The 144,179-nt window shown below is 39.4% G+C and overlaps 1 protein-coding gene across 3 annotated transcripts; it reads left to right on the plus strand.

Moving 5' to 3' along the window:
* The first annotated feature begins 1,795 nt into the window (after positions 1-1,795).
* On the plus strand, positions 1,796-67,505 carry YPEL2 (yippee like 2). 3 transcript variants are annotated; one of them, XM_074261960.1, is made up of 5 exons: positions 1,796-2,060; positions 19,822-20,143; positions 57,183-57,226; positions 59,073-59,181; positions 65,425-67,505. In XM_074261960.1, exons 2-5 carry the CDS (start codon positions 20,027-20,029, stop codon positions 65,512-65,514), a joined length of 360 nt encoding a protein of 119 aa, XP_074118061.1. In that variant the 5' UTR covers positions 1,796-2,060; positions 19,822-20,026; the 3' UTR covers positions 65,515-67,505. The 3 variants fall into 3 exon arrangements, with proteins under 3 accessions (XP_074118061.1, XP_074118059.1, XP_074118060.1); XM_074261958.1 differs by lacking the exon at positions 1,796-2,060 and adding an exon at positions 2,920-3,139 and having other exon boundaries at positions 65,425-65,731; XM_074261959.1 differs by lacking the exon at positions 1,796-2,060 and adding an exon at positions 8,003-8,395 and having other exon boundaries at positions 65,425-65,731.
* The last annotated feature ends 76,674 nt before the right edge of the window (positions 67,506-144,179 follow it).

The raw sequence follows: 144,179 nt of genomic DNA on the forward strand, positions 1-144,179 counted from the left end.
CCAGTTTTCCCTTTTATAAAATTTGGGGGTTGGACTAAGTGATTTCTGCCAGCTCTAAATCTGATGTTCTTTGAGTTAGAGTATAGTTTGCAAAATAAGCCATCTAGGGATCTAACCCCAAAAGTATCCTAGACAACAGAGCTAACAACCATATGTATAATTGGTGCTGCAGGTGAATTCAGCTGTGTGCCCTCAATTGTCTCAGAAAAAAAAAAAAAAAAAAAAAAAAAAAAAAAAAGGTTGCTAGAGCTTTCTCCTTGGTAAATTTGTGGAATCTGAAGCAGATGCCAAAGCTATCTTGCACAGAGCTTCTAAAAATTTTTCCACTCACTCCCTTTTCACTTAACATGCCTTCGGGTATATAGGTACATAAAATAAGTATAGAAATCAAATATTTACTGATAATAAATCATAATTCTGCAGTCCCCCATACTAAGACTCAATATGGAGTTTCAAACCACAGTCTAAGAAGCTGTGCTCTACTTTACCAGTTCAATGGGACTCATGGATTGCTCCCTTCCAACACAACCCAGCAGAGCTGGTGTGCTCAGTCATGTCTTGTAACATTTCTTGGTTACAGAGAATTTAAAGAGGCTTATTATTTCTTCAATTTTTCCACCTTCCTAGGAAGGTAGATGAAGAGACAATTAACAACAAATTCATCTCCCGGAGCACAAACTTTATTAACAGGACTGTTTTTACACCGTGGGAAGCTGCGGTGCTTAAAATTGCTTTGCTTCATCTTTCTCTTCAGGCACCCAGTGTGGAGAAGGTAGATTGGGGAGATTTTCTTTTTCAGCAAAAGTGGAACCCATCAGTCTCAGAAAGAGATAAGGGATAGAAGGAATTAGGAGCTGCAGAATAATCCAATCTCAGCAAGGACAGCCCATCCATGCCCCCATTCTTTCCAAAAGAGAGTGTTTGGAATCCCTGACACATGTTGCACCTTCTCCCAGCCTCCTCTCTCTGAAAGCTCTCCTCCTCCTCACCCTCACCTCCCATAAACTCCACAAGAGGCAGGAAGGATGTCTCTCAGCTAAGCAAAGCTGGGAGACTGGCTACAGAAGACCAGCCTTCTGGAAGATATTTCTTCATAGTACTTTCCTTGCTTGAGACATGGTCTTGACAGTTTTTGCTTTGGACCTGGGACCAGCTAGGTAATTTTAGGAGTATAGAAGGGACTGAGTAGACTCAAGATTCATTCTAGCTTGGTTCTCCCATCCCTGGAGGGCACGAGTACCCAAGGCTTAAACTATAAGACTATATAAAAAATCCAACGTTTCTACTAGGATATGTCATGTACCCCTTTTCCCCTATTTCTCACTCCATGCCCGTGCAAGTGCAGCTCTCCGGTGGTTGAATGAACTAACACAGGCTGCAAGTGTAGGGACTGCGGGGATCTATATTTCCTCTTCTCCAAACTCCTGTCTCTCTAAGCAAAATTCACACGCCGGGCACGAAGGCCAGGGTCTGTCTGTCTGTCTGTCTATATCCTCAAATCTAAATAAACAACATGACGCTGAAGGCACACCCCATCCTGATCACCTTTTCTTCTGACACCACCACCCCCCTCTCCCAGGCCTGGATTCAGAGACTAAACCTCCCGAGCCACGCAGGACTCAGCTGGGACCCAGGGCCCAGGCTGTGTGGTCCTTAACTCAGTCCACTCCCCGCAACCCAACTGGCACGAGCTGTGGGGGCAGGGAAGAAGGGGGCGGAGCTCCATCAACAGCTGATTGGCTCCGCGTGGAAGGGCTGCGGCCAACCCCAGCCAACCGGCTGCATGTTGCTATGTGCAGAGCAGATGGGATAGGCGCGGGGGCGCGTCCGTCACCTGGCAGCCCCCGGCCGGGTCCGGGAGGGATGCGGAGCGCTGGCGGCGGCGGCGGCAGTGGAGGCGACTGTGGCTTTAAGAAGGGAGCGCGAGCGGAGCCCGAGATCCAAGCCGGGCCGCCTCCTCCTTCTACCGCGCAGCACAGCTGAGCCGAGCCGAGCCGAGCCGGGCAGAGCAGAACTAAGCTGAGCTGAGCTCTGGCCGGAGTCAGATCTGGTCAGAAGGGGTGAGTGCCGGGACTGGGCTCCAGAGAGAGGCCCGGCTTCGGGGGCGGCGGCGGGAGCGGGAGCTGGCGAGGAGCAGGGTGGGCACGGCTTTGGACCTGGGCTGGGGCGCGGGGGCAGGCGTGGGTGTGGGCGTCTGGGCTCTCCAGCCTCCGCCACCTCCAGGGCTCCCCATCTCCGGACTTCTCCAGCTTGCTGCGCCGGGCGCGGGGGTCGAGACAGTCCGTGCCTCAGCTTGAACTGGCTTCAGCCCTCCGGGGTTCGGAGCTGAGCCCGGGCGCCGAGCTTTGAGACTTGGGGGAGCCGGTCGCCCTGAGTGCCACGTGACCGGTTTGTTTACAAACACAGCCCGCGGGCCCCGAGAGCGGACGCTGGCTCCGAGGGACTGGGGTCCGGGGACGGCTCCGGCTGGGTCTTCGGATACAGCCCGTGGCTTTCGTCTCCCGGCCAGTCTCCTGCAGCGCCTAGTTAACTGCTGGGCAAGATCCCCGGAGCGCTCCTTTGGGACCAGCAGCCTAGAAGTGACCCGGGGAGGTTGGACCTAGACAGCGAACTTGCACTTGCCAGAGACCTGACTGCTTTGGCAAAGTCTCTTTGAAAGAAAACGATCCGGACCCAGCCCCGCTCCTCTTTGGAGTCCCGCTCTGGGTCTGCTTTGCTGAGCTGAGATCATCCTCCGGTCCCAGGGACCAGGTCCGCGAGTGTCTGGGAGAGGGGGTGGGTGGGGAAGGTCTAGGCCCCCTGCTGAGTGCTTTCTTTACTTCTAGTGACTCCTGCCCTGGACAGCTTCTGGGTCATCACAGCGGCCGCACGCTCCTAGGGGGCGCTGGCTTGTGGTGCTGCCTTTCCCCGTGGCTAGAAGAGCTTCCAGCATGCAGGGGGCTCGGTCCACCTTTTGCCCTGAACCTCTCTTGTATCAGGGCTCACCAGCCTCCTTACCGGGCTACAAAGATGGATGGGGAAGAGAAGGGGCATGCTTTGTCCCCTTTCCTCATTCCCTTGCCCTCATACAACTGGAGGCCCTCTGCTTCTTCCCTCCTGGCAAGGATAGCACCCCAAACTACCCAGGGAACCTTCAAAGGTAAACTTGGAATGGGCAGGTCCTTGGCTTTCTGTGGCGCCCAGACCTCTTTGGACTTTTACACCTTGCTTTATCCCATTTCCCTTTCTGTTTGTTTTTCTCCCAACTAGGCTGTTAAACACTGTTTACTCTGATCACTGCATCTGTCCTGGTATTTAAGGGACATGCCCATTTTTGCAGTTGATAAAAGGGGCTATGACTTTAAAATCAAGGCATTTTTCTCTTGGCTATTTAAACTACATTCTACAGCCCCCAGCTTTACGCCCTCTGAAATCGTTGCTGTCGGGCAGAGATTCTGTTATGCACCAATTTCTTTTAGATTTTATACTTTATTCTTTTTTTACCTATGTGTCTACCTTGGTTCCCCCCAGGTCCTCCCTGATTTACTTTCTGAAAAGTTAGAAAGTAGGGGAACAGTTCTCTTTCAGCGGAATTGAATCGGGCTGAGATGGAGGGCTGAACTGGATGGCCCAGAGAAGGTCTGGTGAAAAAAACCAGCTACTTACTACCATCCATCTCATAAACACATTAAGAGCTGGATAGGACCTTCAGAATGATTCAATACAATCCCTTCAGGTTGATTATGGAGGAAACTGAAAGGATTGTGAATGAATCTTGTAGAAAGAACCCCCAGGCCATTGCTTCTTTGTTTATGGGAGTGGACTCTTTTTCACTGATTTTGCTTCGGAGACCTTCTAATCTGGTGAACTTGTCTCAACTGATATCCCCTCCCAACTCTCAACACACTTGCTGAATCTTCTTATCTGAAGTTTATCTTTTCCATTTTCTTCTCTTTGTGACTATGCAGTAGGTGGGCAGCCTTAGTCTCTGACAGCCCTGGAGGCTGAATTTCTTTCCCTGAAGTTCAGGTCCCAAATGTAGCCTTGAGGAGCAATTGTGAAAGCTTTCCCTTGGCTATAATCTCTGTCCCAAAAGGAGCTGTTTGTAGAAAAAGAGTACTAGATAGGCGTTTCTGGCAGCTTATCCTCTGCCTAGGTTTCCTTGTCAGTTTAGCATTTCTTATTACCCTCGAGTCTCAGTACTTGTTAAATAATGTTTTTCAATATCATTGGATTCCTATGTAATCCCATGTACTTATTCTGTTCATTTAAAAACATTCTGGGAAGGGCTAAGTAGGCTTTTCTTAGTTGCTAAAGAGATGTGACAGAAAAGTTAACTTTTTAGGGTATAAGAGATGTTTTTGATGTTTGCAAACTCATTTTACAGACTTCATTTCATTTGAGCTTTATGAGCCTGAAAGACAGGTGTTATCCCATTTTACAGATTGGCAAATTCAGGTTCAGAAAAGTTGTGATTTCTATTAGTTAAGTATTGTGGAAGTGTTCCTGAGATAAAATTAATATGACTGCTTAATTTCAGAGGTACTTCCACTGTATCTGAGATAGGATTTGAATTTAGTTCTTCTGGATTGTTGGCCTGTATTATCAATTATTTATTTATTTATTTATTTTTAAAGAAGTCAGCTTCCAAAAAGCCTGAACTGAATGCAGGACTAGAACTAGAACTTGTAGGCTAGGTACAAGTACCTCCAATATCAGCCAATATCAGGGAGAGGCAACCTATGAGGAACTTTCTCCTTGAATAGCAGTCAACTTATGTAAGGGTTTTATACTAGGAAAAGGGTTCTTAACCTGGGGTTCATGGATACTTTGGGGTTTCCAATGTATCTTGGACCAGTTACCAGTGGAAAGAAATCAGATAAATCAAGTGTGTGTGTATTTACACCGAGTCCTATAAATTGAGAGCCTTGAATAACAAGATGAGGATTTTTTTTTTCTGGTTTTATTTTTACTAACCTCTGATTAAAAAGCATTTTTTTTTTCCAAATTATGAATGTAGGTAACAAAACATTGTAATCATGACAAAAGAAGTCTTACACTCACAAAAAAGGCTAAAATCGCCCGAGTTGAAGATGACAAAGCAAAGGGTCCTACAAACGTGAGGCTCACACAGAGAGGGGAGGGTTTCTCTTCAGCTTGGGCTAGCAAACCAAGCATCAAACTAGTGGTGGCCTAGGTCATGGGTGGGGAGGTGAATCTGGGTCTAAAACCCTCTTGGGTTCAGGTGGTTGTGATGCACAATCCTGCTTTCCACACCCTCAACACACCCAGCACCCAGCTGTGGGTTCTGAATTTTAGCATTTGTTCGGTGCCTAGGGCTGAGATGGGGGTGGGGAGTAGAGTGAAAATGGAGTCCTTCTGGCTGTGGTTATTGTTGTATGAGGCTATTGTTGTGTTTCATGTGTCCTAGTGGCTTTTAGGGGGTTGTACAGGCGTGTGCTTGGGGCCATTAACAATTCCTGGCAATCACAAGTAGAAAATGTTGATTATGCTTATTTCAAAATCTCCCCTAGCCTAGGCTGTATAGCCTGGGGGAAGGGCAGATTCATAATAACTTTTTTGTTGGGGAGGGCGGCTTGCCCTGGAAGGGAGGGTGACCTTTGTTTATCTACAAGCCTGTATTATAAAGCAGAGCTTAGGTCCCAATCTTTCTTCCAGTGCCCTAGCCTCTTTAACACCTGAGTGTAGAAGTTGTTAAATTACTCTGCTGTAATTCCTTGTCTCTGAGACTCTCTAACCCCTGGGGCTCAGTATAAATCCACATATACTTGATTTATCCACATATCTGATTTTTTCCATTAATTACTGTGGTCCAGACATAATTATGGGTGTTTCAGTCTCTGAATTATCATGAGATTGTGAGCTCTTTGAGGGTGAGGATTGTCTTTTGTATCACCTGGTGATCACCACACATCCTTAAATTAATAAAAGCTGCAATTTCCCTTTAAAAAGGGCCTAGATGACAAAACTAGAATTCAAGTGAAATGTGCTTTTTATATAGGAACATTAAGTACAATAGCAATTTCTCCCCCCCCCCCTTCCCTTTTTCTAAGAAATTAGCTTTGGAAACTGGGCTAGTTTTGGAAATGTGTAGAAATGTCCTTTACCTATTGGCCAACAATCAGTTGGATTTAGGGTTGCATTTTTTGTTCTTTTGTAGAAAAAAATATTTTGGAGAAAAAAAAAGGATAAAAGCAAAAATGGCAATGTTCAAATGGCCTAGGCTAGTATGATATCTAGTTGGGTAGCTAACTAACAATAGAGTTCCTTCTAGTATTTGAGTTTCACATTTCCAGTTCCTCCACAGCTTTCTTCAACCCCTTACTAGATGGTGTTTATTAGTCTGATGATGGCAGACTTAGACTTCATCTTTATAAGACCTGTTACCAAAGTCATTAGGCATCGTGGCAGAGATCGATTTCCTTAAGATGAAATGGTACAAAAGGCAAAGCCGATTCTTCTTGGACTTCAGATCCTTTTGCATTTAGACTAATAGGTGGTAGTGGGTGATCCATGTGAATGATCTTCCAAGTTGTGTTATTGAATTGTAGATCAGTGAGTGTGCTTTGTTAAATCATTTTCAGCTGTATTTGACTTTTTGATACCCTATTTGGAGTTTTCTTGGCAAAGATAATGGAATGGTTTGCCATTTCCTATTCTCATTTTACACATAAAGAAATCGAGGTAAACAGGATTAAGTGGCTTGCCTAAAGTCAAATTATTTTTCAATTGTGTCTGATTCTTCATGATTCCATTTGTGGTCCATTTTTTATTTTTTAGCAGAGATGCTGGAATGGCCAGCTCATTTTACAGATGGAGAAACTGAGGCAAACAGGGTTAATCAACTTGCCATGCATCACACAACTCAGTTAAGTGTCTGAAATCTAATTTGAATTCAGGCAGGTGTTTTCCTCATTCCAAACCCAGCACTCTCCACTAAGAAAAGTCAATGAAACAGATTTGTGGCACCTGCTATAGCCAGTTATTCTCAATGGGTGTAGTTGACGAAGAGCCAGAAGAGAAAAAAAACTAGGATTTTTGAGTTCTGGCATGGAACCCCTCCCTTCCTTTTTTATGAGCTGAAATTATTATGCATCATCATTAGATTGTGAATTACTTCACAGGTGAGGACTATCTTGCTTTTCCTTGTATTCATATTTTTACCAGAGTTGCAACATGGCACTAGTCGGGGAAATAGTAGCTGATCAAGAAGTAGGTAACTTAAGTTTTTCCTGCTTTTTTTTATTTCTGAACCCAAAGCTTTTTTTCCTCCTGAAACCTTCCAACGTTAAAGAGGTTTGCAAATACATATATTTTACATACATTGTTTCATTTGAGCCTCACAACAATCTTGGGGGATAAGGAATGTTGTTATAAGCACTCATGAGGAAACTGAGGCTGCCTCTGCCCTCCTTATTTTTCAGGTAGGATTTATTCCTCTACACTGCTATGAACTTTCTCAGCAGAGGCTGTATTTTCTAGGTCTTCTTCTGGCAAATATTAGGGTGACTACAAGTAATTATACTTTAGGCATAGAGGCTGAAGTGCAAAGACACTCCTAATTTTAGAGTAAAGGGGTGGCCTTATCAGTAGAAAAACACCCCCCCACACACTTTATATTAGAGAAGATAAATGAAAACTTAGTCATGCTGCTTAGATCTAGAAGGGACCTTATAGGTCAACTTTCAACCCCTTCATTTTGAAATTTACTCCCAGTTCTAGTATTTTCTGACTCTTTAATTTAGTGATCTGTCCAAGGTCATCATAGCTTGTTAGTAGCAATCTGGGACTAAAACCTAGGTCATCTGGCTTTCCAGCCCAGGGCTCTTAACTACCTCACAGCCTGAAAAGATGCCAACTCCTGACCTAATTAAGTCTTGGTCATCCAATACAATTTCCTGCAACCAATGAAAAGCCAAAGCAGAGGGATGAGTCTCACTCTTCTGTGATGTGGCAGAGAGAGAAGAGTTCCATAAAGGGCCACCACCCAAATTCTACAGCCAGATCATCCAGTTGGGTCAGGAACACCTTGGGGTCCACCCTGTTTGTCCTGAGCACTGGGGAGATTGAGACAGATACCAGAGGCATTTGGGTCTCCTCTGTTGGTTTCCCAGACTCTGGTCTGGGATGGCCATATGGCTGGAGGGTCAGGATGTAATTCCTTCCTAGATGCGAAAGTTTCCCTACTACTTCCTTAGTCTCTCTTTTGGAGTGACAAAGGAAGGTTAGATGCCCATATGATAGATGTATGACACTAATGATGAATAGATTGGAGTTCCGAAATGAATATCATCATTGAATCACATTGTATGTCCTGATAAAATGACATCATGTATGGCCTGATAGGATGTGTTTGTTATATCCTGACTCTCTTAATATTCTTCAAGAAGTTCAGGTAGGAGGATCAAGATAATGGTCCTATATTAGATGTATGGGGAGGGATGGGTATGCAGTCTTGGGTTAATAATATGTATATTTAATTTGGGTGGGGAACCACTTGCTTGTAGGGTAATCTGGCTCTTGGCTTTTGTATATAACTCTGGGTATTCTGACCATTGCTGCTCCTACTTCAGAGCTATTGAAGAACTGCATAGAAAATAGTAAATTACCATTGATAACTTACTAATGTTCACTGACAAAGCAACCTAAATATTTCTTATTAATGCTTACCCCAGAACTTCCTAAGCTTTTCCCCCTTCTTTTTTCCTTTTCCCTACTTCTGAATGTATGTGTGTGTGTGTGTGTGTGTGTGTGTGTGTTTGTGTGTGTGTGTGTTTGTGTGAGTCTTATGAGCTTGGGTGTTGAAGGGGCCTTGATTTACCTTTACCTTGTTTCTCCCTCTATGAATATAATTGTGTTTCTTCCTCCCTTTGCCTTTATCATTGTCTTTTCTCTTATTCCTCTTCCCTTATACAAACTACAATCTAGAACTCATTACAAATGTGGATAAATCATACTTTTTGTTTACTTTTTAAAAACTTAAAAAAAGTTTTTTTTTAAAAAAAGTTTTTTTTAAAAACTTTTTAAAAAAGCTTTTTTTTTTTTAATCATATGGTTCTAGCTTCCCTTCTTTCTTCCCCTCTCCAGTATGTATTAATAGGAGAAAAAAAAACATTTATCTTCTTAAGTAGAGAACTCAGTGAAATTTTCTAGAAACAGGAAGCTGTTATGAAGGAAAATTCCATTTTGTTTCATCTAACTTAAAACTTTGAGTGGCACTCTTTTCCCAGTTTAAGAGAACATGCACCTTTTGTAGTTAGAACATAGTTTACTACTATTCATAGTGCTTGAAGATAGGGAGGAGGGAGCACCTGGAGCAAGGATGGGAATTAATACAGGTTTAAGCAAAATCCTCTAGTTCCTGCTTATGGTGTGTTCTGGAATCTTGGTCTGCCAGCTTTTCATTTAGGTTTTTATGGGTTCCTTTTGTTTTTTACATTTTCTGTTTTCCTCTGCCTTTATACCAAACCTTTCTTGGAAGAAAGACTTGTACAGAGAGAAAAAACGGTACAACCAAATTATCCACTGAATCTGATAAGCATTTGGAATAGTCCCCACTCCTTAATGAATGGAGAAAGGTATATTTTCTCATCTGGAGCCAAACTTGGTTATTGTAGATATTTTTGTTTTAATTCATTTTGTTTCAATTCATGTATGTCTTGCCATGTTTCTCAGAAATCCTTATATTAGACTGTCTGACTTATGAAAAGCTGGCAGTTCGTAATACAAGAGACTGGAGAGACCTGTGTTCCACTTCTGACAGTAGCTGCGTGATTATGAATGTCATTCTCCTGATATTCCTTCTATGGTGGTCATAATAATTGCTATAGTACCTTTCTTACAAGGTTGCTGTTAAGCTCCAGGGAGATAATACCATATGGGTAGAGCACTTTGTACACCAGAAATAACAACAACAACAAATTGCAACACGTTCACCCTGTGAATTCCCTACCCTCCAACCCCATCTTATCGATAGTGTACCAGCCCTGGAAGAGAAGAGGTTTTTAAGCTTTAAAAGTTCATTGTTTACACACAGGAGAAAGCCAGAAATTTGCTGCATGCCTAAGCTCCCTCCCCCTTCTGTAAACAGTTTGTTAATAGTTTTTTGAGATGAAATCCATCCATCTCTGGAATTAAGGACAGCCAGAAAATCATAGCATCAGGAGAATTTGAGGCTGAAAGGAATCTTAAATACTATATTATGCAGTTCCCTTATTTTACATATGGGGAAACTGAATCCCACAGATAAGAAATAGCAGGTTCATGATTTGAAGCCAAATTCTTCTCTACCCTGCCCTCCCCCACCCCAATAATCTTCATGTTTTTTCTCCAGGTTTATACCAGGTTGGCTACAAAAGCATCTTTTTTGAAAGAAGCATGTGTTTCTTTGTCTAGTTCTTACATTTACACATGGGTGGGATCCCAGCCAGATGAAAGGGTCTAGAGTTTTAGAAACTTTGGAATTAGAATAAAAGTGGTTCAGACTGAGGCAGGTTGGTGATTTGGCCTTGAGGTCTTCTACTTATTTTCTGGGTTTATGGGAATCTTAATGGGAACTTCTTAGAACTAGTGATAGCACTTGCTTTGTCATTAAACACCAAAAGAAGAAAAGTCTGCACAATGAATTTACCATCAGGTTCTCTATGGAGGTAACACTCAGGAACAAAGCCTGTGTTCTCTTGAACTTTCTCTGAATTAGTTGCTATTCTGTTTTTAGATGAGAAATTCTTTCTAAGGCTGACCTGCCAGGTGTCTGTTAGACCATATATCTTGATTAGTGTTCCACCTGTGCTTAAGGATCAGAAAGAAATTAATCTCATGTATCCCATAGATGGAAGAAATGTTCAGGAAAATGTGCTATATATTTTTTTCTACTCTTTGGAATGGTCTGTTTTTCACTTCAGGTTAAGGGTAGGCCTAATTATAGTGGGATGGATTAGATAAGTCTCAGGCAACTTCAGAAATATATTGTCACTTATCCCAAATCATGAATATCCTTTGGGGATGGAGGATGGGGGGAAGAGTAGGTGAGACCCAGAGAAGTGCTTGGGGTCACATAGCAAGTTGGTAAAGCTAATTTGCCACTTAAAAATAACTTATTCCTATTGTGTTTTAAAAGTTTGCATAATGTTGTGAGATGGATAGTATCTGCCATTTTAAAAAAGGATGGGGGTTGAAAACAAAGGGAACTGGGAGCATTAACCATGGTAATTTACCTTCTCTTACTGGAGCCCCTCAAAGTGAGTAATGAGAAATGTCAGGCATTGTGCTAAGTGCTGGGGATAAAAAAAAGCAAAAAGTCCTTGCAGTTGAGGAGCTTATAATCTAATTATTGGAACTAATACTTAATAATTATCCAAACTATAAGGAGTACCTTAATTAAACACTTTACACCTTCATCTTTGTGTCTCTGCATAGGCTGTCCCTCATGCCTGAAATACACTTTCCTCACTTCAGTCTTTTCTCTTTAAGTCTAGTTTTCTCCAAAATTTAGCTCAATAATTTGGAACTTTGCTCAAAGGGCTGTCCAACTATATACCCTTTGATCCAGCAGTGTCTCTACTGGGCCTGTATCCCAAAGAGATCATTTAAAAAAAAAGGACTCAGATATGGAAAAATGTTTGTAGCAGTCCTTTTTGTAGTAGCAAGGAACTAGAAACTGAGTAGATGCTCCTCAGTTGGGGAACAGTTGAATAACGATCAGCAGGATGATTTCAGAAAGGCCTGGAGAGACTTAAACATGAACTGATGCTAAGTGGAGTATAACCAAGAGAACATTGTACATAGTAACAACAAGATTACGCAGTGATCAACTCTGATGGATGGGGCTCTTTTCGACAATGAGGTAATTCAGGCCAATTGTGATAGACTTGTGATGGAGAGAGCTGTCTGCATCCAGAAAGGAGTGTGGGGACAGAATGTGGATCACAACATAGTATTTTCACTTTTTGTTTTTTGTTTTTTGTTGGTTTGCTTGCTTTTTTGTTCTCATTTTTTCTCCTTTTTGATTTTTCTTGTGCATGATGTAGAAATATGTATAAAAGGAATTGTTTATGTTTAACATGAACTTGCTGTCTAGTGGAAAGGGTGGAGGGAAAGGTGAAAAATTCAGAATATAAGGTTTTGCAAGGGTGAATATTAAACTATCTTTGCATGTATTTTGAAAATAAAAAGCTACTAAAAAAAAGTTTGGTTCAAATGTCACCTTAGAGATAGAGATAGTGTGGGTATAGTGGATAAACCATAGGAGACAAGAATTCCTGGTTCTTTCAACTTAGGAGCTATGTGGGTGGTTAGCCTCTCATTTCTAAAATGAATGAGAGGTTTGGATTAAATAGTCTCTAGGGTCCTTTCTAAATCCTATAGTATTCTCATGAGACTTCATGTGACTTCCTCAGCTGTTCTTGCCTCTTACCATATCTTTAAGTACTATGTAAATGTTATCTTTTCTTCCCCTACTGAATGTAAATTCCTTAAGATTAGAGACTGTTTTTGCTATATTTCCATTGTCTAGTATATAATAGGTATTTAATAAATGCTTGTTGATTGAGATCATGTGTACAAGAGAAATCTGAGACCTTCAGTGCTCCAACCAGTTCCCACTCAGCCTTAGGAGAGAAGCAAGTCTTCTGGTAAACTCAGGAAAATCCTCTGAGCTACTTATGAAGCAATAGAATATGTGTGGTCTAAAAGATGAAGATGTGGCCACGGTGTTTGATGGGCACTATGTCTCTAATGAGATAAATTTCCATAAGTAATGGTAGATCAGAGACAGATAAGGCTCTGAGTCTTAATATTAAATCTACCAATACAGGGGATTCAGCCTTAGTTGCCCCTATGAGGCAGAGTTTGCTAGCAGGAGGCAGTGATAGCCATTTAACCTAAAAGCTAAACCAAGCCAAAAATGTGCTATTGCAAAATATCAAATGGTCAATTAAGGATTTATTAAGCACCTATTACTACAAGGCAAGAGGGATATATATTCAAAGAATGAAATAGCTGTATAGAACTTATTTATGTAAAGAGATTAAAAAGAATGGCCCAGGAGTGCTATTCAGTGTTAGGGTCCTTAACAATCCATCTTTAGAAAACCAATTTTCTTTTAACCTGTTTTAGAATAGGGGTTAAAACTATCAATGGAAAAATCTCAGATAATATCTTCTCACCTGATAAGACAAACAATCGGTAATCTCTAACCACCAACATACTCCAGCTTCCAGTTAATCAGATGCCAAATCTGGGTGCTTCAGGAGAAATTGCCTCTTCTCCATGCAGATGTTGTGACAGCTGCAAGCCCCACGTGTGCCCCTCCCCCCCAGCAAAGCTATGAATGAAGGAATAGCCATGTAGTGAATACATTTACTTTTCTGACAGATGTTTCAAAGGCCTAAACTCCATCATTTATAAGCAAAACTTCCTTTGCTGGAGGACTGGTCTTAGATCCTGCCCCCAGCCTATGACACATACCAAGCTGATAAATTCATGACCTAAATTCAAGGTCTTTCCAAATTGAAATGTTAGATTTAGTTGAGGACTTGAAGTTCACAGTCCAGAATCTTTATCATATTTAAGATATCATATCATATTTAAGATATCATATCATATCATATTTAAGATATCATATCATTTATATTTAAGATATCATTGTACATTTGATTAATGAATGCTTCCTTAATTGTGATTTCTTTGATTCACAATAAACTGGGTTAGTTTTCATAAAAGCCCTGTCTGCCCATCTGGTGTGTGTGTGTGTGTGTGTGTGTGTGTGTGTGTGTGTGTGTGTATTTTAAATCAAAAAAGCTTATTCAATACTTCATAATTATTTTAGCCTTCTTAAAGCATTCAGTTTGGGAAGTCAAAGAACATTTTGAATTTTGTAAACCTTAGATTAGTTCTGTTGAACTTCTAAATTTGTTTTTAGAGCCTACAGCTCTGGACAGTCTTCAGTGGTGACATATTGTTCTTCAAGGGTATATTTGATTTTGGAAGGCCTCAAGTTCAGAGTTAAACTTGGCACACAATGTGGGTGATCAAGCTTGTGGTAATGCCATTTTGTATATGCCTACAATACCAGGAGGCTGACTTTCTTAGTTTGGGCTCTGATAGTTCCCCTAAAAGCATCCCAATCATGTTTGGACAATGTTAGCATTGATGGAATGTGTTTGACCTTCCTCAAGTGACTATTGGGAAAAAAGCAGATTTTATTTAGGATCTTTGAATTTGGGTCTATCTTGAAAGTAAGTTTTAACTTTTAAAAATGATTTCCTTTGCACATAATTAAAGGATACTTGGAGAGTTGCTGTTTCTTGTCTAGAGAAATACAATAGCTTGCCTTCATATACCACTTTAAGGTTTGCAAAATGCTTTGCAGAAGTAAGCTTTTTTATCACAGCAAGAAAGTTAGGTGCTAGAAATGCTCGATTTTGTTTCAAAGGTAGAAAAAAAGAATTGTTACAATTGCTTAACTTCCCAAGGGGACTCTTAAAAAGAGAAAGGTTTTAGAGTTCGTTTTAGAGACAACATCTCTATGTGATGGGCTGGAGGGAGGGAGGGAGCTCAGTTTTTGACATGTACTCCTGAACTCCCCTCCTCAACCTTTCCCTACCAATGAAGCATTTAAGGAAGTCTCAAAGGGGAATTGTCACTAAGGTCATCATGTTTCCTAGGAATCCCTGCTGTCCCATGAGATGCATAGGCCCACCCTGGTGTCTTCTGTACCCTTTAAGTGCTTATTACATATCTATAAGGAACAGTGTTAGCAGTATAACTTTTTTCTCCTGTCTCCCTGAAGTTAAAATTAGCCTATTATTGGCCTGAGGCTGGAATGGAAGCTAGAGAAGTGTCTTTATTTTTTAAATTTTTGTCCATCTTCCCCACAAAGAAAAATTCAAAAAATTGAATATTCAAGGAATGAGTCTGGTTGTCTTGTGGTTGGGTGTCATTAATTTTTTTCATCATCAGACCAAATCCTCCCAATCCTGCCATTTCTATCAATGGTAAAGGTTTGCCTGGGAACATTCACACAGATCCAACCTGGTGGCTCTAATGAAGAATAATGGGCCTGTGTGGGCTTGGCCGTGTGAGTGAGGAAGGTTTTACACTAGCCATGACACTCTGGGCTTGCTTAGGTGAAATGGTACTTCTAGGTTGAGACTTTTGGTTTTTTCTGTTGTGGTTATGGTTCATTTAGGAAAAGGTATCTGTCTGGGTGAAGGAGTTTTGGCCACATATGCTGGCAAGGTCTGAAGTGTGCTGCTGGTGGACTTTACCCTTGATTGGGCGTTGCCAAGTTCCTTGTTTTTAATATTTCATATCTTTATTTCTTTCTCCCTTGCTGATAGGAAGGAGCCAGCTGCTAGTGGTAGCAAATCTTTCTTTAATTTCACAGTGATAGATTATTACTTCATTTAAAATGGCGTTTAATTTGTACATGTGCCCTGAGACTTTTAAATATTGAGCTTATTTGATTAGTTGGAAATCAATCTGGGCTTCACCAAAGCCCATGCCCCTCATTTACAGATGACAAAACAAAAGATCCAGATGGTTTAAAGCTTTTAGTAAGTTAGAAGCAGACTCTACCCAGATAGTGTTTTTAGCCCCTAACCTCATTCTTCCTCTCCTGCCCCCCCCCCCTTCTGTCCATCAAACTTTATTTTACTCTTGATTTTCACCTGAGAATCCAAATAAAAAATAGTCTGTTCTCCCCTCCCCATGTGTCTGGTAGGTAGTAGTTTCCTACTTAAAGCTTGTCTTTTTCATCTAATCCCTCCTTCATCTTAGCTTTGCAGGCCTTTCCTGAATCCTCTTCTGCTAGTCTCTCCTTTCCCCTTCCTCTCTTCTTACATACCTGAGACAGTGGCTTTCTTTCCTTTCAATTAGCCACCTTTCCCCTCCACCCCCCAAAGAGGAGTATGAACAAGATGGCAGTTGGCCAAGTTGAGATTCTTCTCAGCCTCTTAAAGGAGCTTATCTGTCTGAGAGGGCTTCCTAGGTGCTGATGAATTAGTGTCTTTGGTCCTTGGTTTTGTGGTGTGTGTGTGTGTGTGTGTGTGTGTGTGTGTGTGTGTGTGTGTGTGTGTCTATCTGTCTGTCTGTCTGTCTGTGTCCATCTGCGGGGATTACACATGCCCATTTCTTCAGATTGAAGATATGATTAAGTTTTAGGACTCAGAGTTGAGCAAAACCAGAACCTCTCGCTCTTTGTATTTCCCCCTCCTCCTAAAGAACAGAAGTGAAAGAAGAAATAATCCTGCTCCTGGTAAATGCATAATTTAGAATCTGCCCTGTATGGATAAGAAAACAGACTCTGCAGCTGCTGTACAAACCCAGACTGGCAGCCAGGGGCTTGTTTTCTTTTCCTCCCACAGTGTTTGCACAGGATGGGGGGGTGGATGGGGTCAGAGCTTGTCCTCCCTTCCGCCCTGCCTTCCCCTATCTAGCAGTCAAGACTGGACTTCAGAAGCATGTGGTCCAAGGAAAAGCTGTTTGCTTTCACCCCTCCTGCTCTTTCTAGTCTCCTACAGATTTCTGGGAGCTCTGTCTTTCTGAGCTTCTGCATTTTCAGTATTTCATGCTTAGGGAATGAGGGAGGAGCTCAGAAAACCCCAAGTGAGTTATCAGATTCTTTGTGTGAGGGACATTTTATGTTTTAATAGTGACAATGGTTGAAATTTGGCCTCCAAAGATGACCCTTTTATTAAAGGTAAACTTAAAGCTGTTAAGATTTGATTCACTGAGGTGGTTCTCCTGGGCTCTGTGCTTTGGGAGATGGGGGGGTCACAAACAGAAGGGGGAAGGTCCTGTACTGTCAAATGACTAAGGAAGTGACTTATGTGGGACATTAGTATCAGCAAAAGTGACCTTAGGCAGGAATTTTGTTTCCAGGTGGTGTAATGGCAGGAACACTAGTCAAAAGTTTGGAGAGTTGTGGTCTGTGTGACAGAGCAAGTCAGTCTAGATGGATCATTAATAATTCTATAGTAAAAGGGAGTCTCATCATGAAATGGGCACAAAAAACAGTAAAAAGTTTTCCACCATTATCATTGTTTAACTCCACAGGAGTTGGCATTAACTCAGCTGTAATTTTAAATCAGTATCTCACTGGTTTGCCTTGATGCTGATTGACAACTCAGTCAGATGGTGACAGGAAAATTGGGAGTGCTTAGAGGGCCTTCTCCTCTCACATGAATTTTATACCAGAAAAATGGTTCTGAGGGAGGAAAGTTGGATACTGACTGGATGCTGCTAAGTCTACTGATTCCTCCAGGCCTCTCTGCTGCCCCCCAGGAATCCTCAAATGGACCTGTACCTGAGGTCCTGCCATCAAAACAAGGCCACTGGACTGTCCCTTCTCTCTCCCTCACCCCATGCCCCCTCAAGCTGTACACTGTCTGTGACAACTTTTTCTCTTTTATCTTCATTTCAACTTGATTAAAAATATGGATGAGGAAGGAGAGCATGTACTGTGCTCTGGGCTCTGTCATGTCACTATGCCTATTCTAAGTTCATTCTGCAAAAGCTGGATGGCTCAGCTTTAACAGTCAGACCAAAGATTTTTCTGGCTTGATGCTCATGTAAAAGAAATACTCACACTGTTGAGTTCAGTCTGTTGGTATCTGAAGCCTGAGTGTTAATTCAACTAACAACTGCCTGCCTAGTTAAATGTTAAAGAAGCTGGTGGGAATCAAATGAGACTTTGAATTCCACTCTTAACATCAGCTAGCTGTGTGATTCCGAGAAAACCATTTAATATCTTTGATCCTTCTTTTTCCCATGTAGAGTTAAAAATATTTGCAGCACCCACATTACAAAGTTGTTTGGAGGTACAACTGAGATAATGTGTGTAGAAAACTATGAACACTTGCTGTTGTTGTAATTATAATCTGGGTATATATAGGAGCTTTTGGTGACTATTTACTTCTACCACTGTGGGGTAGGAGATTTGGGCAGGACTTGAAGGATTGTCTTAGAAGATTCACCACAAAAGTGGTGGGCCTGGTAAAAAGGGGACAGTGCTTTGTATGCTCTTTGAAAAGCCAGATGGATCCCAGATATAATCCACTAAGAGAAGACTTTATTTTATTTGTCTTCCTCCCCCATCTCTCTAAATAATTTTATCTTCAAAGTGTGATGCAAGTGTTAATTAACACTCATAGTTCTCCTGGGAGGTAGGCGAGTGGGAGCACCCCCAGTAAAAGAAGCCCAGGAAATAAACAGGCTCTAGAACAGCTGAGTGGGCTGGAGGGTGGGCTCAGAACCAGTGGTCTCTCCCTTTTTTCTTTGAGGTCTCTGCTAGTCCCTGGCCATTATCATCCAATGTCACAAGGCTGTCCTGTGGAGAGCATCACACATTCTTGGAGTAGTCATCTCCCAGTGGAAAAGATGCAACTTCATGGAATTAAATGACTTCTCTATTATGTCCATGATGACCAGGAAGGGCAGAGAAGACTACCTCAAATAGGAGGAGTCTGAGTATAACATCAGAGCTTATTAAATCTTTCCTGAGTAGGGCCTGCTGCTGCCCCATGAGAACTGCTTTCCTTCTGAATTAACAATTGCATGTCATTCAATGGAGAGTCCTCCTGGAATCAGAATGCCTCATCTTTCTGAGTTCAGATCTGGTCTCAGACATACTGACAAGCTGCTGTGTGACTCTAGGCAAGTCATTTAAATCTATTTGCCTCAGTTTCCTCATCTTAAAATGAGCTACAGAAGGTAATGGCAAACCAGCCACTCCACTGAACAACACAGCATATTTTTAAATATATATATGTCCATGGTCAAATGTAAAATGTGAGTGCCTTCAGGGAAGAGACTTGTTTTGGCCTTTCTGGGTGTCTCTAGGGCTTAATATTCTGCCTGACATATGCTAAATAAATAGATGCTTAATAAATGTTTATTGACTGACTGGCTTCCTTGAAAGAAGTTGGCTAGCCAGTCTCCTGCTGGTGTTTATGCTCAGTTCAATTGAATAAAGATCTATTAAAATAATAAAGTCTAATAAAGACTTGCCATGGTCAGTGTGTACTGTATTATGAGCTGGGGATGTGAAGATGAAAAAAATGACAAGAATTCAGCAACCCACCAAGTCCAATTATAGGAGTAAAGGTTGATTTAGGGTTCACTGCATCTTTATTAATCTTAGAGGATTCTGGAGGTGCCACTTGGGGATGAGAAATTCTCCTGGAAAATGTTGGGAATCAGTGGTTCTAAGCCTTGGGCTAAGGCAAAGGCAAAGAAGGGGATTCCCTTGGAGCTTTTTCTACATGGACTCTGGCCCAGCACATTTTGAAGTCGTAACTTTTCCCAGTCCAAAGGGGCAAATTTGACTGGAATCCAGCTTATTGGATAAGAAAAACCAAACATATTTTTTCAATTAAAAAAAATCTGTTCTATCCCTCCCATCTTTCTTTCATAATAAACATGCATAGTCAAGAACAAACTCTTGCACTATCCAGGTCCAGAAATGTCTCATCCTGTGCCCTGAGCCCATCTGTCACCTCTGTCATGATGTGGGTAGCATCCAGCTTGCTGGATTTTAATGGACACTCTCTGGGTAGCTGTTGAATACACTTCTAACTTGGAGGTTATATGTAGAAGTGTCTATTTCATCCTTTACAATGCTTCATGCTTCATTTAATTTAATTTTGGGGATATTACAAAGAAGAACATTGAACAGATAAGATCTTTTGGTCCTAGAAAGGGATTTTGGGCTCCTCTTGTCTCCTGGTTCACTTCATAGGCAGCATCTCTGACAGCTTTTGGGCTATGAGTCAGAAGCTTTGGTCCCATGGCTAATTATTTTTCTCTCTGGCACTGCAGGCTGCTGACAACGTGCTGCAGACTTCTGCCTGCAAGTGAGTCTTTCCTCCGAAGCCATCGCCAGTGTGTGGAGCCTGCCCCACACCCGCCACCTGCCAAAACCACGGCCTTTACCTGTGTCTTTCGGTGTTTCCCCTGCGACCCGTCCTGTGGGAGCACCTCCTGGGCCACTCCTGAGTTTGCGCAGCATTCAGCGGCGGCTCCAATGGTGAAGATGACGAGGTCCAAGACTTTTCAGGCATACTTGCCTTCTTGCCACCGGACCTACAGCTGTATCCATTGCAGGGCTCACCTGGCCAACCATGATGAACTCATTTCCAAGGTAGGTGTCCTGCCTTGTGCTGCCCCTTATTGGAGACTCGTAAGTCTACCAGCATGAGTTGTGCTGTTTCAGTAGGGGACAGATCTCTCACTGGTGAGGTTGACTTTTCATCTCGGCCACCCCCATTTTGATGCTTTTAGTCAGCTGAGAAGACACTTGGGGAATGGAGGGGATAGTGTAATTTAAGTGAGAAATTGGTCATCATCTAGCCTGCAGTCATCTGGGGTTATGTGCCAATTAAGAAAGGGGGGATAGGAGGGGCATTATTGGGATGATGGGATGTGGTTGTCCTATGCCCACAGGCTCATACATATTGCAGTCTTTCTGGGACTGGTTTAGAATGTCAGATAAGGTCATAGATAATCATATTTAAGGTTAGTCCACTTGTCCTTATGCTATTTTGCATCATACATTTCTTTGGAAATCTGGTAAGGCCTTGGACCCCTTAAAAAGAATATTTTAAAATACATAAAATACACAGAATTATGTGTATATAAATTCTATTGAAATATAATTGTGTGTGTGTGTGTGTGTGTGTGTGTGTGTGTGTGTGTGTGTGTGTGTGTGTTTATCAAGTCAGTTGATTTGCAGAAGTGATTAAGCAGTGGTCAAGAGAGAACCAAAAGAAAATTAGTTGGAGAACTGATAAAAGCACATGGGACCTTGGGATTATAGGAACATGGGTCCAGAACCAGAAGAGATTCACTATAGTCCATTTTATAGATGAGGAACTAAAGTCTCAGAGATTAAGGATATGAGGCAGGATTTGAGCCCAGATTCTCTGATGCTAGACTAGAGCATTTAGCCTATAAATCCAGGCAACTTGCACCTGTCTATCCAGGACAAAAATACTATTTTTGATCATAAACAAAAGCAATAGCAATCCAACTTTCCTTCTCAGCCAGAATTCCCATTCATCCTGGCCAAAAAAAAAATTCCCCCAGAGGTCAGACTCTGGTCAACTGCCCTTTCCTTTTCTCTGTCTCTTGCACTGACTCCTACTGCCTATCCTTGCTTAGGCCTAATGTTGAAGGAGGCACTGCCTTAGGCAGACCCTGACCCCTTAGGGCTTCTCTAGGTTAGAAGCTACTCTGGAATGAGAAATATAAAGGACATCATGGAAAATAGAACAGTTTCCTTCTAAAAGCATCTCTGTTGTGTTGGCAGTTGGGAAAATCTCCTCAGATACATAGTTTTCTTGGTGTGTCCATGGGAAATCCCCTGGATTGACTTGGATCCACTGTGACTCTGAGATTGTATATGCGCAGTCTTCAGTCACAAACCTGAAGAATCACAGCACAGATGGGGCTTTGGCTTGCCTTGACCAGGAGCCATCTGCACTAAGCTTCTGGGGCAAGGGGACCTTGAGCTTCAAGTGTGGCCCTAAGTCTGCACTTGACTCATTGCAGAACACTGCAGGATAAAGACACAATTATCAGCTCACTAAGCTGAGCTAGGCTGGGGGAGCTAGTTAATCCTGGGAGGGCATGGCAGAGCTTCCCAACTCGCTGCCTAGTACAGTAAATGAAAGTGGCTACTAGAAGAGGAGAAATGATGGGATATAAAGCAGGGACTCTTAGGCTGTCCACAGACAGATTTCATCCAGTTTATAAACTTGGGTGGTGAAAAAAATGACATCTTTATTTTAACTGATCTCTAACTGAAATTTAGCATTTCCCTCAATTATGGATTTTTAAAGAAATATCCTTTTGAGAAGGGATCCAGTCATCAGACTGTCAAAGGAGGGGGGTTCATGACCCCTAAAAATGTTTTGAACCTTTGGGAAAGAAGAATCTCAGAAGAGCACAATCAGATGAAGTAGAGCCTCCTCTCCCTTCTGAGCCTGAGCCAAGGTGAGCTTGAGATCTAAGCTTCAAGGCCTTAGCTAGCTTTCCTTCGTGGAGAGTCTCCCATAGAGACTCTCTATAGGGTCCCATAGAACCCCAGAGGTTCAGCTTTTGGTGCTGCCATGGAAGGAGAAGCTGACTCTGCTGGATTTTCAGCAGGATAATGGATAGCCATTAGCCAGCCTAATCCACCTCAGATTTCGGTGAGAAAGAATATCTGATCATTGTTTGTTCTTCATTTTTATATGGGGGATGATGCCATAATATGCAAGTGAATTGATTACAGAGATTCTCTATTAGGATATCTCTTCTCTATTAGGATTCTCATAAATCGGAGGAATGCAAGAATTGTTTTGGTCTGTTTCCTTTCTATTCCCTTTAATCTTTTTCCTTAATGCTCCTTCATTTGTTTAGATGACCTTTAGACTCAAGTCAATTGAACCTGCATTTATTAAAGGCCTGCTGTGTGCAATAGTACTTTAGTGGACAAATAGGGGTCCCTGCCCTTACAGAGACTACTCTGCTTGAGCCTCTTTCTCTGACAATTTAACTTGTCTTGGCTTCTCTTTGGGTTTTCTAGAAATCCCTTGCTTTTTAAAACTTTTAAAGAAAAAGTTGGGGATCTCTGCTCTCTCCTTCTTCCCTAGCTGAGAACCACTGTTGTAGCCATCAAGGAGAATGACGGAGAAGATCACAGTGACCATGACATTCAATTGAAATCTTTCTGTCTAGGGAAACTGACATGTCAAAAGTTGTGAGATTTCCCTTTTTCCCCTCCCCACAGATGCTTTTATTTAAATTTTTACTTTTTGCAATTGTCTCGATTCCAATCTCTTCATTTTAGCTCAGTATTTATATTTCTCAGGATATTGCTTTTCTCATTTCCCTCTGTATCTTAGGATAAGTTGGGGGAGGGGGGAAGAGGAGGAGGACAAGACAAGACTAGACCAGACAGTTTGGTTTTTCTGATAAAGTACTAGAGTGGAGGATGGGTGATGGAATGAATCCTTCCCACTGGGAATCTTGTTACTATTGAGAAGGGGACATCAGTCAGATTACTGGCCATGTCTACATCAGCCACATAAGATCTGGTTGGCCAAAAAGTCGACTTTTTGGAGACACCTCCAAAAATAGAGTAGTCTATTCCTGCCCTAAACATAGTGAAAGGGAGGGGAGGAGTTGCTGTGATATCTCACTCAAGTTAGTCTGAGCATGAGGTGAAGCTTACACTGTAGTTCTCTGGCCAAGTTTGGGTTGAAAAAGTATCTAATGTTAAATGAACCATAGTGAAGGGGCAAAGTGTCTGGTTGACTCGAGGGATATTTTGGAAGGCTTTTTCCATGTTTTTCCTCCATCCCCCAGTTTTTGTTGTTGTTTTTTCAGTATAGCATTTTAAGACTTAGAATAACAATAATTGATTTATGTAAAATAACCCCTCACTTGGTATTTCGGGCATTATTATCCCCATTTTATAGATACATGTATAATCTTATATGTGTGTGTGGACCCAGCTATAGCAGTGGAGAGTGAAACAGGTTACCTTGCACAGCCTTCCCTCACTTCAGTCCAACTTATTTACACATCATAACTTCATCTCCCTGAGGTCTTGGGTCCTCTTCAAGGACAAACAGCAACTCTGTGTGTGTGTGTGTGTGTGTGTGTGTGTGTGTATAGAATGTGGTGGACATTCAAAGGTAGTCTCCTGACTATAGGCCATTTCTCTTTCATTGTAGTGTCTCTCCAAGGTGCAGTATAAGACATTTTTCTTGAAATATATTGTAGGTCATATTTTATAGATGGGACTCTCTAGTAAAGTTCTATCCTATGCCTTCTCCTAAAGCCCTACTCCAAGGCCTGCTCCATATCATGTAAGTGAATATGAGTTTTTTAAAACCTCTAAAGAGTACAAGCTCACATAAAGTGCTGCAGAGTTGGAAAGCCTTTGGTTTAGCCTTTGGGGCCACACTGAAAAGGAGACTCAGTTTGGTTATAGATTGAAGTATTTTTTAATCACAGCAATTCTTGAAGAGGGGTTGCAATCTATGTTGATGAAGTGAATGAGTCTCTTCCCTCATAAAATTATAAATCTTTGAAGTAATGATAATCTTAAACAAATTATACAAAGTATATCCTTCTGAGGTGTAGGGGTTATAACCCCATTTTACAAATTAAAAAAAATCTGAGGCTCAGAAAGGTTTAGCAGATTTAGTCAGTTACTTATTAGTATTTTAAAATATATTTTAACTCTGAAATCTCTCCTTTCCTCCCATCCCTTCTATACTTGCTGAGAAGACAAGCAATATATCAATTATCCATGTGAAATCATGAAAGATGTTTATTTCCATAGCTAATAAGTTTTTAAGACAGGATTTGAATTCAGCTCTTCTTGTTCTAAAATCCATTGTTCTAAAGTACAGATTTTGGTCTTCTTTCCAGTCTTTTCTCTTCCTTAGGTGGAGAAGACTGTTAAACAGGAAGTTATTTTAAGTTTGTAAGAGAAAACGAAATTTTAATTAAAAAAATATCTTGGATATAGTGTCTGGCAGTGACCTTGAGAAACCTGAATGCTGAGTGAATGAGACTGGGTGGAGTACCCCGATCACCTTACCCTAGAGCTGTTCTAGCCTCTTATATTTTTGGAACCCAGACTTTGCTGGCTTCAGGTCTTCCTTTAGAGTCTCCCTTTTCCCTGCAGAGAGAGGTCTATTCACAAGTACAGGCCAAATTTAGCACAAGCTTTAGTTTCCTTGCTCTCTCCAGGGTTAGGATGGATGAGTGGACAGATTTGGGGAGGGGGGTATTTTAAAGCTCTGTATTTTAGAAAATTGAGCAGAACTGGCTGTTGTTAAAAGAGTAAGGAAACTGGCTGACATTGTACAAAGATTCTTTTATTTTGTTCCTTGGTTAGCCCCAGCAAAAAATAATCCATAGGTTCTTTTGGAGGTTTACTTAATGGAAAGAATAGTTTCTCCTCAACCGCCTTCTTGGGAAACAGACAGCCTTTATTTTCAGTTGTTGTTCCCCCCCCCCCCCCCCCCCTTCCCTCCCGCCCTTTCCTCTCTTCCATTTAAGAAAGCCTCACTGGAGAATATGTCTCTATTTTCCCAGTCTTGACTTCATCTCTTTTGGTTTTGAAGAATGTCCTGAGGGACATGGGAGCTGAAGCTGATAGATTGAAGCTGGGGTAGTTAAGTGATACTTTGTACTCTTAATAGAGCCTTTATCTGCAGATTGGAAATTGTTACACTTTTTATTATTATTTTGGCCAAATTCCATTATGGAGATGAAGAGAACTGAAATGTTGAGTTCAAGGTCCTCCAGGGAGTTAGATTCCCAGGAAAGGGAGAGTAAGATTCCTGGCTCCTTTTCTTGTACTAGAGCTTTGATTCTAGACTTAGGCATTTGCAATAGTACTCCTCTACCTCTTTATCACTTGAATTTCTTGCCATTCAAGTCAAATGGTTCCCATTTCCCCATAAGCTCAGCATAACTACATCTTACATTAGCTGTGTAATTTTTCCCTTAGAATCAGAGCTCCAGAAAAAAAATGAACCTGGAAGGGAAGGAGATAGGAGAAAGGAAGAGTTGGGAAAGCCTGGTATATCTCCAAGACTGTAAGGCTGCTTTTGTTCTGGAGGAGAGGGAAGAAAGGGTGAAAAAAGCTCAGTGAATTGATGACTTGAGATATCTAGGGAATGTGCTGAGACATCCTCCAGCCTCTTATCTAGGGGTTGTCACGGCTCAGATGTTGGAGTGTGTGCAGGGAGGTGGCATTTTGAGTTGGCACAAGGACTCACATTGTTGTGCTTCTTTAGAGAAGAATGCTACTGTAAAAATGTGCTTTCAGGATTATAGAACAAGAACGCTGCCTTTGGTACAGTAGATAGATAGAGTGCTGGACCTGAAGTCAGCAGAACCTGAATTCAAATCCAATCTCAGACACTGATTGAGCTACAGGATCCTTATGTGTAAAATTATCTGGAGAAGGAAATGGCAACTGACTCCAGTATCTTGGCTAAGAAAACTCCAAATGGGGTCATAAAGAGTTGGATAAGGTTGAAATGACTGAACAAAAAAACAAAAACAAAAACAAACAAAAAAACCTGCCATTGAATGAGTAGAAAAACCTCCACAGGCTGGCTCACTGCTCAACAGACTAGAATATGCACTTTGGAAAACTTTTTTTTTGAAATTTTTGAAGCTCTTTCAACCAAGAGGATTACACTTTCCCTTTTACCATCTATACTGTTTTCCATGAAATACTTTCTGTAGCATCCGCATTCTGGCCCCTTAGGGATGTATCACCAGATTAACCCATTTAAAAATTCAGTATTCATAAATTTATTTATTCATTCAAATACAGTATACAGGTCACTGAAAGCACTAGGAGAAACACACATGTGTATATACACATACACAGACATACATCTCTGTATAAAATATAAAATATAATTAATTGGTTTTGTTTTTAATTTTTTTAACGTAATCAAAATTATCCATTTTGCAAGTCATTACCCAATTGATAAATGGTCAAAAGGTATGAATAGGCAGTTTTCAGATAAAGAAATTAAAGCTGTCTATAGTTGCTTGAAAAAATGTTCTAAATCACCAATGATTAGAGAAATGCAAAATAAAACAACTCTGAGGTATCACCTCACACCTATTTGACTAATATGATAGAAAAGGAAAATGATAAATATTGGGGAAATTGGAACACTAATGCATGCATTGTGGGTGGAGTTGTGAACTGATCCAGTCATTTTGGAGAGCAATATGGGATTATGCATGATCTTGGGTCCAGTGATATCACAACTAGGTCTATATCCTACAGATAACATAAAAAAGGGAAAAGGACCCACATAAAGTAGCTCTTTATATAGTGGCAAAGAATTGGAAATTGAAGGAATGTCCATGAACTGCTGCATGACTAAACAAGTTGTGGTGTATGAGTATAATGGCATACTGTTGTGCTTTAAGAAATAATGAATGAACTGATTTCAGAAAAACCTGAAAAGATTCACATAAATTGAGTGAAGCAGAACCAGGAGAACATTGTGCATAGCAACTGCAACATTATGTGATCAACTTTGATAGACTTAGCTCAATGATCTAAAACAATTCCAAAAAACTGAGAAAATGCCATCCACATTCAGAGAAATAACTATGGAGTCTGAATGAAGATCAAAGCATACCATTGTTTTTTTTCTCATGATTTTTCTTTTTTGTTCTGATTCTTTTACAGCATGCCTAATGTAGAAATATGTTTACATGATTACACATGTATACCCTATATCAGATTGCTTCCCATCTTGTGGGGAGGGGAATGGCAGTGAGAGAGGGAAACAAATTTAGAACTCAAAATATAAAAAAAGAATGTTGAACATGTAATTGGAAAAAATAAAATTCTATTTCCAAAAGAAAAAGGTTAGGAAACCAAGTAGCATAGAACCACAGAGAATATCATCTGGAATGGGACCTCAGTGTTTATGTAAGCCAGCTTCCTCATTTTACAGAGGAAACTGAAGCTCAAGCAGTGAAGTGACTTGTTCAAAGTCATACAGATACTGCACAGCAGAACCATGAACACCCAGATCATTTGATTTCAAATACAGTTGTTCTTCTCCTTCCCTTGCATTGATTTCTTCAAAACACCCATACATATTATCTCCATTTGCTGCTCACAGTAATCCAAAAAGAGCTGGTATTCTGATGCCCATTTTATAGATGAGGAAACTGAGACTGAGAAATATAAGTGACTAGTAAATAGTCTATGACTTGATTTGAATATAGGTCTTCCTTGGCTTCAAATCCTGCAGGCTGTCCACTGCCATTGAGCTGACGTTCTCCAGCCAATTGTTTCTTCCTTTGGGTGGAAGGGAATCCTATGGATTAGGCACAATATTGTGTGTTGTTGGCTTCCTTTCTCTCCTCAGCCAGTACATGGTGAGAAGGTCCATTCTTAGAGCCTGCCAAGAATATGGCTCTAACTGGTTCATAGTGAGGTCTGCAAGCTGGATTCCCAGGCTCATCAGTGTATATGAATGGTGGAGATGGGGGGTGGGAGGGGAGGCAGATGGCATTGGCTACCACTGAATCTCAACTATTGCTGGTCTCCTCTTTGGAGACATAGCTCTTCAGTAAATATCAAGTTGTCATCTAAGTGTAGGAAGAGTTACCACTGTGTGAAGTGTCATTTCTCCCTATCTGATTTGCCCCGGTAGAATATAAGTTCCTTGAGAGCAGGTACTGTTTCATTTATCTTTGTCTCCTCAGTACTTGCCATGTATGACATCTAAAAATGCTTGTGGATTGATTTGATTGACATGAATTCAGGACAGCTCATTATCCAAAGCAGAGTTGAAAGTCACTTTCTCTCTTTTCCTTTTGGATGGGAGGCAAGATCTATCTCATAGTAGCTCTCACTCCATGTGAAAATTAATGATCTGGGCAGAAGGAAAATCACTCTCCAATTTATTATCTAGGGAGCTGCCAGGAATGAAGGCTGGTGAATCATCTCTGTGTTTTTGCTGCAGACTCCAGACCACTGGAGCATGAGGCTGCTCAAATAAGATTCTCTCCCTGGTTGCTGTAATACCAAAAAGAAATGTTGACTTGGCCTCTGAGATGTGTTGTAAAAACCAACCCTGGGCTTTGTAAACCCTTGTAGTTGGGAGACTTCTTCACTTGGACTTGGGAAGGGTGTTAGAGTCTGAGGATGGGAGCAGGTTTAGAGATGTATATTTGTCTCTCACATAGTTGCCTCATTACCCATAATGATAATTACAAAAATTGAGAAATAGGCCCGTCCTGGTGCCATTAATTGGCATTACATCTGTTTGTAACCATGGGCAAATACCTCATGAGGTATTTTTTTTAGCATGGCTAGCCCAGAGGATTCTCCCTGAGCAAGAAAAAGAAGTTTCAAGAAGCACATCTGTTCAGAAGAGCTGAATTCACTCTGATTTCCAAATGTCTAAAATTGGAGAAGGGGAGCATCCTGAGAATAAGAATAATCCGTCATGACCTCCAGGGCTAAAGCAAGGAAGCAAGAGATTTAAGGTCTCTGCTTGTATAATTGGTATTACAGAATCCTTCTATCACTAGTGATAGCCTTTAGCTGAATGTCACCCTATAGATAAATGACTCATATTTTCCTTCGATTTTGCTCATGGTGCTTCTGTAGTTGAAATATCCTCTCTTCCCTTCCTCTGGTCAAAATACCATTCACAGATCTAACATTAGTTGGGAACCTCTTAAAGACTCAGCTCAAATCCTTTTCCTAAATCCCAACTTCTTAAACTGTGTTACAAGCCCATATGGAGTCTTCTTGTAACTGAATGTGCTTATTATTTGCTAATAAACCCAGGGTCACATAAAAATTTCTTAGGTAAAAAGGGGTCACAAGTAGAAAAAGAAGCCCTGCTCTAGTCTTCCCTCTCTTGTACTTATTTTTCAGAAATATCTGACTCTTTGTGACTCCATTTGGGGTTTTCATGGCAAAGATGCTGGGGTGGTTTGCCATTTCCTTCTCCAGCTCATTTTACACAGGAGGAAACTGAGGCTGGGAATGGGATTGGGACTTGCCCACAGTCACACAGCTAGGAAGTATCTGAGGCCAGATTTGATTTAGAAACGTGAAATTTTTTTTAGAAAGTTTTTAGAAACTTCCTGACTCCATGGTCAGCACTTTCTCCTGCACCGTCCTTCCATTCTAGAGGCAGTCTAGTATAGTGGGTAAGGCACTGAACCAAAATCAGGAAGATGTGCTTCTAATTTCTGCCTCGGACATTTGCCAATATGAGACTCAGAACAAGTTCCTTAGCCTCTCCATGCTTCAACTACAAAGTCTATGACCTTTCTCATTTGAAATCTTACAGCGTTTGTGTCTGTTGTTGATTTGGCAATTAGTCATATGCTTCTTTATGATGCCTTTTGTACTATTCATGTCTCATTTCTTCATTTCTCATGTATTTATGTCCTTCCTCTCCCCTCCTCCCCCCATTAGATTGTAAACTCTTGAAGGTCAAGGATCTGGTCCTTATATAACAAAAGTAGATGGTATTTACATAGCACTTTTAAGGTTTTATATAGCATTTTTAAGGTTTGCAAAAAGCTCTGTGCATCTCATTTGATCTTTTAAAGCCTACACTAATCAACATAGTACCCTTTCACTATTAAATTGAGAGATTGATTCAAGTTGTGTTTTCAGGAGTGAAACATAGTTAAGAGATTTTAATAAACTGCTAAGACTATGGAGTGGCCAAAAAAGTTCATTTGATCTAGGGCTGTTCTACTCTGCCCTGGACAGGAAGACATTTTGTACTTGCTTCTGGACACTGCGTTTTTAGGAGGGATATTGACAAGAGCAGAATGATGAGGGATTTGGGAGGGAAGGGTCCTTTAAATTTTTTTTGATTACTCACATTCCATTAAGAGAATTTTTTGATCTTGTTACCCCTGTATCTATAGATATTACATAATTATGTGTTATGAAATTTATCAAAATAGAAAATTTAAAAACATAAAATATTTGATACTAGACTTAATTGGGAGCCACTGAAGTTTGAGTAGGGGAGTTAGCATGATCAGATGGCCATATAGGCAGCTGTGTGGGGAATGGTTTGGAGAAGGAAAAGACTTGAGGCAGGGAAACTAATTAGGAAGCTGTTGCATAAGTAACTAGGAGAGAAAACTAGGGGGTAGCTGTGGAATGGAGAGGAAGGGATGGCACAGCTAAAGAATTGACAAGATTTGGCTATCTGATTTGTGAGTTGAGAAAAAGGAAGGAACCAGGGAGGCTGTGGGGTAGTTCCTTGTACATCAGTAGAGAAATTGAAGAAAGATGGATCTGAGAGCAAAGACAATAAAATTTTCAATGCCAACCACAGCTCTTGGTCATCCTGTGAGACTCGCTGTCACACTCTTCCCTTCCCAAAGGTTGTTTCTCTTGGTGGAAAGGGAAGGGGATCTCAGGTGATCTACAAGGCAAAAGGTAGAAATTCTCCCAATGGCACCTGAGCGGTTGTGTCAGCCAGTCAGTAATGATGTCATGACTTCTCTGAACTAGCCCTTCTAGATGTGAAAGAAGGGAAGTTTGGGAACTTAACATATGGTGAAGAGGGGTCAGTCAGGAAGGTGGGAGAGAGAGTCATTGATTTAGTGACAAACCTTACCCATAGCTATGGTGGGGAGGGTAGGATACAAAACCTTTTTCCTCTCTGATTATCTGATCATGGGGTCACTCATACCCCTGAGGGATCAGGTTTCAGCCCTCCTTCAAAGACTACTGCTATATATCTTGCCATTTTAGGATTAGTTGAAAAAACTCTGCATGTTTGGTCTGGAAAAGAGAAAACATGTAGTGTGTTCAAGGAGGCTGGGATAATGGTGTTCACAGTAACTCAGGAATGTAGGACAGGGATTAGATTTGCTCCACCTGTCCTCAAGAGAGAACTAGCAGTGAGACACATTTTGGTTTGATGTATTAAAGCTTTTTGAAAACAAGATGGGCTGCAATGGTGTCCTCCTCCCTGGAGGTCTTAAGCAAAGGCTGGATGATTACTTTTTGGCAATTGTAGAGGGAATTCCTATACGGACATGGATTGATTTAAAGAATGTCAGAATATAAACTTCTGAACACAGGGATTGTTCCATTTCTGTCTTAGCAAAACTGGCACAAGTGCCTAATACATAGTAGGCACTTGATAAATGCTTATTGATTGACCCGACAATCATTGAGATTCTTTAGACTCTTTAGATTATGAAATTCTGTGAGGTTCTGGCCTGCATCCTGGCCTGTGTTGCTTCAGGAGGATGAGGAGATTTAGCAGGATTAAGCTTCTGTCAGAAAGCCTGCTTGCTGCCCAGAAAAAGGAAGGATTTCATTTGAGGATTCACTAAATAAAATCAAATGGACAACAGTAATAGAATGATATTTCTGGGGACATTTCCCTTGTGTCTCTTTTTTTTTTTTTTTTTTTTAACTTGTTACTTTTTTGTTATAGAATTTCCTGGAATGATTTTAATAAAAATCCTCATTTCTATAGTACTTTAAAGATTTGCAATGCACTTTCTTCCCAATTACCTGATAAAAGAAATGTTCTAGGGCAATATTCCCATTTCACAGATGAGGTAACTGAAGGTTCAAGAAGTGATATAACTTGTCTCTTATCACATAGCTAGTAAGGGCATGAAGAAGTGTATAATTCTAACCCAGGGCTGAGACCAGGGCTTCCATTCCTGATAATGCCCAATTCTCCGGCCCTCTGTGTGAGGCCTTTCAATGCCTTAGGAGGTACTCTGTTCTGGAAGTAATTAAGTAATAGCTGTGGGAATGTTCTTCATTCATCCATCTTCCTTAGGTCTAAAGGAACACTGACATTAAAATGAAAAAAAGCTGCCATAGCTGTCCCATCTTTGCCCCACCTTGTCGGCTTTCCTCCCAGTAATTTTGGTTACTGTGGTTTTGGTCTCCTTAACAGCAAGCTACAAAAATGTGGGGCTAGGCTAATAAAGGGCCTAGGCAGCCCAAAGTGAGTTCCTGAGCTCTATGTAAATTGTAGCAGCAATGCAGTCTCCATCTTGGGGCTGAGAGGAAGTTCTTACTTAGGAAAGTGTTATTTTGGTAATCCAAAAGACTTAATTTTCTGTGATGCTTTTTATATTCAAAATCTTTCCTCAGTCCTGATTCCTTCAGCCACTGAGGAGCAGTGTACAGGTCTAGAGAGAGGAGTTATAAGTCAGTCCTTTCTAGGAATTAGTCTTTCTTTACATTGCTCCAATCCTTTGTACCTCTTTTTCTAATCACTATTCCCACAACTTGGTCCCAATGGCAGCTAGGAAGGCTGGACTGGGCAGTAACCAATAGAATAGGATAAGGATGTAGGATGTAAGGATGATGAGCTGTTGCTTTCAACAAATCTGTAACATTTTATTTTTCTCAACACCTCTCTCAGAGAGAGCTCTGATGTAGAGAGAAATTCTGTCTATTATAGGGGTTCTTAGTGTTTTTTGTGTGTGTGTCATGAATCCCACTGGCAGTATGAAACCCATGGGTCCGAGAGAGTCTCAGAATATTTTTTTAAAAATGCAGAAAATGAAATGCATTAGGATTACAAAGGAAACAACTTATATTGAAATACATTTATCAAATGTTTCAAAATTTCTTCATGGTCTCCTTGGGGACCCAGAGACCCTAGGTGAAAAGTCCCAGATTATTGATCTTAGACTTGCTTGGACATTGGGAAAAGGGTCTTTCCCAGAGCAAGTCAGTGTCTATCAGAGGTGAGCCCTGGTCATCACTAATTATCATCATTTTCATCTTCATTATGGGAATGTCATTCACTGTTATTGCTATCATAAATCTTAGATACTTTTTTTTTTATATGTTGAACCTTCCAGTCACATTGAGTGAATAAAAAGGCATTATCTTGACTGAAAGAAACTGAAGCCAAAGAGAAATGAATTACTTGCCAGTAGCTTTACAGGTAGTACCAAAGGGGGATTCATACCCTGAATCCAAAATTAACACACTTTCCACTATACCACACTGCCTTTCTTGTATTTACATATTTACAAGTTCTCATTCAACCATATATGTTGTCATTAGCCTTCCTCCTATAAACCATTATCTTCTGTTCCTAGTAGCCAGGATTATCCTTTTTCATTTACCCTTCTAACATCATCTCCAGTCATCTACTGTCTTTCAAGCTTCTCGTGATTTGCTCTTATGTTCATTAAAATTTTTTTTGCATACAGAAGTGAGGGTGGTATAATTTGCTCTGACTCCTTAGAAAGAATCCTTTTAAGCATTCATTGTAACACCAAAACTCTTATTAGATGGGGAAGAGTTGTCCTCTCTATATATATTTAGGAAGGGCCTTTCCAGTACCCAGAACAACAATAACAACAATATCCATATTAGGGAATGCTGAGGACCACCAGCTCACTTAGTAGGGTTCAAACTATCTTTATTCCTTCAATATCAATGCAGCAAAAGTTCCTACCCCCAGTTTACTTAGGATTACATGCTGGGAGTTGTGCTGGGACTCTGCTATATTGACTTTATAGCAATAGATGTTACACACTCATAGGATCTTAAGAGTTTGAGGTAGAATAGTTTTTCTTTTTTTCCCCCCTTCTCATTTTAGAGGAAGGAACAGAAGCTCAAATAGTGTTTCATATCACACAGATAATAATTGATGGTAGTGTTTCAAATTCAGATCTTGTCTACAGATCTAGGGAGCTCTTTGATGCACCACTCTGTTCGATATTTACATTTATTTTATGTCAATCATTGAAAACAAAGGGATACAATTCCTTCCAGCCCCTATTTTTCTCAACTAAGTCTGCCTTACCTTCTCCCCTTTCCCCATGCTGTGTCAGCATAGGCTAGCTTAGTCTAGAAAAATGATTCTTTCTTCAGAGATTCTTCAGAGCCAGGTCTTAATTGTAGCTTCTGTGATTGATCACAGTCTTTTCCTTTGGTGTGGCTTAGAAGAAAAAATTGTACAGCTAGGACCAGAAAGCCTCCTTCCCCAGGGAAAAGGCTTATTGGGGGTTTTAGGTTACTTTTTTTTTTGGGGGGGACACATTTGGCTTGGCTTCTTTGTGTTACCTGGGGAAAGCCCATTGATAATTTTTTGTTCCTCGAAGTATTGAGAAGGGGCTAGAGGAATTATTTCCAGCTTCGATAAAAAAAGTCAAGATGCTTCTATAATGTCCTTTCCCACACTGAAAAAACTGGAAGATGGTAGAGGCAAGATTCATCTGACTGCTTTGTGTTGCATCATTCCTTGTCTCTTTCTTTCCTCAGAACAGAGACGAAAGCAAGGTATAACTGGGGGAGGAGAGTTTTCCCGTTTTGTTGTCCAATAAAATAAACAACAGACTAGTCAGAGCTAGGTCCTGGGGCATTAGGTGCTGAATAAATACTTGAGAAAAGAGAGATAAGTTAAGGTTTGAAAAATCTAGGTCACAGGACTGGTGCCAAGCTCCAGTGTAACTGGTCACCTTGAAATGGACTCAGAGCCCTTTGCTCAACAAGTCATGAGGTAGAAATACTAACCCTTTCCTAGATCTCTAAACAGCTAATGTGTATTCTGGCTGTGGATACCCTGCAGGGTTAGCCTCTACATCTTCATCATACATCTAAATCTTGTGAGAATCTGTGACCTGCACACCCATGACTCATGTGGGGACCCTCCAGAGCTCCTGCAGTAGCCAAATCAATAGCCAGCATTTATCAAAACAGGTAGTACCTAACTGTGTGACCCTGGACAAGTCACTTAACCGCAATTGCCTCAGCAAAAAGTAAAAAAACAAACAAAAAAAAACAGGTAGTATATGCCAGGCACTATATTAAGTGCTTATTAAGTTTATATAAACATAGAAATGTTTATATAAAAATTTAATGTTAGTTAAATTTAATTTAATAAAGTATATATTAAATACAAACAAGAAAATACACAATAAATTGGAGGTTCTCAGGAAAGACACTTATATAGCATTAAGGGAGACTGGGAAAGACTTCTTGAAGGTGGGATTTTAGTTAGGAGACAGATAAGGAGGGGCTGCTGTGGGGGACAACCAGTGAAAATGTACTGACAAGAATCAGAAAAATGGAGTATCTTGAGAACCCCTAGAATCCAGCATCAGTCTTTGGCTTAAAGAGTACCTGAAAGAGAGGGGTGGTGGTGAGGGGAAGAAGAATGGAAAAGCAGGTAGGAAGATTTTAGAAGGTGTTGACACTGGTGACAGACAGTCCTTCTGACAACTAGCAGAGGGGCTCTATGGAATTTTCCTTCTGTCCTTTGTCTTAAGCTGTGAATGGTTAGCTCTGTTTCTCCCCACCCCTCTTATATCTCTAGAAGCAGATGATAGTGCTGATTTCCTGTGAAATAGAGATGGTGAGATCATTCTTTGTGATTTCAGAAGGAACTGCGGAGGGTGCACGATGTTTCAGGGGTTGGTTAGCTGAACCACTGGTTTCCAAACCTTAGCATCCCAGGCAGCTAGAGGTATATAGAACAGATGCCAGGTAGCATTGGTAACAGGGAGTTTCCTCACATGATTCCCTAGACCAATGAAATTACAGGTTCAGGAACACACCCTCCCCACCCTACACACACACACACACACACACACACACACCCAAATGTTCCCATTTTTATAGTGCTTTCCTTACAACATCCCCTGAGATCAAATCTGACGTTTATATAATGCTTTAAGATTTACAAAGTCTTTTACTCTTTATCTCTTTTGATGAGTAGGAATACTTGCTACATTTAAAATAAATGTCAGAGTCAAGATTATGGTTGATCTCCAAAACCTGCTTTTATTATATACTTGTATTCATGCAAAGTCTGCTGGTATAGGAGAGAGGATGCTAAATTGGTTTGTAGTTATGTAAAACAGTTTAATAGTACTAGTAATGGGCATAGGGTTATGCAGAATCAGAAGAACTGATGTCTTCCTCTAAACAGTGTTCTGATAGGGTGAATGGTAGGGTAGATGAAAAGAAAATGCAAAATGCCAGTTTCCTTAGTTCAGGGGCTTTGTTGGGTATGGAGCCCTTCATTCTGCTGTGCCTCAGATGGGGGATGGGGCTGTGTAGATTCTCCCACTGGTTCAGTGAGTGCAATGGTGGGTGGTGGGTGGAATCACAGCATTATTTCAATTGCTGTTCTCTTTTTGCTAAACAAGTATAGTTAGATTCACATAACTTAATGCCCAGGTGATGTAACTTTTGTTACCCTAATTGCAAGCAAGGTCTGAAGAACTAAAATTTGACTTTGCTGCATCTGGGAGGATGGCAAGGGCAAATTTGTGACTTATGCATCTTATGTGTTTTGTGTAGGGTCATTAGGCAGCGTATGACACTCTGCTTTAGACCTTGGCACTCTAGAGCATGAGCTCTTCACCTTTTTTGTGTCAAGGACCCATTGGCAGTCTGGTGGGTGGTTGCCTTTATTTACTATAATTGGAGGACATGTTTTTTGTTTTTTTTTTTCCCCCAAAAGTTCAAGGATATTTATCCAAGGACCCTTTCGGAGTCCATAGTCCCCAGATTAAGAATCCCACTCTGGAAGAAGGGTGTGTTGAGTTACTGGAGGAAAATCTTCCATTCTGTATGAACCTTCCCTTGGAAATTAATCCGTAATCCACCAGCTGACCTCCATGTAAGCTGGTGGACTGTATCAGTAACTCCCAAAGATCGGTGTTGACATAGCCTGGATTTGATAATGAGGAGAACAGTTTGAAGGCCTTGACATAATTGTGTGCACTATTATTGGCTTACAGTGGAGCCAAGCCCAGACTTAGCTCCTAGAATGGACTTGGGCAACTGGGCGGGCCTGTCTGACCTGCTATTGAAGTCAGTAGGTAAAACCCCTCATGGAACCTCCTGTCTTCTTCCAGTGAACTTAATCTGAACTATGAAACTCCTCTTATTTCTAATTCAGATTTCCAATTCAAATTTTGTCCTGAGCCTAGGAATGAAGTGGGGGAAGAGTTTATTCATCTGTTTACTTATTAATTCTTTTCTTCCCTGAAACCTAAAGAAGTTAAACCTTGGAAGTAGGTAAGGCAGTTGTCAGATTCTCAAGCTCTTGCTGAGCCAGGGACCTCTTGAGGGATGGGGAGAGGGCTATGGTGTCTTTGGGGCTTAACATCCGTGTTCTTCAGAGGAAGAGAAAGTCCTATTCCAAACTTGAAAGCTTCTGCACACAATCTTATGTATTTCATTTTATGCTTTTAAAAAACATTTCTGAGAAGAGGTCCATAGACTTCCTTGATTGCCCTAGAGACATTAAGACACAAAAAGGCTTAAAAACTACTGATGCATCAAGTTTCAACATTTTCTTAAATGGGTGGGAGTCACTAAACTTTGAAACCTCAGTTTTCTCCTCATTAATAGACTAATTCACAGAGGTAATGGTAGAATCAAATAGACATGAATTCCAATTTAGCCTTAGCTGTGAGATCCTGGACAAGTCCCATAATCTTTGTCTGCCTTGGTCTTTTCAAGTGTAAAATGGAGATGATATTAATATCTATTTTATACATGGTTTCTTGTATGTAGTTCAGATAATATTTGTAAAGCACTTAGGACTTTGTGTCTGGAACACAGTAGGAGCTTAATATCGTTGGTTCCTTCCTTTTTATAATGGTTGATTTCTTCCTCTCTTCTTTTCCCCTTCTCCCTCTTCCTATCTCTCCCTTCTTTTCTTCCCTTTTTCCCTTCCTTCCTTCTTTCCCTTTATTTTTTTCCTTCCTTTCTCCCTCTGTAGGAAGAAAAGGACTCAGATCCACAGTCAGCCCTCAGACCTGAATACTTTAAGGGATGCCACCAAATATATTGCTTTCTCATTAGATCTCCTGCCAGTTTCATGCCAGCATTAAGTTGTCCCAAGTTCTTTGTCTCCTATTTCATTCTGTTAGATGGCTATCCATCAACCAAGGTGCCTTTTGGGCTTAGTTTTTCCTTGGGAGATAAGGGCAGAGAAGGAAGAAGAAGGGAGGATGCTGGAGGAATTGACCAAATCCTGTTCAATGATAGGGACGATAGCTCAGTTCTGCCCTAGGTATAGTATACCAGGCCCTGGGTTGTGGCTGATTCTGGTCCTTTATCCAAGGTTGGAATTTGACTTGGCTAGAAAACAATTGTGCATATGCTCAGGCTTTACATTTCCAGTGGAAACTGGGGGCTGAAGGTTCATAAGTGTCAGGAGATACAGGGAACGGCTGTGTTTGGTGTGTGGGCTGGGGGAATGTGGGGTGGCCTCCGGAGCCAGGCCCTGTCTCTGTGGGATCTGCCCGAGCCAGGCTCCAACACTAGGAATGTTTTTTAGTGATGTTCATTCCCTGGGCTGGACCCAGCTAGGACATTAGTTGTGCTTTGGAGTAAGTAGAAGAAACAAAATGTTCCTGAATCTGGATCTACAAATTAAGGGTGGCAGCTTCTCTCTAACACACACATCATACACACGTATCTCACACACACAGAAAAAAAAAACCCATGAAAATTCCTCATTGCCAGACCTTACTCTCCAGTAACTGACTGGGTAGACTGGTTTTTAGTTACCAGACTGAAATGGGTGAATACACATTGAAACCGGCAGCATGGTTATAACCAGGAAGAAGGAGTGGACAATATACAGGATAAGACCCATAGGCTCTGTTCTTTTTTTCTGTGTGGCCCTCTTGTTTCTTAGGCTGACTCTCCTCTCCAAGGACATAGCCTGAACCTCTCTCCATAACTATCTGCATAAGGTACAGTGTGGACCCCACTTGCGGTGCTTTATTATTGAAGTTCCCTAAGGCCTTTGCTTTCTGATAGTTTAACCTACAAGGTGGTCCCCTAGCATTTCCATCCCTTTTTAGCTCTCCCCAAACACACACACTCATACTTTCTCTCTCTCTCTCTCTCTCTCTCTCTCTCTCTCTCTCTCTCTGTCTCTGTCTCTGTCTCTGTCTCTGTCTCTGTCTCTGTCTCTGTCTCTGTCTCTGTCTCTGTCTCTGTCTCTGTCTCTGTCTCTGTCTCTGTCTCTGTCTCTGTCTCTCTCTCTCTCTCTCTCTCTCTCTCTCTCTCTCTCTCTCTCTCTCTCTGTCTCTCTCTCTGTCTCTCTCTCTTTCTCTCTCTCTCTCTCTCTCTCTCTCTCTCTCTCTCTCTCTCTCTCTCTCTGTCTCTCTCTCTGTCTCTCTCTCTGTCTCTGTCTCTCTCTCTCTCTCTGTCTCTCTCTCTGTCTCTGTCTCTCTCTCTCTCTCTGTCTCTCTCTCTGTCTCTCTCTCTTTCTCTCTCTCTCTCTTTTTCTCTCTTTCTGTCTCTGTCTGTCTCTGTCTCTCTCTCTCTCTCTCTCTTTCTCTCTTTTTCTCTCTCTGTCTGTCTCTGTCTCTCTCTCTCTCTCTCTTTTTCTCTCTCTCTTTCTGTCTCTGTCTCTGTCTCTCTCTCTCTCTTTCTCTCTTTTTCTCTCTCTCTGTTTCTCTCTCTCTCTCTCTCTCTCTCTCTCTCTCTCTCTCTCTCTCTTCTCTCTCTCACACACACACACACAGAATGAGACACACACACACACACACACACACACACAGGCAGAATGAGCAAGAATTATTTGTCCAGAGTCCAAAGACCTGATTTTATTTAAAACAAAGCAAAAAAAGTGTAAAGAAATGTAGCTATTAAGTGTTTGTCTTGGAATGACCTCCTCTCAGGAGCCCCAGCTGAGGATTCTGATTAAAAATAGATCTGAGGAGCACTTCCTGCTCAACTGATAGCAAATGCTCTGCCTTGGCTCTGACCTCTCCTCTCTGAAATCTGCTCCATGTTTCCATAATGCTAATTGAGTTCTTCTCTAGGCCTAATCAAAGAATCTTTCTGCCGGCTACAGACAATCCCTGCTGCTGGCCGCCTTCACCCTTCATGGAGCAGGCCGGAAAGTGCCAGGATTTGTGTGGAAAGTCCTGGAGGAGGCCAGCTGGCTGGGCCCTGTAATGTCAGAACTCTAGCAAGAAGCTCAGCTTTCTAACACCTCCTGCCCTCATTGCTGCAAGAAGGCAAAAAACCATCAATGAGAGAAGAAAAGCAGTGGGCCAGGGAGGTGATATTGTATATTATCAGGTGTGAGCCGGACAGATGCTTATCATTGGAAGGGAGGCATAGCCTCCCCAGACACACAGACTGGAGGTTGTAGTGGGCTTTGGATCAAAAGGCATATGATACTTACTTTTAACACTGGGCAGATCACTTCACCTTTTCACTTCCAGTTCCGCCTGAAAAATGGGTACCTGCCTCTCAGGTAGCATTACTTTCTGTGTGCATTATACACAGTTAATTATTTTATTAAATTATGGGTTTGACCAGTTATTCTCCTACCTTTATAATGGCTCCTTATTACCTCTAAGATCAAATACATAAGATTTCTGTTTGGCATTTAAAATCATTCATCATAAGTTATCTTTTCCCAGTCTTATTAAACATTACCCCACTTCTCACCCCCTCCCATGCACTGGTTCAGCCAAACTAAAAGTCTTGAAGACTTTATAAATGAGATCTGTAGTGAACTGTGCCTTTCTCTTTGGTCTTTCCTCCCAACCAGTCAATGATTTCTTCTCTTCTCAAATTGTATGTATTTTTATATCTACATAGTATCTTCCCTGATAAGCTCTTTGAAGGGAGAGATAGTTCATCTTTTGTCTTATTTGTATTAAGTACATTTTGTCAATGTACTTAGCTTCCAAGTACATTGATATGTGAGGATCAAATGAGATAGAATTTTGAGCATTTTGAGAATTTAGTTCCATGGAAAAATTCTTTGAAAATAGAAAGCAACGTACAGAATAATATATTACTGTGATCAATCATGTGTTGTCAGGGAGTTTTAGGAGCCATTCTTCACTTCCCATGGTGATGCTATGCTCTTAATCTTCAGGAAGCCACGTACAGTCATTGAAGAGTTACATTGTGATTTGGAAGTTCTTAATACTCAAAACTTGTCCTGTGAGAGTGCTGGACTTTAACCAAAGAGAAAGAGGTTCAAATCTTTGATACTTACTTGCTATGAACTTAAAAATCACTTAGGAAATCACTTAATTTCTTTTGTTAAGCTTCAGGCAATTGCTTAGGATTTTTAATCTACTAAGTCATGAGTTGCGATCTGCTTTGATGAAAGGAGATGATTATATCTGTTTCCTGGCCATAAAATGTTCTTCAAGGGCCAGCTCTCATTTCTACCATTAATAAGTCTTCTGACAATTCCAGGAAAGGCTTCTTCTCCAAAGATATCTGATACTTAACATTTATAACCTCTGATGCACAATTTAAGATTTATAATAGACTCCTGTCTAATCCTTTGTTATTATTATTTGTATTGGTTCCCAACTAGATTATAAACTCCCTTGGGAGTAGTAATCATGTTTTAGACACTATTTTATACCTCATAGCAGCACCTGGCATCATCTCATCCTAGGTACATAACATCATCTGATAAAATATTTACTAATCTGGAGTCTTATTGGCTTGAGATTCATGCATATACAAGGTAGACATATTTATATATATACCAGAACATGCACTCGTCTAATTATTATAAATTTTATAACCTTCATTATACTATTTAACCAGTCAGTTACCAAATCTTATTAATTTTTCTTCTGCATTCTGTCCCTTTCTCTCTTCTCGCTCAGCCACTATTCTAGTTTATTATTGTCTGGACTATCACAATAATTTCCTAATTGGCTTCCTTATTCCAGGTTTTTCCCATTTCCATTCACTTGCCAAGCATTACTCCCAAAGCACAGGTCTGACTACTTAACTTTCCTGCTCCCTATTATCTCTAGGATCAAATTTTTTTTCTTCCTCCTTTTCAGCTTCATTTAAACATTAACCCTCTCATGTACTCTTAAGGTTCAACTGTATGCTTTTTGCTATCATACATGACACTCCCACCTTCACCATTTTTTTTTCACAGTTTAGATAAAAACTAACACTTTCTATAAGAGATCTTTTCTGATCACCCAACTACTTGAAATTCCTCCCTCAAATTACCTTATCTTTATATATTTATATGTACACATTGTTCCCTCCATAAGAACACAAGCTCCTTGAAGGGTGGGCAATGTTGTATGGTTTTTTTTTTTAAATTCCTTTTTGTTACAATGTGGCACATAATAATATTTAATAAATGCTTTTTAGTTGATTGAAAACTAGAATTTCTTGATGATCAGGTTAATTTCAGAAAAGCCTGGAAAGACCTCCATGAACAGATGCTGAGTGAAGTGAGCAGAACCTGGAGATCACTGTACACAGTAACAAGATTATGTGATGTGATGTGATCTGTGATGGGCTTTGCTTTTCTCAACAATTCCAATAGATTTGGGCTGTAAAATGCCAGTCACATCCAGGGAGATAATTATGGAGACTGAATGTGGATCATTTATGTTCCCCCCCCCTTACCCTTTTTGGTCTGATTTTCTTGCACAACGTGACAAATATGGAAATGTGTTATTGCACATTTTTTCCCCCCTGCGGGTGGAGTTAAGTGACTTGCCCAGGGTCACACAGCTAGGAAGTGTTAAGTGTCGGGTCCTCCTGAATTCAGGGCTGGTGCTCTATCCACTGCACCACCTAGCTGCCCCTATTGACATATTTAATCTATATTAGATGGGGAGGGGAGGGAGGGAGGAAAAAAACCACAAGTTTTACAAAACTGAATGTTGAAAGCTTTACATGTATTCAGAAAAATAAAATACTTAAAAAAAAAATAAAGTACTTAAAAAAAAAAACTAGAACATTTGAGTGATAAGTGAGTGTCCCATACTTATATGATCCCGGGGGCAGCTTGTCTTGGAGTTCAAATCTAGCCTCAGACACTACTACTTGTAAGATCTTGGACTGTGAGATGTCTTGTGTATCTCAGTTTTTGTTTTTGCTTTTTACTATAAAATGAGGATAACAATAGTACCTACCATTCAGTGCTACTGTGAAGGAAAAAATATTTGTACATTGTACAAATGCACATTTGTGAACAAAAGCACACTGTGGTGCTCAATAAATGCTTGTTTCCTTCCTCTCTAGGAACCCAGATGTTTTTACCTTTTTGGAAAAAAAAAATTTTGGAATACATTAAAGTGATTTAGTTTGCATCTCTTGAAGGATGAAAGTCTTAACCTGAAAACAAGCAGATGAGGCAGATTTATGTTAATAAGAAAATACTTCATGCAAACATTTATTTTTATAAACAAACATTTTAAAACATGAGAGAAGATAGTTCTTTAGTGTCTAAAGCCTTCATTTAAGGAGTTAAGGCATCTCTTTGCTCCAAAAAAATCAGTGATCTGGTCTATTCAAGCTTGGATTGAACTGATAGGTTATACTGCATCTCTGTTGTCAGAGCTGAAGGTCTCTGACTTTCTCTGCTTTGGGTAGTGGTCTTTTCTTGATGTTTATATTTTTTTACCCTTTCTTCCCAGCTTGGTTTTTGTTCTTTTATATAATCTAGTTTCACTTTGATTTTCTGCTTCTCCCTTGAGCCTTACCACCCTGGGAAAACAGAAGACAGTCCAGATATTATTATCTTTCTCCCACAACTCTCCCTCTTCCTCTCCCCCCCACCCCCCAGGCAGTTGGGGTTAAGTGACTTCCCCAGGGTCACACAGTTAGGAAGTGTAAGTGTCAGTTCCTCCTGACTTCAGGGTTGAAGTTCTATCCACTTCACCACCTAGCTGCCCCTTGTTTTTCTCTTTTTAAAGAAAAATCAGAGGTATTTAGTGAGATATCAGGTGATATTTGAACCCAGGACTTCATGACATCATATCTGGCAACCTAACCACTGTACCATATTGCCTGTATTTGTAATTTCTGAGAGTTTTATTGTGTAGTAAGGGAGGAGCCTGAGGGTTTATCTGGTAGCCCCTAGACTACTAACTAAACCCACAAGGTTTATGAATCAGAATGGTTGTTGTTGTTATTGTTTCTTTATAGCATGAAATATCCAGACCTAGCAGAATGGATATTTATGTCAGCCTGTCTGATCTTTCTCTTCCCTGCAGGGAAACCAACTTGACAAACTGAATTAAGATCATTAAGATCTGAAGGTTGCTTGGTAAACTTGGAATCTTTAAAAGCTGAACAATCTTAAGATGCATTTTTGTTTAAGGTTCCTATATACCTAAAGTGTTCTAGAAAGGGTCTCCTTTTGTGAGCTCTGTAAAAAATTTTTTTAATTTATTTTTTCAATAGTATTTTATTTTTCAAATACATGTAAAAGTAGTTTTCAACATTCACCTGCAAAATCTTGTATTCACATTTTTCTCCCTCCTTTCCCCCACTCCCTTCCACAAAAAATCAAGCAATCTAGTGTAGATTAAATATATGTAGTTCTTCAAAATATATTTCTATATTTATCATGCTGCACAAGAAAAAACTGTGAGAAAGGGAAAAAAAAAACCCGCAAAAGCAAACAATAAAAAGGTGAAAATACTATGATTTGATACATACTCATTCTCCATAGTTCTCTCTCTTGGATACAGGTGGTATTTTCCATCCCAACTCTTAGAATCTCACCTCATTGTTGAATATAACATTATTCATAACAGTTGATAACATAATCTTGTTACTGTGTACAGTGTTCTCCTGATTCTGCTCATTTCACTTAGCATCAATCACATAAGTCTCTCCAACCTTGATGATGATGATACATATTTCATATGTCCATATGCCATAAATTTTTCAGCCATTTTCCAACTGATGACCATCCCCTCAATTTTGAGTTCTTTGCCATTACAAAAATGACTGCTACAAGCATTGTTGCACATGTGGGTCCTTTTCCCTTTTATCATCTTTTTGGGATACCGACCCAGTAGGTATCAAAGGATATCTGAGCTATGTAAACTTTAGACGACGCCTGTCCTGCTCTGCAGTCTTTATTACAGCATTATTTCTCATTTTAATTCAAATTGAAATTCCCATGTTTCCATAAGATTCTTCAGTAGACATTTTTTTAAAATAAAAGAAAAATCGGCATAATCAACCAAATTATTTTGATTTAATATAATTATTTTCTGGACTTAAACTTTCTGAGGAAGAATCCAGAAGCCTTACCATACAGACACATAAAAAGCTAAGGATTCTTTCTCCCTTCTTTTGATTGAATGGCAGCCCCTTGAGTCGAGGGACTACTGCATTTTTTGTCTTTATAACACTAGCACCCATCTCCTGGCCTTATATAGGAGACACTGATATAGAGGAGAGAGCTATAAGCCAGAAAGACTGGATTCAAGTCTTTTTTTGGATACTTGCCTATGTGACTTACTTGCATCTGTAGGGAAAGTTTCCTTACCTAAGAATTTCCTATATCAATGAAATCATAGGTCTCCAGGGCATACCCAGGGTTATACTATAGATTCTGTTTGCCATGATTTCAGATAGTTAGAACTGAAAAGAGACCTTGGAGGCCAATTAAAAAAATTCTTTTTCAAATGAAGATCTACCTTCTTACCCCTTACCCCACTGAGAAAGCAAACAAAAAACAAAAATGACTCACTCATGTAAATATATATATTTGTTTCCCTAATTACATTAAAAATTTTTTAACATGTTTGAAATTTTTGAGTTAAATTCTCTTCTTCCTTATGTTCCCTTCTCCTCCCTCATTGAGAAGGCCACTAACTGATATAGTCCTGCAAAATGGATTTCCATGTCAGTCCTAATGTGAAAGAAAACATGGACCAAGAAAAATAAAAATGTTTCACTCTGTATTCAGACTCTATCAGGTCTATCAGTTTCTACTTCCAGAATAGAACTGTCTTAGATCAACTGTATTGCTGAGAATAACTAAGTCATTCATAATTGATCATCACACAGTATTGCTGTTATTGTATACAGTGGTCTCCAGATCTCCTCATCTCACTTTGTATCTGTTCAATTAAGTCTTTACAGATTTTCTGAGAGCATTCAGTTTGTCATTTTTTATGGCTTAATAATCTGTCACAATTATATACGACAACTTGTTCAGCAATTTCCCAAATGATGATTATCTCTTCTGTTTCCTATTCTTTGCCACTTATAAATATTTTTGTACATATAACTTTTTCCTTTTTGCTATCTCTTTTAAGATACAGACCATGTCCAACCTGCTTATTTTACAGAATAGGAAATTTAGGCCCAGAAAGGCTAAGTAAAATGGTCAATATCACCCAGCTAGTAAATGAATAAAGAAGGAATATTAGAACCCAGGACCTCTGGTTCCAAATTCATTATAAACTTTTTCCCTCTTTCTTTGTGTACTTCCTACTTGTTTTAATTGTCTTATAGCATTTAATTATATGAATGTACAATGCTTTATTTAGCCTTTTACTTATTGTTGGGCATTCTTTTTTTTTTATGTTTGGAAGCTGGTTTTTTTTCTTTTTGATCATGATGATATATTTAGATATTAAGAAAACTGTTGAGTAGATAGCACTTGTTTTCAGTAAAACTTTAAAAAGTATATTTCTAATAGTGAATTATGGTCCAGAGGTATGATTAGATTTGTGAAATCTGACTATGTACATTTGAGGCCTCCCTGTAGGCTACTCAGGGCCTTAACCTGATCAATAAACAAAGATGGATTTCTTCTGGGGAGGTTTCTTGTTTAAAAGTTATGCCCCATTAATCTATCCCATCCCTTAGTGGGTAATGACTCTTGGAGCCTTAAAGTATTCCATTTCTTTTCTTTTTTTTTTTAATAATAGCTTTTTATTTTCAAATAACTATTCAACAAAGATTTCCAAATGGTTTCCACCATTCACCCTTTCTGTATGTAGATGGTTCTCTCCATCACAAGTCTACTGGAATTGGCCTGAATCTCCTCATTGTTGAAAAGAGCCATGCCCATCAGATTTGATCATCCCATAATCTCGTTGCTGTGTTCAATGTTCTCTTGATTCTATTCACTTAGCATCAGTTCACATAAGTCTCTCTGGGATCACTGATTGTTATGGAACAACATTCCATAACATTCATACATCATAGCTTCTTCAGCCCTTCCCCAATTGATGGGTATCCACTCAGTTTCCAGTTCCTTGCCACTATAAAAAGGGCTGCCACAAACATTTTTGAGTATGCCATTTATTTAGAATTATAGAAATAAGTTGGAAGAAAACTTGGGTATCTTCTATAGATTCTGAGATGTTTGGAATTGAGAAAAAGGACCTTAGAGATTATTAGATCCAAACCCTTCATTTTGTAGACGGGGTGACTGGGGCTTTAAGGAGAAAAGCAACCTGTCCAAGTTCAGGTCTTTCCTCTAAATTTTCAGATTATCTCACCTTCTGAGGCCATTAACCACTTGGGAAAGGCAGGAAACATTTTTTTATAATAGCCTCCATCAATTTCTTTTAGAAGATAGCTTTTCAGACAATAGCTTTTACATAAGAACTGCTTAGCTTGAGGACCTTCAGTGTCAACTGAAATAAAATTCATTAAAATTTGATAAACATTCTTCCTAGTCTCACACTATGATTTCCCTCCCTCTTCCCCTAAGTCCATTATGAGGTTGCTTCAATGGATTGTTTTAAGTTTTATTGACACTTCATGCTTTTGTCAGCCATTTATAAATATGTCCCTATTCAGGGTGCCTTCCCTTGTAATAAAGAAGAAAAAAAACATTGAGTAAAACCGGCCAGCATCTGAAAATATAATCAGCATTCCACTTCCTCAATGCAACAAGAGTGATGAAATTCTTCATGTTTTCTCAGCTAAGATTGGTCTTTATAATTATAGTTTCTTTTTAACAGTTAATAGAGATCTGGGAGAATTTACAGATTATTCTCTCCTTTATGTTTCTGTTTATGTGCCAAAATGTGACAACAGCTATATGGAATTGCCTTTTTCACCTAGTTAAAATCTGTTCAGAAAAGTACAGGCTTTTTTTTCCCCCTTCCCCCCCACTGTAATACCAAAACAGTTATTGTCAACAATAGCTAGATCAGAGTTTAACCAAAGGTGTCTAGCCCTTCTCAAGAACGGTCAACAATTACATAGCTTTTGGGTTTCTTTTTATCTTTTTAGGGAGATGTCAACTTTTAGTGTCTCATTTTCCCTGGGTGATTAGAGAGCCTGGGAAGGATGTTGAAAGTTGGCAACCTGAGTTTTCCCACTGGTTGAATGTTTACATTGGCTTTCTTCATTCCTAACCCTTTGCCACCGATTTGGAGAGGTTCTCTTGCTTTTGGTTCAGTTGGTGACAACAGCATTGTCTGAACTTGAGCTGAGTGAGGTTCCTAGAACTCTCTGGAGAAGTAATTTTTGTTTTTAATTTTTACTTTATGGACCATCATTTCAGTTGTGTCCCAACTTTTTGTGACCCCCATTTGGAGTTTTGTTGGCAAAGATTTTGGAGTGGTTTCTGCCATTTCCTTTTCCAACTTATATTATAGATGGGGAAACCAAGGCAAGCAAGGTGAAGTGACTTGCCCACTATCACAGAGGTAGTTAAAGAGTTCAGATTTGAACTCAGGGCTCTATCCACTAACTGGAGCAGCCTTTTGAATGTGTTCATAGGCTTAGTTCTCTGGGGAGACTGCCAAGATGGTCAGAACCCATAATGTATTCCTTCTCATTTCCCATCTTTTAAAGTTCTAAAGATGACATCTAGGGATAAAGGTGGAATGTGGATGGAAGAGACTTTGGCTTGGAGGGAAAAGTTTTTTCATTTTATAATAAAATATTAAATACGAGTACCTTAGATATTAACTGGTTGTCACTCATCCTCAAACTTTGTTTCTGCGTCTGTAAAAAGGGATGATAATATCCACTTTATAAGGTCTGCTTTAAGGAAAGTGTTTTAAAGATCATATGTAGAGAGGCCTGGACCCAGGAAACTCAAAGTATTGAAAAATTAAAATTAAAGGGGCCTTTTTTTCAAAGTATTGAAAAATTAAAATTAAAGGGGGGACTTTTTATTTGCTTGCCTAGGCTTAGTTAGCCATACCTTCTCTATGTAAATGTGAATTGCTTAGTATTTTGGGGGGAGGAGGAGGGCTACTCCTGAATTGTTCAAACCTGGCCTTTGCCACTCTAACTCCTAGGAAAGATAAGATTTCCAATCTGATGATAAGTAACTAAGTTCCTAGTAACCCCTTTTTAACAAATACGATATGGCAGCTTCTTCCCCAATTTCTGTCTTTTCAAGTCCTTAGAATTCATGACACTCAAATGCATCACTTAGACATTTCCTCCCAGTTCCTTCTCCATTTGTCTTGTCTCCCAGTGAGTGTGTGGAGACACCTATAATTCACAGAAACATGAAACTCTAATGGATAGAAGGATAGGTGGTTCAGTGGAGTCAGGAAGGCCAGCCTAATCCAACCCTTTCACAGAGATAGAAATACAAAATCACTAGGTCATCTTGTAAAAGAAAGCAAGTCACAGTGTAAATACAGAAAGGATATCTACCCTTAAAAACCACCCACCACTGCCACAGTCTTTCCTTAAAACTGGCTTATCTTGGAAAACCTGAGAGATCAAGCCTTTTTTTTTTTTTTTTTTTTTTGCCAGGAAGCATGGTAGATACTGGGGATTCAAAGACAAAATTTCTTAGGAGGAAACAGCTCAAAAGGGTGAAGTGCCTTGTAAGCATAGGCTGTGGAATATTGGGCAGAAGTCTATAAAATGCTGGGCCAGGACTCAAGAAGGCCTGAACACATACTTTCTTACCTGTGTAACCTCAGGTAAATTGTTTAACTTCTGTCTGCCTCAATTTCATCATCTGTAAAATGAGACAACAGCGGCTACCTCTTGGGGTTGTTCGATAAAATATTATAAAAATTGCTCTGTGTATCTTAAAGTGATATGTGTTATTAAATATTACTTACCAACTACTACCGAAATCATCTTGTCTAACCCCCTGCCTTGAGGTAGTAATATATAGATTTTTGTTTACTTCTCAAAGAAATTGGCCTGGGGGAATTCCCCAGCTTTCTTACAAGGCTTGTGTTGTCTACTGTGTACTAGCACTCCCACAGTTAGGAAATGTGCTCATGGCTAGTCTATTATTTCTCTTACTTTAATGTGTTAATTTCCTCTTGATCCTATTTATGTAAAGAAGAAAGAAAATTCTTTTTATACCTAAAATACTCTCCCTCCTCCCCTTGTTTCTCCCCCCTCCCCTTTCCTCTTGCTAAATAATTCCCGTTTCTTTAAACAGAATTCATATTCTAATTGTGGGATTTTTCATCATCTTCATTGTTCTCCTCCAAGTCACCCTCCCTACTTTTTCCCCATGTGCTTCCTTAAAGGTGATTTCCAAGCTGGATTAGGCTCAATTGATTTTGCAAGGCAGAAGGCATTGGTTTAGACTCTGGCAGCTAAGAATGTAGCTTATTTTGACCTCAAAGAGATTTCTCTCTGCACCTCTCCCCCAAAGGCCGAATACTTGTAGTCCATGAAATCAACCACTGTACGCAGGTCCATGGTTGCCATTGGTGCTCCTCTCTTTGACATTGGTTGGATTCTGGCCTGTCCCTAGTACAGGATGCTTACATTCGCTTGATCCCCACGTGGGCAGGGAGATAGCGTTCCCTACCACTCAAGACTTGTATAGTCAGTAGGAGGTGGCTAAGAATCTCAATCCACTTCTGTCCCGTGTGCCTGAAATTTACTAGGAGCAAAACCTTTCTTTTATCCCACAGTGAAACCCATCTAAGGGTTCTGTTTCCATTGCTTCATCTACAAAGCTCAGTTTTCCCTGAGGGCACAAGAGATTTTTTTTTTTTTTTTTTTTTTTTTTTAATGGGCAGAATGTCTGCTCTGAATCAGTCCTTAGGGATAGGGCTGGAAGAGGCCTTAGTCAATTAATAGGAGAGGAAATTGACACCCAAAATCATTTCTTTTTTTTTTTTCCCTGAGGAAATCTGGGTTAAGTGACTTGCCCAAGGTCACACAGCTAGGAAGTGTTAAGTGTCTGAGACTAGATTTGAACTCGGGTCCTCCTGAATTCAGGGCTGGTGCTCTATCCAGTTCCAAATTCAGAGTTCTTTCTGATTTTGTCTTTGTGATCTTCTGGGCCCAGAAGAAGTGTGAAGCAAACCTCAAGAAAGCCACATACCATTAGTATCATTGGTTTTCAGTTATGGCTTCTTTTACTTCTACTGGGTTAAAGAAAAAAAAAATCTCATCCAAGCTTCTCCCATCTTATGGTTTTCCATAAACCCTTTTATTTTCCTATCAAAAAAAATCTTTCTGTGCTGCAAATCTTATGATGGCCACACTCTAGGCAGGGTCTGCTTACTCCTTCCTATACCAGATTGGGTTAAACCCTGTTTCTCCTATTGTATTTGCCTCTTTTTTTTGCCATTACAAAATCTAATTTGCATTTCTGCTGTGGCTCTTCAAAAAGGTTTGAATTTTCTTCCTGTCAGACCTCTTCTATGGTATCTGAATGAGGTTGAATGAGTACTAATTCTTCAAAAACACAGGTAATCCCTAGAAAAAAAAGAATATACTGACTTCACATTAGGGTATAGATAGCTCTTCTTAGATTTTTTTCATAAGGTCATAAGGTTTATAGTTGGAGAGGACTTTCAAGATAATTTGGTCCCATTCACTCTTTTTACAGATGAATAAACTGACTTACAGAATTGTAATTTGGTCCAAGGTCAAAAAACTAGGTACCTAGAATAGACAGTCGGGATTTGAATTCAGGTACTCAATTCTTTCTTTCTACTGCTTCATAGCAGAAGTGGAAGAAAACCAGCTCTAAGACCCCCATTGGTGCCCTTTCCTGCTGCAGAGAATAATTTTATCAGTACTTCAGGCTTTCTATCAACCCCATTTAGTAAGTCAGGATCTCATCACTGAGATTCAAATTCAGATCTTCTTTTTCAAATCCCCACTATACCAAGTTGTCCCTAAAACAAAGATAAATAGGAGAGAGTATGTGGGCCTATTTGCCTAGAGAGAGATTATTATTGTGTTATTAGAATACAAGAATACTGTAAAAATAGGGCTTGCGTCATTTTTTGTACTTGTATCCCATAAGCTTAACATAAGGTCTGCCTAATACATACTTGTTGATTAATTGACTGAAGGATGGCACTATGTAGAAAGGAGACCACTGAAAAGGTTGGTGGGAGGGGTGAGGAAAGGAACAAAAAAAAATCTGCCAAGTGAAATTTATTTTAAAGAGAACAGATCTTGCCTCCTTTCCAGTGTTCTTACTTTCAGGGATAGCAAAGACCCTCTCGGCAGCTCTTTGGAGGTTGGAAGTCTGGGGATGAGGGATTATTTGGAGCTGCCCAGCATGACCATGACCCCATTCCCTTTGTCCTTGCATCCCTAGTTCCTGACATCAAGTCAGGAATATTTGATTATTTTATGTCTCAGATTTTCCAAGATAGGCCCAACAACTGATGGTGTAGTAGATAGACCACTGATATCAGTAGGAACTGAACTCAAATACAGCCTCAGATACTTAACTAGCTGTGTGATCCTGAGCAAGTCACTTACCTGGAACTGCCTGACCCCCCCAAAAAAGGGAAAAAAATCAACCCCCACAAGGAAAGACTTGTGGTGATTGTTACTTTTTAAGGATAGAGATATATTTTCTTGAATTTGGAATCTGACCTGGGTTCTTTGAGTTAATGACCTATGTGACTGTGAGCAAATTCCCTTACCTATTCTGGGCCTCATTCTGTATAAAATGAAGGGATTGGATTAGTTCTCTCTTAGATTTGTTGATCTCCCCTCAAAATCTCACCCCCTCTTAGCTTCACTGCGCACCTCTCAGAAGTACAGAACATCAGGGAATAATTGTTAGAAGTCATTAAAATTGTTGTTCAAGTTGTGTCTGAGTCTTGTGACCCCCATTTGAGATTTTCTTTTCTTTACTCTTTTTGATGATATTCCCTTATGAGCATAGGAAACAATTACATTTCCAAAGAAACTAATGCACTAATATTTATACTTTTCATTTCATTTTGGGCTAGTCTATTATCCCCATTTGGGGTTTTCTTGACGAAAATGCTGGAGTAGTTTGCCATTTTCTTCGCTAATTCATTTCATAGATGAGGAAACTGAGGCAAAAAGGGTCACACAGGTATTTATCTGACGCCATATTTAAACGTATCTTTCTGACTCTAAGCCCAATGCTCTATCCACTGTGTATTTAGCTGCCCTAAAATTAAAATTACTATACTTTATATGCAGCTTACGTGTCTCCTGGGAGAATGCAGGCTCCTTGACAGCAGGGACTGTAGTCACTTTTGTCCTTAGTGCATAATAGGCCAGGTGCCCTAATTTGAAGATTTAGGAAATATGGTCCCCACTCTTAGGATAAAAACTATCCAGGCTCTCTGGCATGGGAAGTGGAAAATGGAGACTCCTTTGGAATAAGCAGGCCCTTTGAGAGCAGAATTGAGGTAAAGGGTGGAGACTTGAGAAGAACAGCCAAGATATGGGAGGGAATGTGCATGTGCTTGTTCTGAGGCCCCTTCCCAACCTGAGCATGGCCTCTTTTTAAAAATGGCTCTGCTGCTGGTAATGAGAGCTACTCCCAATCCAGGCTCTCCAAGTGGCCAAAAATAAGTAATAAGTGGCTTGGCTACCAAATAGGAAAGCCATTTTTTTTTTTTCGTTGTTTTTAGAAGACAGAGGGCTGGGCCAGGAGCTATTCTTTAAAGGTCATAACATTTGAGTTATAAAAATCACTTTTCCTGAAGGTCTAAAAGCCAGCCTCAATTGGTGTTCAGGTCCTGGAAAAGAGCTGCCTTGGGGCCTGGCAGTATTGACAGCAAACAAATGGGCCTACAGTCTAGTCTGCTGGATCTCTCCCTGGTCTGGAATTCTGTTTGCTTAACTCTCTAATTGCTTCCTTAACTTCCTCTGCTGGCTCCTGTCAGCTTGAGGCTGGCTAAAGAGAAGGCTTTGTGGGAGCCCCCAAAGGGATCTGTCTGAAAGGGAACCCAGCCTGGGTTCTTCCTGAGGGTCTTGTTTGCAAGATCCCCATTCTTCTGGGGCTGCTTTCCCCTTTAAAATGTTGACTTAGCATTAGTTCCCTAGGGTGAAAGCCAAAGAGAGAGGCTTTGCCTTCCAAAGTGTGATCTGTCTTCTGATGTCAGGCAGGAGAATTAGAGATTCATACGAGCATTGCCCTAGACTCCCTAATCATCTCCTGTGGGTATCTGAGGGAATGCGTCTATACTAGATCAGCACAGCATGGTTTAGCTTAGACATGCAGAATAGAAGGGAGAATGAGGGATCAGGTATTCCAGTGTAACGCTTGCAACCTAAATGGTCGCTGGCCAGTTTGGATTTTCCTTCTTTGCTCTGCCATCTGTCCATGCTCTGATTATTAATTACAAAAAACATATATTGAGTGCTTACAACATTGGGAGGTAGTGGGTCCCCAGTGGTGTATACTAGCTACCGACATGATCCCTATTATAATGATTGTAAAAATGGCAGTTCGTATTTTAGTTGCAAAACAAGATGTTTGTATGTATCCTATGTTACAAAATGGAGATCAGAAATGGTACAAAGTGATGTAAAACAGGAAGCTTGTCATGTTGGCTTCCTTTCCTGGTATCTACCAGCATGCAGTAATTTAAAAAAATTAAAAAAATTTAAAAAAGCTTTCTCCTTCTCAGCCCTGTAGCATTTTTCCATACGTTCTTCTCCCTCAATGTTTTCTTACCCCATGAGGGTTGGTTAAAGCTATATTAGGCTCCCCAGTTGCTTTTTAGTGGCCTTTTCCTCTCTGCCCTCTAGGATCAGTTTTCACATGCTATGAGCTATGGATCTAAAAGTTTAATAGTGGGTGTTTCTCGGACAAATGGACTCTGGGACCATGAAACTAGAGTGATGGAAAAGACCTTATTGACTAACTTCTTCATTTTTAAAGGGGATGAGCTCAAAACCCAGAGACTTAATTAAGGCCATTTGACTATTGAAGTTCCTAGTCTACAAATCCTTTGTCCCTGCAGGCATTTTTCCTTGGAAGCTCCACTTAGTTGTGATTCCATTTCTGAGTATCAGCATTCAAGTATCACCATAGTCCTAGCCCTCCTTGTTAGTCATTGGGGATACAAAGAATGAATTAACCCCCATTCTCAAGAATGACTGACTCTATATGGCCCTACATGGGGCTTTATGCTAGTGTGGTTGGCCATTGCCTTCTCCAACTCATTTTACAGATGAGGAAACTGAGGCAAATTAGGGTTAAACGACATTCCCAGGGCCATACAGCGAAGAAGCAAAGTGTATAAAGCCAGATTTGAACTCTGGAAGAGGAGTCTTGATTCTCACCCAGCTGCCCTTGTCCTTTCTAGTCAAGAGTTTTGATGTTACAGTCTTTGTCTACTTTGTGTCAGGAACCATGATAGGTACTGGGAATGTTGGATCTTCCCGGGATGACATTTGAGGGTGGGGATCAGTTATGGGCAGTGAATTTCCTGACTGGTTTCTTGCTTAATGACTCACTAATTCCTGCACCTGATTTCTTTCTGAGCTCAGTTCAGACTTCCCCTCCTACACGATATCTTTCCTGATTCTTTCCCCAGCTTCTGCTTAGCCAGACTTCCAGCTTCCCTAAGGCAATCTTGCCTTTATGATTTTATTTTGTACGTGTTTTGTGAGTACATAGACTTATATGTTTTGTAAATTCTCCCCTGTCTGACTGATTATAAGCTCCTTCAGGGAAGGAGCTATTTCTTTTTGTCTTTTGTATTCCCAGCACCTTGCACAGGGCCAGGCGTTTTTAAGACAGTTAAATAAATACTGGTGGATTTGGTGGCTAGGTGTTCTGAATGAAGGGGGGCATTCTCTCTCAGCTCTCACCAGGCTCAGCCCACCAACACCCCCAGCAGCCCAGGACATTTAATTCAGGGGATGGTTGTCAGAAGCTATTAAAAATGCAGGCAGCAATGCAGAACATTAGCAGTCTCATGTCAGCAAGACATCCCGGTGTAACTGGAGCCAGGGAGACACGAATGGGGCCCGTGTTCACAGAGGGAGATACCAGATCACCCCCGTGGACTGTAGTTCCTGCTTCTCCAGTTCCCCACCGCCTCAGGCCCAGAGAAAGACGCTCCTGTGTAAGGGCTGGAAACAAGAGCAGTGTTTTATGAGCTGTTTGGCCACCGAGAGGTCAGGGAAGGGCTTGTGGCTCCGCATGTGTCCAAATAGAGTGTGGGCTCCGGGGAGGAAGCGAGTATGACAAAATGGTTTGGGCGGTTCTGTTCTGAAACCTTAGCCCTCCTTCTGCAGCCTTGGGCCTCCAGCAGGTTCCCTCCTGGTGATGGTTGAGAACCAGGAAATGAAACTGCCCCAGCTGGTTGTCACACCCTCTCTGACTGTAGGAAGTGGTGGATTCGCCCGCTCTGAGGGCCAACGGGCTTCCCCTCCCCCCAAAACCAAAAGCCAAAGCAGAGGCTCGAGGAAGGACTATCCCAGGTAGCCTTGGCTGCATACACAGAGGCAAAGACTCTAGTAATGTCTGTTTGTTTTTCTTTTACCTACCATCTCATCAAACAGGAACTTGGAAGCAGCCTAGAATGCTCCTCTCTCCAGACTGCCTCTGGCTCTGTGCTTTGTTACCTTGCAGATAGCACCTCAGCCTGCTGAAGTCCTTTGGGTGGTTGTTACCTAGCTAGGCCCAGGTTTCCCCAACAGGTGGACGCATGCCATTTGTATCTAACTATTGATTTGTTTTCTTGCATTTCAGTCGTTCCAAGGAAGTCAAGGACGAGCTTACCTCTTTAATTCAGTGTGAGTGTCTCTTTTGGAAGTGGTATTAAATTGTTCTTTGCATCTTTGGAAGATGGAAAAAGCAACCCTGGAGGATAATTAAACAGTAGGAGCTGCCTCCTGTTCTGATGAGACACTGCCTAGGACATAAATTAAAAAATACAGTCCATGGAGGATTATGTTCCCTGGTTTGCTTCTGATGGTCACCTCAGGGATATTTGTTTTTCTATTTTTGGAGAGGGTGGTGGGAGGGACTAGAGAGACTAAAGAAATAGCTTCCAAATTAAAATGTCATTTCTCCATTTGTTCTCCTTGTCTCTCTTTCACTCTCTCTGTCTCTCATACACACACACACACACACACACACACACACACACACACACACACACACCTTAGAGTTGCAGGCTAGTGAAATGCTTTCTGAGATCCTTGCCTCTCCCTTACCCACACATCTCGCCCCCAAGGGTATTCCCCCAGCCTCCTCAGGCAAGAAGTTTTATGACCAAACTCCAGCAGACCTCACAGGATTCATAGAAGTCTAGAATGTCAAAGTGGGAAGGGACTATTTTTTTCCCCCAAGAGTGGAGCATATGGACTCCTTTTCAGAATCATGTTTTTAAATAAATAAAACTTTTATATATGTATGTCATTGGTTTTCTTTTATTATACACATAATTACGTATGTATAAAATAAACAAAGGAAACCAATTATATATGCATGTGCTTTAAATTATAGCCATAGACTTCTAGTGTATCTTAGGTTAAGAAACCTTATTCTAGTCCAGTCTACTCATTTTAAAGGTGAGAAAGCTGAGGACCATTGGAACAGCTAGAAAAGAAGGAAATCCAATCATGACTGAGCCAAGGCCAACCCACTCAACAGAACAATAAAACTCAGAGTAGGCCAGGCTAATGGAGCAGCTCTAAACCTCCACCCCCACCTCCCCAAGTGCTGGGGCATGTACCACAATTTCCCTGGAGGAGAGAGTCCAGGCTGACTGAGAAGTATTGGGATAAGACTTAGTACATATTTAGACAAGTGTTCACTGACCCTGCATATGTTTGTGATCACCTGTCATTTGATATAAACTTGGTTCAGTCCGGCTAGAAGGGTCCTCTTCTTGGAGGGGCCATTCTCCCCTCTCTCCCCCCAAAATAAATAATGATAACTGTAAATTGTTAAAGTAATATATAATTTCATAATACATTTTTTATAGTTTGTTTGAAAAATGAATTTGATGTTTAAGAATGGTTTCAAAGGTCATAAAACTAATTTTGGGATTTACAGTGGGAAGAGTGCTGAGTCTAGTGTCAGAAGACCTGAGTTCAAATCCTACCTGCCACCTGCTGCCAATGTGATCTAGGGTCAGTCACCTTATCCCTTTGGGCCTCAGTGATCGGTCTAGACTGTAATATGGACCTCTAAGGGCCCTTTCAACTCTAAATCTATGCTCCTGTGACGCTAAGACTCTCTGGTCTACAAAGTCTCCTTTCCTGAGACCCATTTGTTCATAAATTGAGTTGGGTTTGAATCTGGGTTTGAAAGAGAAGTGACTAGCAAAGGAAGCCTTTCCTCTGTACAGAAGGACAGAAAGGCCATTCTCTCCAGCAGGCACACTGGACCAGAATGGAACAATCTGAGATCCCTTTGTCCCAGGACCTGACTTTTGCCTGTCTCTGGGGCTTTGCTCTTGCTCCTGAAGCTTTCTTCTCTTCCCCCCACCCCCACCTCTCCCCCGGGAGCAGCTGCTTTTAGGGAGTTCTTGCCCTGTTCATTCTTGCAGGTAGCTCAGCTCAAGGGACTGTGGATGCAGCCTGCATTCATCTCTCTCCTTTCTCTCTCCCCCACCCCCACTCTTTGGCACAGAGTTAATGTGGGCTGTGGACCTGCGGAAGAGCGAGTGTTGCTAACGGGGCTACACGCAGTTGCAGACATCTACTGTGAAAACTGCAAAACCACTCTGGGCTGGAAATATGTAAGTAGGATGGCCTTGGCCCCTTGGGGGGGAGGGGCTTTGGAAGCAGGTGCTAGCACCTGGGGATGGAGAATGCTTTGTGAGAAGGACCTGCTTTTAAGGGTTCAAAGCACGCATTTGAGCCCCGTTTTCTCCTCACGAAGGACTGTTGCTAAGTGCTCCGTGAGGTTGTGTGACTTTGCCATGGTCTTACAGCTAGGTGATGTCAGTCAAAGCAACATTCAGGTCCATTTCTCTCCTGACTCTTAAGGCCGACAGGTAAGGGGCGCAGAGCTCCATTTTGTAGACGATAAGTAAGCGGAAGACTCAAAAATTCCAAGGCTAACAGGTTTCTGCTGTGTTCCATGGCTTCTCTGTGAGGGCAGTACAAGGAGGAACCTCCTGTTTTCTCGTCCATCTCATAATCAGCAAATGGTATCCCTGTTATAGAGCCACTAAAGATGGCGCCTACCCGATCCTGCCCCTGAGGAGGAAGAGCTGGTCCTGCGGTAGCCCGTCGCACTTTGAAATCACTCTGGTTGTTGGGTTTTTTCTGGCAACGAATTTAAACTTGGGTTTTTGTAATTTACATCCATTACTCCCAATTTTACTCTCTAGGGCCAAACAGATCAAGTCCAAGCTTTCATATCATGGTCCATGCTCCAGGTTCCTTCCACTCAAATCTTTCTAGTTAGATGTGCTCAGTTCCTTTAATAGACCGTACAGGATATGGACTCAAGGTCCTTCCCCATCCTTATTCCTCTTCTCTGTCCACTTTCCAGCTTGTTGTTTGCCTTGCATTAGCCAGCATTAGGACCAGTAGCCCCCGCTTCTCTAGTCCTTTGTGCCATGGCAGCCTGAGCCAACACTGGGGATCAGAAGACTACATCTTGAGACCATCCCTGCCTTCTCCCCACCTTTATATGGAGCCAAGTTTGGACACTCTGGGGGAGAGTGTGATTTTCCTAGGGGATACTTGTTGTTCCCTGGGGCAGGAAGAATGAGCAGCAGTGACCTACTCTCCCCAGAAATTCTGGTTGCCTGGTATCCTGAGAATTTTTCTGTCTCACTTGGTGGTTTTCAACCCCAGATGCAGTTGCCATGGCGACAGTATCCATTGGTTGAATTTTTTCCTTTTTATACTGTTTTGTGTATGTGTGTGCACGTGAACTTGCTGTATGTACACACCATATCTCCTCTCAGTCAGCCCTCTGACACGCTGGAGTATTTGAGCATTAGTATTCAAAAAGAACAACCTCCAGGGTTTCCAGAAGATAATTTATCTTTTAGGAAATGCCTCAGGGTCTTCCTAAAGGGCAGTTAACATATCAGTTCCATGTTTCTTCTTTCCCTGCCAGCCAACATAATCTACTTTTAACTCTAGAAGGGTCATAGAACTAGAGCTGGAAGGAATCTAGTTAGACCAAAGTCACCCTTGCCCCCCTGCCTCCCATCCCCACCGCCACTGCCATTAATCACCCAGATGAAGAAACTGAGGTCCAGGTAGGAGCTATTACTGTTATTATCTATTATTCAGTGTTGCTCCAGTCTGCCTCTTTATGTGACCCCTTGGGGATTTTCTTGCAAAAATCCTGAACACAGGGCTTCCTGATTCCAGCACTCAATCCACTGTTTCACCTCGCTGCTCCAGAAAGATGGGGGCAGACCCTAAGGATTTTCCTAAAGTCATGCAGGTAGTGTGAGCCAGAATTGAATTTGGAATCCAACTTCCAGCTACTGAACCAATGCATTTTCCATTGTAGCATGAGGAAGAACCTCTCTAAAGGAGGAAAAAGAACAGTATTCTTCCACAGGAGGAAGGGCAGGGAGGGAACTAAATTCCAATTCTAATTACCCCTCCACCCACCCACCCACATTAACTTAAAAATATTTGGAACATCAGAATTTTGCTTGCATTTACTTGGGCCCCCTACATTTTGAGCTTAGTCTAAGAGCAGACATCAAATAGATTAAACTGGCTTTTTCAAACCCCATCAAGGATTCAATGTTCAAATTCATTTTATGACCCATATCCTTCTAAAGCTAGAAGGAGGAACTCTGAAGTCATTAGATTAATTATCTTGTAGGTTTTTCTACTGCTTCTGTTGACCATTTGATTACTCATCTGTTTGAGAAGGAACACTGGATAAGAGGCAAGATGCAAAGTCAGTCAGTTTTGGCTGTAAAGGTTCTGTGGGAGGGGAGTTCAGAATTAAAAACAAGAATAAGTTTTGGGGGATTATTTATCAATTTCCTTTATTCATGATTTCTTCATCCCTCTGATTTCTGTGGCCTACTGAATTGACTTGTTTTCTCTCCATTATGACCCAGTTTCCAGACTTTGTAGAGGTAACCGGGTGGTACAAAGCTTTGCTTTGTATGTGTATGTCCTCTACCCTGCAGACACTTAATGTCATAACACATCCTTGTTCTCCATCTTTCCTATTCTGCTTTTCTTTAAAAAAAAAATCTTTACTCAACACACATCATCAGACCCTCTTAAATGGTATTGCATTACTTTTGAAAAAATATAGCAAATCCAGCATGTATGTTGTCATTTCTGAATTTGCCAAATTTGTCTGTTAGTTTAAAAACTGTCTTGCTTCTTTCTCGAATCTCCTACTATTCTACACATTTTCATCTTCTCCCATTCTAAAATCTGTACCCACACCCACACCCATGCACCCATGCAAAAATACAAATACTTAAACTTGGTTCTATGGAAGAAAGGGAAAGGAGTTGGCAATTCTTAAGCTTTCTGCCTTCTGTCTGTGGAATCTATTTGTAGAGTGATTTGATTCTCAAAGCAACAGGTGTAATACCCAACAGGGTAATAGATTGAAAACTGGAAGGGACTTAAGAAATTAGCTAATTCCTTTTATACATATATACATATATATATATATATATATATATATATATATATATATATATATATATATATATATATATATATATAGAAAAGCTAATTTTCCCAAGATCATAGCATAAGATAAGATTTTAACTGAGCACTGATTGCTGTTCTTAAATCTAACTACACATCTGAACTAAATGTTTATAAGCTGCAAAAAAAAACAAAACAAAAAACAAAAACAAACCCCCCCCCAAAAAAAACAAAAAAACAAAACCATGAGCTCCATAGCTCCACTCTTCCAACCCCAAAGTCTCATCCAACTTCTAGACAAAGACAATTTCACACAAGTCATTAAGTATCAGTCATCACCACTGCACACACTACTACACTGCCCTGATTTCAAGGAACTTACATTCTAATGGGAGAGACAACACACATCAGTAAGCATATACAAAGTATTTGGGGGAGAATGCCACTCTGTACTATCTTAGAACATAAGGAAAGCACTCCGGCTTTGAATGTACTTAAGAAGGTGAATCCATAGATAGATGATACAGGTTTTTAGCCATACTCAACTGTTGGAAGTGGTTTTTCTTCATTCAACTAGCCGAGAGAGACAGACAGACAGAAACAGAAAGGGAATCTTGTGACAACTTCTTCCTCTTATAGATTAGTATCTGCTTTTATAGTCTTATAGAGACATTTAAAGGCACTGAGTTGTGACTCACTCCAGATTTACTTAGCAGATATAACAGAGAGAGAACTTGAACTCAGGTCTTATGGAATCTTGAGAAAAGTTTCGTATCCATTATGTGTCAGGCAGCCTCTCCAGATGTTCTTATGTCCATGATAATAAAATTGTTCTCCTCACCAACCACTCCACTGTAGGGTTTTATTAGCTAGAATAATAAATTCATTGGTTAAATCACCAGAAGTATGGATTTTTTTTTTTTTTTTTTTTTTTTTTTTTGGCTAGGAGATCTGATACTGATGTTGCTTGGCAGAAGGTTTTTTCCTACTACATTGTTTGTTGTAGCCCATGATTTCTGTGGAGGAGAAGTAAAGTAACAAGATATAAGTATATAAGTTAAAAGGGAAACCTTTTTGTTCCCCACAATGCTTTGCTTCTCTATTCAACTCATTCAGCACATTTCAGAAAGGTTCCAATCTTGGTGTGCTTCAAAAGATGGTGAGGATGACAAGGGGAGCCTTGTTAGAGAAGAATCCTGTGTGATAAGGCTTTTTAACAAGCTCTAAGCTTCTTAAGATAGCATACTAAAGATTTTCTTTTTGATAGGAATTGTTGACTAGTGGACAGGGTACTGGAATCAGGAAGACCTGAGTCCAAATTCATTAGCTATGGTCGTGGACAAGTCCCTGCCATTCATTATTTTTGTATCACTGTGGACAAGGTACTTAACTCTTCTGAACCTCAGGGAACTTAAAAAAAAATTAATAGTATTTTATTTTTCCAAATACAGGCAAACATAGTTTGCAACTTTTTTTTTTTTTTTTTTTTTTTTTTTTTTTTAATAAAACTTTGTTTCAAAATTTTCTCTTTCTCCAAGATAGCAAGCAATCTGATACAGGTTAAATATAGGTAATTGTTTTAAATCTATTTCCATATTTGTTATGTTGTACAAGAAAAGACTCAGGACACTCTTAAAAAAAATCACACGCAGTGGAAAGAATCAGAGGACCCACATTCAAATCCTGGCTCCACTGTTTATTAGTCCTATGACATTAGCAAGTCACTTCTTTCAGCCTCAGTTTCCTTATCTCAGAAGTAAAGTTTATATTAAACAGTCTTAAGATGGAAAATCTCCAAATTCACTTTAAGTGATTGATTGCCCACTGAAATTCTTATACAATACTGTTATAGGTCTTTGATCTATTGATGTCCTTGTGGTGATATGATGGGGTCAGGATGGCCTGAATTCAAATCTAGCCTCAGATATTTACTAGTTCTAGGACTCTGAGCAAGTCTGACTTGTTTTCCTCATCTGTAAGATGGTCATAATAGGGTTTTTGTAAGGATCAAAGGAGATATTTGTAAAATGGCACAGTGCCTGGCACACAATTAAGTGCTCTCTAGATGTTTATTCTCTTCCCTTTCCTTGTGATAATGAGTATAATGATAATAAAGTTTAGATGTAGTCTTCATTCTGTGTTGTTGTTTCAGTCATTTTTGTCAAGTTTTTTTAGTTATGTCCAACTTTTTGTAACCCCATTTGGAGTTTTCTTGGCAAAATACCAGAATGGTTTGCCATTTCCTTCTCTTAGATTATTTTACAGATGAGGAAACCAAAGCAATTAGACTTACTATTACATCATATAGCTATTAAGTATCTTGACTAGATTTGAATTCAGATCATCCTGATCCCATTGTCAAGTCTTCCTGATTCTAGACCCAGTATTTTATCCACTGTACCACCTTATATGATAAAATGCTAATTATTAGAAGTGATTTTGTGAGAATCATATAAAGGTTAATAAGTTCTTGTGGTGGGCTTGAAACTTTAATGTTCACTACTTATTATCAAATTATGAGGCTCACTTACACAACCCCAAGAATTCTGACAAAGATATCTCCATCCTGTTTTACTCAAATTCCATGTCCCAGCATGTGTGGGATGCCTTGATACTTTGGAAAGTACCCCAATTTATTTTTGTACCTCTGGACCATTCTGTGATCATCTTATAACCATTTAGTCAGTGGAGATGTCCCATGCTTCACCCAATCTATGTTACCTTCTCCCTTTCCCCCCGATATATCATTTTTGACCCTCAAGAGCAAGGTCTATCAACCTATGAAATTCCACATTTCACCATGTTTCTTTTGCATATTTGGGTATCAAATCCTATAACAACAAGTCCTGAAAGGAAGGGGCATCTCAGATCTTGAGGAAGAACTCAAGGCTAGTTCATTAAGAGGGGGCTATGGATGAGAGTGGACTCCGTGACTAAAAAAAGAACTATTTTGGTTTGAGGATATAAAGAGCTTAGAGAATTGTTTCAACAAAGCATGGAGCTTTTGATTACTTAGAAACTTAGGGAATTTTATTGAAGCTGAAAATCCTTAAAAGTTACTTTTAAAAGTTACTTGCTCCAAGTCGACGAATAGTAAATGGAGGAAGAATGAAGAATGTGGATTTGCACCCAGGTCCTTTTTTTTTTCCTGAGGCTGGGGTTAAGTGACTTGCCCAGGATCACACAGCTAGGAAGTGTTAAGTGTCTGAGACCAGATTTAAACTCGGGTGCTCCTGAATTCAAGACTGGTGCTCTATCCACTGCGCCACCTAGCTGCCCCTTGCACCCAGGTCCTTTGACACTGGACTGTCACCACACTGCTGCTTAATCAATCCATGGACGTGACCTCTCACCCCCTCTCTCTTTTTTCTGTTGACCAGGAACATGCCTTTGAGAGCAGCCAGAAGTATAAAGAAGGCAAATACATCATTGAACTGGCACACATGATCAAGGACAATGGCTGGGATTGAATGGAGGGAGCCCCCCCACCCAGTGTCTGAATGAATGCCATCCAACTGAACATTGTACCCGAGAGGGGAGAGAGTGACTGAACGAACGCTTGGTTCCATCCCTTTAGAGGCTTTGGCATCAGGAGCATCCTCCCACCCTATCTCCATCTTTATTGGTGACTGGCCTCCTAAATTGCTGTCTCTCTGTTTCTTTGCTTTGTATGTATTTGTGAGATGACCCTGGCTTCTCTCTCTGTTCTAGTGTTGGCTAAAAGCAACGGATGCACCGAGAGCTTGGCAGCATTCTACTTTAAGGAGAGTTCCAGGGACCCTCCTGCCCCTTCCCCCCCAGAGCGGCGGCCTTAGCCGTCTTGAGTCAGAATAGTGATGGTGTGGGGGTGTGAGGAGGGAAGAGAGCCCCGGGGCAGGGGTGGGCATGGGAGGGTGGAGGTAGGAACTGCTGCTCCTTAAAAACCCTGGGAACCTAGGAACCTTGAAACTATCAACTTGTCCAAAAGGACAAAAAGAAGATTTTTTAAAAAATACCTCATGACTGAATTCTCTTTGAAGCTTCTGTTCCTGACGCCCAACAATGTGCCAGGTCAGCATGAGAGCAGGCTCTGACTCCTGTGGTTCATGCAGTCGTAGGGGCAGGAGTCAGATTGCCTTGGGCTGGTTTGGGGGTACCCTGTGTTAGCAACAGTCAGCGGCTGGTGAGCTTGTGGTAGGGTCTCTGATTCGTTCCCTAACCGTGTCTGCCTGTGCCCACCCCTACTCCGAACCCTCCCTTATGCTCCCCCATTGTGGCAAGGAGGGATCTGCCCTTCACCAAGTATGGAAGATCCCATGCTCTCTGGCAAATCCAGGCCAGTGGCCTTTGACTTGTGACCTACGAAGTTAGGAACAGCAAGTTGACCGCTCCAATATCAGCAAGAAAACCATAGGAAAGCCAGTGCAGTTAAAACGACTCCCACTGCCTGACCCATAACCCTTGACTAAGCACAATGGGTGAGGGGTGGGAAGGAGAGAGTTGGAGGGATGGGGAGGAGAGGGAAACATCTCTTAGCATCAGACCTCCTCCCCAGTGACGGGTGGGTGGGGGTTCCCAGGAGATTCACATGCAGAGTTTGATTGGTATTGATTCCAGCCCTGTCTTTTCAGCTATGGAAACTAAAAGCTTTGGAGATTATGGATAATGTGTTCTGCAGGCAGACATTTCAGGCCCCAGTGTTATTTCCCTGAATTCAAATGGGAAAAAGTAGAGTAATTAACCAAAGTGGCCCAGCAGTGGGAAGCCGATTAAATTTGATGTCAGACTAAGAGTAATGAATTCTAATCTTACCTTTTCTTTTTTTGGAGGGAGGAATGAAAAGGGGACATAGTCCGTGATATTAGGGGGAGTTGAGTGGGGGAGGCCCAAGCCAGGAAGGCTTGGGAGTAAAAAGCTTTGTCTTGCATTTAATCATCCACACTGTGATGTCTGTTCTACAGCAATCCAGCTAGTACCTGGTGAATGATGAGGCCCGCTCAAACTGAGTTCATTTCATTTCTCAGGCTTAAAATATTCTATTTTTTCTGGTGATCTTGTGTATCGCTCTCAGCATCTCATTTTTCAAGGAGGCTGAATCTGAAAAATTCAAGTCTCAGTTGTCACAAGTGGTTAATTCAGGAGCAAAGGGGAACCTGTGCAATGGAGTGGGGCTTTGAAGGCAGCAGAACCAGGGAGCCTTCTGGGATGGAATCTGTGATGGAAAGGGGTGATTATGGGAGGGCTATGAAAAGGGTGAATCTCTAGGTCGCTGTCCTGTAGCAAGATAAACTCTTGAGCCCTGGTGGTTCTGGCCCAAGGCTGACCTAGGCCTGGAAGTTCGCTCAAACTGGACCTTTCTTCCTTTTGACTGTCTGGCAAAAGTTTAAAAAGACTTCTTCCTTACAAATCTAGTTTTTGGTTCTCTTTAAAAAAAAATCAACATTTTATAATTAAAACTACCCCCCCCCCCAAAAAAAAAAAACCCCAAACAGCCCCAACACCATTAGGCCAGTCTGAAAGAGTAAGAAGGGAAACTGAGGTATAGTTAGATTACTTTGTTGCAATCTGCTAGAGGAATTTTTTCTGCTTCCTCTAATCCTTTAGATTGCATCAGAAAATAGCTTCAGTTTTCACATTCCCCGGCTAGCTTCCCAGTCCTGAAATAGCTGGATTCCCACTCCCTCCCTACTGAAATATGGGCCTTGGGCCCTTTCCTTTAGAGATTTAGCCTTCTCTTTAAGGAAAGTTTCACCTGATTTTTAGAACTACAAATGAAGTGGAACTTTGGCAAATGTTTAAGCAAACCTAGACAAGGAAAGATACGCAGTGAGTTTGCAGAGACCAAACCCTGGCCCTACCCCCACTTTCTGCCCTGGGAAAGCTTCCATTGTTCTCTCTGGGGGGGACTCCTGGTGCTGTGAGGAACCCTTGTGCAGCACCCCAGAAGTGCACAGCACCACCTATCCGAAGAGAAGGCTCAACAGCAGAATGACCCCCTTCATTAGGTTTCCCGTACGTGTTGACTAAACCATAAGTGCTTCTTACAATGTTAGCTCCATCCATGACCTGTTTCGTGTCTAGCAGTATTGGAGACCACAAATGGAGCTCAAACCATGTCAAACTTGTGGACTCGATTAGTTCTTATATTTGATTTTTTTTTTTTTTTCTTAAAATTGTCTACTCAGAGCGTAACCAAAGACCTCACTCCTAGGCCACTGGTAGGTTCAGCCAACTGGGAGCTGGTGGGCAAAGCTGGGAGAGTGGAAGGAAGAGAAGGGGGAGCGAGAAGGAGTTCTTTACCTCAGCCAGCAGCTGCCTTCATTTGCAATGGGAAAACTTAGCAGAATCTCCGGTTCCACCTTTGGATTGGGCTGGGAACCTGAGTGCTGGGGTCTGGGGTCTCCACGGCCCGGCCTGGCACCAGCCTGGAAGCTGGATGCCATTGACTTGAGTTGGTTGGAGCACAGCAGCTGCAACCCAGCTTGATGAACACAGGTGTCCTGTGAACTGGGTTAAACTACATCCATACTTAGACATGGCAAGGTCAGTCAGTGCTGGTAAGGTTAGCGTGCACAAAGGAAATATTCCCCCTTTCAACAAATTTTCAAAGGGTAATATATACAGAAGAAAAAAAACCTTGTGAAATATACTTTTGTAAATAATATTTAATTTTTTAAATAATATATTTGGTGCTGTTTTCTCAGAGCTCCTGAGAGCACTTTTTATTTTTAATTTTACTGTTTCCTCTGCATTGTTTGAAGTATGTTTTAAGGGAAACATGTATACTTTTTTTTTTTTTTTTTCCAAAGTCTGTCATTTAATCTGGGGGAGGCAAGAAAGCTTTGCTTTTACCTTTTCCTGGTAGAAGTGACATTGTAGCGAATCATTAGGTTGAATTGAAATGTTTTTCTTGCACCAGTATTGGCTAGGGAAAAAAACAAAAAACATTGAGGTGAAGTGCTGTTAGTTGTGGCTTCAGAAGCCTTCAGGTCTGTTGTTTTTAATGTGCGTTTTTTAAAAGAGTATTTTCCAATGGCTCCTGCTTTTCTTTTTACTGGGAATATTATGTAAAAGTTTACACAACTCCTGTAGCAAGGCTTCTCTTTTCTCCCTCTCCCCCACTTTGTGTTTTTGTTTTTGTTTTTATTTTGTTTGCACTCTGTCTCTAAGTGGACCAACAGTACAAGCCATAGAGAATGCCTCTTACCACGCCATGTTACAGGCAGGGCTGCTTGCAGTGCTGGGTCTCTGGTATACCCTCCCCTTCTCTTCTGTGGCGCGACTTGGATGAGCTACAAATGAAATCTATTGTCCTTGTGGAGATCCAAGAGTCAGACCTCTTGTATGTTTTCTATTTGCTAATGTGAGTGTATTAATTGCATATTCTGCGGCTCCCAAAGTGTTTAACAAGAAGCCTCACCATAAACAGGAACTAGTATTGGTCCAACAGACATGAAATGTAGACATGCCTGTAGGCAAACAAATTTGTGAGGTCAGAATCCCTCAGGGTCAGGAAGAGGCCTGGGAAATGAAATCCTGGAAAACAATCAACTTATATGTTTTTAAAGTCAGTCCAAAAATGAAAAACCACTCTGGGGTGGGGGGTTGGGGAGGGGAGAAGAGACACTTAAATTTCAAATTAAAATGTATAAATCGGTGGCAAGATAAAGAGAAAAAGAATAAGATATAAGCTATTCCCAATATTAACAAATTCTTACTGCCCCTTATGTTTTTGTATAAAATTTTGGTAAAGTGGGAGCAAATTCCCTTTTTCCCCATTTTGCGGAGACTATCTTTTCAATACCAGTCTGTTTATTGATGCTTGTGTTTACAAACTATTTGTTGGGTTTTTGGGGGTGGTTTTTTGGGGCATATTTTTTCAGGTCACTTTGCTTCAACAACAAAGGCAATTGTTTTTCAATAATTTGTCTTCACCTTTTTTTCCTGTATTTGTATATAGTGATTCAGTATTAGAAGAAAGTGCGTTGTTTTCTCTCATTTCCAATATGTGTTGGTGCTCATTTGAGAAAATAAAGTTTTCAAATATTCTGAGTGTTGGCTTTTATTCTGACTTTGATCCCATCATCTTTTTTTTTTTTTTTTATTAAAGGCCCAGCTTAATTCATCTTGACATGTGAGACAAATCAATCTAGATTTAGAAGGCAAGTCTGAAAGGATCAGACCTGCCTTGTGGGGGTAAGGGGCAGGGTGGGGAGAGATCACCCTTGGTATCGCCACCGCTATTTTAGATGGAATTCTTGTAAGCGTCCCTTCCTCTATTATACAAGCCCCCATCCAACGTTGGATTTCCTGAAAATACATTTTTGGGGGAAGCAATATTACACAGGGAAGCTAATTCCACAGGAACAGTACTCCGGATTGAAGCAGGAGCTACAGCCAAGTAGGCCTAATGCTATTAACAAGGAGCTTCAAGGCATTGCCTGGGAATCTCGTTTATAGGATATAAATGATATTGAGAACATCGGGTTCTGTGCTCTACAGGGTTAAGGCGATGGTTTGCCATTTCCCAAGTGGCTCCTTCCCCCAGGTCAAGAACTACTCTAAAAAATTCCTCCCACACCTTAAAAAGCAAATTTTACTAAAACACTGGAGAAAACCCAGAGTTTGGGGCATAGAGAATGCCCCAGAAAGGCACAAGACTTATTTTTATTTTAGCTGACTCCAGTTGCCTTAAATCATTGTCTTCCCCTTTGTGTTCCCTCTCTGAGGGCCGAGTTAACAAGACAGGAGGGATTGTTCCAGGGAGAATGTGATATGTGGTATGTTGTGCCAAGGGAGGGAAGGGCCTAGAACCCGAGGGGACCCAGTGAATGTGCTCAGGAGGGGATGGAACCTGGATTAGCTGGCTGCTTCCTTTGGGGCCTGAAGCCATCAGCAGCCCCACAGGCCTCTCCTGCTGGTCCTTTGCTGGCCAGTGCCTCCTGACTGATGTTATCTCCAGAACCAAGAGTTCACATCAAGGCTGAGGCTTGTTGAAATACAGGCTGACAGGCCTGCAGTGTACATCATGATGGAGAATAACTTAACCCCTAGAGGGCTGCTGGTGCTCAGTGCATTCTGTGCTCAAAGCTCTGGGTTTCTTCAGTATCTTGGTTTTTGGTGAGATTCACTAAGGTTTAGAAGAAGAGGAAGCCAGAGATTGTTTTAGAATAGAGGTTCTTAAGATACAAAAGAGGGCCAGGAGAGACAGGGACCCTTTTATATGTTGATTTCAGGAAGTCTATATACTTGGGAAATCAAATCTTTAACTGAAATTCAGCATTCATTTCAATTATAAGTTTAAAAAAAATTCTGAGAAATTGATTTTTTACCAGACTGCTAGAAGGATCCACACCATTAAAAAAAAATAAAAAATTTACATCCTTATTTCTCTCTGGTGCATTAGTATCATCTGGATGTCCCACTGAAGACACAAGGCCCTATCAGCTTCAGAATTTAATGTACATATTTGAGAAGAAACTTGCACTCTGTAATGCATTAAATAAAATTGCAGGTGATCAGTTCTAAATAATTATATATAAAATGATCTCAGATACCCTTTGTGCCTCAGTTTCCTCATCTGTAATATGAGCTGGAGAAGGAAATGGCAAACCATTGCAGTAATTTTTGCCAAGAAAACCCCAAATGGGGTCACCAAGAGTTGGGACAAGTCTGAACAAGAAACATCTGAGGCTGCAGAGGGAAGACCAAAGGAAAGATGTTGAATATTTTATTAGTCCACAATGTAATGATTTCAAGATTGTTGATTATGAGCTGAAAGAGACCTCAAGTCATCTAATCAGTCCCTCTCCACCCAGTGATGAGTAGACTGAAGCTTAGAGAGGTTAGGATGTTTTGCCCATTCTCACACTGGTATTAATGGCTAAGGCAGGCTTTCAAACCAGGCTTTTTGTCTGACTCCAGAGTAATCCAGTGTCCAGTTAATTTGGACCTGGTAACACTGGTCCCAAGTGGAAAGGTGAATTTTAGGTATAAGATACTGCTTGTAGAAAAAATTTTGTTGTGAAAAATCCCTGTATGTCAATAGCCCAATCTCAGCTCAGAATAAGATTAAGGAAAGATTCTTTTTAATCACCCTGTCTTAAATAACCTCCCCTGGACCCAATCTGGTCATTTAACCTTCCTATTTCTGATTTAGTCACATCACTTGAAAGATTATATTAGCGTCTATATAGCATAAAAAGGCTCATGACAGTATCTTAAATTGTGATATGGCAACCTCCCCGCCAATAATTTTTAAAGATGAATTTAGGATGAAGGGCATAATGTCCAGGGATAAGGAAGCTGATAGTGCCATCGTATTCTGGTTATATCAGACCACAGTTGGCACATTTTGTAGGTAGTCCCCAGCATCATATTTTTAAAAATTTTATTTTAATACATTATTTTTTACCAATTCATGTAAAGATGGTTTTCAGCTTTCAATTTTGTGAGATTTTGAGTTCCAAAATTTTTTCCTTCCTCCCTTCCTCTCTTACCTCTCAACCTCCTCAGAGTGTTAGCAAACAATTTGATTTGGTTATAACACAGCATTGTATTTTAGAAAGGACATGGACAAGCTAAAGTTTATATAAAGGAAGGCTATCAGAAGAATGGAGGGCTTCAAGGTCGTGTCCAAAGTGGAGTGCTTGAGGTTATTGAGATTTATTTGGATAAATGTCAGGGGAAATGTGAGAGCTATCTTCAAAGTATTTGGAGGGACATCAGATGAAAGTAGGATTAGATTAGTTCTGCTTGGTTTCAGAACATAAAACTGGGAGCAATGAGTAAAAGTTGGAAAAGGAGATACAAGCTTGATGGCAAAAAAAAAATTAAATAAAGTCCTAATAAATTATGGTGTTCTAAGGGGACTTCCTCAGGAGTTAGTGAGAAGGCCTTCATCAGTGGAGGTCTTCAGGATCAAGCTTGAAGGGTTGAACTGGATGACCACTTCCAGCTCTGAAATTCTATAAAAACCAATGTCAATTTAGGGAATTGGTCTTTGTTTAGAAAATGCCCCATAATGTTTGCTAAGCCTTACTCTTATTTTGGGAATGACATGAGTTCTATCCCTCCTATTATGGACCAAACTTCAGTCAACTCTTTGAGACCCTGTTGTAGGGTGGTCATCTGCTTTAGAGATTGTATATCTTGTAAATTATTTCTGGTCAGTGTTCTGAAGTTTGTCCCCTGCAGACATGCCTGTTATTAGTCCATTCTGGCTTGTCTGTTTTAGACAAAAACCATGATGACAGATCTGGGCCTGGCAATACCAACCAATCTCACATAAGCACTTTTCCCTTCCATCTCTTCCTCAGAGTGGACTTTCAGTCTATACTGAGCTTTAGGAAGACATCTCTGCCAAGAGTGATTTTAATGACACTCCCCTTTCCCTGTGCTCCCCACCAGATCTTGTTAATCATGGGCTACTTCACTCAACTCTTTCTTACCAAAGAAGGAAAATTAGCCTATTAGTTATAATTAATTTATTAGGAAACTACCATATAAAAATCATTGACTATTTCCTGGGTTCAAAAATGCTGAGCATGGGGGATAAACTGATATTTTGGATTACCTAAGCCCCTAATTCTCTTCCATTATTGTGAGTGTTAAATGTATGGAGAGTTATTGAAAAGATGACTCAGCTGAGAAACAACTTTGTCTGGTTTAGCAGTTTAAGTGAGGAAGGGATGTACATGATATAGGTTATATAACAAAATTCTACCACTTTACTGTGTGACCTAGTGCAAGACAACTTAAAATTGTCCAAGTTTCACTTCCCTTATTCATCAAATGAGGAGATTGAATTAAATGGCCTTGAAGCTCTGGAGCCACGATCTCATGATCCTAAGCCACTTAAGCCTCTCCTGTCCTCAGTTTACTTATTTATCAAATAAGGAGGTTGGACTGAATAGCCTCCAAACTTCTACCCAAACTGATGCATCTATATTCTTTATAAAATGGTCACAACATTAGTGACAGATTCCTTTTTTTTTTTTTTAATTCAGATTTTGAACATTTTTGAGCTCATTGAGACATTGTTTTTTTGTTTTTTTTTTTTAATAGAAATGGATCCAGAAAAGACCCAGGTTTCAATCTCTCTTCCAACATTTAATAGTTTATGTGACTGAGGGCTTGTTACTTATAGCTCACATTTGAAGGTTTCCTCATGACAGCTCTGGGAGATTTAGTGAAAAATGGCAAAAGGGATGGAATACTGGTCTTCAAATCAGAAAAACCTGAGCTTTGAAGGCAGCTTCCAACTCTTACTAAGCTTTGTGACACTTAACCTCTGCCTGTCTCATCTTTTTCAACTATAAAATAGGGATAATAATAGCATCTTCCTCCCAGAGTTGTTGTGAAGATAAAATGAGATAATATTTATAAAGCACTTAGCACAGTACCTGACTCATAATAAATGCTTAAGAAATTCTCGTTTTCTTCTGGCTTTTCCTCTACCCTTTTGCAGATGAGAAAGCATAGATATTACCCTTCCTTATATATTTGTGATGAGTTTTTGATAAAATTATGGATGTAAAACACATTGAAAACCTTAAAAACAATAGAAATGTTGGTTAGAGTTATCCATACACTAGTCAGTTTTCTAGGGGAATGAATTCTAGGGAACAAAAAGTCCAAATTTAGGACATAAGATAGCTTGAACTTGTAAATTATTCTCCCTGACCTTCAGCTCACTAGACACATCTCCCACGTTCATCCCAGTGGGTAGCCCCAGCAAGCAGCTGAGAAATGGTGGGTGAATTCCCAAGAGCAAACCTTTTCAAACCAGCAGCCGTCTTCTTCAGGAGCAATCAATCACATGCCTGGATTGGGAAGCCAAGGTCTCTCGAATGGCTGGTAACCCATAAACAGGTCATCCAGTTCAACAGAGCCTCTTTTTCTTTTGAATCAGGGAAGGAGATATTTATTGAAAAATTGGAGCAGCTTACATTTTTAGAGTGTTTTATGCTTTACAAAACATTTTCCTTACAACTACATTGTTGTTCAGGAAGTAAAAAATATTAACCCCATTTTACAGAAGGGAAAGCAAAAGCTCAGAGAGCTTATCTGAATTACCCAATCAGTAAGTATCTAAGCTAACCTCAAACCCATGTCTTCTGCTTTTTCTAAAAGCATTGCATCTTCCACTGTACTATAGAAACACAGATCTAAAGTTGGAAGAGACTTTAGAGATAGATTATCAAACATTAATCCCTTCATTTTGCAAAAACTAAGGATGAGGAAAGTGAAGTAATATGCCCAGAATTACATAGTGAATAAATATCTGAGGTGACATTTGAACCCAGGTCTCCTTAACTCTATACACCAAACCCTACTTCCTCTTAAATCTGAGAGCTTTTTTCTTTTCTGGAGGTGGGGAGGAGAAGGAGTGCTCATCCCTCTTTCTCACTTTTATAAATGCACATCAGAAACAACTCATGACTATTTTGGTCTCTCACATTTAATTCTGCCGAGTGAAATAGATATCTTGAACTTTCAAATATTGGATAGACTTTCTGTTCTATTAAAAAACTATGGGCCTAAAAGCATTATCCTGGATCATCAGAGAAAAATGCCTTCTCTCTTCTCAGGAAGCACTTACCCTCATACAATTGCCAACAAGGAAAAGTCTTTAGGTTTGGTGTCTATTTGGTTATAACACAAGGCTGGGCCTAAAAGTTCTGTTTTTTTTTTTTTTTTTTTAATTTCCTTTGAAATTTAAAGATGATTTTTTTTTCAGAATATTCTGATAGTTACAGATCATTTTGTAATTTGTTTTATGACAGGAATAAAGGGGGTATTGTGTCCTCCCTGCTGCTGTTAAAAAACATTCATCAGAATGAAATGCAAAACTTCTCAGCCCTCTTTACAAATCTGGGTCCCACTGATCTTTCCAGTCTTATTTCTCACTACTTTCTTTAATGTTGTCTACATTCTAGTGATATTAGAGTTGGAGAGTCAAAATTACTTGCTAATAGTTCTAAAAAGGGTAATAGTCTTTTAGGCTAGTTGGTACAATGGTGAGAACTCTGGGTTCTCAGTTCAAATTCAGCATTTACCTAGCTGTATTGTGCTCTCTGGTATTGTTTGTATTTCAGGGGGAGCATTTGAGCTGTTCTACAAACCTGAGGTCTTTGACACAGAAACCATCAAAAGATCTGGACAGTAAATTATAAGGTCAACAAGAACAATCCGTTCACCATACCTTGTCCTCTATTCTCTCAGCTGTGACTATGTTAAAGGTCATGGGAGCCTACAACTAGCAAGGTTTTCGAAATTAAAATCTACCACTGATCATTAATTTGAGTCTTATCTAGTGTAAGATATAATGCATTCACTATGAAAATAATGTTAATGATTTAGCCTAAATTGATGAACCAAGAAATTAAGTGCTAAGGCATTTAAATTGCTTTTTAACTCTTTGTTAACTCTTCAGGTTGCCAACCTCTTGATGATGGGGATAGATTCTTAGAAGTCATCTAATCCAACCCTTTCATTTCATGTGTGAGGAAACTGAAATCCAGAGAGGGGAAATCCAAGGTGAGACAGCTAGCTAAGGACAATTTGGATTAGAAGTCTAATCTCTCAGTCCGGTTCATTTTTCATCATGAAAAAGAGGAGCCATTGGTGTGGCTTGTCTAATCAAGGAGAGAAGAGAAGAATCTTTATCATGAAGGAGAGGAAGGTGAGCAGTTACCAAGACGGTCCTGAATTTCAAGGATCCATTTGAGATCTCTGCGTTAACTACCTTTCATTCATAGGATTTAGAACTAAGAAAGCACCTTGAGGTAATCTAGTCTAATTCATTTAACAGAAGAAAAAATTACAGCCCAGATGGGTGAATATTCTTGCTCAAGGTGACAAGAATAGTAGCAAAGGCACGATTCCAATGTAAGTCTCCTAACTCCAGATTCAATGTTCTTTCCACTAAATCATGCTGACTCTCAAGTCTATACCCAGAAAAATGTGTGCCCCGCCAGCCTGAGTGGTGTGTACAGCCTGAATAGCGTTGATTGACTAGGTGAAATTCTTTCAGGTACATTCGCTGGCAGGACTCCCGTGGGGTGTGTGCCTGTACTTCTAAACTGTTCTAAACAGTGTGGGTCATGCAGATATAGCAAGAGCGACTCAGCCAAGCTCAGGGTTGTTTTATTTATGGTTTTAATAATGGAGTCTTGGGGGGCATGCAGGGGGAGAAGAGGGAGGGAAGGAATTTCATTACATATTCCCAGGAGCCAAAATGTAGCTTCAGAATGTTTATTAAATTTATGACTGTTTATGGTTTGTCCTAAACTTATTCTTTGAACTACCTTAATAAATATAGTTTAGATGTCCTTTCACAAAGGAAACAGAATTATTTGAATTATTGTTCGGAGGCTCTGTTTGGTATGTCTCATAATCAAGCCCAGTACATTGTGGCAAATTGGGGTTAGGCGGGGGGGAGCCTCCCAACTGGAGGCCAAAGGTTAGGGTGATGATGCAGGAGGGTGAAAGGGGAAGGGGGAGACATCTTTCTAAACTTCAGTTTCCTTCTTTGTAATAATAGTAATAATAATAATAACTCCTTTACTGAAGCTCATCTATGCTTCTTCAAAGCTTAGAGACCCTGGATTCTTGGAGCTTTTGGCACAGGTTTTGACAAGTACTGCCAAGACCTGGAAGGGTTCAAGTTCAGGCTCTTAGGATGGCTTCCATGTGTGTTTGTCATTCACAGACCAGCCTAGCCAACTGCAAAGAGCCTCATCATTAGATGTCTTGCAATTTGCTGGATTTTTTTCAACTATAACAATTCTGGAAGATTTTCTCCTATGGTGTGGAAAGAGTTGTATTTAGCATTTGGTGGAATAAAAAATGAATTCACTACAAGGAGCACTCATACCAAAGCAGTTACACATTACTGAAAATTCAATTTAACGAACATTTTTGTCAGGCACCGTGCTAGGTGCTAGGTATACAGTGAAAAAGATGAAAGGCCTTGCCCCCATGAAATTTACATTCTACTGGGTTAGGAGGGAGAGAAATTTAGAATATATGCAAAAAGTACATAAAGGAAGTTGAGGAGCCCTAACGAGAGGCCTCAGGAAAGTCTTTTTAATTTTTTAAAGAGCTTGTACTTGAGCGAAGTCCTGAAGGAAACTCAGATGGGAAAGTAGTATGAAATCAGTCTGAAGGACAGATGGAGAACAGATTATGAGAGGTGTTAAATGGCAAATGCAAGAGGTTGTATTTGATCACAGAAGCAATAGGGACTCAATAAAGTTTATTAAGCAGGAGAATGACATTTTTGGACTTGTGCTTAGGAATAACATTTTGGCAGTTGTATGAAGAAAGGATTGGAGAAAGAAGAGATTGAATGCATTGAAGAGCCTATTGCAGGTACGAGATGATGGGGATCTGACTCAGGATGAAGGCTATGTGAATAGAAAGAAGGGGATAGATGTGAAAAATGTTGTGGAGATAAAAGCTTTGAACTGGCAACTAATTGGATTGGGGAAAAGGCAACAAAGGGAGGGGTGAAGCTTATTCAGATGCCATGAACCTGGGTGATTAAAAAGATGTTGGTTCCCTTGGCAAAAATGGAGAAGTCAAGAAGAGAAATGAGTTTAAAGAACCATCAGTCAATTAACAATCAATCAATACCAATCAATCAACCATCAATTAAAAACTTACCATATGTCTGAATTCTAGGGATTCAAAGATAAAAGTGAATCAATTCTTAACTTAGAGAAACTTAGATTCTCAATAGTTTCTTTTTTTTTCCAATTCCATGTAAAGATAGTTTTCAGTTTTCATTTTTGTAAGATTTTGTGTCCTAATTTTTTTCTTCCTTCCTCCCTTCTCCCCCAAACAGCAGGCAAACTGCTATAGGTTATACATATACAATTTTAAAAAACATTTTCATATTAGTCATGTTGTGAAAGAAAAATCAGAACAAGAGGAAAAAAACACGAGAAAGAAAAAGCAAACAAACAAAAAAGATGAAATAATATAAGAAGCTTACATTCTAATAGGGAAGATTATGTGTGTGTGTGTGTGTGTGTGTGTGTGTGTGTGTGTGTGTGTACCTATGCATAAAACACATACATAGTATACTCAATATAACTCTTATAGGAAGGCAGTAGCTTCTGGGGAAACCAGGTAATACTTTCTACAGAAGGTTCCAGCTAAAGAGTCTTTTTTTCTTTTTTTTTTTTTTTTTTTTGCAGAGGCAGTTGAGGTACAGTGACTTGCCCAAGGTCCCACAACTAGGAAGTATTAAGTGTCTGAGATTTTAACTCAGGTCTGGTGCTCTATCCACTGCGCCACCTAGCTGCCCCCAGCTGGGGGGGGGGCAGAAATAGCAAGAAGGTAAGTTCTCCTGGTCTACTATATGTGTGAAGATGAGACAGAAAAGGTAAAATGAAGTTAACTTGAGAAGAACTGTAAATAAAAATCAGATTCTAAAGATAATAGGGTATTTCTAAAATTTATTGAGTGGAGCAAGAACCTGTGCTTTAGGAAAATCCCTTCTGTAGCTGAAAAGAGGATGGATTGGAATGGAGAGAAACTTGACTTGCAGAAGACATAATCCAGGAAGAGGTAATTGGGATTGAATTAAGATAGTGGCTGTGTGAGTGGGGAGAAGGGGATGTATGTAAGAAATATTTGTCAGGTGGTTGAACATGTGGGGTGAAGGAAAGATGGTGGTGACTTTAATAAAAATAGAAAAGTTTGGGAGAAGAGATTCTTTGGCGAGGTGTGGAAGGAGAGGAAGAGAAGGGAATAAGCATTTATTAACCATTTACTAATGTGTCAGGTACTTTACTAAACACATTGAAAATATTTTATCTTTATAACAACCTTGGAAAGTTGGTGTTTTTAATATCCCTATTTTACAGTTGAGGAAAGGAAATTGAATCAGACCAGTTGCTGTTAAGTGTCTTGCTCAGGAACATGAATGAAAATGACTGAAGGAGCTGAAAGGGGAAAATTGGGGAATTTGCTTTACACCTTCTGTTGAGAAATAGACAGGAAAAGGAGCAATTGTGTCAAACAGATCAACAAGAAATATTTGGCAGGGAGTGTTCCCCTAGGTCAAGAAGATGATGGGGAGGCATCTTGGAGTAGTAGAAAGAGAATTGGATTGTGAGTTGGAAATCCAAGATTTTGGTCCTGGTTTGATCCCTAATATATTTTTTTGATGCTGGGCAAATTATTTCACTTCTTTTGCATCTATTCCTCTTTTTAATTTATTTATTTATTTTGCTGAGGCATTTGGGGTTAAGTGACCTGCCCAGGATCACACAGCTAGGAAGTGTTAAATGTCTGAGGTCAGATTTGAACTCAGGTCTTCCTGAATTCAGGGCTGGTGCTCTATCCACTGCACCTTTTTTTCCTCTTTTTTAACATAAGATCAGATTTAATTTCCAGGCCCCAAAGTCTGATTTTTAAGTGAGGCTAAAAGCATGTAGCAAGGGAAAGTATGAAGAGGAAGAGTTCTTAGAGTCACCTGAGAAAAACTGCCCTTACCTAAGGGAGCTTCCCAGCTAGGCATCTAATCAAGAACTCACACCCAGTAGGTAACAACTTTTTTGGTTATTTTTGCTATTTTCCTATGCCCTATGATAATATTTATTGTTTAATTGATCAGTCATGTCTGACTGTTTGTGACCCCATCTAGAGTTTTCTTGGCAAAGATACTTTGTAAAGTGGTTTACAGTTTCCTTCTCCAGACCATTTTATGGCTGTGGAACTGAGACCAACAGAATTAAGTGACTGGACCAGAGTCACATAGCTAGTAAGTGCCTGAAATCACGTTTGAACCTCCTGACTCCAGGGAAAGTGCTCTATCCATTGCACAACCTAAATGATAATATAGATTTTCCCAAACTGCTATTGATTTTATAGTTCCAAATTCTGGTTTCTGGAATCATGGCTCTCAATCACCTCTCAATTCAAACAGAGTTTTAAAAAAATCTAAGAAGCCATCTAATCCAGTTCCCTTCCTTTACAGATGGGGAAATTGAGACTCAGAGGAATTACTTCACATATTGACATAGAACAAACAAGCAGTAAAGGGCTTAGAAAGGGCTTAGATCCTACTCTTTTTGGATCCAGGTCAAGATAAAATGAGATAATATTAGTAAAGTGCTTAGCACAATACCCGGCACACAGGCACTTAATAATTGCTTGTCTCCTTTTCCCAGCATTTTAACCACTATACCAAAAGAATCTATAATGGTTCCTTCAGATCTGAATTAAGGGGAAAATCCTTTCGCCTCTTATGCTTTCCTTTCTTCAGCATTGGAAACAACAATAACTTACATTTCTAGTGTGCCTCTGAGAAAGCAAGGTGATTTTTCCACAAGATTCCAAGTCATATCGCCCAACTAGTTAAGTGCTGGAGCCAGGCCTGGAATCCAGGTCTTCTGGAACTTAGCCCTGTCACTCTTTCCATTACTGCAAAAAGAAGTTGAATTAATTGGGCTAAGGTGTGGTGGTCTATGGTTCTCATTCATCGATTTTAACTCATGTGACAACCATTATTTACTTTCCATGGTGAGTTTCCAATAATTGTTACCTACAAGCTGTTGATGACCTGACACCTGGTTCCTCCTTCTAGCCTGGGATCTTTAATCCCCAGAGAATCTTTGTTTTTTAATTTAGTCCAGTCTCAAGGCCCTATTTCCATTATAATTCAATGAAAAGTCCTCACATCTCCTGCAGAGACTCAGTCTCATAACAGTTTCCATGGTAAAGAGAGACAGATACCCAGGCTTCAAGTTCCATCTGATTTTAGTTTGTAGTTGTATGACAAGAGAATCTATTCATCGGGAAGAATGATGGGTAGCTGAGAGGTAAAACCTGGGTAATGGGGTGACTGGTCGCCCTGTAGAGTGTAAACTGCTGTGTGCCCACCAGATATTTCACTTCCATTACTGGGTCAACAAGATCTTTTCCACTAGGGAGGTAGGTAACTCATTCTCACTGACATTATTGCACAATATCAGTGAGTTTGAACCTGTTGTGTCCAGCTCACTGTATGTTTTGTCTTGTCTGAGATAAACATGGGGTCAAGCTGAGGGACAATTGTCTGAAATATCAAGGGAAGCTCCAGCATGTTGGCTAGATTGAACTCAGTGTAGAAAACTACTTTAACAAATGTGATTTCTGTTTATACTAGCCAAATAAAAAAATGAAAGAAGAGCTGTGTCTGAAGTCCAAGCCCTTGGGTTCAATCTGAGCTATGGTAATTGTTTTTGTTGTTGTTGGGCAGCTAGAGGCACAGTGGATAGAGCGCTGGGTCTGAAGTCAGGAAGACTCAGATACTAGTTCTGTGACCCTGGACAAATCACTTAACCCTGTTTGCCTCAGTTTCCTCCTCTGCAAAACGAGCTGGATAAGGAAATGGTAAACCACTGCAGTATCTTTGCTAAGAAAACCCCAAATGGGATCATAAAGAATTGGGCATGATTGGAAAAACTGCTGATAACATCTATCTACTCCCCATGTAACCATGGGCAAATTATTTAATCTCACTGGACCTTAGTTTCCTCATTTATGAAATGGGCTAAGGGACTTCTGAGGTCAGCTCTAAATCTGTAAGTCCCAATTTTGAATACATAATTTAAATAATTTATAATATAACATAATTTAATAGGAGGTACTAAGTAAAACACCTTCCAGACCCACATTTTACTTAATAGTTTATTATTTTTCATTCAGCCTCTTCTCAATAAATATTTACTCCCAGAGAAACTGGCAAGTTTGCAACAAGCCCCAAAGCAATCATTTACCCAGTCACTTGGTCTGGGAACAACAAGGAAAGCTATGGATTAGAGAGGTTTTTAACCTCTTAACCTACCTTAGTCTTTCCTCAGAAAGGAAATGCAGTAATTGATTAGATATAAGGAAAGGGATGGGGTTGAAGGTAGCTCAGAAGAATTAGTGTTTATACATTATAACAGGCATTCTGAATAGGGATAGTGAAAAAAATTGGGAAAAGAAAATGGAAAATCACTAGATCTCAGATCATTGGACCTGGATTCAAATTCTAGATCTGTTTCTTACTATTGAATGATCATGAAAAGTCACTTCTCTTTTCTGTCCTCCTTCCTCCCCCACCCTTTCTTTTTCTCCCCTATTCTTTCTAGCTCTAAATCATACTGTCCCAAGACAAGAGAATACAAATGAAGAGAAGCAAAAGGAGGAATAGGAGAACTGAGGGGAACAGGATGGTAGGAGGTAATAAGATGTAAGCACAGTAGAATTGAACTTGCTATGATTTATGTATATATATATAGTATAAATTATTTGAGGGCAAAGACTATTTTTATTTTTAGCATTTGTATCCCTAATTCCTTGCAAGTAGTAGGTGCTTAATAAATGCTCATTGAATAATATGAGGTCAATCAATAAATAACACTTGTTAAATAACTACTATATACCAGATAGCAGCTAGGTGATGCAGCAAATAAAGTACTGGACCTGAAATCTTTGTGAATTCATATCTAGCCTCAGATGCTATATGCCTTTGGGAAAACATTTAATCCTGTTTGCCTCAGTTTCCCCATCTGTAAAATGATTGAGAGAAGGAAATAACCAACCACTCCAATAACTTTGCCAAGAAAACCCAGAATGGGATCAGAAAAAGTTGGACAAGCTTGAAAAGATAATTACAATGATTGAATTATTACTTACAAGCTGTTGATGACCTGTCACCCAAAAAGATAATTACAAAAGTAAGCTAGCCTCTTCCCTCAAAGAACTACTTTCTCTTAAGGGGATTATGACCAGCTAATAAAAAGGAAAAAGAGGATCAATTCAGAATAAATACAAAGTCATGGTGGAAGGAGAACAACTCACAAACCAACTAAGGGATTCAGACAGTACCCTTGAAGAGAGTGGAACCTGAACTAAATCTGGAGGCATCTGGGTGGCTCAGTGGATAGAAAGCAAGTCATTTAAACTTTCTTCCTCAGTTTCCTCAACTGTTAAAAGGAGATAATAATACCTATGTCCCAATATTGCTAAGATCAGTTGAGATAATATTTGTAAAGTACTTTGCCAATTTTGAAGCACTGTTTAAAGGCCAGCAATCATCCCAAGCATGGGAAATAAGCTATGAAAAGGTACACATTAGGAAGATGGAATGTGTCGTGTGTGGGGAATATCAATCAGACAGATTTACTTGGAATGTCAAATTCATGAAGAAAGAATGGAGGAAAACTTGAAAAGATAGAGCCAAACTGTAATGGGCTTTTGGTGTTAAGTAAAGAAGTGTGTAATTGATACTTACTGTCTAGAGATAATGGGGAGCTATGGAAACTTCTTGAGCTGGAATATGATATGGGCTGTGCTTGTGCTTTAGAAATATTAATTTGGCGTTGTTTAAAGACTGAATTGGAGAGGGGAATGGCTGGAGGTAGGGAGACGGAGGAAGAAGCCATTGTAATGGTCAAGGAAGAGGATGAGGGCAGGTAAGTAGAGAGAAGTGGATGAATATGAGAGATACTGAAGAGGAAGCAGAAGAAAGGCTTGGTGCTGGATTGGGTACGAAGGATGAGTGAATCCTAGATTTAGAACTGATCTATGCATCCTCATTTTACAGGTGAGGAAACTGAGGAATGGAGCGCTTAAGTGACTTGTTCTGTCTGGGGTAGGATTTGAATCCAGCTCCTCCTAAGCCCGAGTCCAGTGCGCCAACTCTTCCACCCCTCGGCCTGCCTCAGAGGATGTGAGCCCAGGTGCCCTAAGGGATAGTGCTTTTCTCAGCAGAAATCAGGAAAAGGCAAGAAAAGGCAAAGAAAGAAGTCCAGGGAGGCCTTTAACCTCTAGCCATTGAGTCCAGTCCCTTTACTTTACACAGAAGAAAACTGAAGCACAGAGAGGTTAAGTCTGTGCCCAAGTTTACACAGCAAATTAGTAACAGAATTCTGATCTCCCGGCGCCCAGCCCAGTGGTCTTTCTACCACTGCAGGCCGCTGTGCTGTCACCCATCCTGCCAGGGAGCACTCCCTCCCATCCAGTACTACTGGCTCACTTCTAATTCCCTCCCACTCAAGAAACACATTTGAGATGCCTGAAGTCATTCAACCCTTTTTCCTGTGCCCCAGCACAATCCTGAGCAAACTCCTAGAGAGGTGCCAGGTATCAAGGAAGGACCCCTGGAGACTGTCACTGGGGCACATTCATGCGTTTCAAAGAAAATACATTCCTGAAAGGCCCCAGCCACTTTCAGCATTGTCTTCCCTATTGTAGAACTTCTGGGGGCACGAAGCTTCTCCCTCGTCTTGTGAAGAATCATTTCCCCCGTGACCTTTGCATGCCCTCCCTCTCTCCCTTTTCCTTGGCCCATGGGCTTGTTACACAATTTCTGGCAGCAGGGGCCTGAACAGACTAATCCAGGCCTCTGATGACACTTGGGATAACCTCGGGCAGAAGCTGTATGGCCCTGACACAGATTCATGGCCTACAGGAATCTGGCCTGAGTCAGTCAGTGTTCCACTCTCTCCCTCCTTCCCTCCCTCCCTTCCTCCCTCCCTCCCTTCCTCCCTCCCTCCTTTCCTTCCTTCCTTCCTTTCTTCCTTCCTTCCTTCCTTCCTTTCTTCTTTCCTTCCTTCCTTCCTTCCTTCCTTCCTTCCTTCCTTCCTTCCTTCCTTCCTTCCTTCCTTCCTTCCTTCCTTCCTTCCTTCCTTCCTTCCTTCCTTCCTTCCTTCCTTCCTTCCTTCCTTCCTTCCTTCCTTCCTTCCTTCCTTCCTTCCTTCCTGTTTTCTTTCTTTTTTCTCATTCCATTTCTCTATGCTCATTTGTCTTTTTTCCTCTTACTCTTTTCCTTCCTTCCTTTTCTTCCTTTCTTTTCTCTTATACCCTTACTCTCTCTGTTTCTCTTTGTCCATGTCTTCTTTCTGTTCTCTCCTTCCTTCCTTTATTTCTTCCCTTTTTCTTCCTTTCTTTCCTTTTTCTCCTTTTCTTTTTTCTCTTTTTTGTTATTTCTCTGTTTCTCCAACCAATTTGTCTTCTTGGCTCTCCCTTCCTCCTCCCTTCTTCTTTCCCTCTTTCTTTCCTTCCTCCTACTTTCCTTCCTTTCTTCTTTTCTTTCTTTTTCTTTTCTCTCATTCTGTTTCTCTATGCTTATTTGTCTTTTTTCCTCTCTCCTCCTTCATTTCTTCCTTCCTTTTCTCTTATCCCCTTTCCTCTATCTCTCTCTGTTTCTCTTTGCCCATTTGTCTTCTTTTCACTCTCTCCTTCTTCCTCCCTTTGTTCCTTTCCTTTTTTTTTCTTTTCTTCCCATTTTCTTCTTTTCTGTTTTTTTTCTCTTTTTCTTTATCTCTATTTCTCCTGACATTTAGCTCTCCCTTCTCCCTCCCTTCCTCCTTCCATCTGTCTTCTTTATATTAAAATTTTTTTCAGGGAAACAAAGTCCTGGAAACATAAAGGAAAGCAAGATTTCACCCAGTTCTATGTGTAATTGTGGGTGTGTATGTACGTGGGTGTGTGAGTGTGAGGTAACCCATTCTCAGAACTCTGTCCACTGACCCTGACCTAGCTAGATATGAGGCTTACATTGTGGTGGCTGACCAACCGAACAGTTGAAAGCTGACCATCCTCATGCTTTCCCAGCTTTCTTCATGTTCAAATTTCATTTCTCAGAAGAAGAAATGTTTGCATGTGCCCCAAACTGCCAAACCACATCATCTCTCTTTTCCTGGATAGAAATGATGACAGGGGGCATTGGGGAAGTAAGGAAGGGAGGGGGAATAGTGGAGGAGAAGAGAAAGAGTTGTGTTTCTGCTGGCTGGCTGGCTGGTAATATTTGGTTTAGGTTACCAGGCAATAAATCATGGCTTATGAGGGAAAGGCCACTGCTGGTTTCAGATACCATCTGGTTCCATATTCCCTAGGGTTCTGTATCCAGGGTTACCCAGAAAGATGGAAGATACAAAGCCCCAGAAATCAAGGGTCCACATTTCTGTTTGGCTCAGAGTTTGAGTGGAGATATTTTATTCAGGAGGTGATGATGACAAAATAGCTCCTTCTAACAACAACTCCCATTCACTTTGTAGGATTGACATCATATTTTCCCCCACCATGACCCTGGGAGGTAGGGCGTCATATAGATTGCTATAGACAGAGACCACTCTACTTAGTGACCTGCCAACTAGTGATGAATTTCTTCTTATTTAATCATCCTGATTCTCAGATACATAAATGTAGTCGAAGTCTTTACCAAGTCACTTAGCCTCCTTGGGCCTCAGTTTACTAGTCTGTAAAATGAAGGAGTAGGATAGGAGTAGGCTTCTCTGAACCTTAGTTTCATCATCTATAAAATGGAAACAATGATATCTGTAGTACCTACACTATCCCTAATAGAGCAGCCAGTTACCTCTCTCATGATCCTGCCTCCCTATATCCTACCCAAGCAGTTGGGTGAAGCAGTTCACAAAATAATGGCTTTAGAGTCAAGAAAATCTGAGTTCAACTGAAAGCAAAATGGGTTGTGGGAGATTAGACTTGAGGCCTTCCAAGGTTCCCTTTAGTTCTACAAATTAAATCTTTGACCTTTGATAAAGATTCTAATTAGATTATGAAAAAGTGAGTATAATAAGGAGTAGATAGGACTAAAGCATAACTGATTAGTTACTTATACTTCATTTAGGGAAATAATAAATCAAGCAAAAAGCCTATATCTTATATAGACCTCGTTATTAACATGTCTCCACCATTAGAATATAAGCTTCTTGAGAGTATGCATTGTTTTTCTTTTTCTTGATATTCTCAGAGCTTAATATAGTACCAGGAACATACTAATAAATGTTTGACGATTGATTCTATCAGGAAAGGTAACATTTAACCACACAAATACCTACAAAATAAATAACAAACACAAGGTGATTTTGGGAGGAGTCACTATGAGCTCAAAGTGGGGGATGGTTCAGGTGCTGGAGTAGGTGGTTTGAGCTGAAACTTGAAGTTATTATTGTTCAGTTATTTCATTTGTGTCTGACTCTGTCATCCTATTGGGGTTTCTCTTGGCCAACTTACTGGAGTGGCTTGCCATTTTCTTTTCCAATTCATTTAACAAATGAGAAAACTGAGGCAAACAGAGTTAAGTGACTTGCTGTGGGCCACACAGCTACTAAGTGTATGAGATTTGAATTTAAGTGTTCTTAATTCTAGACCTCACACTCTAATCACTGGACCACCTAGCTACACTGAGTTCAAATCCCATCTCTAGTACTTACTACCTCTGGGACTCTAGATAATGTCTAGGTAATCACCCTAAATAATCCTAAAGACTAAAAAAACTTCAGAGCTGATGTTGATAAGCTCTGGCTGAAGGAATTTTCTCATGAGGAAATTTTTCAGACTCAAATTGAAACAGGCCCATCCTGTCCTATCCAGACATTGGATAGACAGACACACAGAAAAAGGAACAGAAGTGGCAAAGGCTCTTTACAGGGGAGAATGGGAAGGCCCAGGGGTCCTTCAGTTAAGTGGAGAGGTAAACTGGCAGTTCTGGGGGGCTTCATGGCTTGGTTTTGGAGTAAATGAAAAGGTCTCATGTTCTCTAATCTTTCCAAAATAAAAGAAGATTTCACTATCTTGTCTATCTTTACTATCATGTTAATGGTATTAGTGGGCCTACTAAATCAATGATAAGGATCCCATGGCACACATATTGACTTGGAAAACCAATAATAACATTATCTATGTTTTATTGTATTTTTATTTATTTTGTTAAATATATTCTCACATTTTAATATACTGTCTTCTGCTTCTTACACCATCATAGTTATCTCGAATATTCTCCCCCCTCCTCCCACAGAGCCCTCCCTTCTAAAAAATAGTACATTTTTAGAGAGGTAAAAATATCAGCCCTACCTCATCAATACATTGGAAAAAATCTAAAACTTGGACAATATGCTTTACCAATAGACTGTCAATCTCCATAAAGGGGTGGGTTTGGGATATCCTAACTTTTCTCTTCATTCCAGTCCTGTTTGATTTTTGTAATTTTGTTACATTCACTTTTGATGATTTGTTATTGTCCTTTCCAGTTACATTGTTGGTTACTGAGTATCTCTGCTTACTTCACTCAGCATCAGTTGATCTAGATCTTTCTACATTTCTTTGTATTCATCAGACACATCAATTCTGACAGCACAGTAGTATTCTATTACATTCATGCAACACAAATGGTTTAATCTTCTTTAATTGATAAGCATCAACTTTGTTTCCAGTTCTTTGCCATCCTGAAAAGAATTGTTATATAGCTCTTTTTGTGGTGGCAAAAAATTGGAAATTGAGGGGATGCCCATCAGTTGTGGAATGGCTGAACAAGTTGTGGTATATGAATGTAAGGAAATACTATTCTGCTATAAGAAATGATGAGCAGGTGGGTTTCAGAAAAACCTGGAAAGACTTACATGAAGTAAAGTGAGCAGAATCAAGAGTTCAGTTACATCAACGTTGCCAGATGATCAACTTAGACTTAACTCTTCTCAGCAATGCAATGATCCAAGGCAATTCAAAAAGACTTGTAATGAAAAATGTTGATCACACCCAGAGAAAGAACTATGGAATTGAAATACAGACCAGCATACTATGTTCACTTTTTTTTCTTTTTCATGGTTTTTCCCTTTGTTCTGATTCTTCTTTCACATGACTAATGTGGAAATATTAGTTTAACATGATTATACATGTTTAACCTATATCAGATTGCTTGCTCTCCTGGGGAGGAGAAAAAGAAGGGAGAGAGAAAAATTTGGAGCTCAAAATCTTACAAAGATGAATGTTCAAAATTATCTTTAATGTAATGGGGGGAAAATACTATTAAGTTTAAAAAATTGGTATAAATATTTGGGAATATATAGGGACCTTTTTCTTATCAATGGCTTCCCAATTATGTTTTAATATAGTTCAGCCACACTCAGTTGTGTTACAGGCTATATCAATGAACTCCCCTCAAAAAAAACTAGTGCCAGTAATTAATTCCTTTTTACAAAGAAATGTTAGAATAGGAATACAAATATTTTTATTCTCATTTTACAGATTAAAGACATGAGGGACTTGCTTGGGACAGCTAGTGAATGTCAGAACTGTCTTGAACTCAGAGCTTCTGATTCTAAGACTCTGTCTTTCCCATAGCATTCTGGTTGGAGTTCTCTATCAAGCTAGAATTAGGCCAGAATGAAATATTTCCCTTTCAATATCCCCTACTCCTAAGGATGGGACTGGAATGATTTGGAATAAATAGAACATGATAGAGGGAGTAAGTCCCCCACATTCCAGAGTCTATTATGACTTCTTAAGGCAGCTGGGTAATTCTCTCCACAATGCTGCGCCTAGGATTTAAAGGATTTATTTACCTATGGAATAAAAGGAATGAAAGACACTTACTAATTACTCAGGGTTCTAGATTCCTTGTTGATTCAAACCAATGCTTTCTGTCCCTGGCCTGATGAAAATTCCCAGAAGATAATTTTCAAAGATCACAGACACTAAATGTGACACTAATGCTCTTAAAGTAACCCAATCTAAGATCTAGCCTAAGAGGTTGGAATAAGAGGAAATGTTTCTTTGCACAGATGAACTTTTCTTATTGTTCAGTTGTTTCAATCATGATTCTCCATGACCCCATTTAGAGTTTTCTTTGCAAAGATACTGGAGTGGTTTTCCATTTCTTTTTCCAGATCATTTTACAGATGAAGAAACTGAGGCAAACAGGGGTAAGTATCTTGCCCAGGGTCCACATAGCGAGGAAGTGTCCCAGATTTGAACTCAGGTTGATGATTCTTCCCAACTCCAGACTCAGTACTCTATCCATTGCTTGCCCCTGAACAAATGAATTAAATATTTTAGATTCATCCCACACACATGCACACACATGCATACACATACACTTGTGATTTCATTGGTGCAAGGAACTCCCAGTTGAGGAAATTCTCCCTACCTACTTAAGCCATCACTTTCTACCAAATTCTTAGTCCTAGAAAATCAAGAGATTAAGTGCTTTGTCCAGGCCATCCAGCCAGAGGCACACCTGAACATGTCATCCTGATTCTATCTACTGCACCACCTAACTGCTCCAAGACTTCCTAATCCCAAATCTAGATTTCTCTGCTTTGCTTACTCTCACTTTCCCTGCTCCCACCAAACTTTTGTCTTATGAGTTTGTTCCTAAATATTTCTAATTGCTAAGGCAATTAGATTTGGATAAAGATGTTTAGTTCTTTGATTTTTCCCCCATATTCAGGTTTCCTTCAACAAAGTATTGGTGTAAAAGTATAAGGAACCTAGAACCCAGAACAGGTATTGTTCCTGGACACATGATTCCCTTTAACCTTAAAGCCCAGTTTTATGGGAAGAATTCCCTTCATGGGAAACTGTAGACCTTGAAATCTGAAGGACTTTTTCTTTCATTTCTTTTCTATAGCTCCTTCACCTCTCTAGAGTTTTAATAAGTGGGCAGTATTCTGGGTAGTGCAAAGGATAGTGCACCAGACCTGGAGTCAGGAAAACTCATCTTCCTCATCTTCCCGAGTTCAAATATGCCTCAGAGACTTACAAGCTGTGTGATCTTGGATAAGTCACTGAACCCTGTTTGTCTCAGTTTCTTCATCTGTCAAATGAATTGGAGAAGGAAATTACAAACCATGCCAGTATCTCTGCCAAGAAAATCCCACAAGAAGGAATCATGGAAGAGTTGGACATGATTGAAATGATCAGAGAATAAACTCCTAGTATTTCTGGGGATTTCTTCTGGGGAGAGATACTAATGGGGAGGGCTGATAAATTGTCAGGAAAGGACTTATGGATCTTGAAAAAGATGCCTCCTTAACCTGACATATTTGATATTTGGGGAAGGGGATAAAAGGTGAAGGGGAAGATAAAGAGGGGAAAGGCAGAAGGAGCTCTCAGAGGTAAAAGCAAATCATGAGCGTCAAAAGAAGAAACGAATTACTTATATCTTCTTAAATACATTTATCAATGAATGTTCATTTCAATGAATAATTTAAAATACTGGGGAAAAAAGAAGCTCTCCATCTGTCCAAAAATATGGAAATTTGTATGTCTTAATTCCTGTAAGTCCTTATGGGTGAGAGGTCGCCAGTTTTAGGCTCTAGAACATACAGTGGCCACCTGATGTTTTCTGTCTGGCAAATTCATGTTCATTTTTGATTGTCCCAGAACCCTGGAAACAATCTTCAACAGAGGAGTTAGTCCTCTTTCACAGGATCTCACCTTTCCTTCCTACAGCTCAGTGGTTCAGTGAGCCAAGTGCTGGGTTTTTGTCTTGTTCAGTCATTTCACATTTGACTCTTTGCGACTCAATTTGGGGCTTTCTTGGCAAAGATACTGGAGTGGCTTGCCATTTTCTTCTCCAGCTTATTTGATAGATGAAGAAACTGAGGCAAACAGCATAAGTGGCTTGTCACACAGGCCAGATTTGAACTCAGGGAGATGAAGGAAATAAGTCTCCTGATTTCAGGTCCAGTTCTCTATACATGGTGCAAGATTGAAGTTCAAATCCTGGACTGTCTAAATGACCTGGGCACCTCTCTAAATGACCTCTTAGTTTCCTCAATTGCTCAATGAGGAGGAGGAAGTTGGATTGGATGACCTTCAAGATCCCTTTAGTTATAAATTTATGATTATATAACCAAGATTTTGGATTATGAGGGAATAAAGAGTAGGAAGAACTCTGGAATAGCCGTAAATTGAACTTCATTTAGGGAAGTGATAAATATTTAAGCAACAAGCATTTATTTGGAGCCTATTATATTTTAGGTGGGATATAAGGATCCAGGAGAACTAGTGGTGTGAAGGCTGCTAAGCCCCTTTCAGCCCTTTACACTAATTGCACCAAGAAGCTATAGCATACACAGAGGCCATATCCTTCTGTCTATGGTTAAACCAGGCTAATGGTAACCCATCAATGAGTGAGGGGGATATCTATCCCAAGCATGTGAAGACTTCTTCAAGCAGAATGGGATGAGAACAATTTGTTCCAATGGAGTTATGGAGTGCTTAAGTTTGGTCAGACACTGAAGATACCAAGCTTATCTACAGCATCCTGGACCATCACCAGCCATCTTGATTTTTGTCATATCCCTGGACTTGAATGACTTTGGAAGCAAGGATGATACTGATGATTTTGTGCAATTCTGCTTCGTTTAAATCCAAAGTTAAGGTATCACCTGTGATGTTCTGTTTGAAAATGAAGGCTTGGATTGGATTACTTGATCTCTAGGGGAGATCAGGGCAGGAAGAGAGGAAGAAAAACTTGGAACACAAGATTTTGCAAAGGTGAATGTTGAACACTATCTTTGCATGTATTTTGAAAATAAAAAGCTATTAATAAAACTATGCAAAACAAGAAACAAAAAAGGACAAATAACACTATATGTTTGGTATAGAGCAGCTAGTGATGCAGTGCATATAGTGCCAGGACTGGAGACATAAAGACTTGAACTAGCTGTGTGACCTTGGACAAGTCACTTAACCCTGTTTGCCTCTGTTTCCTCATCTGTCAAATGAATTGGAGAAGCAAATGGGCAAACTACTCCAGTATCTTCCCCAAGAAAGCCTCAAAGAGGGCCCATTGAACAATAACAATATGTAAGGCACTGAGGATACAAACTTTCTGTTTGAAGAAATAGTCCCTATCTCCAACGAGTTTTCCCCTTCCTTTCCCCAGATTTTAGGGCCTTCCTCGGTAGGATTATCTTTTATTTATTTCAGGGTGTAAGTTGTTTCTCTATTAAAATGTAAACTCCCTGAAACCAGGGGTAATTTTTTCCTTAAAAAATTTTTCCTCAGAGTTTATCACAGTGCCTAGCATATAGTAAGTACTTAATAAAAGCTTAATGATTCTTCCTCTGTGTCCAAAAGGCTATCAAACTGTGTATACTCTTTGATCCAGTAGTGTCTCTACTGGGCCTGTATCCCAAAGAAATCTAAAAAATGGGAAAAGGACTCACATGTGCAAAAGTGTTTGTGGCAGCCCTTTTTGTGGTGGCAAGAAATGGAATTGAGTGGATGCCCATCAATTGGAGAATGGCTGAATAAATTGTGATACATGAATGTTATTATTTTTCTATAAGAAACGATCAGCAGGATGGTTTCAGAAAGGTCTGGAGAGATTTACATGAATTGATGCTGAGTGAAGTAAGTAGAACCAAGAAAAACTTTGTACACAGCAACAAGAAGATAATACGATGATCAATTCTGATGGATGTGGCTTTTTTGAACAACGAGATGATTCAGGCCAATTCCAATAGACTTGTGATGGAGAGAGCCATCTGTACCCAGAGAGAGGACTGTGGGGACTGAGTGTGGACCACAACATAGTATTTTCACTCTTTTTGTTGTTGTTTGCTTGCATTTTGTTTTCTTGCTCATTTTTTTTCTTTTTGATCTGATATTTCTTGTGCAACATGGTAATTGTGGAAATATGTATAGAAGAATTGCACGTGTTTAACATATATTGGATTACTTGCCATCTAAGAGAAGGAAGGGATGGTGGGAAGAGAGGGAGAAAAAAATTGGAACATAAGGTTTTTGCAAGGATGAATGTTGAAAATTATCTATGCATATTTTTTGAAAAATAAAAATAAAAACATCAAAAAAAAAGATTGTTCCAATCTAGAGAGATAACAAGTACATGCAAAATAAATATGAGGAAATTTCAGAGACAAGACACCAGCAGCTGGTGGGGGTGGTCAGGCAAAGTCTCACGTAGGAGGAGATGAGTTGAAGCTGAGCTTTTTGAAGCTGGGGATCCTAAGAGGTGGAGGTGGAGAAGGAAGTAATAGAAAGAGATGAAGAGTCCAAGTAGCCAGTGGTAAATAGTCTGTGGGTGATGTGAGCTGGGCCCTGCACTCAGCGACTCAAGAGGAATTCAGAGAATCCTGGGAGAAAACTGCATTCACAGAGTGATGCCCATGAAGGATTTCTCTGTCCTGTGCCAGAGAGAGTAATCTCCTCATGGTGTATATAGCAAAACTGTTGTCAGGAATTGGCAAATGCTTGTGAGAAAACAGGTGCACCTTGTGAGAAAATTGAGCTGAGAATAGCACTCTGACAGAGAATATGCTGGATGTGGTGGGGAGGAAATGAGGGGAAGAAAGGGAAGAGAAGAAAAGTAAGAATCCAAGGGGAGAGAAAGAAAATTTTGGAAGGGAACAATGTTAGACTCTTAGCATCAGAGAGTTTGAGTTGGAAGGGACCTTAAAAGTTATTGAGGATGACCCCATTTTACATATGAGGAAACTGAGACCCAGTGAGGCTCAGCAACTTGCCCCTTTGGGTGGTCAGCTGGGCAGTGTCTGTGGTGGATTTTAAACCTAGATCTTCCCATCTCCAGGTCCACTTCTCCATGCTGTCCCCATTCCCTTTTCCCACAATGCCTTTCATTTTGCATCTTCTTCAACCCGGGTCCATGTCATGCTTTTGATTAGGGAAGAAGGAGGCTTTATCGATTGGGAGAGAAGGAGCTTTAGTGGGCAGCCATTTCTGAAGTTAATGAGCCCACCAAGGGGAGACACCTTTTTGTTTTGGAGTGGGGTTCAGGGAAGGCACTACTTCTCAGAACTTGTATTATCCTTGAAGGGAATGCTGGTGATGTGCCCAGGGCTACCCCTAGCAAGATTTGATAGTAGGCAGAAAATACCACTATGGACTCAACTTTTCTTCTTCCCTATTTTCTATTAACCACATTAATCCAGGTGAAATCAGATTGAAATGAACATCAGGGCAACCTCAAAAGGGGATAAAATCCAGTTCAGTTGGGCAAATGGATCAAATGCCTGCTGTGTGCTAGATGTCCATACTAAATACTGGTGATACAAAGACCAAGCTACAGAGGGGAAACCTGAGCAAGACTTGGGGGATGAGAAAGGTCATTCACAAACTTGGCCTTGGTACTGTGAGGGAGTTTGGGAGGTGACTGTGTGGGTCTGGGTGTATGCCATGGGCCATTTTTAACATCAGCTGTTGCAGCCATTCCTTCCTCTTACTTCCTTCTCCCATCACTGCTTAGGTCAATGGGGCTGGAGCTAGGGTGGGCAGAAAACAGTGACCTTTTCTGGGGATATCTGGCTCTAAGTGAGATGTAAAAGCAAATTATAGGCAAGACTGCAAGCCTTCTTCCCAGACTGGAACATATAGATAGAGAGATAGGGTGTGTATGTAGTAGTAGCAGTAGTAGTAGTAGTGTATAGTATACATATACATATCACATACCTCATAAACATGTGTGTATATATATGTGCCTATATGTTATGTATATACACACACTGAGAGAAGCCAGCTAAGTTCTCTGCTACAGGAACGACAGTTTCAGTCCAATAATTATTTGGTCATTTGGGACAGATTTTTCCCAGCAGTCTAGGGAACCGTAGTTTGAATGAAAAATATTTTCTGGTTTTTTTCTAGGACCCATTGATAATATGGTTTCCTATGAGATCTGTTCAGCCTGGTTGTCTTCAGGGGAAGCTTAAAATGGCTATATCAACTTGGTTCATTTGATATCACCTGTTTCCCTTTTCTATTGGTGGACAGTCTTGTTAACAATGTGTGTTATTTCTTAGATGATCTGTTATTTGTTTTTAAAATAGATTTGTATTGGTATCATTTTTCTTTAAAAAAATTACCTCAGTTTCCCTATTTATCCTTTCCCTTCTAGAAAGTCATCAAAGAATTTATTTTAAAGATAAAGAAAAACATTCTGTAAAACCAATTAATACATCAAAAAAATCTGGCATTAGATGCAATTTTCCACATCCACTGACTCCTCCCTCAGCAAAAGAGCAGAGGGAAGCAGAGACAAAGAACATGGCAGAGATGTGTCTATTAGGGACTGAGCTGCTTATGTTTTGAATGATTCCCCACCCCCTTTCTGGATTTCTAAGTATGACAGCCTCAGGGAGGCTATGCCATGTTTCTATTTAATGAGTTATGTTATATTTACATCATATTATTATATAGATATTGTTCTATAAGAAATGACAAAGAGGCTGATTTCAGAAAAGCCTATAAAGACTTCAACATGAACTGATGCTGGGTAAAGTGAGCAAAATCAGGAAAGCAGTATACACAGTAACAGTAAGATTTTGTAATGATCAGCTGTGATGGACTTAGCTCTTCTCAACAATTCAGTGACCCAAGGCAATTCCAATAAACTTTGGATGGAAAATGCCATCTGCATTCAGAGAGAGAGTTATGGAGACTCAATGCAGATTGAAACATACTATTTTCACTTTTTTTCTTGTGGTTTTTCTCTTTTGTTCTGATTTTTCTTTCTCAACATGACTCATATGGCAATATGTATATCAAAAAACCGAATAAAATATATAAGAAGTGGAAAAATATTATATAGAGATGTATTTCATGGGGAAAATTAGGTGCACAGTGGATTGAATGCTGGGCCTAGAGTCAGAAGGACTAATTCAAATGCATCCTCAGATATTTACTTGTGTGTGTGACTCTGAGAAAGTCATTTTACCTCTGTCTGCTTCAATGTCCTTAACTGTAAAATGGGGATGATAATAACATTTACTTTTCAGGAGTGTTGTTAAGGATCATATAAGAGAACATTTGTAAAGTGTGTCTAGCCTAAAACAGCCTCTTAACAAAGATTTGTTTCCATCCTCCCTTACCTTATCCTCCTGAGTTTTTTCTTCCACTCTGGAAGCCCCAGGATTAGAGATCTCCAGATAGAAAGGACCTCAGAGGTCATGTAATCAATGAGGTCACTTTATAGTTGTATGGCCATACAGGTAATAAATATCAGAGGTGGGTTATGAACCCTTCCCCAGTGACTCAAGAGCCAGTGCAGATCATCAGGTCTCTTCCTCTGTACACACACAGACACACACAGACACACGTACTTTTTTTTTTTTTTTTCAAATAGATAAGGAAACAGATGCTCAGGGATCCAATTTAATTCAAGAAACATTCATTGAACACCTGTTATGTGTCAGGCACGGTGCTAAGCTCTGGAGATACAAAAACAAAATTCACAAACTATCTTTTCCTTTAAACTTACATTGTACTGGGAGGAAACAATATTGACACAGACAAATACATATAAAGTATTTTAAAGCAAGAGAAAGTCCTTTTAAGGGAGTGCTAATTACTTGGGGGTGGGAGCAACATTGAAAGATCAGGTAAGGGAAGACTTTGAACCTGTAGCTTCTGATTCCACATTCAATACTCTTGGATTTCCTTTCCCCCAAACACATTCCCTGCTTTTCTTTCCCAGTTAGAAAGGAGAGTCACCTTGTTTTGGCCTAGTCTGAAACAAGGTGCCTTTAGCTCTCTACCTCAGCACTATTTAATCCACCAGTAATCCAGACTAGTTCTCAGGGTGACAGGGGAATCCTCCTTAACAGAGCATGGGAAACTATGCTTTTCTAAGGTTGTCACCCTAGTGCTTCAGAGGAGCCTACATCTTCACATCTGGGTTCCACTCTGGGGGAGGAACAGGAAAGTGAGTCCTTATAGTGCGACCAGAGTGGAATCCTGAGGGGGATCAAAAGAAGGGGACTTGTCTCTGGGCAACAGACTAAACTTAGTCTCCCCAACCTGTCCGGGGCTGCCCCTTGTGCGGAAACTGATCCAAGGTCACGACTCTCCAAGACCGAGAATGTACGTGCCCTCCCCAGTCCAGCTCCAGGAAGTTTGCTGTGTGCTTGTTTTAAGTGTATTATTAAACTGTAATCATACTCTGCACAGAGCCAGCCAAAGCAGTGGCTATTTTTAGAGAGGTGAAGAAAGCTGACTCAGACAGGAGCTGACTTGGGGTTTAGAGAGGGAGCTTGGCTTCCTGGTGGCCACCTTGGCCTGCTTGCTGTCCCAAAAGGCTAGAGGTCAGAAAGACAGACAGAGAGATAGAGACAGACAGAGACACAAAGATAGAGACAGAAAGAGAAAGAGAGAGAGAAATAGAGGCAGAGAGAGAAAAGAAAAAAGAGAGAGGAAAGAAAAAGGAAAAGAGAAAGAGAGACAGAGAGGAAAAAAAGAGACAGAAAGAGAGAGAAAGGGGAAGAAAGCGGGAGAGAGAGAGGGAGACAGAGAGAGAAACAGAGAGAGAGAGACACAGACAGAGACAGAGAGACAAAAAGAGAGACAGAGACAGAAACAGAGAGGCAGAGACAGAGAGGTAGAGACAGTGAGACAGAGACAGAGAGAGAGATAGAGAGACACACAGAGAGAAACAAGCCTGTTTTCTTTGTTCCTTCCTCTCCTGGGGTTAAGAGTCAGCATCAAATTCTATTGCACAACATTGGAAGTTGAAACCTGAAACAGTTTGGATTAAAACAACATTTAGCCATCTTACCCTGGTCCCTGGAGAGGTTCAGAGACCAAACAGCTTGGCTGTAGATAAGCAGGCTCCACATTGAAAAGGTTTGAAAAGACCATGCCCGGGGCTAGAGAGAGACACCAGTTGTGGCCTCCCCTTGCTTCTGAGCAGGGACTTCTGGAAGCCCTCAGCAGACAGGTGCTTCCCTTATTAACACAAGGCAGTGAATCCCATCTAGAGCTAGCTGGAAGAGATTCAAAGGTCATCTAGCCCAACTCTCTTTTGTTACAGATGAGTAAACTGAGACACGGAGCAGTTAAGTGGGTGACTCAAGGACAAACAGGTAGTAAAAACCAGAGATGGTTTTGAGTGTAGGGTCCTTGACCTTTGGTCCATTCTCTGTTCTGGTTAGAGAACATCTGGAGTATTTGTCTAGTTCTGGAGGCTACATGTAGGACGGATAAACTGGGTACCATTAAGAGGAGGACAATCAAGAAGGTAAAAGGCATTGAGTCCTTACATTAGAGAATCAATTAAAGGAACTAAGGATATTTAGTTTAAAGAAGAGAAGACTCAGGGAAGACATGATAACAATGATGATAATAGCAACTGTTTATATAGCACCCAACTGTCAAGTGCTTCACAGATTATCTCATTTAATCCTTACAGTAACTCTGAGAGGTGTTATTATCTCCATTTCACAGATGAGGAAACTGAGGCAGAGGTCATAAAAGGGACTTACCCAGGGTCACACAGCTAGTAAGTATTAGGCCAAATTTGAATTCATGTCTTTCTGACCCTAAGCTGGGCACTCTATCCCCTGAGCCAGCTACTAGCACCTAAGACACGATGGCTATCTTCAAGTGCTGTAAGGACTGGCATGTAGAAATATAATCAGATTTATTCTGTTTTGTCCCAGAAGACAGAAAGAACAGCTGAAAATTGCAGAGGGTCAAATTTAGGCGTAACAGTAAGAGAAATTTCATAATCTTTGTTTTTGTTGAGTCACTTCAGTCATGTCCAACTCTTCCTGCCTCCATTTAAGGTTTTCTTGGCCAAGACACTGAAATGACTTGTCATTTCCATCCCCATCTGACAGATGGGGAAACTGAGGCAAACAGGTTTAAGGGTCTTACCCAGAGTCACACAGCTAGGAAGCAACAGAGGCTGGATTTGAACTCAGGAAGATGAGTCCTCCTGATTCCAGGCTTCTTGTTCTGTGCACTATGGCGCCACCTAGCTGCCCCTGATGGCCGTGGGAGCTCTCCAAAAGTGGAATAGGCTGTCAGAGAAGGCAGTACATTCCCGGGCTATGGAGCTCTTGATTTCAGAGGTTAGATAATATTTGGGCATAATGCAGAAAGTAATCAAATGAACTGGGTAGCTAGTGGGATGACTATTTATCTATTCGTTCATTCATTCATTTATTTTGTTTTATTATTAAAGCCTTTTATTTTAAAAGCATATGCACAGATAATTTTTCAACATTGACCCTTAGAAAACCTTCTGCTCTAAAATTTCCCTTTCTTCCCCCACCCCCTCCCCTAGATGGCAAATAATCCAATCTATGTTAAACATGTTAAAATATATGTTAAATCCAATATAGGCATACATACTTATACAATAATCTTGCTGCACAATAAAAATCAGATCAAAGAGGAAAAAAATGAGTAATAAAACAAAATGCAAGCAAACAACAACAAAAAAGAAGGGAAAATTCTACGTGTGGACCACATTCAGTCCCCACAATCTCTCTGGGCGTAGATGGCTCTCTTCATCACAAGATCATTGGAACTAACTTTTGGGTTAGGAACCATGTATCTGACACTGATGTTCTGTTGGTGGTCCTCAGGAATGAGAGTGAATGTATAAAGAAAAATATGATAAGACTATTTATTAAAAGATAGCCAAAGATGAGAGGTGAGACTCTGAGGGGACTCAAGGGCAAGTCAAAGAGGTTAGTGACATGAGACAAAGGGCTTTTCATTTCTCTAATTAATGTACACTGGATTTTAATGGTGTTAGGTGGTACAGTGGATAGAACACCAGACCTAAAGTTAAGAAGCTCTGAATTCAAATCCTGCCTTGGACATTTACCAGTTGGCAAGTTACTTCACCATGTTTGCCTCAATTTTCCTTATCTGTAAAATAAGAGATAATAATAGCACTTATCTCTAAAGATTGTTGTGAGACTCAACTGGGATAATAATTGTAAAAGTTCTCAGCACATTGCCTAACATATATAGTAAGTGCTATATAAACATTAGGTAATATTATTTTTCTGGAAACACATTTGTTTCTTCTTTTAGACTTACCACTGCAGTATCTGAAAGAGGTGGGAAAGAACTCTGATCTCACTGTCAATATAGGATCAAATCCTGTTCCTCCTACTTACTCTCCTGTATAACTATAGCAAGTCCATTTTGTTTTCTTTCTCATTTTTTCCCTTTTGTTCTGATTTTTCATGTGCAACATGATATTTGTGCAAATATGTATAGAAGAATTGCACGTTTAACTTATATTGGATTACTTGCCATCTAGGGAAAAAAATTTAGAACACAGGATTTTGTAAGGGTGGATGTTGAAAATTATCCATGTATATATTTAAAAAATAAAAAGCTTTAATTAATAAAATAATTATATCCCTCTGGGTTTCTCTTTTTGTAGAATGAACTAGATGATCCCTTCTAGCTTCAAATCTATGATTCTATGAAGTATTAGGAGGAGCAGGGAATTAATCAACAAGAATTTGGGTGCAAAGAAAGGCAAAACCAAGGATCTGTCCTCAAGGAGATTTCATTTTGTTGGGAGAGACATGTAAATAAAGAGGTAAGTACAAAGCTGATGGAAGGTAGCCTCAGAAATGAAGGCTCTTGCTGCTGGGGTAGGAGGGAGGGAACAAGAAAGGCCTCCTGTAGAAAATTTATTTGAACTAAACTCTGAAAGAAAGTCAGATTCTAAGAGGCAAAGTTGAAGAGGGAAGACATGAGGGACTGCTAATACAATGGCATGGAGATGGGAGGTGGATTATTGTGTGTGAGGAATATTAAGAGGGCCAATATAATTTATATGATAGAATGATTACACGAACAGGTAAAGTTTCCAAGGTAGAAAGGAGCCAGGTTGTGAAAAACATTAAGTACCAAACAAAGGATTTTATATTTGTCCCTGTAGGTACTAGGGAGCCACAGAAATTTATTGAGTAGAAGAATAAAATGATCAGAGATGTACTTGAGAAAAAATGACTTTGGCAGGCATGTGAAGATTGGATTTCAGGGAGATGTTTGAGGCAGAGACTAATCAGAAGGCAGTTTATTGCAATAATTCAGGTAAAAGGGACCTGAGCTAGGATGATGGTTGTATAAGCAGAGTTCTCTGCACTTCTCAACAGGTCTTCATACCCTGAAGGCATTTCCATCAGGAGGACTTTCTTGATATTCAGCTACCAGAGTGATTTTGTAAAGTTCAAGTCTGATCATGTCACCACCCTTCTACCCACTTCTACTCAATAAACTCCAATGGTTCCCTATTGCATCCAGGATCAAATACAAAATGTTCTGTTTGTCACTCAAAGCCCTCTTATCTTTCCAGTCTTTTCACCCCTTACTCTTTGACATGTACTCTTCAACTCAGTGACTCTGATGTCCTGGCTGTTCCACAAACAAGGCACTCTATTTCGAAGCTCTGGGCATTTTCTCTGGCTGTTCCCCATCCCTGAAATGCTCTCACTCCTCCACTCTACTGACCTCCCTAGCTTCTTTTAAGTCCTAAATAAAATTCTACTTTCTACAGAAAGTCTTCCAGCTGCTTTTAATTCTAGTTCCTTCCTTCTACTAATTAAGTACTTTTATCCTGTACGTAACTTGCTTTGTATGTTTTGGATTGTATGTTATCTTCCTGACTAAATTGTAAGCTCCTCGAGGAAAGATTGTCTTTGCCTTTTTGTATTTCCAGCACTTAGGACAGTGCCTGACACATAGTAGGCACTTCATAAATGTTTATTGCTTATTTTATTGATTATCTAGACCAGGCTTCTTAAACTTTTTCCACCCTTTTCATCCAAGAAATTTTTTGTGACTCCAGGTATATAAATATATGAAATAGGAATACAAATCAAACATTTACTGATAATAAATCAGAAATAAATTTATTTTAAAACAGTTCTTTAACACACATGTCATTTTACTATTTATTAAAAACAAAAACAAATTTGCATGTTAATATAATGGATGTACTTGTTTATTTTTACATAAAGAATTAAATCTGGGAGAATATTTGATATATTTTACTTTTGCCTAATTTTTTGAGATTTCCACATTTAGTCACACCACTCTAAATTAAGTTGGGATCCAAAGTTTTGGCAGGACCCTTCACTCACCCTTTAACTCATTTTCTGGACTTCTCACTAGCTAATTTGCCCTGATCTCATTTCTTCTTCCACCTTGTCACTATACCCTTCCTCAAGCTCATATCTATAACTCTTTATATATTATCTTTCCCTATAGGAATATAAGCCCCATAAGGGTAAGAACCATTTAATCTTCTTGTAGTTCTAATTTTATTGTTTAGCACAATTCCTGGCATTTAGTAAACAATAAATGCATGCCCTATCTACTTACCTCTCTGTTGTCAATTTAGAAATGACTATATTCGGCAACTGATTGGAGAAAGGCCCACAGCACATTTGGTGGTTTCTTTAGATAGGATATATGTCAGATTGTGGCCAAGAATTACAATACATAAAAATAGTGGAAGAGGCAAGACCACAGATCCATGGAAACATCAAAATATATTTCTCTAACAGCTCTCAACAAGAAACCCAAAGGTTTTTCCCAACTGTTTTTCATTTATCTTCAATATTATTCAGTAATGGAGGCAACATCTCAGAGTGGATGAAGAGCTGACCTCCACGTCAATAAAAGCTAGGTTCAGATTTTTCTTTTGACACATTTGTACTGACTGCATGACTTGGTCAGGAGACAAGTCCTCTCACCTCTTAGCATTCGCAGACAACTATCTGACAGTAGAGAAGCTGTCTACCTACATTAATAAAAGTTTTCCAAAGCAACGAAATCCTTAGCTTTATTTCCATGATAATTCCTAATAGAACTATTAGATAGTGAGAATATTATAATCCCCATTTGTTAGATGAGGAAATTAAAATTCTTAAAAGGACTTACCTTCTGCAAACACAGAATTAAGAGTTGAAAGAAAATTAACTAGCTCTCTAATCCAATATATACTTGACAAAATAAAACAATAACAACAAATCCTTCATAACATATTTGACAAGTGGTCATGAAGCCATTCGAACCTGGATATCAACGTTTTATTTGCTATCCTATACTATTCTGCCTGCTCTGAGATTAGCATCACATACACTTGTATGTGCATATATCTTTTTTTCTCTTATTATTTTTAAATTAATTTTATAATTATAATATTTTTGACAGTACATTATGTGCATATATCTAAGTAATTTATTACCATTCACAGACTCATAAAGTCTCAGATTTGGAAGAGACCCAGAAGGCACCTAAATCCATCCCTACCTGCATAGGAATCTTTGACAAGGGTTTATCCAATTTCCAGCACTGAGGTCCTCTGGCAATAGGGAACTCGTTATTTCCTGAGGCAGCCCTGAGTAAAAGCCTAAAAGGCTACTGACTTTTCTCTACAGTGGTTACACAAGATCATAGCTGGAAGGAAACTTAGAAGTTTCCTAGACTAACCCCCTGCTTTCACAGATGGAGAAACCAAGGCCCAAAGAGTTTAGGAGATTTACTCAGTGTCACACAGATAAAACATGGTGGGATATGAACTCTCTTCGTTTGACTACATATCTGTAGTCCTGAGGGAGTGGAGGGTGGGATGTCAATGCTGGGAACACTCCCAGATCCCAATTGGTTTAAATAATGAATCCAATGAAGTATAATTCCATTGAGCTGGTACCTATATTTAACATAATTATAATTTCATATAATATGAATTCAAATCCACAAAACCATTTCTTAGGATTCATTATTTGCACAGATGAGGACCTAGAGTAGGACCCTCTCTTCCTCAAATCTTAATGCTATTACAAGATAGTCACCTGCCATCATCTAGCTGGGAAGTTGAAATAGAGCTGTGATGATAAAGTGACGAGACCCGTTGCTTGTGTATATGTGTGGCTTTTAAAAATAAATGTTGCTACTTTCTGATATTACCATGTATTACTCTGAATTTGCTGGGCCTCTTCAAATGCTCATCCGAAAGCTCTTGATCAGGAAGAAATTCATTCTGGTCCCTGTGATTCAGTCCTTTGATCAATCACTTTTTTTTCTTTGTTCTGCTCTAGAAACAAATAACATAATAGCATTAGTTTCTAAAGGGCTTGTGGGAAGCTGCCAGGCTGCAGACAGCTGTCTCCTCTGCTCTTAGTCAAAGTTCAGTAATTTTCACTGTACCTTGAACTAGGTCACTGTAGCAGGGCCTTAACTCCTAGCCTGGCAGGGCAGGCTTTCCATGTCTGTCTCTTGATATGCTTGTCTCGGGAAAGGGATTCTGTTTCACCTTTGGAGGGGGTGGGTATGTGCATGCATGAGTTTGTGTGTGTGTGTGTGTATGATGGGGGGAGATGGTGTGTGTGTCTCCTTCACTCCTCGGGGAAGGCCATTTTTAGACCAGTGAGTGGGGAAGAAAAATCATCTAGACCAAAAATAAACCCTTTCTGCAATAAGCAGGGTTTGAAACTGGACTGATTCGCTCTAGCTATTTTTTTTTTTAAACCAAACTGGCATTTCAGGGTGTAAACAGCAGCTCAGCTTGTTTTCCCTAGAACTGACAAGAGGGCTGGGCTTCCTACATAGATGGGGCCCTGTGACATTGGGTAAAGGGGAAATGCCATTCAGGAAAGCTTGCCCTGGAGCTACTGAGATAAGACCCCAGTCCTTTGGTCAATGTTCAGGTCTGGATTGTATCTTCATGGCCAGGTTGTTTCTAGGGCTTTCTGAAAATACAAAGACAGCTCTTTTAAAGGAGTGTAACAAAAGAAAAAACAGGATGGACTCCGTCCAGACACACTGAACTACATAGGGAGCAAAGCAGATTCATTTTTTAAGATCACAGGAATTAGAACTAGATGGGACAATGGGTATATAAGTCAACCCCCTTATTTTAACGTCAACCCCTGGCAAGTGATGCCCAGAGGGAAATGACTTTCTTAAAATCATTCAGATTGTCAGCAGCAAAGCAGGGATTCCAACCCAGATAGCTTTGTTCTTTTCACAAGACCACGGCTGCCTCTAAAGCAGGGATCCTTGAATCTTTTTGTCATGGACCTTTTTGGCAGCTTCATAACACCTATGGATCCTTTGTCAGAATAAGGTTTTTAAATGCATAAAATAAAATACAGAAGATTACAAAGATTCAACTACATTGAAATATAGGATGTCCCAGAAGACTTAGGGCAGTTTTAAGCTTTAAACTGCCTAAGACTTTTGGTATATGATATATAATAATCAAAAACTCTGACTACCAAACAAATATTCAAAACATTTTAAAAACAATTTCACAGACCCCAGGTTAAGAACCACAGTCTAAGGAGTCTGTGAGGGTCTTCTACACATCCACTACTTTGTGATCTTTATGGACTCCTTTTCTTACTTCCTTCCCTCCTCCCCTCACCCTCTAATCTTCTAATATATTAGATATATTTCTCCATAGACTGAAGGGACTGATATTTCCTTTGCTCCAGGCTTCCATCTTGATGCTTAGCAGAAGAGAGACTTTGTCACACTTCCATTAAAGGAAGCCTGGATGAAGAAGCATCTCAAAATATGTGAGAAGGGGAACTTGCTATTAGTGGGACTACAGGTCTCTGCAGCATTTCTATTCCTGTTATAGTCAGTCAAGGACTAAGTGTTGAACTTGAGGTTAGAAAGACCTTGGGTTTGAACCTCAGATCAGAAAGACCTGACTGACATTCTAGCTGAAGGGCTATGAGCAAATTGTAACCTTTGGAAGCCTCAGTTTTCTCATTTGTAAAATAGAAATAAGTAATATCTGTTGGGTTTTTCTCTAGTTCAAATGAGAATATATATACTTATATGTATGTATATACATGCATGTTTATATGTGTGTATATGTATACAGCCAAGCAGAAATGAAGTAATTTGAAATGTGAGATGTGCAGATTTAGAGAATCCACCCCAAATGTTCCCATGGACTATTTGTGCCCGACCTGTGGTAGAACATTCCAAGCTCATGTTGGTCTGATTGGCCACAGTTGGATACACTGTAACTTAACTCTAACATAATGATATCATTTTGGTCCCCTTTGAGAGCCAAGGAAAACAATCAAGCACAACCAAATATGTATGTGCATGTATACATACATGCACACACATTATACATATATGTGTACATGCATACATACATACATGTGTTGTGGTCTTTAAAACATAGCCTTGAAGTCTGGAAGACCATCTGCCCCATCCTACTTATGTGATCATGGACAAATCCCAGGGCCCCCAAACATCCCTCTGATTTTAACAATTGGATCAGCGGCTGAGCTGCATTAGTGAAAGAGTTTTTCCAAAGTGAGAATTCCCTCCATCTTTGAAATCACAATGAATCAAAATCACAAAGGGAAAAAAACAACAGTCTATTGTTATTATTCATTAACTTGAGACCTACATGAAGCCTCACTCCTATTTGGCATATTGAAAAAATCATGAAGCATCTATTATGGCCCTCACCATGACTGTATCCAGCTTTGAGCTGGAGCCCATTTCCACATTGGATCCCTTACTGTTTACTGCCAGTACTGCTGTGAGAAGCAGTTTAATCTAGTAAAGACAGAGCTGTGTTCATCTTAGTCGGCAATTTCTCACTTCTTATCTTTGAGGGGACGAATGGACTTTGGCCGCCTATCTTTTCAGCCAGGTCGCTTATCCAATCTGTCCCTCGCGTCTCCGGCATGAAATGAGCGAGGTGTCAGCCGGAAAATAGCCCTTCTTTATGATCTGCCTAGCAACCCCTAGTGGAAATGATGCTCGGATCACTCCAGGAGCTTCCATCAATCAATCAGTGGATGTTTGCTAACATGCTTCACTGTGCCCAACCCTCCTCACATCTAGACATGTGCCTTTCCAGTCTTTTTTCCCTCTTATTCCCCTTCATACACTTTTCACCCTCTTAAATCTGGTCTATTGCTTTTCCCCCATACATGCTATTTCATTTTCTGCCTTTGTATCTTTGCACAAGTGGTTCCCTTCATTTTTACACACTAATAATAGGTAACATTTATATAGTGCTTACTATGTACCAAGCACTGTACTCAGTATTTCACAGTTATAATCTTTTTTGATCCTCACAACATCCTTGGAAGGTAGGTGCTATTATTACCCCCTTTTACAGATAAATAAACAAAGTAAATGACTTACCCAGGGTCACACAGTGTACAAGGTCAGATTGCAAGACTGGACTAGGAGACAGAAGGACTGGGCTTGGATCTCAACTCTGCCTTTAACTTGCTATGTCATATGCACAGTTCAAGACCTTGGCTTCTTCACTTGCAAAATGAGATTTTTCCTCTCAGTTCTGAGTCTGAGTTTGAATTTGGCCCCCCAGCTGCCCATGGTAGAATCCCTGTCTGGCCTCTGAAATGTTGCATATGGCTTTGTGTATACTTTGTATTTACTTGCTTGTATATATGTCATTTGTTTCAAGTAGAATATAAGTTCTTTGACCATAGGAATTGCACTGGTTTTGACTTTGTATCTCTGGCACTTTGTATCTTCTTTGTGCTTAATTGATGTTTGTTCCATTGAATTGAAATAAAATTAATAGGAATGGCTAGGTGATACAGTGGAGAGAATCCTAGCTGTGGAATCAGGAAGACTTGAGTCCAAATGTGGCCTTAGACATTAACTATTTGTGTGACCCTGGGCAGGTCACTTAATCTCAATTGCCTTAAAAAATAAAATTAATATGATTGATTGACTGGGGAAGAGGCGGTGTTAATGGAGAAGCAAGTGGTTGAGATAAATCTCCTATCTCTTCTGCCTTTTAGAGTAAATGGGTCATGGGTATCATCTTTGGGACTGACTCCTGGCAGCTATTACCAGCAAAACTCACCATCAGCAATTGATAGATAAAGTAGTATTGAAGAGATTATAATAGCAAAAATAGGCCCAAGTAATAGACAGGAAAATGGTTTTGCATTTGAGATGAGGAGATGGACACAAATTGTATTAATCGGCTGGATCGAGAGTTTCCATTATTAGCCTCTATTCCCTTTCCTCATTGGCCAACAAACTCTATTCAGTGACCTCTAGAAAAAACAGGTCCCACTCATGAGATAAGGGAAGCTTGATAAAAGCTTTCTATTAACAGTCTTGCCAGATAGCAGAAACCACTGATATGTGTGGTTCAACTTGGCTCTCCCCGTGTACACAAATTTAGCACCGAATTTTCCAATAGAATCACTTAAGGTAGATAATGTAGTGGAAAGACTGGACTAGGAGACAGAAGGACTGGGCTTGAATCCCAACTCTGCCTTTAACTTGCTATGTCACTGTGAGCAAGTCACTTCACAGCTCAAGACCTCAATTTCCTCACTTGCAAAATGGAATTATTCCTCTCAGTTCTGAGTCTGAGTTTGAAATCTACTGCGAGCTTACTCCAAGGGGAGTCAGTTATTGGTCATCTCTAGATTCCCCACTCTGATAAGTCAGTGGGTTATGAAAGTGACCATGGTTTTTGAAGACAAATAGAAGCTCTTTCAAGTTCTAAGAAATCAGAAAAACTTCAAGTATGGCTGACTGATAGACTTTCTATCCTTTTCCTTTATTTTTTTTTTGGGGGGGGGGCAAAACAACTGGGATTAAGTGACTTATACGGGTCATAGAGCTAGTAAGTGTTAAATATCTGAGGCCAGATTTGAACTCAGGTCCTCCTGACTTCAGGGCTGGTATTCTATCCACTGTGCCACCTAGCTACCTCAATTCCATGTATCTACCATCCAAAAACCAACCTAGTTAAGTGCAACAGAGCCCATAGTGGGGGGGGAGGGGACTGATTTGTTTAGCTATAGCAATTTATTAAGCTGTCTTTTAAAGTCCAGAAAGGATGTAACCTATATTCATTGGAATGAAATCATGCATCCTATGCCACTATTGGCCCATTGGGCAAATAACTTTGCCTACTAAACTTCAAGTAAAATACAAGCAAAATCTCATAAATTCATCAATATAGAATTGGAGGCTAGCCCAATCTTCTCATTTTACTGAGAAGGAAACTGAGGCCAAATGAATTGCTCTAGATTTAGAGGATGTTGCTATTGGGGCCTGTTAGTCCACCCCCTTCATTTTACAAATTAGGAAACTGAGACTCGGAGAGTTTCCAGGATCACATAGCTAAAAGCTAATAGCTAATAACTAACTTAGGCTTGGAAGCTAGATTCTCCTCCCCTGGACTTCAAATCTAGTGCCCTACCCACTATACCACATTGCCCTTTGTGCTCTTGGAAGAGTTTGGAAATCTACATAACAAATGCTTACCTAAATATCAGCAAACCACTTTCTAATAAGGTAGAGGAAAGGCCTTTCTTTCCCAGGCAGTCCTGCTGCTGAACCTTTATCTTTAGGTACTTCCTGAACTAGCATAGTTTGGTCTTTTGCCAAAACAAATGGACAATATATAAGGTGGCAGGTCCCTCACAGTGAGTATTCACCTGGATAGTCTTGAATTCAGCTGACAGCATGGCTCTTCCCCATACCACCAAGGAGTTAACATTTTTGTCCTGCTTTCCTGGTGACTAATGCATTGTGTGTCTCAGAGATCAGTGAGGGAAGAGACTGACAGTCAATGTGGGAAGTGGATGAGATTTCAGTTCTCCTTTTAATGCCTTTGATGGGTACAATGAGTAAGGAAAGGGATTGTTGATGCCTCTATGGTGGCCTCGGTTGCGTAATTTTTTGTCTTGAATACCTGCTTCTTCCTTTGCTCCGTGACTTGTGTATCACATGACTTAAAAATGGATCTCCCTTTCCAGATTGTTTGGGATGTGGATAAAATGGTTTATAAATAGCCCCTTTCAATGGGTACTTCAGCTCTTGAGCACATCTCATCACTTTGAAAAATGACCTGTTTTGCTGGAACTGCAAGTGATGATGACCTCACCAAATCACATGTGTTCTCTGTACATTTTTCTTTGTTTCAGGGGCCTCCAGAAAACACAGTCTCCTGGACAGCTCCTCCTTGCTCATCATAGAGTCACTGTAGCCTAGCAAACCTAGTTTTGGCAAAAGAATTGGGAGATCTTGACTCCCAAACTTTGTATAATGCTATCTTTTGAGAATTGCTTACAGAGATACTTAATAAATGCTTTATGGTAGATTGATTGATAGAATCACAAATTCAGAGTCAAAGGATCTTAGGTTTTGAACTTAAAAGAAAGTCAGAGATCATCCATTTCAGAAATATCAAACAGCAGGCCGGGCAACCCTCGGGGACCAGATTAAAATGTAATTGGGAAATATTTTTTAAAATACAATACAGCATACATAACATTCTGTTTTAAACTAAATCAATATTTAGTCTACAGGGATCTTTATAGATAGAATGAGGATCAGTGGTTCCAGTTTCTATTTGAGTTTGATACTACTGATCTAGTCTAACCCTTTAATTTTATAAAAGAAATTGAGCTCCAAAGAAGTTAACTATTTTATTTATGTTGTTCAGTCATTATAGAGCTGTTTGATTTTCATGATCCCATTTGGGATTTTCTTGGCAAAAATAATGAAATAGTTTGCCATTTCCTTATTCAGCTTATTTTACAGGTGGCCATCTGTAGGTAAGGATATGATACCCTCTGTGGACAGAGAGAAGAAAAGAAGGAAGGACGAAAGGAAGGAAGGAGTCTTCCAATTGACCAATTCCAATTAGGTAAACTGAGGCAAATAGGATTAAGCGACTTGAAAAAGCTAGGAAAGTCTGAGGCTGGATTTGAACTCATGAAAGACAGTTTTCCTGATTCCAAACCCATTTTCTATCCACTATACATAGAATTATAACTACAAGGTACTTCAAAGGCTAGATAGTCTGATTCCTTCAGTTTACAGATGATAATATTGAGTCCTAGAGAAATTCTTGGCAAAGTAATATTGTCAGAGGCAGTATTTGATCCCAGATCCCCTAACTCTCAGTCTAGTGTTCTTTTTATTATGATACGTTTTAGTTCAATCTCCTCATTTTACAGATGAAGGGAGTAGAGACCTAAAAAATAAATTATCCAGAGTTACACAGGCAGACACTATATCTATGATTATAGTTCTTCACAACAATAATGCTGATGGATTCTCTTCTTTGGTCTCTCTGCTTCCTTGCTGGGTGACCTTGGGCAATCCATTTTCCCCCTTCCTGTGAGATGGTTCAGTTCCTCTTCACAAAAAATGAGGAAAGCAATATTTGCCTCAGAGGGATACAGAAAGGATTACTGAGATGATGGCTGCAAAATGCTTAGCACACCACTGTTGTAAATAAACACATGCTATCTGTTTAACTGCCTTCATTATTCTCTCAGATTTAAAGACACCCAGCCCAGTGATTTATTAGCCATAAGGGAGAGGAGTAGTCCTACAGGTGCTGTGAGCCAGGAAGGTACAAGATTTTACTAAGAGGGAACACACTTAAAAATGGAAGTGGAGGAAAGACTGAGGAAACTGGGATCTGGGGAAAACATACTCAAAGACAGAAGTAAAGGAAGGTTGGAAGAAATTAGTCTCTGGAGGAACACATTCAAAGATAGAGGTTGAGAGACCACTTCAAGTCAACAATATGGCTCTACTTGAAGGCCACATGCATTTGTCAGATAAAGGCCTCACAAACTCAAGTTATGCAGAATAAGATTTGTTATCCCCTCCCTCGTTCCCAAAATCAAATGGCTTTTATATCTCCCTTTTTCTTTCATAAGGACCACCATATTTCCAGAGACCCAGGTTTATAAATTCAGACTCTTTGCCTCCTTCTTCTTCCTCACTCCCCTCCCCAAGTCTAATCAGCTTCATCTTATCTATTCTACCTCTAAACTATATCTCACAATTATTCCCTTCTTTAGACTAGCATAATCAGCTTTCCAGTTCAGATTCTCATCACCCCTTACCTGAATTATTACAAAAACCTCCCATTTGGCCTCTCTAGCTCTAGTTTCTCTCCTCACAGCAGCCAAATGGATATGTCTGAAGCACAAGTCTAATTATGTGAAGAAGCTTCAAGAGTCCCCCACAGCTCTTGGGATAAAATAGAAAATCCTGTTTGTCAGTTCAAGCCTTTCATAATCTGGCTCTAATGGTGATTATGATAGCACACATTTTTATAGCATCTACTTTGTGCTAGATACTTTATAAATATTATCTTAATTGATCCTCATAACAACCCTAGAGAGTAGGTACTATTATTAACCCATTTTACAGATGAGGAAACCATGACAAATTGAGATAAAGTGACTTTCCTGAGGTCATATGTGTAGCAAATGTCTGAAGTTAAATTTTAACTCCCTAACCTGTGTCAAATGTTTGTGGCAGCACTTTGTGGTGGCTAGAAACTGGAAAATGAATGGATGCCCATCAATTGGAGAATGGCTGAATAAATTATGGCATATGAATGTTATAGAATATCATTGTTTTGTAAGAAATGACCAGCAAAGATGAATACAGAGAGGCTTGGAGAGACTTACATCAACTGATGCTGTGTGAAATGAGCAGAACCAGAAGATCATTATACACTTCAACAACAATACGGTATGAGGATGGAAGTGGCTATCTTTGACAAAGAGAAGATCTAATTCAGTTCTAATTGATCAATGATGGACAGAATCAGCTACACCCAGAGAAGGAACACTGGGAATTGAGTGTAAACTGTTTGCATTTTTGTTTTTCTTCCTAGGTTATTTTTACTTTCTGAATCCAATTCTTCTTGTGCAACAAGAGAACTGTTCAGTTCTTCACACATATATTGTATCTAGGATATACTATAACATATTTAACATGTATAAGACTGCCTGCCATCTAGGGGAGGGGATGGAGGGAGGGAAAGGAAAAGTCAGAAGTGAGTGCAAGGGATAATGTTGTAAAAATTTGCCCAGGCATATGTCTGTCAATAAAAAGTAATAAAAAAAATTTGAACTCCCTAAATCCAGATCAAACTTTCTATTCACTGAATCACTTAGCTGTTCTGATCCAATCTAATGTGAGCTGATATCACATTACTAGCGGCAGCTAGGTGTTATAGAGGATAGAGTAATGGGTTTAGAATCAGGAAGATTCAAATTCATTTCAAATTCAACTTCAGAAACTCGCTAATTATGTGATCCTAGGCAAGTCATTTAACCCTATTTGCCTCAGTTTCCTCATCTGTAAAATGAGCTGGAGAAGGAAATGGCAAACCACTCCAATATATTAGCTAAGAAAACCCCAAATGGAGTCATGGAGGGTCAGACAGTACTGCAATAATTAAAAAATAATACATTGTTCTTTGTTCCAACCAAATCAATCTGCTTGCTGTTCCTTGTATACAACATTCAGTCTTCTGCCTCCATGCCTTTGCATATGCTTTGCTTCCCCAACACTTGCTCTCCTCACCCCTATCTCCATCTCTTGGAATTCTGAGCTCCCTACAAAGCTCAACTGAAGTGACATCTTCTACTTTCTGTTCCTATCAATGTTAGTGCTTTCCTCACTTCCTTGAAGTTCCTTTTTATATATTCTTCTTTTACATATTTGTGTGAGTGTTGTTTCTCATTCCTGACTCAAGGAGATTATTAGCTCCTTGAGGGCAAGAACTGTTTGTTTCATCTTTGTTTGTCCAGGGTCTAGCAGTGCTGGGTCTGTCAACAGTAAACCCTCAGTTCAAATATGGCCTCAGATACTTACTAGCTATGTGACCTTGGTCAAATCACTTAACCCTGGTTGCCTCAGTTTCCTCACTTGTAAAATGATCTAGAGAAGGAAATGACAAAGCACTCCAGTACCTCTGCCAAGAAAATCCCAAATGGGGTCACAGCTTAAAGCAACTAAACAAAAGAGCCTTGGTTAATGCTTATTGTATTTAATTGAAATGGCTTAAGAATATGAAGAAAGCCTGAACATAACAAACTTAAATTCATTCAATAAGAAGTAAATTGGTTTCCAATAGGAGGAAAGATTTCACCAATATGGGAATTCCCTCCACCATCACAGACTACCACCCATGTAGGACTTGGTACCTAAGACCTCGGGAGTTGATTGAAGCTCTGATTAAGAGATTAAATGACTTCTCTTAGGTGCATCTGATAAGTGACAGAGGCTGGATTTGAAACCATCTTCTTAATTCCAAGTGCAGAATTCTACTCATTCTACCATGAGGTTTTTATTTTAATTGTTTATAAGTAAAAACTAAATTGAGTTATTTTCCTGCCATATAGAAAGCAAAAGTAAAGTCCAGGAAGAGTTGAACATTGTGTTTCTGTGAAACTTATCAGGTAGGATTTATGAAGGAATGAATAAAAAAGCATTTAGAAAACATTTACTATGTGTTGAACATTATGCTAACTACCAGGGATACCAGGAAAAAAAATAGAAGATCCCAGCTCCCTAAGAGCTCTTCTTCTAATTAAGGAAGCTAATGTTCAACAGAAAGTTCAGATATAAGTCAGATAGAAAGGTCCAGATATACTAAAGATTTTTTGGAGGGGAGAATGGTAAGACTGGGGGGATCCTTAGTTTAAGTGGTAGGTAAGATGACAATTCTGGGGGACTTCTGGGTATGGAGGTGAGGTAGATGGAAAGGCCTGATGCCTTCTCATCTCTCCAAAGGAAGTTTTTACTGAGAGTCTATCATGTTAGTGAAGTAATACTCAAATCTAAATGGGGCCACTAACTCATACATAAGGATCTCTCTAGGATAAATTTAACTTAGAAAACCTCACATTAACATCATCTATTGTATTTTTATTTATTTTGTAAAATATCTCCAAATTATATCATGACTAGGAATATAGTGGGAAATTAACCTCCTGGGTAACTTGTTTGACCCCTTAGGGTTAAATGCCCAAATCTCTGTTAGGAAATCTGAATTTTTGAGATGTTCTTTAGAGTAGGGACTGGCTTTTGCCTTTCTTTTTATGCCCTATACTTAGCACAGTGCTTAGTATTTAATAAGTGCTTTAAAAATGCTTATTAATTGATTGTGGAACATATGGTTAGAGCAATAGCTCACTTTTACATCTCCATCGTTCTATAGGATTTGCAAAGTTTTGGATAAGTGTTATCTCATTTGATCGTCACTAAAAACGTTATAAAATAGATGCCCTTTACTACCTACTTGACTTTGGGACCTTGGTTTCTTCATCTGTAAAGTGAGAAGGTTGTATTTGTCTATGTCTAAGGCCCTTTCTAGTCTCTATCTAATGATCTTATGAAAATTATTCTAGTTTTCCCCAAATGAAAGGTCAGACTCCAGAGAATAATCTCATATCACTGAGGATGAAGCTTGAAGTTCCCTGATAACATATCATGAAGCATTTCATATAACACCCTTTGAGAGCAGGACCACTATAGTTAGTTGGATCATGTACCATAGACTTTAGTTGATACAGTCACGGAGATGTGTATGTTGAAAAATATTGGGGGAGGCTGTCTTTCTTCAATATGGAGGTGGTTGTTCAGTAATTTTCAGTTGTGTCCAACTATTCAGGTCTCCATTTGGGGTTTTCTTGGCAAACTTACAACTGGAGGGGTTGCCATTTCCTTCTCCAGATCATTTTACAGATGAGGAAACTGAGGCAAGCACGGTGAAGTGACCTGCCCAGGGTATCTGGGCAGTAAGTATCTGAGACCAGTTATGAATGGAGGTCTTTCTGACTCCAATCCCAGAACTCTATCCACTGAGCCATCTAGATGCTTCCCCTTTAACCAATGAGCCAGAGAGCAACGAAGTCACCTGCCCAAGGTTGCACAACTAATAAATGTCTGAGGCCAGATCTAAATTCAGAAAGATAAGTCTTCCTGATTCCAGGCCAGACACTCCATCCACTGTGCCCCCAGCTGACAACTACAAATCAAGATTTGGTGTATTGCATCAGACAACACCTTTATATTGATTTTTGGCAACAACAGCCTCAGGTCATAGGATTTTGTGCAAGATATTTCCATTATTCTTCAGATCAACATCATTCTGTTTGACATAACAGGGACAGAATGGCTTTAGGCCCAAAGTTTGAGTTCTGAAGACAGCTACTTCTGGGTCACTCATGAGGAAGGAAAAAAACAATTTATGACAATTAGAAAACATGTTTGAAAAATTATGGTCAAACATCAAGATCCTCTGGTACTGTATTTTAGAGATAATAACTAATTCTCTAACATTCACTGGTCTTCATAAAAGCCTTGCCAATGGAAGAATCAAAAGCCCAAGGGCTAACTTTACTATGTTTTTTTTTCCTTTTTTTTTAAACTGGGCTGTGAATTCCTCATATGGGGAAGTTAGGTATGAAGCCTTGATTCTGAATGAATGTCATTCTGTGCTCATCTGCCTTGCACATCACACAAGTATCTTTTATTGATCATTGGGTTAACAGGGAAGTTCTTCTCTGTACAAAGATAATCATTCTCATGTATATTTCTTAAGGCTTTTGTGTTACTCTGAAACAGGTCAGTCATACTCAACCAAAAATCAGATTACAATTTTAATGACTAAAAGGGACCCAGTACTCATTTTTTAATAGAAATGACTGACAAGGTAGATTTTCAGATTCTAATTCCAATTCAGATTCCAATTTCAGATTCTAATACCTAATTGCAGAAATGAAAGTTGGATGAAAACTAACAAAGAAATGTAAAAAATATAGATCCCAGCACCACATTAAATAAAGGGGAACATTTTAATGTTAGAAATCACATCTTCTACTGATGTAATATTGCATAAGAAAGTGCTTCTCTACAGATACTAGTAGAATAAGTGTTTTTTGCCCAAGTTCCTTGCCTCTTACATGTAAATAAATCCATCTGATATATGGGGGAAAAAAAAGATTTGATATGTTGGGCTATTTCTTAGGAATATGAATCAAGAGGATTTGGTTTCTGGACCCAACGCTATCACTTATATTACTTTAAGCCATTTCACTGCTTTGGAATGAAGTTTCCTCATCTGTAGAAAGAGGGGATTGGACTAGATCATCTCTGAGGTCTCCTACCATCTCCCAACCTAGGATCCAAGTGTGGTCAAAAATCAGTCACTTCCTGAAAGCTATTATGGAACCAGTAAATAGACAGATAAATAGGAAATGTTTGGCTGTAAGTGGGTTTAAATCCTTCAAGTCAGATGCATTTCCCCTGCTGGGCTGTGTGCTCTATAGGAGCAGGACTGAAGAAAATTCAGATTTTGAGTTATTCTGACCTATCTTACATTTCCTTATATGTCAGCCTTTGGAGGAGGTGCATTGGATTGCTAACTTTGAAAAATGAGAAAGCAGAGGAAATACAGCGCCCAGAGGAGGTCAAATATGAGTTCAGGTGTAGTTCTTGATCACTTAAATGAGACCAGGGATGTGCTTGACCTTTGAAAATGTCAGTTAGTGGCCTTAAAGAGCTGTCTGGTGTCTGCTTCAGAGATCATGTGCCAGTCTTAGCTCTGACTGGTGAATCTCAAGCTCGTTGGGTTAATAATATTGGTAAACATTTATTAAGCACTATACACAGACACACACATGTATGTGTTTGTGTGTGTGTATAAATGCACGTACAGACAATGTAATATAGCAGATGGAAGTTTGACAGCTGCCTACTGATTTCCCTGGCTTCTTTTAAGTACTATCTGAAATCCTGTCTTTTACAGAAAATCTTTCCCAGAACCTTTTAATTCTGGAGTTTTCCCTCTGCTACTTATTTCCCATTTATCCTGAACATAGCTTGCTTTGTGTATATTTGGTTACATGTTGTCTCCTCTTTGGATTTACAGCAGGAACTGTCTTTTGCCTCAACATTTAGCACAGTGTCTGACACATAGTAAGTAGGTCCCTAACAAATACTTACTGAATGACTGATTGATATCCCTAATGGGATATTTGTGCTGAAAATTGAGTCTTTGCTCCACGGTGCAGTTCTGAAAACACTATAAAATTCTTCCAAGGAGACATCTTTCTCCTTTCTTGGCCCACCTTATTGTCTCTATTGTTTATCCCAAAAGAGATACAAAGACAAAACTAAAACATTCCATTGTCTGGAAGAGTTTCTATTCTCCTGGTACAGTAAAAGAGCTTTAGTTTTGTTGTTAGAAGATCCAGGTTCAAATACTTCCTCTGACACAAGCTAGCCACCTGTGTGGTATCAGGTAACTCCCTAAGTTACTTCCCTGGGCTGCATTTTTCTCAGATATAAAATGAGAAATTGAAACTCCATGACATCTGAGGCCCTTTCTAGTATAAAATCTATGAGAGAGGTCCTAAAGATGTGGCAAATATTAAGTAGGTAACAGTTCTATTTTCTTATTTCAGCTTCATGAAATCTACATCACTAAAGCATCTCATTCCTTTAACTTTTTGCCTCCTCATCTGAGTAGTTAGTAAGGAGCCTGTCATCTTTTGTGTTCATGTATCTGCCCTCTATTGTAAACTCAGTTGAGAGGGAAAAACAAACAAACAAATCCAAAGATCAAGAACATTAATACTTGGAGTGGAAGGAAAAGAGTGCTGGGCTTGGAACTGGTCACCTGAGTACACAATGATCTGGGACTCTTGTTTGCTCATCTGGATTGGACTAGATGGCTTCCGGAGTCCTTTCCAGCTTGATAGATCCATAGTTCTGTGTCCTCTCTGCCTTTTCTGTGTAATGTCCTTGGAAATCAAAAAACTGACCTTCATGTAACTTTATAAAGGGGCTTGGTCTTTAGGTTAGAGGTATCAAACTCAGGAAAAGTTTCCCTGGAGTCACATAGTGATTTGTTGTTCAGTCATTTTTTTTTTTCCTAGTCATGTCCAGTTGGACATGACCCCATTTGGGATTTTCGTGACAAAGATACTGGAGTGGTTGGCTTTCTCCAGTTCGCTTGACAGATGAGAAAACTGAGGAAAACAGGATGAAGTGACTTGCCCAGGGTCACCCAGTTAGAATGTGTCTGAGGCCAGATTTAAATTCAGGAAGACAAGCCTAGGCCCAGCACTCTCTCCACTGTGATACCTAGTTATTTATATGCTGACTTAGAAAATCACAATTTAATATTATCTGTGTTTATATTGTATTTTTAAAATTTATTTTGTTAAATATTTCCCAATAACATTGTAAACTGGCTTAGAATTTTGCAGAATTTGGGACCTTTGCAGCTATGAATTTAACATCTCTGATCTAGCTCAGGACTTCTTAAACTTTTTCCATTCACTATCCCTTTTCACTCAAGAAATTTTTACATAACCTCAGGTATATAAATATATAAAATAGCATACAAATTAAACATTTACTGGTAGTAAGTCATAAAGAAATTTATTTTAGGACAATTCTTAGGTACACATATAATTTTGCTATTTATCAAAGATGAAAGCAAATTTGCATACTAGCAACAGATGTGCTTTTTTAAACATAAAGAATTAAATCTTGGCAGAATATCTGATGTTGCCAAATTTTTAGTGTTGCCAAATTTTTCGTGGTCTCCACATTCAGTTATATGACATAGAGTTGTGACTCATCGTTTAAGAAGCTTTGATCTAGCTGATGAACAGATAAATCATCTTCATAACTTTCATTGGGCTATTACCTGCATCAAGAAGAAAAGGGATTTTTATCAAGCTGTACTTACAAAGAATAACTCCCTGGATTGTGTTAGAATAAAGATTACAAAACCTTTCTTTCTTGGTGGATTCTTTTTGCTCTCACCTAGGAGAATGCCTTTGTTATTTGCTTGGACTGAAGGTCCAGTCGATTTAGCATTTCTTTCTCAGAATGGTCTTCCACTATATCTTAGTAGTCAGCCAGAACCAGGACATTCATTTATTAAACTTGAAGACCTTGACTTGGTGACAACATCCTTTTCCACTGATGTTCTTTCTAACAATCTAAATTCTCCAGGTAGATTTAGTAGCCCTTCTTCTAGGCATACCCTGGCAGACATCCATTGATTAATTTAGATAACTCCTGCTTTTCTATAAGACTTATTGTCTCAGATTAAAAAAAAAAATGTGTGACTAGGCAATATCAACCTTAAACTGAATTACTCAATAATAATAATAGTTAGGGGCAGCTAGGCGGTGCAGTGGATAGAGCACCAGCCCTGAATTCAGGAGGACCAGAGTTCAAATCTGATCTCAGTTAACATTTCCTAGCTGTGTGACCCTGGGCAAGTCACTTAACCCCAGCCTCAAAAAAATAATAATAATAATAATAGTTAGAATTTATATGGCACTACTTTATAGCACTACTTTCTTTCTTTCTTTCTTTCTTTCTTTCTTTCTTTCTTTCTTTCTTTCTTTCTTTCTTTCTTTCTTTCTTTCTTTCTTTCTTTCTTTCTTTCTTTCTTTCTTTCTTCCTTCCTTCCTTCCTTCCTTCCTTCCTCCTTTCTATGTAAAAGTTTCTTCTCTATCCCTGCTTTACAGATGGAGAAACTGAGGCTGAGAAAGGTTAATTGCCCAAGTTCACAATGCTTGTCAGTATCTGAGGCATGATTTGAATTCAAGTCTTTCTGAATCAAAGGCCAACACTATATAGAGGGGGATAACAGTTATAAGAGGTAAATTCACCCTAGAAGAGAGAGAGAGAAGTGCTCACTCCATCTGTGCTCTCAATACTTGTAAAGATGATCCAAGAGCTGACACTTCCCTGAGTATATAGATAAAGGCTGAAAATGTTCTGTGAAGATGATCTCTCTAAGGTTTCAATGCTTCCAGGTTCTCTGCTTTCTTCCTGCTGAAGTTCTAGAATCATATGCTTCCCCTGTGGGAGATGCCCTCCACCAACAGAGTCTGTAATTCCATATACACTTTAATAGAGGGCCTTTAAATGTTGGTTTGGGCAGAGACTTAATCATCAGGGGGCTGACGTGGGGGTGAGGGTCTCAAGAGTTCTTGAGGCTGATCATCTGGCAATACATTATGTGAGTAACATCACCAGAGTGAGACTTGGCAGACTGGATTCTTCTAGCATAGTCTTCAGTTCTCTAATCAATCAAGGTATCATTGAGATAATATTTGTAAAGCTCTTTGTAAATCTTAAAGTGGGCAACTAGGTGGTATCAGATTGCACAGAGCACTAGCCTAGACCTAACAAAAACAAACCTTAAATTGATATATAAATGCTAGCTATTATTATTATTATTATTGGTGATAATAATGATAGATGATGATAAACATCTGCTACATGCCAGGTACTATGCTAGGAGCTGCTAGGAGACAATCTACCTAATTTTTTTATTTCACAATCATTATTAATTTTAGTCCTGGAAGATCTTTGATGAAGGGGGAAAACACACGTACATACAAGTGCATATACTATTAAGCTATAATCACTTAAAGCCACACTAAGATTTTTGGGACACTCTGTATATACAAAATAGAGTAAATATAAGGTAAAGTCATAGTGAAGCATTTGCAGATGAGGGAAGAGAAATCAAGAAAAGCCTTACTCAAGGAGTTTTTCATTGAGCAGGGATTTTAAGAAATAATTTTAATTTATTTTTAAGAAATAAAGATGAAAATGGAGTCGATTCCAGGCACAGGGAACAAACAGAGCAGAAGGCTTCAGAGACAAGTGAAAGAAAGCCATGTGTGAGGGACAGTAAGAAAGTCAGTTTGACTGAACCAGAAAATACAAGTAGAGAAATGTAGGATAAGACTGGAAAGGTAGGTGATAGATAAGTTGTGAGGAACTTTGAATTCTACGCAGAATTATTTGTGTTTGATGTGGAGGTGATAGGTAATCACTGGAATTTTTTGGGCCAGGAAGTCACATAGGTAGAGCTGTGCTTTAGGGAAAATCTCTTCAAGAATTTGGGTTACTTCTATGTATGGCAATAGGAAAGGGTTTTGGTAGAGGTTTCCCTTAAATAATGAACCTAAAACTTCATATTCAAGATCCAGATCTTATATAAACATTGCCAATCAGCTTCAGAATTACTCTAGGGAGGAGACAGAACAAACCATCAATATTTTCCACTAGCAGGTCAGGAAGGATGCTTCAGATTGTCCACTTGAAACCAGCCACTGGAGATTGTTTGGGTTTCCAAATCTCTATAGCTGGTAGGTTACACAATTCAATTTCCCTGAAAAAACAAACTCTCAAATTTGTTTTGTCTTCTGTGGTGCTGAACTCATACTCTGATACCTGTTCATGGACCCAGATTGTTGGGTAACCACTACAGGAAATTGTTGGATGAGGAAACATCATTGGATCTTGGGTCAGAGAACCTGAGTTCAAATTATACCTGCTTCTTAGTTCCTGTGTAATCTTTCAGTTGTGTCTAACTCTTAATGATCCCATTTGAGGTTTTCTTGGCAGAGTTACTGGAGTGGTTTGCCATTTTCTTCTCCACCTCACTTTGCAGAAGGGGCTCTGTGACTTACTCAGATCACAGCTAGTAAATGTCTGAGGCTGAATTTGAATTCATGAGCATGTCTTCCTGATTCTAGGCGCAGTGCCCTGTGTACTATGGTGCTCCCTAATTATGTAGTCATTTAATTCCTTTGGCTTTTCTCTTTTGTAAAACAGAAAGTTGTATTAAATGACTTCTGAATTCCCTTCTACCTTCGATCCTATATATTCATATTTAAAACTATGTCTTCCCTTTCTCTACATCCCAGTACTTCAGAATGCATTAAGGAGTTGAGAACTGAGTGGCATTCTGGGATTTGTAGTTCAGAGGGACAAACATTCATACCTGAAAGTGATTTAGACTATTCTGATCTTTGATCTGGAAAGCAGACTTAAACTATACTTGAAAGTTTTGGAAAGGGCATACATGGTCTTTGAGATGACAGAGAGAAAAGAGCTGAAGCTGCATGAGCAATGTTAGCATAATACCATTGGGGTCCTCAGTTCTGGTGGGAACTTTTACAAGCTAGCTAGGGAGAAACAACAGCATAGAGATGGCAGATAAAAAGACCAAAAAATTGAGGAGGAGTTGTTCTTCTGAATTATAAATCCCTGAATACTTATTAATACTCAAGCCCCTATTTTTAAAAATTATGATTTCACAGATGTCTTCTAGTTGGTCTTTTCTGGTAATGAGTCCTTTCAAATTTAGTCAGGCTGCTTTAATGAATTCTTCCAAACTCCTTTCCTTAGTAACTCTATTGTTCTCTCAAAACAATTTTATATTTACTATTTCTAGTGCCTATTTTATCTTTTCATTTTGAATGTAACCTCTTCTCCTCAATAAATGTCCTTTTGTCAAAGAGAAAAAAATTAATAAGGCTGGTCAATCAATGAACAAGTATTTTTAAATATTAACTAAGAAGCAGACACCATGGTAGGCACTGGTGATAGAAAAATGGGCTGACCTCATTAAGCATACAGACAAGCCTTGACTTAGCCAAACTTAGGGCCTTTCTAGCTTGAGAGGTCTTTTGGCAGTGCCTTAGAAAATCCAGGGTCACCTCCAAGCTACAATGAGGCAGCAGATAGAGCAGGATTTTAGTTCTACTTACCTTCTATCACAGATAATTTCAAGTAGCAGCTGAAAATACATTTGAGCTAATCACATGTGAAATCTGATTAACCGATTTATGAAGGAGCTTTGCTTATGACAGGCTCAGACGACAGAGAAGGCTGCTCATCCAAGGAATTTCTGCTTACCTTAGTACACAAAAGCAGATGGTAGCAAGCTGCTTGTCTTATAATAATGGCAAAGGGAACAACCATGATGGGAATAAATTTCATTAGGGATACGTCTGGGGGATTAAAAAAAACACTTATTGAATAATTAATCAAAAGAACATTGTTATTGTTCATCATACAAAGAAACTAAAACTTAAACTTTACTTAAAAATATAAGCTTTGCAAAACTGCTTTTGATCAAGCCCTTTCCTTTCTTCTAAAACAGGGATGTGGAACCTTTTTATTTTTTTCTGCCAAAGGCCATTTTGATTCTCATGCCATTCAAAATTATCAACTTATAGAATTCAAGCAGTAGGAGGCTGTTGTACATAGCTTTCAGCTCATCATTGCCTGCTGTTGTTTTAGCAAATGATTTCATGGGTCTTATACAGCTCACAGGTTGAATGTTTCCTGCTCCTGCTGTAAAATATAGAACCACCTCTCCAGCTTTATCCTCTTAGCTAAAAAAAAAAAATCTTTCCTCCTGGCCCTTGATTCCCTAGCCCCACATTTTGCCCTGAAGGGCAATGAATGGGGCTGAAAAACTGGTAACCCATTTAAAATAAAAAATTTAATTTTTTTGCTTGCTTTGCCCATGCCAGAGAGTGTCCCAGGGTTATATTGAAGTGGGATGAGTCATGGAAAGCAAAATGGTCAGAGAAGCCAGAAAGGAAAAATATATTTAGTTAAACTTTTTTTCCTGGCTTGATTGTAGTGAGAGTACCTGGGAAGGAATGGAGTAAGAAGAAAAAAATATAACATTGTAAAAATAAAATTAAGCAGACTTAACAACTCTGATCAATGCAATGATCAACCACATTCAAGAGGATCAGTGATGAAGGACCACTCAACTCCGTTGAGAACTGTGTCTCCCCAAAAGGAACATGAAGAGAAGATGGGAGCAATTAAGTCATTAGATATGGCTTCTTCCTCTCACACCAGAATCCCATGGAAGTGATAGAGGGCAGGGAAGTGAGGAGCTTAGAACACAACCAGAACATAATCAATATGGTTTCAGCGACCAAGGCCTCCAGACACATGGAAAGCTGCCCCCACCTTTGGCAGGCTTCAGATGCCAGGCAGCCCCATCATGTCAAGGGAGCGTGTACTTCTTTTGTAGTGTCAAAGAACTGGAATCTAAAGGGATGCCCATCATTTGGGAAATGGCTGAACAAATTATGACATATGGGAGCAATGGAACACTATTAAATTATAAGAAATGACAAAAGAGATGGTTTCAGAGATACCTAGGGAGATGCATGTAAACCAGTGCAAAGTAGAATGAGTTAATGGTGTAACAACAACATTGTAAAAACAAACTGAAAGCCCTAAAAATTAGGTAATGATCAACCATACTCAAAAGGACCAATGATAAAGACCAAAGATAAAGATAGAACCTGACCTATATGAAAATTTGGCTTGATTATGCATAGTTACTACAAAGGTTTTCTTTTTTTTTTTTTTTTTCAGTTGAAGGAGAGAAAATAAATACTTATTAATTTTTTTTAAAAAGTGTTTAGGATTAAGTATCCTCCCTTTTTCTCTCTGCCCACCAATTTTATCACCTCCTTAGGCCCAGCTGAAAACACCTTCAGGAAGCTTTCACTGATTAACCCCACCTGGAGGTCACCTACTGACATCCTCAAGGGTTGATGAAGTCAGTCTGTACTAAAGCATTTCATGTGCAATTAAGGACACATTGCTTTGTAATTATTTTCATGCTATAAAAATAGAAGCTAGGCTGTAAGCTTCTCCCTGGCTGGGTCTGTCTTTATTTTTGTTTTCTTTTCCATATAACCAGTAGTAGAGCATTTCATATATACAATAGTTTTTAATAAATAGATAAATAAGTCTGGTAAGTAGGGTAAGATTGGTGATAATTGTCAGATTTTAGAGTAAGAAAAATCTGGGTTTAAATTCTGGTTCTACCACTTGCCAAACCCTGGGCTTTAATCTCCCTGAGTCTTGGTTTCCTAATCCATAAAATGGGAATAATAATATTTTTATTACCTCTCTTCCCCACAGGACCACGGGGTTTTATAAGCCTAAAAACCTCATGTGAAATTAAGTTGTATTTGCTTTTTTTCGGGGGAGCTACTTCATTGGTATAGGGAACTTGCAATGAACTGTGGGAGATCAGCAGTTGTACTGGGGCATGTGGCCTTAGCTGCCTGCCATCATTGTAAGGTCAAACAATAAAAAAGAAAAAGAAATAAAAAGGGGAAAAGAGAGGAAAATGGAGGAGAGAAGAAAAGGTGAGGAGAATAGTGAAGAAAAAAGGAGAGGAGGGAGGAGATGATTAGAAAAGATCAGCAGCAAAAATAAATAAATGCTTCTGAACTCCATTTCCTTGGCAATGAAATTTATGTGGTGGAACGATATGGGGAAGAAGAGAAACAAGAATAATTAACTAAGTTCCGAGTACTGTGCAAAGCCTTTTACAAATATTATCTCTTTGGGTCCTTACAATAACCCTGGGAAGGAAGGTGCTATTATGATCCCCATTTTACAGATGAGGAAACTAAGGCAAAAAAAGGTTAAGTGACTTGGTAGGATCACACCCCTGAAAGATGAGGGGATTGGACTAGATGATTTCAAAGAATGGTTTCCCTTTCTTGCTATGATCTGAAATATACAGACTCAGACCTCCTTCCCCCACCCCACCCGACCCCACCCTCCAGCCCTAGAAGTCTGCTATAACTCCACGTGAATGGCCCTTCCCCATGTTCCTCTTGGAGGTGTTGGATCTCCCCAAACCAGAGAACTTGGGGTTTTCAAATCAACTTCAAATGCAAATAACCAAAGAAATGCCCTGTGCTGCCACCTAATGGTGGCACCTATGCCAAGGTTCAAAACAAACCATAAAACCTAGGGGTCTATTATAGTCTTGAGAGCTATTATATTATAATCTCAGAACATTTATTTGTGCAATACAGTCACGTCGTCACTTTAAAACAATTATTAGGCGCCCTTGTGTTCAGACACTAGAGGAAATGCAAAGATTCATTATAACAGGTTGTAAACTCTCTGTAAAATACAGGCAATGTCTCATTGTTAGTAGATAGGGTGCTGAGCCTGAAAGCAGAACTCTTTCTGAGTTCGAATCTGATCTCAGAAACTTATTCCTGTGTGACCCAGGATCTCTCACTGTTTGCCTCAGTTTCCACATCTGTAAAATAGGCTGGAGAAGGAAATGGCAAAACACTTCAATGTGAGGAAACGACAGGACAACAACAATCTCCAGTTCCTTGCAGAGTGCCTGGCATGTAGTGGGCACATAATAAATATTTGTGGATTGATTGAATGAGGCACGGTTCATTCTCTGAAGAAACTTACATATGGAGACAGCTAGGTGGCGCAGTAGATAGAGCACTAGCCCTGAATTCAGGAGGACCCGAGTTCAAATCTGTCCTCAGACACTTAACACTTCTTAGCTGTGTGACCCTGGGCAAGTCACTTAACCCCAATTGCCTCTAAAAATAAAAAATTAAAATTAAAAAAAAGAAACTTACATATGAATGAAAGTCTGGCTAATGGACCTCCCCCCATTTGAGTGAGAAAGAAATTTATTCAATTTATTCAAAAATGTGTCTTTATTCAAAAATAAAATATATCACTTTTCACTTCTTTTGAAAGACATTTTTAATTTTTATCTTTGTTTTTTACATCATTTTCTTTTCCAAATGCATCCTTCTCCCTTTTTTCCCCAGGAACCATCTCTTATTATAAAGAACACAGAGAGAGAGAGTTCAAAAAAACTAACATCAACCATCAATCAAATCTGACAGTACAGACAATATTCTAGAACATTAGCGCTTTAGCTTCACAGAAAAGAAAGAAAAATATATTTTCTCCTCTCCTCTTTGGGATCAAGTAGATCATTACAATTTCAATCTTTTTGTAATTATTTTGTTGTTCTTTCCATTTATATTGCCATACTTGTGTATACTGCTATCCTGGTTCTGCTTACTTCTCTTTGCACTGGTTCATATAAATTTTCCTAGGCTTTTCTGCATTCTTTATAGTTATCATTCTTACAATATGGTAATTTCTCCTTATATTCATGTACCACAATTTTGTTAATTGTTAATGCACTTTGGTTTGTGTTTTAAAGTTTTTTCTGGGTCATTTTTAGTCTTTTTCCTGTCTAAGAGTATTTACAAAATGTTATGGTCCAAAGGAAGATCCCCAGAATGTTGGCTGGACCTCTTGAGGATTTATTAGAGGACATAGGTAAGACTCACCCAGGATGAGAAGGCATAGTTGAGTTGTGATTTGTCCTGCTAGAGAGAGTACCCATATGTATGAGATTACTATGAAAAGATAAGACATAAAGAATTCTATTTCTGTTTTGCTAGATCTTTTTCCTTTCTTTTTTTTTTTTTTTTTTTTTTGGGGGGGGGGAGATAAGTGATGTGCCCAGGGTCACACTGCTAGGAAGTATTAAGTGTCTGAGATTTGAACTCAGGTCCTCCTGACTTCAGGGCTGGTGCTCTATACACTGTGCCACCTAGTTTCTCTGTCCTGAACAATTCTAATTGTAATTGTATGTTTAGATTGCTTTTGTTGTTATTTCTTGCAAAATTTTCCCTTTGATCTGGGGGTTTCAAAATTTGACAATAATATTCTTATGTGTTTTCCCCTAAGGATTTCTTTGAGATTGTGTAAAAACAATTTTTAACATTCATTAAAATAAAACACCTTGAATTCCAAATTTTCTTTCCCTTTTTTTCCTCCTTCCCTGAGACAATAAGCAATCTGATATCGATTTTACATGTGCGATCATATAAATATATTTCCATAATATTAATTTTCTAGAAGAAAACCTTAACATGCCCCACTCTACAAAGTGAAAAATTGTATGCATCAATCTTCATTCAGATTCCATCAGTTCTTTCTCTGGAGGCGAAAACATTTTTTATCATGAATTCTTTAGGATTGTCTTGGATCAGTGTATTGCTGAGAATACCTAAGTTATTCACGGTTGTTCACTGTATAATGTTTCTGTCACTACATACGATTTTCTCCAGGTTCTACTTGCTTCACTCTGCATTAGTTTACATAAGTTTTTCCAGTTTTTTCCCAAAGTATCCTGCTCATCATCTATGTATCATATCATCATAGAAAGTATCCTGCTCAATACTATATATAATAGTATTCCATCACAATCATATACCACAACTTGTTCAGCCACCCACTTGTTGGGCAATCCCTCAATGTCCAATTTTTTGCCACCACAAAAAAGTTTCCGGAAATATTTTTGTATTTTGTTAAAATTTCTTTGAGATACAGACCTACTAGTAGTATTGCTGGATCCACAGTTTGATAGCACTTTGAGCATAGTTCCAATTTCTTCTCCAGAATGGATGGATCAGTTCCCAATTCAAGGGAGAGAGATTTCTATGGATTATAGAGAAAGTCCTACATGAGAGTCAGAAATGCAGCTTAGAAAGGATGTATGGGGACTAAAGAATCAACTACAGGATTATTTTGTAATCCTTCCCTCCCATAAGGGATTGTTGTATCATCTTAAAACAAAACCAGAAACAGCTAGAGCAGGTCAGACCAGCTCCATGCATGCTCTTTGGGATGTCCCCCACAGATATACACTCATTTTTGTTTAATGAGGTATATCAATTGAATTCTTGCTACACTGTACATATATGCATTGTGTCTCCCAGTAGGATGAAAAATCATTAAGAAGGTACACATGGTTAAGTGACTTAAATAGGGTCACACAACTAGTAAATGTTTGAGGTCAGATTTGAATTCAGGTCTTCCTGACACTAGACTGGGTGCCCTATGCACTATACCACCTGGCTGCCCTAGCAAGCATAGTAAGTACTTAAGAAAGTCTTGTTCATTGATCATTTTTTTTTTTTTTACTAAAAGTAATATTTAAAAACATTCCTCTTATCTTAAAGGAGGGAAAGGGACCCACATGTGGAAAAATGTTTGTGGCAGCCCTCTTTGTAGGGGCCAGAAACTGGAAACTGAGTGGATGCCCATCAATTGGAGAATGGCTGAATAAACTGTGGTATATGAATGTTATGGAATATTATTGTTCTGTAAGAAACAACCAGCAGCATGATTTCAGAAAGGTCTGGAGAAATTTACATGAACTGATGCTGAGTGAAATGACCAGAACCAGGAGATCATTGTATGTGGCAACAAGAAGATTATACGATGATCAGTTCTGATGGACGTGGCTCTCTTTGACAATGAGATGATTCAAACCAGTTCCACTTGTTCAGTGATGAAGAGAGCCATCTACACCCAGAGAGAGAACCATGGGAATTGAATGTGGCTCACAACATAGCATTGTCACTCTTTCTGTTGTTCACTTGCATTTTGTTTTCTTTCCCAGTTTTTTTTTCCTTCTTGATCTGATTTTCATGTGCAGCAAGATTTGTATAAATATGTATACATACATATATTGTGTTTAACATATATTTTAACATATTTAACATGTATTGGTTTACCTGCCATCTAGGGGAGAAAGAGGGGAAAAGTTGGAATTGAAGGTTTTGCAAGGGTCAATGCTGAAAAATTACCCATGCATATATCTTGTAAATAAAAAGCTACAATAAAAATTTTTTTAAATAATAAAAATAAATATGTATACATATATTGGATTTAACATATATTTTAAACATATTTAACATGTATTAGACAACCTGCTATCTCAAAAAAAATAAAGAAGGAGAGGAAGGAAGGGGTAATTTGGAACAGAAGATTTTGCAAGGATCAATGTTGAAAAATTACCCATGTATATGTTTGTTTTTGTTTCGTTTTGTTTTGTTTTTGTTTTTTTCTGAGGCTGGGGTTAAGTGACTTGCCCAGGGTCACACAGCTAGGAAGTTTAAGTGTCTGAGACCAGATTAGAACTCTGGTCCTCCTGAATTCAAGGCTGGTACTCTATCCACTTCACCATCTAGCTGCCCCCCATGCATATGTTTTGTAAATAAAAAGCTTTAATTAAAAAACAAACAAACCAAACATTCTTCTTTATATCCCTCATACCTTATACTCTCCCAAGTCAGTTCACATTGTCTGCCCCTACTTTTAATTTTGTTGATCTCTTCTAGATTATAAATTATATCTTTCTTTGTCCTCTTTTTACTTTTTACTTTCTGCAATGATTTGCTACTCTTCACATTATCAAGCATTTAAGAAAATGATTACTGAATTGAATTAAATTCAATTGCAGTTCAGGGAGTTGCTTTAAAAAGGACAAGAATTTGGGGGCTGACATGTCAAAAATTTGAATTTAAGGATCTCTAAGCACAGATATGACCCCAGTAAGCAATATTAAGATTATTCTATCCAACATACCAGATAAACTAAGGTACACAATGATTATATAATGTGTTTAAATTAGTTAGAATAGAGAATTGTGGCTGATTGTCAATAGGGAGAACTAGTTTATGAAATGCACCATTTTTCTTCTAGAAAACTTATAAATGCATGGATTGTTACAGTAGCAAGAAGGTAAGTACATTTTTAGTTTACTCTTGAATTAGATGGGAACCAAATACCAATGAATGTTCTTTCCTTCATTTTCTCTGCCATCTCTAACATTTTAAGTCCCAATTATAATGCTTTCTAGATTGTGATTATAAATAAATCAATCAGTCAATAACCATCTATTAAGTGCTTATTATGTGTCAGACACTATATGTACTGAGCAGTAGGGAAACAAGAAAAGGTAAAAACAGTGTTCTTCCCTAAATGGAATTCACATTCTAGGGGAGCAGGGTAACAGGAAGTAATCTTGAAAGGCATTTGCAGTGGCAAGAGGAAGCAGCCTGGGAAAGGCTTCTTCCAGATGATGAAACTGGGTCTGATCTTGAAAGAAACCAAGAGGTAGAGGTAAGGAAAAAGAGTATTTCAAGTATAGGGGATATTTAGTGAACAAGGTAAAGGGTAGGAAGATGGAGCATTATGGGTGAGAAATGGCAAGAAAACCAATGTCACTGGATTGTTTCAAGTATGAAGAGAGGAATAAAGTGTAAGGACATTGGAAGGTGAGGAGGACTCAGAGTATGAGTACAATTGGACTACCTTAAAGTTACAATCAAAATAAGAATCTTAATACTATAATACAAGAAATAGTTAAAAGAAAAGTGTCCTGAAGCATTAGAACAAGGGTGGAAAGTAGAAATAGAAAAAAAAAAAATCAGTTAACATCTGAAAGAGATTCTAGAAGGAAAACTATAGAAATATCATAGCCAAATTCTGAAATCCCCAGATCAAGGAGAAAATATTACAATTTAAAAATAATTCAAATACAGAAGGACCATGGTTTGAATCAAAAAAGATCTAGCAGTGGCTATACTAAAAAACTGCATGCTTTGGAACACTATGCAAGAGCAAAAGAACTGGAGCTGAGTATCATACATAGCAAAGGAAAGCATAATCCTGTGCCACAATAAAAACTGAAATATTCAATGAATTGTCAGATTTTCAGAATTTTAAAAAATATTTTTTGCAAAAATTCTAAATAATAGAAAATTGGAGAGTCAAGATCCAAGAAAATATAAGGTAAGCATAAAATACTAGTTGCAGTGGACTTAATAAAGACAAGCTTTTTATGTTTTATATGTGGGAAATATAAATACAATACAATATAAATACAAATATAATTAAAAATACAAATACAAAGAGAGCCTTTGACATTATCTGTGTGACTCTGGGCAAGTCACTTAACCCTGTGTGTCTCAGTTTCTCCATTTGTAAAATGAACTGGAAAAGGAAATGGCAATTCACTCCAGTATCTTTGCCAAGATGGGGTCAAAGAGAGTCAAACATGACTGAAAATGACTGAATGACAATAACAAGAGGTAAGAAGCATCTTCCTCATGGTGGCGTCTGTATGAGTAGAAAGAAAAGCCCAAATCAAAGAGATGTTGGGAAGGAAGAAATAACAAGCCTTGGCAATAGATTGTGTTGAAATGTGAATATGTGCAAGTATGAGTCAAGAATGACACTGAAGTTGTGAGCTTGGGTGACTTGGAGGGTGGTAATATCCTCAGCAATATTAGGAATGTTGGAAGTAGATGTAGGGGGGAACGCTAAGTTCCATTTTCAACATGTTGATTTTGTGATATTTATAGAACATTCTATTCAAGGTATCCAAAAGTGATGGAGGACTAAAGTTCAAGATTTGTACAGAGATAATTGAACTCATAGGAACTGATAAGACCATCCAAAGAAATAGTGTGAATTGAGAAGAGAAGGGAAAGAAAGGGAAGAGAAAGGAAGAGGAGGAAAGAGAAGGGGAAGGGAGGGAAAGAAATGGGAGGAGAAGGGAAAGGGAAAAGAGAAAAGGGAGGGGAGGAGAGGGCAGGGGAAAGGATGGAGAAAGGAAAGAATAGAAGAGAGAAGGGGAGGTGAGGGAATGGCTGATGGGAGTGACCTGGAAGAGGATGGAACAAAGTAGACTGAGAAAGACTGGTCAAATAGGTAGAAGAACCAACAGATCACATCATCTCTATGAACCTCAGTTCCTTCATCTATAAAAAGTAGATAATAATACTTGTGTGACCTGTTAGAGAGGATTTTTGTAAGGAAAGCACATTATAAATCTATAATGTGTCCAAACTCTGAGGGGTCTGTGATCTCATAAGTATGAGTATTTTCTTTGATGATATAGTACCCGCCAAACCTGGTGATTCTTGTCCACATCTTTCCTTATGCTCACCACAAAGAGTATACCCAATGAGTTAGAGATCTTCCTTGATTTTTCTTGACATGATTCTACCAAAGGAGTATGTGGGCTATGAGTGAATTATCTCTTGCTTATGCTATGTGACTAACCCATTTTTTTCAACTATACATTTCTTTGATGATGTCCTTTAATACTGCCTTTTCTGTACATATTTTTCTTTCCCTGTAATATGTTGAAATACAAGCTAATGTTATATGGCAGTAAGCATTCCATCTAAATATTCAACTGGCCAGAACTACCCTGCTAAACATATTAGAAGTGGTGTTTATCCTGGTATAAGTTAGTGACCATTAGCTGATCATTCGTCTGGTCATAGGTCTGTCTCCTTAGAATTCTAAGAGGAGCAATTTACTCTGACTCAGAATTCTGAGGCGGCAATTGTTCATTTTGGATGTGATAAGCAGTATCTACTAGAGCAAAAGAGATAGTATGCTTCAATTATAGCTGTTGTACATACAAACACGTGTAGGTATGTGTGTATGTATGTATATATTTGTAGAATTGGGTTACTTTTAACCTAAAATCGAATGATTTTTAACCTAACTTATTAACTGTGATGTTATGTAATTAATGTAATTAAGTGTAAATACCAAAGGAATTCTAGGACCATAAGACAAAATGCAATTTATCTGATCATAGATAGATCAGAGAGTTAAACATGACTAAAAATGACTGAATGACAATAACAAGAGGTAAGAAGCATCTTCCTAATGATGGCGTCTGTATGAGTAGAAAGAAAAGCCCAAATCAAAGAGATGTTGGGAAGGAAGAAATAACAAGCCTTGGCAATAGATTGTGTCATCAGATTTTTTTTTTTGAGAATTTGCTAATAAACTAAGCAAAGAAACATCTCTGAAGCAGAGAATCAGAGAAATCACCCAGTGAAGCAACTAGTTCAGCTGAAAGGTCATATTTAATGAGGTGTTAGTTAATGACAATGTGAATCAACTCGACTTAGAGATAGAAGCAAATATTCAACACAGAAGCTATGTTCATTAAAGACCTTTTCTATTTTTGTGATCCTGGAGGTAAGAGGGAGTTCCTGGAGCTGCTTGAGTAGGGACATGGTGAGAGCCATACTTGACAAATAGTTCTTGAGACAGAAACGAACACTATAGTTTACATTTCCAGAATTCTGAGTTATCTTGGGCAAATAGGGTTTTCTTATGCTTGTTTCCCTAAAAAGTTTCTCTATTTGGCTACTCTTCCCCAGATACTGAATGAATTGGTGGTAGAGCATGACCTAGTTTAGTTGTGGGTTGTGATGTACTTATTTTTCTTGTATTTGCTTTTATAAATTATTTAATATTAAATGATGTCAATTATTTTATTATATGAAATATTACATGATTATGTATTTCTCTTTGTTAAGTAAATGATTATATTTAAGCTTGAAATGTGTCCTCACTGTGAGTGGCTGGTTTTAAATTAATGGAAGCACAGTGGTGGGGACTCAAGGGTTAAACAGTCAATAGTGGGGACATTGCACCTAAAATGGGATTACCCCTAGGATCTTGAGAGAGTTTGAGTGTAATTATGACATTAAGGTCATTCTCTGGAAACCCACTATGAGGGTAGGAAGCTAGTGAGTAGAGAGAGGGGGTAGATGTCTCTATGCTCCATATAAGAAGTACGAGTCACTACAGTGTGGGTAGCCACCCCACACATTCATTACACTAATCAGTTGTGTTCAGCATTGGCTGAGACTAAAAAAGCCTTTCTTCCCTAAAGCCAATACCTAGGACCCTAGATTTCAAATTGGAGCAGATGTTAGAGATCATATGGTCTACCTATCCATCCCATTCCCTCATCCCATTTTTATATATAAAAATTGAAAAAGTAGGTCTCTCATAAGAAGCAAATGTCAGAGCTAAAATACTGGTGTTTGGTGCACTTTCTACTGTACTATTTTACTGTCCTGATTTTAGACAGTAAGGAAGGAACCTGAGAGACCATCTAGTCTTAGGAACTGAGGATCATAGGAACCGAACTAAAAGATTCCTTCAAAGCCATGTCTCTCATTTTACAAGGCCCAGGAGGTTATTTGCCCATCATACAAGTGATAAGAATCCAAGGTAGGATTTGAACCCAGGCCCCCAAACTCCAGAGCTAGTGGTCTTTCCACTGGGGGAAAAGAAAAGCAATGTGTTCCTATACAAAAATCTGCTCTATAACATCCTCAATAAGTAAGTGTTCATCCAGCCTTCACCTGAAGCCCTTAAAATTATTTTCTAAAGCAATCCACTCCTGTTTTGGATAGCTCTCATCATAAGAAGTTTTTCCTTACATCAAGCCAAAATCTGTCTCCTAGCAAATTGACTTATTATTCCCAGTTCTACCTTTTGGGGATAAGCAGAGCAAATCTAATCCTTCCTCACTCTCTGGTTAGATTTAAAACCAGCACCTGGAGGCAACACATTAGTCCTGTTTATTTCCTAAAGGAGCAAGTAGGTGATACAGTGGATAGAGCATAAGGCCTGCAGTTAAGAAGACTCTTCTTCTTGATTTCAAATTTGGCCTCAGACACTTACTAGCTGTTTTGACCTTTAGCAAGTCACTTTACTCTGTTTGCCTCAGTTTCCTAATCTATAAAATGAGATATAGAAGGAAATAGCAAAGCCCTCCGGTATCTTTGCCAAGAAAACCCGTAAAGAGATCATGAAGAGTCAGTCAGGACTGAAAAATGATTAAACAAGAAGTATCCATAAATAGCACATACCACTTGGGATTTTATTGACTTGTTCTAAAAGGAAACAATGGAAATGTTAGTTTCCTCACATGTCACCTTGATAAAATATCAACTAAAGACACATGGCTGTGTATGGAGTTACTTGAGGGCTTTGTCTTCTCTTGTTGGCCTTCCTCTTCTCAGGTTTCCACTGCAGCATGGCTGATGACATTAAAATTCAGCTACACTCCAGCCCCCACTGCAGTTGTCTCAGATTTCCAGTTCTTCCCACTCCAATGAAAGGAGTTGAGGTTTCAGTTGTCTTAAGTCAAGCGTCACACACTCTTAAATAGCATATCTGATTTATTGCTCATTATATCAATAATTGCTTTTGGAACAGAATTCTGATTTCCTGTCAGCAAGATCAGTACAAACTGAGTGCCTTTCCTGGGAGACTGTGCCCTATTACAATATATCAACAGCAATTTCAAAGGGAAAAAAATATTCTACTGTAAACAGCCTTAGAGAAAATCAAAGAGACTCTCAACGGCTCCTTTGTCTGAACTTGTAAGAAAGAGATGTTTTTGTACTTTGAAACCATCATTTCCTGCCACCATCAGCATCTCATCCAGACATTCAGGTTCAAAGTGTTGGAATCTCATTCCTCAAATGTAAAAGATTCTCTGAAAATACATTCAGGTTTTGTAAACAGTCTTCAGATCTGAGATTTTATAAAGGCCAGAGGCTGTGGGACTATAAAAAGAAAAGAAATAAACATTTGGAGTTACAGTTATACTGATAATGATCACACCTAGCTTTTCCATAGAATTGTAAGTTTTGTAAAGTACTGTATAAATATCCCCTTTGATCTTCACAAGAACCTTGTGAGGTAGGTGCTATTATTATTTCCATTTTACAGATGAGAAAACTGAGGCTATCAGAGGCTAAAATGATTCATGCAATATCACACAGCTTGTATGTACCTGAAGCAGGATTTCAAGTTATGTCTTCCTTCCTCCTGACTCAAATCAAACACTATCCACTATGCCACCTTGTGGCCTCAGTCAATTATGTGATGTGCTAACAATTATTCTGAGCTACAAATTTTCAGTGAGTCTCAGCTGCTTACTGAATAAAGTTTCAATTCTTTTTTTAAATTTATTTTTAATATACTTGCTTTATGAATCATGTTGGGAGAGGAAAATCTAAACAAAAAGGAAAAAAAACAGAAAAAAAGTGAACATAGTATGTGTTGATTTATATTCAGTCTCCTTAGTTCTTTTTCTGGATGCATGTGGCATTTTTTGTCCAAAGTCTATTGGGATTGCTTTGGATCACTGAACCACTGAGAAAAACTAAGTTTTTCATAATTGATCATCACACATTCTTTCTGTTATTGTGTACAATGTATTACTGGTTCTGCCTGTTTTGTTCAGCATCAGTTCACGTAAATCTTTTCAGGCCTTTCTAAAATTAGCTTGTTCATAATTTTTTAAAAGAACAATAATATTCCATTACCTTCATATACCACAGTTTATTCAGCCATTGAACAATTGAAGGTCATCTTTTCATTTTCCAATTCTTTGTTACCACAAAAAGAGCTGCCACAAACATTTTTGCACAATGTGGGTCCTTTTCCCTCCATTAAGATTTCCTTGGGATTCAGACCCAGTAGTGACAAGCTAGGTCAAAGTGTATACACAGTTTTATAGCCCTTTGAGCAGAGTTCCAGATTGCTTTTCAGAATGGTTGGATTATTTCACAACTCCACCAATAATGCATTAGTGTCCCAGTTTTTCCACATTCCCTCCAACATTTATTATTATATTTTTCTGTCAATCAATCTGAGAGTTGTGAAATGGTATCTCAAAGTTGTTTTAATTTGCATTTCTCTAAACAATAGTGATATTTTTCATATGAGTATAGATAAACCTGAAAATTGTTCATATCCTTTGATCATTTATCAATTGGGGAAAGAATGATAAAGTCTCAATTTTTAACCTGTTTTTAAAACTGTTTACAATTGAGTTTCATTGTGTATTAACAGCAACATTTCACATTATTTCCTTTCCCATATCTAGCAACAACCAAACTCACCTGCTTTCTGTCCGCTGAGCATTCTCTATGCTTCCCTGCTTCCATGCCTTGGCTCATACCATTCCCTACATCAGGAATGCCCTCCCCACAGGCACTTCCCTACCTGCTGAAATCCTAGTCAGTGTAAATGCCATATCCTTTATTAAACTTTCTTTGGTCAAGCTGAAAGCAATCACTCCATCTTCTGGCTCTTATATTTGTACTTCTCAGGAGAACATTGCAATATCCTATTGTTGCTGTTATGAACCTCTTCAGAAAGAAATTATAATAATAATTTAGAGAAAATGGTCTAAGAAGGCAAAATGGATGATAAACATATTACTTCTCAGACTATGTCATGTAAACGTAGGACAAGTGGTCCTATGAATTAATCCTTCTATATGTATCTCTGACATACTTTGCAAAGACTAAAGATCTGGGCCTAGGATTGTGTAAGAAGAAATGAAGCAATTAACTAAGCATTTATTATTATTTTCTTCAAAGAACTTACAAATATAAATGTATTCCAAAAATAGATGTATAGACATATGGTAATTGGGTCAGAAAAGGCAGCTAGAGAGATTAGGAAGAGCCTCCTGGCTTAGATAATGGTTTTTGAGCTGAATTCTAATAAGGCATAATGTAGGATTCTATTTTGGAAATTCTACAGTTTTTTTGGTTTTTTGGGGGGATGTCCTTGAATAGCATTTACAACAAAGGACCAGTTCTTTTGGTATAAACAGTCTTCTCATAGTGTCCTATGGCTGTGATTTATAAAATACCACGATCTCTGAAGAATTAGACTGACAATTCTACAAGACAACAGAAAGATGGATAATGGGTATGAGCAGACTTCAGCTCATTGGCCAAAATAACTTGAACATGAAAAATAACATGGAAGGCATGATTGAGATTCTTTATGTTCCAAAAAAGGAGTGGACCAGGTGATATCAAGAATGTTTCCTACTCTGAAATAAGGAAGGAAGAAACAAGCATTTGTTAAGTTTCTTCTGTAAAGCAGGCACTGTGCTAAGTGCTTTACACATATTATTTCATTTAGTCCTTACAACTCTGGGAAGTAGGTACTGTTTTGTTAAATATGGTGCTATTCTTATTTTATAGATTAGGAAACAAGCTTGTCCGGGTCACAAAGCTAGTAAGTATCTGAGGCTGGATTTGAACTCAGATGTCTCTGATTCGTGGCCCAGAACTCTATCCACTGTGTCACTTAGCAGCTTCTAATACTAGAAAGAACAAAAGCATCAAACATACTAGGCAGACCTTCAATGATAGAACTACTGTACAGAAAGAAATGAACAAGAATTGAAAAGGTTAAGAAGATGCAGTAGAGTTCTAATCTGAACTTGTGGCAGAGACCAACATCCTTGATATCAGGGATCTATCAAAAGTCCTATGACTATTACATACTATTGTGTTCTCTTAGCAAGCATTACTTAAGAACCTATTGTATATAAGGCACTTAGACAAAAAATAATCCCTATCTTCAAGAATGCACATTATAATGTGTTGGGAGGGGTAGTGTCTTTCCAGTTGAATGAATGTTCTTCAAGAACAGAGATTACTCCCTTTTTATCTTTCTACTTCACAGTCCTAAGTGCTTTGCACAGAGTAGGCACTTGAGGGAAGGTATAAACATTTATATAATACCTAATATATGCCAGGCACTGTGCTAATCACTTCACAAATACTGTCTCATCTGATCTTCATAAAAACCCTGAGAGGTAAATGCTGCCATTACCCCCATTTTACAGTTGAAGAAACTGATGCGAACTGGTTAGTAAATGCTAATTGAATTAAATGAATAAATACAAAATAATATGAGGAGTAAGAGACTAAAAACACTAGAACTTTTTACTATAACAATTTATGGTTGCATTTCTTTATTTCCACTTATGGACTATGATATTCCTTAGAGAAGAAACTAATTTTTTTATCTTTGTAATCTTTCAGTAGAATCTAGCTTTGTGTTTAGTAGGCATCAATTTACATGTTTGTCAAAGGAATGAATACACAATTAAGGTGAATAAACTAAAAGGAGGAGTACAGAAATAAGCTTTAAGATGAAACAAAATGGAAAGAATCTCTATTTTTATGTGATTCCCTGAGTTTTGCACTGGTATTCACCAAAAGCATGAAACAGAAGAAGCCATCTAATACGCTGATTGGATGCTCTAAAGAGAATTGCTGGAAAGAAACAAGCACATGCTTCTTAGAACAGTGTCTGGCAGGTACTAAATAAGTACTTGTTGGTCTCAGTAGCACAATGACCTAGTACATAATGGATATTAAATAAATGTTTACTCGTTGACAAAATCACAAAGTATGAGTAAGTGCACATGGATGAATTGTAATCTAGTGAGAGAAATGCTTACATCCATGAGAGCACAGATTTATCTTTGATGCAGATTGTTTACTCACCTTATACTTGGGACCAAATTCAGTTACTACCCTGGAAACTTCCCTTAGAGCAGTGAATCAAGGGGCACAAATAGCATACTACTTGGCTCCAAAGATCAGTGTGATATTTGCTGCCTAAGTACCTTTTCTCCGCCACAAGCAGTGATGGCCAAATACCCACTCACTCCCTTAGCAACTCTTAAAGGTGTTCACCAACAGAACTAACTTCTTCTGGGTAAAATCTGCCGTCGAGTCTCTTCTCTGCCACCACAGAGGAAAATTACTCAGAACACTGTTAATAATGAAGCCAGATACAGAAGATCTCAATCCTTCCCTCTTCATCGGAGAACATGACTCATCCACGCTCTCGTTTAAAAGGAAACATCACCTCAGAACTTGTGATTCCTGGCTTCACCAGGAATATGCTGTTGGAGGGAATAAAGGATGTTTTAGGGTGATTTCAGTTTCCCTTTATGATGAGAATCAGAGCCAAGCTCAGATATTTCCATTGTGATGGTTGGTGTTGCTAATGGATGGGATCTGTCAATGCTTATTAAATCACTACCTCACTTTTAGTTCCTTCATGCAGTGTATGTACTCCATTGGAGAAAATGGTTGGTGATATGGTATTAGTGTGACTGCCCTTTGTCTGAATATGGGAGAAGAATCTAGTCAGGAGAGAACTGTTTCAATCCTGTCTCTGAGGTCTGTTAAAAGTGTAACTCTGTGTGTGTGTACATATGTAAATATGTAGAAGGTGATTCTGTATTCACACAAAGTTGATAGTACTGTGTTGAGCTCTGCCTCCCCTAAAGAAAAAGGCAACAAGGTGAATCATCCTGGGCCAGAAACAGAATGGGTCCGAGTTCCTGTGCTGACGGGGTGCATGACGAGACTCTGTATTTCCAGCTTAAGCAAAGTGGGGAGACCCAGGGTAGAAAAGAGAAAACAGAGAAAAGAGGTCATCGAGAGAAAGGGGAAGAGCAAGGAGAGCAGGTAGGAAGGAAAATGAAAAGGGGAAGGAAAAGAAGCTCTTCTTTCTAAGCCGTACATGGGAAGGGATTTATTTTTCCTTTTCCCATCAGTATTTTCTTAAATATAATCTAAATATACATGGCTTGACTGTGTTGATAATTGATAACAATTTATATGGTTGCTGATTCGTTTAACCTTATTAGTTTGTTAAAAATAAATTGTATATTGTTGCTGCTTTTGTAAAAATAAATTTTGTTCTTTTTGGCCTTGTAATGGGGGAAGTGGCTATTGTTGTTCAGTCATTCGGTTGTGCCTGACTCTTTTTGATCCCCTGAATCATGTAGTTTTTTTTGGCCAAGATCAGATTTTTTTGTCAGAGATCATATTTGAACTCATGTTTTCCTGATTCCAGGCCCAGTGCTCTATCTGCTGAGGCATTCAGCTGCCCCTTTGAGAGGTGGACTTAGAGAATAAAAAAAGGACATTATAAAAAGATCGAAAACTTATTTCATAGTATTTTCACCATTGTTATTGTTTGCTTGCTTTTTTTTTTCTTTCTCATTTTTTCCATTTTGGTCTGATTTTTCTTGTGCAGCATGATAAATGTGAACATGTTTAGAAGAAACATTACTTGCTGTTTAGGAAAGGTAGAAGGGGAGGGAGGGAGAAAAATTTGGAACACAAAGGTAAATGTTGAAAATTATCTTTGCATGTGTTTTGAAAAATAGAAGATTATTTTTAAAAAGGGGGGGAGCTATGTCAATGAATTAGAAATTTGCAAGATTAATTCATAGTAAAGTTAAATCTAGGGAGTCCATTCAGTAGCCAAACAGCAAATCATTCAAAAATATCTTAATAACAAGGAATATCATTTCAAAACTAATTTATATGTTCTCCTATGAGGATATTAAAGAAGCAGAGCCCTTTTTGAGAAAACAGCACAAAAGCAAGGAGTTTGAAAAAAAAAAAAAAAAGCTTTGTCAGAAACAGTTCACACTTACGTCCCTTACATATGAGAAAGATCACACTTAAGTCTCCTTACAATAGAAAGATATAACATTTCTGCATAGGAGACACATTATTGATATCTACAAGAAAGAATAGATTTTCTAAGTCACATGGAGAAATCTTGCTTATGAGCTTGTCTCAGATAAACTTCCTTGTCACAGGGAATAAAGATA

This window comes from Sminthopsis crassicaudata, chromosome 4 (genome assembly GCF_048593235.1).
Source record: "Sminthopsis crassicaudata isolate SCR6 chromosome 4, ASM4859323v1, whole genome shotgun sequence".
Taxonomy (NCBI): Eukaryota; Metazoa; Chordata; class Mammalia; order Dasyuromorphia; family Dasyuridae; genus Sminthopsis; species Sminthopsis crassicaudata.

Coding starts and splice junctions, on each gene's coding strand:
- YPEL2 (XM_074261958.1), top strand. CDS start 2,931: ATGCAGGGGGCTCGGTCCACCTTTTGCCCTGAACCTCTCTTGTATCAG. Junction 3,140..19,821: donor TACCCAGGGAACCTTCAAAG/GTAAACTTGGAA, acceptor CTGGCACTGCAG/GCTGCTGACAACGTGCTGCA. Junction 57,227..59,072: donor GCTTACCTCTTTAATTCAGT/GTGAGTGTCTCT, acceptor TCTTTGGCACAG/AGTTAATGTGGGCTGTGGAC.